The 144,179-nt window shown below is 36.7% G+C and overlaps 3 protein-coding genes across 6 annotated transcripts; 1 reads left to right on the top strand and 2 right to left on the bottom strand.

The window, feature by feature from the left end:
- Window positions 1–50,606: 50,606 nt before the first annotated feature.
- Window positions 50,607–76,921, bottom strand: LOC149797870 (COMM domain-containing protein 6-like). Of its 4 annotated transcripts, none has more exons than XM_089962889.1 (9): window positions 76,819–76,921; window positions 65,944–66,002; window positions 61,370–61,644; window positions 59,563–59,628; window positions 57,971–58,047; window positions 56,979–57,090; window positions 55,814–55,867; window positions 53,309–53,461; window positions 50,607–52,141 (listed from the first exon to the last, which is right to left on the bottom strand). In XM_089962889.1, the coding sequence occupies exons 3-9, from the start codon at window positions 61,415–61,417 to the stop codon at window positions 52,091–52,093; spliced, it is 561 nt and encodes a 186-aa protein (XP_089819015.1). In that variant the 5' UTR covers window positions 61,418–61,644; window positions 65,944–66,002; window positions 76,819–76,921; the 3' UTR covers window positions 50,607–52,090. The 4 variants fall into 4 exon arrangements, with proteins under 4 accessions (XP_089819015.1, XP_089819016.1, XP_089819013.1 ...); XM_089962890.1 differs by lacking the exon at window positions 76,819–76,921 and adding an exon at window positions 74,203–74,217; XM_089962887.1 differs by lacking the exon at window positions 61,370–61,644 and having other exon boundaries at window positions 76,819–76,915.
- A 14-nt stretch (window positions 76,922–76,935) lies between these two features.
- LOC149797871 (bis(monoacylglycero)phosphate synthase CLN5-like) lies at window positions 76,936–96,506 on the top strand. Its single transcript, XM_089962886.1, has 5 exons — window positions 76,936–77,074; window positions 82,788–82,965; window positions 87,168–87,390; window positions 91,284–91,373; window positions 92,783–96,506. The coding sequence occupies exons 1-5, from the start codon at window positions 76,977–76,979 to the stop codon at window positions 93,373–93,375; spliced, it is 1,182 nt and encodes a 393-aa protein (XP_089819012.1). The 5' UTR covers window positions 76,936–76,976; the 3' UTR covers window positions 93,376–96,506.
- Window positions 96,507–116,940: 20,434 nt separating this feature from the next.
- Window positions 116,941–134,793, bottom strand: LOC149797872 (uncharacterized). Its single transcript, XM_089962891.1, has 5 exons — window positions 134,773–134,793; window positions 129,651–129,806; window positions 123,307–123,388; window positions 121,078–121,262; window positions 116,941–119,434 (listed from the first exon to the last, which is right to left on the bottom strand). The coding sequence occupies exons 1-5, from the start codon at window positions 134,776–134,778 to the stop codon at window positions 119,345–119,347; spliced, it is 519 nt and encodes a 172-aa protein (XP_089819017.1). The 5' UTR covers window positions 134,779–134,793; the 3' UTR covers window positions 116,941–119,344.
- Between the last annotated feature and the right edge of the window lie 9,386 nt (window positions 134,794–144,179).

Genomic DNA, 144,179 nt, shown 5'->3' on the forward strand with positions numbered 1-144,179 from the left:
AGTAAGTATACATGTCCGAAGATAAAGACATTCCTTTCTGGATCAATGATGGCTGCCACTCTAAGCTGACCATCGTTGTCAATTGTAAAGAGGGAAGTATTTACACCTTGTTTCGGAATTATATAAAAGCCCAATTCATTGGTATTATTCAGCGACAGATTACTATCTGTTGTGAAGTTTGCCAATGAGGGTATCTTTGGGTTGTTCCTCTGTTAGATTGAAAGAAAGCTTGATTGTTGCATCCGAAGTATTTGTAGATGCCAGCGATGTGAAACATACAAATGCAAAGATGAGGTTTAAGGTTGCACACTCTTTGCCCATTCTTCAATAAATCTTCTGAAATCTAAATGTTTTACTTATATATTTATCCCCCTTCTTGACATTCGTTACATTTCCAACTATCTGCCTTCAGTTTAAGTTAAGCAGCCTGGTACTCAGTTAAGTTTCAGTACTGACAGCTTCACTTTCTTTTTATCCTTATCAGTTTAAATGTGTTTTAGGAACCATTCCATTGTCGTACCTGCAATAGAAAGAGTTTGTTATCAGGCTATTGCAACCTTTTTACTCTGGATGTGTACACATACTCAATGGCTCAACCATCTTGCTTTGATTCATTTTGTTGTCCACAGGATGACACAACTCCTTCAGCGATTTCTCTTCCACTTGTTTCACTCCATATCTTTCTCGAAACAGAATGTGTAAAATTTCAACAGAATTTTCGACACGTCTGAATTGTCTTTAAATTAATATATGCAGATAGAAAAGGTTTTGGACCATTTTCATCTGTCGTGTATATTCATTGGTAAGATATTCAAAGGGTCCAAAGGAAATGTCATTTACTTTCATAGATATTACATATAAAATAACTATAAAAGGGTATGCTTCAATTTCGAACAATAGGAAACAAACCGAACCCTGATCTGCCTGAATCGATGACAAATCCCAAATCTAGATATAATACATTGGGGCATAAACACAGTGATACATGTATCCCAACAACCATTTCGCTATATAGACACTTTACTATCTCCACGAAATAGGCAAGTGCTCCACGTGAAGAAAAATAATTCAGCAGAAGAATGCAAAGAAGACAGAAGATATAGATTCCATAGTGGTTTACCATTAATTCAACCAATTTTACACACATAATTTATTGATACTGATAAAATCATACTGACTTGTGACAATTTCCACAGCCATAATTGAAGATGAATGATAGACTGACTGTATGGTAAACAGCCTTCACAATTCAATGTTGGCCAGATGGCTGTTTCATCGAAGCTTGTAGCAGCCTTACTAGGCATGCCATGCTGAGGAAATGGAAGCGAAGGTGCAAGCACACACCGAGGTAGGCAACCTGTGAACTTGGATTATAAGTACTAGGCTCGAACTGAGCTACTGCAATGGGAAACAAAGATAAATTATAGGAACAATAAAATGCATTGAAGTTTTAATGTAAACTTACGTTAGCTGTTCTTCCAGCTTCATAGGGTTCATATTTGACCATTTTGTGTAATGAAATCTGAAGCATCATAAATATATCAAATTTTTAAGTGGTTGAAAACTAGGTTATTGATATTTCCTGTTAACTCTCATTTAGAATTCCTTTTTGGGTGGACCCAAACTTTATTTCGTTTAAAAGCTCATTCCAGTTTATTTAAACTCATTGTCTTCTTTCTCTTCTGATCTGTATACAGTACCAGCAGAGGTTGGGAAACATTTTCATAAGGAGCAAATTTTAATATAAAACATGCTTCCTCGTGGTAGAACCTTTTGAAATCATCCACTTTTTATGGTATCATTATTTTAGCATACTTGTGTACCAGTCGGGACCAACAGCAAGCAGCATAGACCTTGGTCTGCCATCGCATAATGCCCAGGCATATCGGATCTATGCTGTTTTATCTAATGATCATCCCCCAACCTGCCCCCTCCCCAAAACAAGCAACAAAAAAAAAAAAAAAAAAAAAAAAAAACAAAACACCCCAACCCCTACATACCTCAGTAAATTATGCGACGGAAATCTGGGTCTGCACAGATTGCAGTTGAAGACATATACATGACGCACATGTAATAACATCTATTGCATCATAAATAATGTAAGGGAAAGTTATCCACGGTTTCATCCAAATCGATGAGTATTTTTCACCATGCAATAAACAGAACCTTACACTATCATCATTTCGAATGAAATTTATCAAATGTTTCTTAATAATTTTAATTTAGGGATGCAGAAGATAGAAACTATTTGACTGATTTCATTAATTTAATTTCAAATGAGCAATTCTGAAAGATTTTCAGTAGATACAAGCACTAGACAAGCACTTCGCTATCCATTTGGAATACAATACACTTTTGTTTCTTTCCAGACATATTGAGGAGATATTTAAACATTGTAAAAAATCTTAACTTTAGACAGAAACTGATATAACAGGAAACATATGTATTTGCCATTAATCCATCACATATGGAGTGCATATTATTCAGCACAACTAAAATCATATTATGGATTTATCATCATAAAGTATGCAGAAAACCATATTTTGTTAATTTATCGCAAGTACAGATTATGGAAACATAACAAACATTGTGCTGAATGTTATCTTGTACCTGCAAAAGCAGTGTGGATTTGGTTTGTTTGATATGGTGTTTTGTGGTACATCAACATGGAAAAAAGTGAAAAGCCTTGCCCAAAGACCTATCACTTTGACTGAACCTATGGTGGTAATTAACCTACACCAGTCTTGTTAGGCGTCCAGTGCACTCACCACTTCTACAATCCAGGTGACGAACAAGACTTTCAAAGATGCCGCAGTGGTATTAGAAAACCGACACCTAACCACTAAAACAGTTGTCCCCAACGCGTTGCCTGCGGATGTCATGGTATCTGCCGAGGCTTTTTTGGGTGCCTATGTTTTAAGCTATTAAAATTTAGTAATCAAATTAATACGTTTCTACGGTAAGAAGTTATAATAAATAATCAAGGCTGTAATTAGTAAGGAACGTACATTAAAATTATAAACTCTCAAGGTACGTCAACGCTAGGCGTATGAAAATTCATATTGGTGTTTGTTGTAAGTAGTAATGGTTGGAGTCCGCCAATCTCTCATAAACTCTCAAATGTGTCCTTAGGCACATAAAGGTTGGTGACCACTGCACTAAAACATACATTATTGATTCTACTTTTTTGGTAATCGGAATAGCTGATAGATTAGTACAGAATACATTATGTATCCAGGGAAAACTCTAAAGGTCTTTATGACTAAAAAGTCCAACGTGGCATGTGTATAGTTGATGTATTACAATAATATCAGTAAAGTTGATATTTCACTGTAATATCGTTGCATGTTGAAGCAAAACCCACAATGACCACAGAGAGCTTGATTGTAAACGATCAAAGAGAGCAAGACGGTAAACGATCAAAGAGAGCGAGATGGCAAACGATCAAAGAGAGTCAGATGGAAAGCGATAAAAGAGAGCGATATTGCAAACGATCAAAGAGAGCCAGATGGTAAACCATCAAAGAGAAATGGTAAACGATCAAAGAGAGCCATATGGTAAACGATCAAAGAGAGTCAGATGGTAATGATTAGAGTTAGATGGTAAGCGATTAAAGAGTCAGATGTAAACGATCATAGAGTCAGATGGTAAACTATCAAAGACAGCCAACTGGTAATGTTCTTAATTCATCCCAATATCTGGTTTCAGTTCTTAGGCGTCAAAATTGTGGCCACTTCTTGCTCGTTTTTTTGTTGTTGCCATTAGCCTGATTAAGCATCTTGTTGAATAAGAATCTTGCCTTAAAAAACATTTCTTCCAGAAGACTTTTCACGAGTGGTATGCTACTGACAATTTTGAGTAAAGCACAAGTATGATAGAAGTAGTGAATAGGGGCAGTTTGGCGTCAGTGGGAATTAGCATTAAAAACCACCCTGGGCCTGTTTAGCGTCTATGTAAATTTAACATGGGAAAAAATCGTGGGCCTGTTTAGCGTCAAGGGAATTTAACATGGAAAAAAAAAATCTTGGGCCTGTTTAGCGTCAAGGGAAATGGAACAGGGTGGGCCTGTATAGCATCAAGGGAAATGGAACAGGGTCGGGACCCTATTTTAATATGGTCCCGACCTTATGGGTCTATGGAAATGAAACATGGGAGAGGGATAGAACACAGACACACACACACACACACACACACACACACTATAGACAACAGACATTTTTTAAAAAATGGGGTAGGCAATGAAAGCCAAGGTCTTTTCGAGGCCTATGAAGGGGTCCTGAAAAGGGCCTTTGGTTTTATGTTAATATACCCTTAATATTAACATAAAGGGCATCTGTGAGATCTTCTTCTTCTCAAGCTGCGCCTGACTGCAGGGTCATATGCTAATACTCTCTTTAGGCATCCTTGCCTCTCCACATATATCCTTCTTATCCACAGGCTGGTGTCTGTCCTGTGGACAACTGTCCACTTGGATCGGACCTACATTGGTATGTCCGTCCGGAACATCATGGATGAAATGATAGTTGATGACTCCACGGTAGTCCATATGTTGGGGTGCCGAGAACAGGTGAAGGAATACAATGAACTGCGCTTATTTATAGGGAAAGGGGGGATCGAAACGGATTGAGTTAGTTCACCAATCCAAACACGCGTTACAAAATTCAGTCACCCCACGTCCAATCCGAAGAAAGTGGTCTGTGACGTCACGTGGCCTATATAGATTCGCTAGCGCCTGTGCGCAGTCAATCCATGCGGCAGTTTTTCAACATGACGGAAACTAAGAAAACGATAAATTGGGGTGCACCAGCCGTGGAGACTACCCAAGGGAACCCGGACTTACTTTCAGAAGAGGTGAATTGGGATTTTGTGGATTTTCTTACTTCGCAAGAATTTGTTCTGGAACCTACGCCACCTTCTCCTTCTTTACCACACGTGGAAAATTTTAGACAGTGACAGAAAAAAGAATTGGAGAAATTTATCCAACAGCAAAAGGAAGCGGAACAAGCTTTTCTCCTACAGCAACAGCAGCAAGAAGAAGAGGTAAGAAAGAAACAAGAAGAAGAAGCAGCAGCAGCAAAGAAACAAAGGTGTGAAAGTCAAACGGTCACTGTACTGTTAGACATTTTAGCAGAGTTAAGAAGTCTGAAACAAATGTATCAGACTTCTTTATTACGACCAAAGAGAATACAACCTTCCCGAGCTAAACACTCCAACCCTGTGACTAAGCCTACCGTACCACCCTTAGGGATTTCAACCACATCATCATCATCATCATCATCAACATTACGCAGCCCAGAAGTAGGTCTTGGCCGTGGCAAAGGCTTAAGACAGTTAAAGTTGATTGTTTAAACTCACTCATACACCAAAAAAAAGGCCCTTTTCAGGGCCACCCATGTCTCTCGAAAAGAGATAGACTTTCAATTGCCAATAACTAAAAAAAAACCATTTTACCCCTATAGTACGTGTCTGTGTATGAGTGCGTGAGTATAGCTTATTTTAAAATCAAAACCCAAAGACACTTACCTTTATGGTATCACGGTACCAATTGTTTTTCCATATACCTCAATGCTAATGTTTTGTGAAATAAATATACTTTCTGTCCTACTTGGGCATGCATGTCACACGCTGTCATATAGAACAATGCTAGATTGTCAATTTGACAATGACATAACCAGGTACTCCATTGCATTTAAGAGAGATAACTCTAATGGAACTAGACAGGGGTAAGAGTTATCTAGTCACAACAAGCACATTTTCAGTCATGTGTACCATATTTTAAAAAAATCATAAAAAATACAAAATATGATCTAGATAGAAATTAACACAAACTCACATGTTGCCAAGAGGCTCAACTTTTTTTTAAGCCAAACAGAAAGTACAAGTCTTACATAATGCACCAATCACAGCTAGTTTTGTTCTTTAATTCTGAATACAATGTTCCATACACCTTAAGCTCCGCCCACCTGGACTTGCGCAATTGGTACCGTTATACCTATAGCAAACCTTAATTTTTCCAATAATCTGTGAAATAGTTCGGGACTGTATAAGTAACAAATATACTTAGTCTCACTTGTGAAAAACAATTTGATGAGGTACTAACCTATGTCTTATATGAATGTGTATAGAAATGTCATTGAGCTGTTTGAACTATTGTTTTCATACTTTTGCTTCACCATCAAAATCATCTTTTGAAATAAAATGAATTCTTTCAACTATGAGTTGTATCTTATTCATATCAGCAATTATTGAACTTCACATAGATGATATGGGATAAATCACATTATATCATGTTATGTAATAACTAGGTCAAAGGTCAATGTACCAAATAGTATGCACCTGTCCTACTTCAAAATGTACAATTTACCTAAAAGAAAGGAATTTATATTTATTTGGTAGGTGCAGAACTTAACATCAGAGACAGGTGGACATGACCCAATCTTATTATAAAGTATAAGCTTTGACCACTTTACACTATCTACAGATACAAGAGGTCACTAACCACCAGTCCTCACACAAAGGTCCACCTACCCATCCTCTTTGTAACACAAATAGTAAGCTTTCCTCCTTTGTAATGTGAATAAAATTGTTTCAATAAGCCAGTCAGTCACCAAATATAGTAAATCGCAGCTTCTAAGTGGTTATGTTTGGATTGGGAGGTGAAATTAGGGGAATAAAATACAGAAAAATGCCAAATATAAACACTAAGTATAGCACATCAAATGGAGTTAAAAACAGGAGGAAAGTGTTTATCTAAAAGGGAGAGGTAGCTTATGATAAAGGAATTAAAGGTGGCAAAATCAGCAATGCGAAAAATGAGAAGTGAAAGTTTGATGACCTTACCTTGGACAAATATATGGGGCAGGGCCCAACAGGTCCAAGGACAGCCCAAAGGCAACTGTGCTATAACATCCCTTACAGGACCCAAATTTCAAGTGAAGTTGTGTTCATTTCCATCTAATATAAAAGGGTGAATAATTTAGATAATATAGATACATATAAAGTATATTTCTTCTACATAAGAATTTAATAATAATTGGCATAAGATAGAGAGAAACTTATCTCAGAGCCAAGCAGAACATACCTTATCAGTTTTTAAACTTGTAAACTTTACTGTGAGAAATTATCAAATTGCTTCTACTTACATTTGCATCAAGATTGAGGGCTATTATAATACTTCACAAATCTTCTCTTTATTTTCATAATCAGTCACTGAAAATGTGAGATTTTATTTCCTTGAAATGTTATGACTTGTGTAAGGGAGATAACTGAATGATATACATAAGGTGTGGTAACCTTGAATACATTATCCATGTAATATAGATGAGTTCATCAACAACCTGTATTAACTTCATTGCAATTAAATTATCTCAAAATACATTACTGACAAAGTGAGAACCTAACATTTAGACTCCTATGTTTAGTGGAGACCTCAAGAGTCATGTAATTTTAATTTCTAAGATGACGCAGCTCTTTCATATCACATAGTTCATATTTTCTACAATGCCGGCATGTAGAGTGCAGCCTTCCATAACCATGCAGATATCATCTCATGCCAATTTGGATTCTTGCGATGGGATGCAAAGTTTCAAGAACAGTGTGGATTTGAATGGAATGAATACGCACTGTGTGACTAAAATGGTTATCATTCTGTAATGTTGGACCAAACATGGAAATTCCACAGGAGCAGCTTGACAGAAAGAAATAGGATTAATTGAAAGTCAATAGTAGATTATAATTGGGCTTATACAAGTGCCAATGGGAAATGCTGACTTAAGGAAACTGTTCTTGTTTGTTGGTATTCACTGCTACTTCAACAAAAGGGAATGCAAGAGAACTGAACTAACTACATGAACAATTTCAAAGCAGGAGAGTGTAAAAAAAAAAGGGACAATTAGAGCAGGACAATTCAAATCAAAATGGGAAGGAATACCAAATCCTTAATAAATTACCTAAAAATTACTCATGCCAGAACATCCCACATGGTACAAGTGATCTATCTACAAGTGTACTTAGAATGTTCTCTATCCTGGTTTATGGCATGCCTTACAAGAACAAGATAGTTGTTTTGTACACATGATTTTTCACCTTTTGCAGGTACAATAGCCAATATTTGGCCAAAATCAACTATATTATGTTTACATAACTTATTTTGTTGCATGCATTCCAATCTAGGAGGTAACAGCACATACATAAAGGCATCAGGTAACACAAGTCTATATCTATCATAGCTATAGTTATCAAAAGTCCCCATCCAAAGCCATCTTGTGCTATTTTCTAAAGATTTCATACATTTTATTCTTAAAGAACTTTCAATATTTGACCAAAAGTGTTCAGCATACATTTGTTTTCCTACATCAAACTAGTATAGTTCATAAATGCCGCCCACATGTATGCGTTTCTATGGAAACACTGTGAGGCTATTCTTTCCTTTAGGTATCACGGTACCAATTGTTTTTCCATATACCTCAATGCTAATGTTTTGTGAAATAAATATACTTTCTGTCCTACTTGGGCATGCATGTCACACGCTGTCATATAGAACAATGCTAGATTGTCAATTTGACAATGACATAACCAGGTACTCCATTGCATTTAAGAGAGATAACTCTACTGGAACTAGACAGGGGTAAGAGTTATCTAGTCACAACAAGCACATTTTCAGTCATGTGTACCATATTTTAAAAAAATCATAAAAAATACAAAATATGATCTAGATAGAAATTAACACAAACTCACATGTTGCCAAGAGGCTCAACTTTTTTTTAAGCCAAACAGAAAGTACAAGTCTTACATAATGCACCAATCACAGCTAGTTTTGTTCTTTAATTCTGAATACAATGTTCCATACACCTTAAGCTCCGCCCACCTGGACTTGCGCAATTGGTACCGTTATACCTTATATCTAATTTATTCTTTTATAAATATTTACAATCCAATTCACAATTCACAACATAGCACTTTAAAAAGTTCATTGACTTCTTCTGTCTTTTTGTTCACTCTCTCTGTTTTTTGAATTTCTTCACAGTCACAGTCTTTTCCTCCTCTTCATCCTCACTTTCTTCATTTCTTCTTTTTTCTCCGGTTTCTTTTTCTTCTCCTGTCTGCTTTCTTCCTCTTCTTCCTCTCTATCACTCTCCTCTTCTTCTTGCTCCTCTTGTTTCTTAGGGCAATCTGGAGACCAGTGTCCTTTTTCTTGACAATGATAACAGGTATCTTGACTTTTGTCTCTTTTAACCCCTGTTTTGCTTTTTTGACGGCCTGGACACTCTGAAGACCAATGCCCTTTCTTCTGACAGATATAGCAAGTATCTTGACTTTTATCTCGATAGGAGGGTGAGTAGTCCCTCGGCTGGTCTGAAGAGAATTTTCGGATGACCCCTCGCAAAGCTCTGATGAAAAGTTCGATCTGTGTAGTCTCTTCCATCGTTGTGCTCGGTTTGAGAGTGAAATGAATAGTGAAAGGACAAGACACATACCCTTTATATACGCTGGTCTGCCATGACTATAAAGTAACCCATGCTGTTTAAACTTTGGTCATTTAACTTTTTGCTATCAAGATGAAACGATCCAATTCATTTGAGAAGAAAGAAGAAGAAAGTAAGAGGCAGAAACGTGATCTATCGCCTCGTACCAAGGCTCAAGTCTTGGCACAGATTCATGCCAGTGATTTTGAAGAGGACATGAGTGAACCAGAATCCAAGCCCCCAGAGTTTTCCTTTAGACAAAGTTCACCACCCTTAGTCAACCCTGAAAAATACTATTCCATTCGAGAGACGGAAAAGCGTCCCTCTAGAAAATTTAGAACCAAGGCTTACAAATACACGGTGAAGTTTAAAGATTTCAAGTCCGAAGTACCGTTAGAGAAAGCAGAAGGGTTCATCACCGAGATGTGGGATTCTTTGCTCACCTCACTCAAGCGACAATGTCAACCCAAAGAAGACGATCGCTTGAGACTTTCCATACAACACGACGGTTTGAAATCCCCTGTTTGGATCGAGTTTAGCAGCCCTGCAGAATTGACCGCTTCCAAAGTCATGGACAAGATTCAACATGTGCAACAATCTAATGACCAGTTTGACATCACCGATGGAAAAACCACACTGGACATGACCCACGTCTCTCCTCCTCAAGGGACCGGACAACGCAATAAGGTGTTATTGGTGAACGGTCTTCGCAGCACCAAATAGAGCCTCGTCCAAATTCACAATTCTCAAGACCAGATGTGTTTAGCCAGGGCTATCGTGGTGGGACGAACCTATGCCAACAAAAACGACACGGCAGAATGGAAAAGAGCCTGGAAAACTATTCAACAATCGGACCGAGCCAAACAACGAAACGAAGCAGAACTCCTGTTACAACAAGCCGGCTTGCCCAAAGACCAACCCTGTGGCATTCCTGAGATGCAAAAATTGCAAGATATCCTAGCTCCACGCTACACCTTGAAAGTGCACCCTCAAGAAGTGCGCGGGCCTCTGTTGTTTCGAGGGAAAGACTTTAAGGATAGAAAATACATTCATCTCTATCATCACGACGAACATTTCGATACCAATACCAGTATCACCGCATTCCTGGGATACAGTTATTACTGTGAGAAATGTGACTATGGCTATAACAATCGAGAGCAACAAAAGCATTGAGGATCGAAATGTTCAGGATGTTTGGCCTCTCAACCCTGTCTGAACGAAGGGCAAGAACGAGTGCATTGTCTTGCTTGTCTGCGCACGTTTGTCATCCCTGCCTGTTACCAACAACATCTGAAGATGCAAGGTTCACAGCAGAAATGTGCTTGTCAACTCCTGAGATTGTGCCCTACGTGTGGACAAGGCATATGTACCAATACTGCCAAGGCACACGTATGTCGAGGAAAGAACAAATGTCATATTTGTCACCACATCGTGGACTTGGAACACCAATGCTACGTGTAAAAATACCAACCCCAACCAGAGAAAGAGGACGGTCACAAGAAGAAAGGCAATTTCATCTTTTTCGATTTTGAATGCATGCAAGAGACTGGCATTCACATTCCTAATTTCTGCGTGGCTCATCGAGCGTGCGAGAAGTGCATTCAAGAACCTATTTTCAGTCATTGCCCTCACTGCAGTAAGATTCCTTGAGGGCGTGAAAAAATCTTTCGAGGACTGAACACGCTAGCCGATTTCGCTCAATTGGCCTTAGACCCCATCGACAAGACATGGAGCCAAGAGGACATCGAACGTTACGGAGATTGTCATCGTCATGCCACGGTGATGGCTCACAATTTCTCCGGATACGATGGACAGTTTCTTTTGAGATACTATACGGAACATGATACCGAGCGTCCTAAAGTCACTTTGAACGGAGCCAAAATCATTTTCATGCAAGTGGGACAATTGCAGTTTAAAGATTCGATGAATTACTTGGCCATGCCTTTGAGTCGAATCCCTAAAACGTTAAACGTTTGGAGTGACAGAAATGGCTAAAGGGTACTTTACACACTTTTTCAATACGGAAGCCAATCAACATGCCGTTCTACCTCATTTGCCTGAGGTCACTATTACGACCCCGACAACATGCGTACCGAACAACGAAAAGCTTTCTACGCTTGGTACCAGGTCCATGCCTCCGACCCTTTCGACTTTCAGGAAGAAATATTAAAGTATTGTCCTTCCGACGTGGACATTTTACGGCGATGCTGTGGAAAATTTGGAGAACTGTTTCTTGTACACGGAGGGGTCGGTCCTTTGAAAGAAGCTTGCACCATTGCCAAAGCGTGTTCCTTAGTGTACCGGCAACGATTCATGCCTGAAAACACCGTGGCTGTCATCAGTCCTCAAGCGACCAACTATGTCAAACGTCAAACCTCGGTCAAAGCCCTACGCTGGTTACATTACTTGTGCGACAATGAAGACAAATGGATTCAGCATGCCCGCAACGGAGGGGTCGAAAAGACCATCGGAACGCACTCGGTCGATGGCTGGGACTTAGAAAACCCTAAGATAGTGTACGAGTTTAACGGTTGCTTATTTCACGGATGCCCCGTCTGTTACCCTGATCGTGGCACTAAAAATCAGTTTTTACAACGAACCATGGAAGACTTGTACCAGGCCACTTGTCAGCGACGCCTAAAGTTAGAACAGGAAGGATACCAAGTGGTGGAAATGTGGGAACACGAGTACGATCACCGTTTGAAAACCGATCCCGAGTTTAAACGCATCGTGGAAAGTTACCAGTTCATGGACCCCTTGAACCCGAGGGATAGTTTGTACGGAGGAAGGACCAATGCCACCTGTTTGCTGTACCAAGCCGACGAAGAAAAAGGAGAAGAAATCAAATACTTGGACGTGTGTTCGCTGTATCCCTACGTGTGCAAATATTGTCGCTTTCCTGCAGGGCACTCACAATTGTTAACGGAATACATCGACCTGAAAAACATTCGACAATACGAAGGTTTGATCAAGTGCAAAGTTTTGCCTCCCACCGGAATATTTGACAGAACCTTCCCGCAACTTTCAGATGATTCACGACAAAACTAAATTCATGAAACACGTGGACGTCGTTCGCGAGGATTTGATCTTAGTGAATTACGAAGAAGATCTGGACTTTGTAGAAGCCGATCCCTTTGGAAATGTCATCATTGCGGCTTACGTGACAGCTCATGCTCGCTTAAAATTGTACGAAGCTTTAGAACTGTTAGGGGAACGCGTCCTGTAGTTTGACACAGACAGTTGCATTTACATCGATCACCCGAGTCAACAGCACCCTGACATCGAAGGAGACCGTTTAGGAGCCTGGACAGACGAGCACCCCGACGACAAGATTCTAAGTTTCGCGAGTGGCGGTCCTAAAAATTACGGCTACGAATACCGGGACAAACAAGGAGAAGTGCACACGAAGTGTAAAGTGAAAGGATTGACTCTGAATTATAGCACCAGTCGAGTGGTGAACTTTGGGGTATTGAAAGAAGCCTTGCAATCTGAAGAGGATGGAAACTTTAAAGTGACCACTCACCAACCGAACAAGATTGTACGTTTACCCACTCACCAAATCGTCAGTCGACCCTTGGAAAAAGTCTATCAAATCGTGTACCAGAAGCGAGTGCGGCTTCCCAACCACTTTACTTTGCCGTATGTACATGTCGGTATAAAACATTAGTTGTAAGAGGATAGCCATCCACCAGAAGCATGACTTCGCCACAGCAAGAATCGAGTGAGAAATCCAGTGAGAACTCCAAGTTCAAACCATACCATTTTCCGGTCTTCTTACCTGACTATTGTGATTGTGCACGTCGACTGGAAACGTTTCAAGCATGGCCTACGGATAGGGAAGGATTACCTTCTTCGAATGTTTTAGCTAGAACAGGATTTGTCTACTTGGGACCGGAGTCTGGATTGGGATACGAAGTACAGTGTTTCGCTTGCTGACTGAAGTTACGAATGGATATATGTATCTATAAAGATTCAGCTATTCTGGAACATACTCGATGGTCTCCGCACTGCCCTTACCTTTCTATGTCCTTTCCACCCATTACACTACGGTACAATTATGACGGTACCTTCCAAAACTAGACATAAAAAGGAACGATGTACAAGCTTGAGACTGCATTGCGACTAGTATAAAAAGGGGCTCTGGTCAAGATCGATAGTTCATTGTGATTACCAAGACCAAGCGAACAAGATGAATACTTTCAGAGAAACACAAAACAAGTTCAGACAGGCACAATTCAAGTTCGGGGCCTCTGAAGTGGAATGCGATTGTGAGCCTTGCGATGGGAACGATGCTGTACGCTGTGACCTTAGCGATGCCATAAAGCATCATGGGAACTTTGTTCTCACTGCCCCTATCATGGAAAGTGATGCTGTGCGTGTCAAACCTGAGGGATGCGAAAGCGATGCCGCTCGTCCTCTTGGACACTTTACTGGGTTTCGTTTTAAATGTGGATGTCAACTTCACGTCTACCCCCCCCCCCCCACGGATGTCATCCAGCCCTGAGCAAACTCCTGTCCATGTCACCCAACCCTCATCGAAACGAACCTGTGAAAGACGAATATTCGTTTCCTGTGCGTTTGTCGGAATACTGCGACTTTGAAAATCGTCTTCAATCGTTCAAAGGAAAATGGCCTAAGTATCTGGGAGGACCGACCCCAGAAGAATTAGCCAGAGCCGGATTTTTCTACTTGGGTGAATGGGATAAAGTCAAGTGCTCAGTTGCGGTGTGTCACTTCACCACTGGGAACCACAAGATTCGGCCTACCTAGAACATGCTCGTTGGTCACCGAATTGTCATTACTTACCCTTAGTGGGACCGAGACATTGAAGTAACTTACCATGTCGTTGAAGAAGAAACCAGATTGGTTAGGAGTCAAATGTTGGACATCACCGAGACCAGTATTTAAACTTCATTTCAAAAACGATATTTAATCATTACCTAAAGAACTGCAAGAGAAGATTTACAAGGAAGTTTGGCAGTGACTTGCCAGAGTGAAATCTCAATGGGTAACTGTAGAACTTTTATGCCAAGAAATTCACAAGAGGAAAGTGAAAAAAAATTAATCAATGTGTTAGATTTCTCTGGGTCAAGTGTGCATTCATCCTATTATATCACTCTAGACCGTTTACATCAAAAGAGTTCAATGAGATTCTTGGACGTTACCCAGAGTGGCAGTGGTCAGAAATTACTTACTATGTGGATTACTTTTGCTCTAGGAGAAGATTGTGAATTGTACTTACTGACCTATTCATGGATACTTTACAAGAGAACATTCGTGCTTTGCCTGTGGAGTTGAGAGAACGTATTTACCGAGAACTGGTCAAAATACAAGTGAAACGTAAAGAACAATTGCATCCGTTACGTCACCAGATGTTTAACCAATGGTACCTGAATGGTATAAAAGAACTGATTCGTCAGAAATTGTTTCAGTGGTCAAACCTTGTTCAACACTTTGAGTTAGTGAATGAACGAAATGTTCATCATTTTGGTTACTTCGAGATTCACCTAGAGCAACGCATTGAGGAAGACGAGTTAAAGGATTACCAAAATATTTTACGTGGAATCTGCTTAGCGGAAGAGGAAACTTCTAAACGAACTCTGAAGTGTAGGTTACAGTATGCAAGATTTAGATTCCCAACTGGAGAACGAAGATCTCTAGTTAGAAAGTACCTTTATTGCTTCCGAAATAAAGAGACTATAAAAACAGGAATCCATGCCACGGCTTATGTCACAAGTGATTGAACAGATTCCGTGGAAGGAACTCAATGACCATATTCAAACCGTGGATCATTACCATCAATTATTACAAGAACTGTTTCCGTTCAATTTGGGCGGACAAGTGGTGTGTGTCTTAGTGTCTTGTTTTCTGGGATTTCGTTTACCAGCCGATTCCTTGTGGACTCTTTACGAACAGTATTTACCACCCCATTCAACATGAAAGTGGTGCCTTTAAATGTTCACGAGAGACTCATTTTGCTCAAAGCCTTGCGTTTTCATCTGGATACTTCTCGACCTCTACGGGAAAAAAAGATTCGTCAACTTTTAGCAAAAGAAGACGTGTATGACGATGTGTGTGTAGCTTGTGACTTACACCCCCATTGGACAGATGTACGTGCCTGGAAAAAAGGGGGTTTTGAGGCTTGGACCCAAGAAGTGGCCCAGTATGCTCGAGATTTGTGATCCTTCCTTTCAACGTCCATAGAAAAAAAGTCACTTTTCAACCTGTGTTAGTGACAGTGCCAGAAGAAGAACTCGTCACTCAGGACAGGACTGTCGTGGACATGCCTGAAAGACCCTTTCGGGAGGACACTTGTGTGACCTTACCCCCTGTTGAACTGGTCAGAACATTACCCAAAACATGTTGTACAGAAACTTGTTTCTATTCCACGTTGATGGTTTTCATGTGCCTTTTATCGTTGTACTTAAGCCTTTGGCTTTTATGTATTTTTGTCTTTCATGTTCATGTTTAAAACATTCAATAAACGTGTCCTGAAAAAATATAAAAACTCTTGTCTGTTTTCGTGTCACAAGTGACATTCCTAACACTATGGCTACCTCTGCTGTCTCTGCTTCCTCTTCCTCCACTGTCAAAGTCATCGACGAGCACTTAGATCGTGCCAGTTGGGAGGCTTTGTATCTTCGCCATCCCTTTAACATGCTCATTGCTGGACCTAGCGGTTCAGGCAAAACGGAATTTGTCAAACGTTTGATCGAACATAAACAGCATTTGATCGATCGACCACCTCAGCGCATCGTGTGGTGTTACAAAGAGTGGCAATCGGCGTACAGCCTCTTACGAGAAAGTCAAGGCGATTCCATCGTGTTTGTGGAAGGCATTCCTAAAGAAGACGACGGAATCGTCTCTGACTCCCGTCAAACCCATTTGGTCATTTTCGACGACATGTTAGGAGAAGACGCAGAAGAAATTAAACTGTGGTTCACGCGCAAAGGGCATCATCGTAATGCCAGTGTCGTTTACATCACTCAAAATTTATTTCAACAAAGTAAAGCCCATCGCACCATCATTCTCAATGCGCATTACGTGGTTTTGTTTAAAAGCCCTCGAGATAAATCGCAAGTGCAAGTCTTAGCCAAACAGTTAGGAACGCCTTGGCTGACTCAGGCGTACGACGATGCCACTCAAACTCAACACGCTTATTTACTCGTCGATTTGAAACTTACGACCCCCGATGATTTGCGATTTCGCTCCCAATTGTTTCACCACTGGTGTCAAGACGGAGGGTCTGTCCTGTACACGTCTCCGTCCTCGACTTATTTTCACTAAAAAAAAATCAATAAAAACCTCAGACACTTTTCGTCTGTCTCACACACCGTCAACATGACGTCCCTTCAGTCGCATCTTCCCGTCAAATTGATTCGTGCCTTGTATGGCATAAGTCGAGAAAAAAATCCACAAATACGGGCTCGTCTCTTAGAAGCTAGTCTCAAAGAAGTCTTACGATGGTTCACGGTGACAGCACGTCAATTACTGCAAGCGATCATTGAGATTCCTCATCAAACCAAACGCTTTTTTGATCGAAACAAAGTAGCTTTGACCCAACTGGCCGATCCCCGCATCGACACTCAAACCAAAAAACAAATCATTTTGAAACCTGGAGGGAGCGGTACTCTAGGAGGGGTCATCATTCGCTCTCTCTTAAGATGGGATCCTAATGCTCCCAAAGTTCTCCCCAAGAAAAAAGTCAAACGAAGCTCCAAGAAGAAGAAAAAGAGCCACGGTGTCAAGACCAGGTCCTCAAGGAGACCCGTGTCTCCATGAACTTCTCCAGTGGCGGGACCCTCCTCTTACCAGTCACTACCCCGGAAAAAGAATAGCTCCCAGAAAAAGAAGCAGAGAAAAAGTCCCCAGAAAAAGAAAAGCCCACAGAAAACTAGTCGCAAGAGAGGCACTTGGGCCAGGACGCAACCTTACACTCGCAAACCACGACCTGCAACGGCGTTGACCACGTCTCTGGTAGGCTCAGGTTCATTCACTTCTCCGTTGATGACACCAAGAACTGAAAAGTACTTGGAGACGTTGATCACACCAAGAACTTCTCCGTTGATGACCCCAAGAACTTCTCCAGTGGCAGGACCCTCCAATTTAGTGGAGTATCCGCTGCTCACAAAGTACCTGCTCCCAAAATCAAAGTCCAAGAGAGATCGGGTATGTTACAGAGTTTACTGGATTTGTCCAAGCAAGAACTGGCTCGATTTAGTCCGTTGCGTACCCCTGCACGACGTGTCATGCCTGTCCTCAAGTTGATACGACGTAAAGACAATCAGTGGCGACGCGTTCCAGTATAAAAAAGGCCTGCAACCAAGTAGGGGTATTAGTGAACTCCCAAAAGAAGTGCACACTGTCACTATCGTCAAAAAAGAAAGAGACAAAGGCAGACTCGTCATCCGACAAAGCACTTAGCCAAGCATCGACGCTACCCTAAGAAAAGACACAGTCGTTCAAAGAAAAAGAGGCGTCAACAAAGGGGAGGATTCCTTGGCGATTTTGGAAAAAACATTGTCACCTTTATGACAAAGCGATAGTCCCAAAAAAAGATAAAAGGGCGTGTGTTAAGTCATCGACGGTAGTGTATGTTTGGTGAATGTCCCGGAACCCACAAGCAAAGATGTCACCCCCCAGAAAACATTCCTCTTCTAAACCCCAAGGAAAGAAAAGGAAAGGACTGCCTCCACGTTTAGTCAAACATGGGGACATGTTATCTGTCCTGTCCAAAGCTTCTCCATCCCTGCGAAAAAAACTCATTCAAACGGCCTCCAAAGAGGTCATCGATACCGTGTGCAAATGTTGTTTGAACGTGTTGAAAGGCACGATCCCTTTGTCCAAACACCAGAAACAATGCTTAGGCAAACATCGTCACGTTCTTCGCCAAATGGTTCAAAAGAAAATCCCCATTGGACAAAAGAAGAAGATGTTGGTCCAACGTGGAGGAATTTTACCCCTCTTGCTAGGCCCATTACTGAAAGGAGTCTTGGGAACCGTGTTGGAAGGACTGGTGGGAGCAAGATAAAAAGGCCCTCTGGAGTCCCAAGATCTCAGAATTGACCCTTGACATCCCATGGAAGGACGAAAACTAGCTTTAGTACCTTACAAACGATGGATGGAATACCATCGTTGGCAAGAACAACGCATCCGCATTTACCTCCCAATCCCAATTTGAGCGAGATGTCCCAGTTACAACACGAATTGCAGTCCTTGATGGATCGCCAAGATTTGTCCGAAACAGAAAAATCGCAAAAGTACGGTCAACTCTTGCAACGACTGCAACTCTTTCACCAGAAAGCTTTAGACGAAACAGCTCTTCCCACTCTGAACGATTTTAAGACCTTGATGCAAAGTCCATTCCCCACACCACCACCACCACTACTACCATCCCCAGGGGTCACCAGAGACGCTACCCCACGAAGGCCTGAGGAAGAAGAGATACGAGAAGTGTTTCAAACACCGTCAGCAGCTCCCATATCTAGTAAGATTGCAGTATCCTTGTTGACCCCGTCCCCCACACCCCAACGAGAAGAAATGAAAGCTTGGGTTAAAAAGATGATGTCCACTCCTCCTTCGACAGAAGTGAAAAAGAAAGAAGGGAAACCAGAAGTGAAAAAAGAAAAGAAGACCAAAGCCATTCCATTGCCACCTCCACCACTACCTTCGACTTCTACTCCCGTAGCCCATCGGACACGTAAATCCGTTTCCAAACCACCCTTTCGTCCCACCCAAAGTAGCATCCTGGAAGAGTGGGTGCCTTATTAACACACCAAAAAATGGAGAAGGTGTTAGCCAGCATTTACTACGATCCTCCCATCCTGCAGGTTACGCAGGAGTTCAAAAATTGTATCGTGCTGCCAAAACTCAACTGAAAAGTCTCCGTTTACCTCAAGTGCAACGATGGTTACAAGAACAAGGTACCTACACTTTACACAAACCCATTCGACGCAAGTTTTCCAGAAGTCGCACCCGAGTGGAAGGCATCGATCATCAATGGCAAGCCGATTTAGCCGATGTCTCTCATTTGGCCAGCTACAATCGCGGCTACAAATATTTGTTTTGTGTCATCGACGTCTTTTCCAAATTTGCCTGGGTTGTGCCACGAGTTAGTGCGAGCCCTGCAACGGGTGTTGAAACAAAGCGGTCGTCACCCTCTTCGATGGCAAACGGACAAAGGTACCGAATTTCTGAACCAAGCTTTCCGAAAAGAAACGTGATATTCACTTTTTTACCACCGAGAATCCTGAAACCAAAGCCAGCATCGTGGAACGTTTTCAACGCACTTTGAAAGAACGCATGTGGAAATATTTTACGCATCACCACACTCTGAAGTACATCGACATCTTACCGTACCTGGTACAAGCGTACAGGCAATCTTACCATCGAAGCATTGGACGTGCCCCGCAAGAGGTGACTCCCGAGAACGAAGTGCTGGTGTCTGATCGCCTGTTTGGTACGTCCCCGACGAAGGCTGTCCCCAAGAAAAGTGGAGTGTTGGCCGTAGGAGATTGGGTACGCATTGGCAAAACCAAACGCACTTTCGACAAAGGTTAGTTACCTAACTGGACCACCGAATTGTTTCGTGTCACTGGACGAGTGCATGGCCGTCATCCTGCCGTGTATAAATTGGAAGACATGAACGGAGAAGTGTTAAAAGGAACGTTTTATTTGCCCGAGTTACAACGTGTCACCAAAAAAGACGACTACGTGTACGACATCGAAAGCATTCTCGAACGCAGAACCCGTAAAGTAGGCAAACGACGTGTCAAAGAAGTCAAAGTACGTTGGAAAGGATATCCACCCAATTTTGATTCTTGGATCGACGCTTCGCAAGTCATCGACTATAAAAAGAAGTGACCATCATGCCCTTTCACACAGAGGCAGCTATGGCGACCATTCCTTCACCCAGTTCTTCTCTACAAGATTTACAAAAACAACCCTTGTGGGTGTGGTGTGGAGAACGTATGCCTAAAACGCAAATCGTCTTTTTCTGCCAAATCTTTGTGGTGTATTGTGTCATTTGTGCAGCCATTGGCAATTTGAGTTTGCAAGAAGTAGACAAACAATTGTGGACCATTTTATTGAGCAGTTGCATCGGTTAACTGCTTCCCAATCCCTCCCTGAAATTCTCTTCCAACGGGAACAACGGGAACCTTGTGTTCAGTGCCAGTGTCAGTCACCACTCCAACAACAACAACAACAACCCCATTTTGAGCGGAGACACTCCTCTGACTTCCAGTAACCCCTCGGAAAGCCACAGAACTCTGGAATTATAAGTCACACTAACAACCAATTTTACTTAACCTTACCCAGTGACAGTTCCATGGAGGTGTTTGGCTTTAGTGGAAATCATTCACCCTACCCAAGTCTTCAATGTCCTTCCCAATCAAAATTCTTTTACGGTGGAAGTTCATGATGAACAATTGCAACAGTACTTGGATACCTATGTCAAATATGACAAGAAAACCCTTAGCACAAAAAATCAAAAGTGGACCACCTATCACTTGTTCATTCCCCCAGGCTATTATTTTAGTGGTCAACATTTGGTGAGCACCATAGCCTCCAGGTTTAATGTCGGGTTTCTTAAAGCTTTGGAGAGTGTCAAAAAAAGTGTCACCCTGGAATACCATAAAGTAGCCCGTCGCTTCCTAATGAAATTTCCTGAGGGGGGTAAAATCATGTCCATTTTATTTTGTCCTGAATTGTTTGCCATGTTGGGCGGGGACATGGAGATGAGGAAGATAGTAGAACAAAAACCCAAATCAGCAGTCATTTACAACAACGATTCTTTTGCCAAGTTGTTTCGTGCCCCGGTAGAACTGAACCAAGGACTGAATTTGATCTATGTGTACTCCGATGTGGTGGAGAACAACGTGGTGGGACACACCTCCGTACCGTTACTGCATGTCATTCCTTTCAAAGTGGATTCTGCCACAAATGCTGACGAGGAAGGTGGAAACACTTATCATGTTCACTGTGAATTTGTACATCCTCACTATTTGCCGGTCAGCAAGTCTTATTTGGACACGGTCAACATTGCTATAAAAGGAGATCTGGGACAAAATATTCCATTCACCAAAGGAAAAGTCACGGTGAAACTCCATTTTCGAAAACGGTTCTCTCACGACTCGTAAGTCATGTATCCAGTGTACCGAAGCATTGCTCGACAGCGAGGACACGGTTTAGGAGATATGCTAAAATCGGCTTTTCGTTCGGTGGCTCCCGTGTTGAAACTGATGGTGACACGCGGATTGCATGCCTTGAAAGATGCCGCACTGACACAAGGCAAAGAATTTCTCCAAAATGTCATCATTGACAAACAAAACCCAAAAGAAGCCTTCTTGAGGGCAGACAAAAATCTCTTGCTGCAAACGGGTAAAGACATTTTGGGCCGACAAGAAACACCTATAAATGCCCTGCATGCTACCGAATCAGGCATTCCTACTTCCTTGAAGCCACAGTAAGGACAAGGCAGAAAGAGACGACGAAGAAAACACCCTTTCACCAGACTTCACACTTCTAAAGCTAGAAAGACAAAGAAAAGAAGAACTGTTCGAGACTTAGACGTTTTCGATTATTAAAGTATTGAGAAACAGAAAAAATGATGCACCGAGAGTCTTGCTCCTGTTCCAAGTCGGAACTGGATCTGTTTGCCATGCCACCTACCATGATGACCATGCAAGAATCCCAATGGGTGGAATTTCATCCCGTCTGGGTGGAATTTCATCCCGTCTCCTCTTTGATGGATTCAGCTCCCATCGAGTTTGAAATCAAAGGACAACCTGAAGATTACATTGGTCTGAATAGTGTTACCTGTACTTGAAAGTCAAAGTAACCGAAGCGGACGTTGACCCTCTCATTAATACGTCCAGAGTAGCTCCCATCAACAATTTCATGCATTCCTTGTTCAGTGGAGTGGACTTGTATTTGAATAACAAACTGGTCAGCAGCAGCATGGATACTTACCCTTACCGAGCGTACCTGGAAAATCTCTTGACGTATGGAAAAGAAGCCAAAAACGCTCACCTGGATGCTTGCGTGATATGGAAGCCTGACGCATTAGGTGCAAAGTTCGACAGCACTACAATTGATGGGGATGCTCAAAATTTATCAAGATTTATAGAACGAAGAAAGAAAATTGCACTAAGTCGTAGTTTAGAACTGATGGATCGTTTACATTTGGATATGTGGTTACAAGAAAAGTATTTGCTGAACGGAGTGGATGTCCGCTTGAGACTGAATCGCAGCAGTACTGCTTTCAATCTGTTGTCTAATGCTAACGATTACAAAACTGTCATCCAAGAAGCCAGACTGTACGTACGATGCGTGGAAGTATTACCTAAAGTGGGAAACGACATCAGTCACACGTTGAGCAGAATAACCGCCAAGTATCCGATCCGACGAGTGTAAGTGAAAACCTTCACCATTCCCAGCGGACAGCGATCCATGATCGAAGATCATCTGTTCCAAGGACAGCTGCCCAAACGTTTGATTATTGGTATGGTTGAGAATACAGCCTTCAACGGAGCTGCCGATAAAAATCCTTTCCACTTTAAACACTTTGGCATGTCCAAGATCGAAGTCAGTCGCGATGGCAAGACCTTGTGTACCCGACCCTTTAAACCCAAGTTTGGTGAGGAGAAGAATTATTTGAGATCGTACTTGTCCCTGTACGAAGCTACCGGTCAGTTAGGAACCAACACCAGTCACGGCATTACGAACGAAGATTATGCAGGAGGGTACGCTTTGTGGGCTTTTGATTTCACTCCAGACCAAGGCAGCGACGAGGGACATTTCCAGCCTATAAAATCGGGTCAGATTCGTGTGGAACTTCAGTTTGCTTCAAATCTAACAGAGATGGTGAACGTCATCCTGTATGCAGAATTTGATAATACCATAGAAATCAACAGTTTGAGAGAAGTCATTCTAGACTATTAGAAGCCATGGAAGACTGTTATCCCTCTTTACCTAGTGGAGAAACGTTGGAGATGGAATGTGAGGAGACTGTGGAAGAAGAAGAATCCCAAGACAAAGATGAAGAAGTTATCATGATGAAGTCAAGATGGCCAGAACAAGAAGCCCATTTAGTCTCCTGTTTTCCTACAGTCCTGGCAGATAAAATGAAAGAATTGATCAAGGAAGAGTGCTATGGATGTCACAACTATCATCCCAGTCAAATTCAACACGACAAATGCCTGATGTTGAGTCAAGAAGAAAAACTGGATGAATATCTGGACAAAGCTTGGGGTCTCATTGAGATAGAATTCGTGTTGAATGAGTGTTATAAAGGCTTGGATAAACATTCTTCTCTTCCATTAACGTCTCTCGAGTGCCGTCACATCGAATCTCTCTTTGACCAGAGTAAGAAGTCAGAGCTAAACGCCTTTTACTTGTCAGACATTTTCAAGCAAAAAGTCAGGATCGAATTGATCACTTATCATTACCTGTGAAGAAGAAGAAAAAAAAAAAACACACAAATAAATTGATACCTGGGAACTTTATTATCTTTTGAACCACAGTTCGTATACTGCTTCTTGGAATCCTGTCGTATGTGCTAAAGATGAACTCCCTCATCGCAAACCTCAAGACCATCAAGCTTATGTGATCAACACGGACGACAGTCATCTCCCAAGAACTCACTGGGTAGCCGTCTACTTTCCTCAAGAAGGATGTGTGGAATATTTCGATTCGTATGGATTGCCTCCTTTGGAAGACGATATGATTGACTTTATGAGAAGAAATGCTCAGACCACACGATTCAATAATGTGAAATTACAAGGCACAGATTCCTTGGTGTGTGGACAGTAATGTGTGTATTTTCTGCATCATCGCAGCCTGGGCTATTCCTTAGAACATTTAGTGACTCATTTTGATCCTCGTTCTTCTTCTAGAAATGATGTGAAAGTGGATCGATGGTTCTGTGACCATTATACTTATCTGTTGTCTCAAGCCAGGAAACGTAGTGTCCATCAATGGCCTAATGACTTCCAACAGTGGAAATCACAATTTCATTCACAACGTTGTCAGCCTTGTCCAAAATAATGTGTTAGTTGAAAATGTTTGTGATTTGAAAAAATGTTTGATGTTATATTGTTTGGTTATTGTTAAAAATGTTATAGTTGTTTGTTAGTGTTAAGTGATTTTGAATAAAAAATGTGTTTTGAAAAAAATGCCTTTGTGGTTTGTTTGACTATAGGAATCTTGATTCATGCTCTTTAACTTCTTACTATCCCTCCCATAACACTCACTGAACGTTCCAACTCGAAAACCGTGTAGCGATGTTTTCCTTCACGTCCGCGCTTTGACTTTAAAACCGGGGTAATCTCCAGTCTAACCAACAAATAGGGACTTAACAATATGGCAATGGAATGCGAGGGGACTGTCAGGCAATATAGATGAGCTAAGACTAAAACTACAAAACTTATCTATAAAACATGACATAATCTGCATTCAAGAGACAAAAAACACACACACTATAAGGGCCCTACCAAAAATTCAGGGTTACGCCCCAGGGTACTTTCAAAATAGACTCAAAGGGCAAGGAGGGGGATTAGCTATCTTCATTGTAAATAACATGCCCAACGTAACACCAGTGCCCATATCTCTTAAAGTAGACGAAAATCAGTCAGTGGAAATTCAATCACTAATAATAAACACTGGAATAGAGAACATCCAAATATTTAATTTATACGATCCAGGAGGCAGTAGTAAAAATTCAAACATAGACTCATACCGACAAATTAATGACAATAAACAGGTGGACTGAGTAGTCATATGCGGAGATTTCAATGTGCATAACGAGATATGGGGAAGTGATCGAACGGACAAAAGAGGCAGGTTGGTTGAAACTTGGATAGCAGAATCCAACCTGACCATACTAAACAAAGGTACCAGAACTCGATTAAACCCCGAAAATGGTACCCTCACCGCCATCGATCTAACCATATGCTCCACATCAATAGCACAGGTGGCGGAATGGAGAGTGGATCAAACTGACACCATAGGCAGTGACCACTTCCCACTGATAACCACCCTGCAAATGACTACTCAGTTCAACTCACAACAAACACAACCCAAGTGGAAATACGAAAAAGCAGATTGGAAAATGTATAAAACTTTACTCAGCACAATAGATCACAAGGATATAGAAAATGATAATTTAAACACATACTATGATAACCCGATTAATACTATCAATCTAGCTGCAACATCTAGCATACCTAAAACAAATGGCCGCCCCAACAAACAACCAGTCCCGTGGTGGAGCGAACTATGCCAACAAACACATAAAGATAAGAAAAAAGCACTCAATAAATTTAGACGCACAGGAAACTCACTGGATTTCACACTTACAAAAACAAAGAACAGGAACTCAAAAAAATCATTAAACAAGCCAAAGAAACTACTTGGCAAAAATTCTGCAAAAGTATAAATATCAAAACCAGTACCAAACAAGTCTGGGACAAAATTAGAGCCATTAGAGGAAAAACATATAATAGCACACCAAAATTACCAGGGACAATTACAAACAAAGATAAGGTTGAAACACTAGCTAAGCACTTTGCAGAAATGAGCAGTAATAAAAACCACACCAACTCATTTCAACAACATAGAAACAAGGTAGAAAGAACCCATAGTAAACTATTTACTGATCTTGGCAATAAAAATTCCTACTTAAACAGATATTACAACTGCTGAGTGGGATAAAGCACTAAGCACCAAAAAAGAAACTTCCCCTGGAGAGGATAAAATCGGATATATCATGTATAAAAATATTCCAATTAACATCAAAAAATCAATAATTAATTTCTTAAATAAAATCTGGAAAACAGGAATACTACCTGATAAATGGAAAACTGCTATAGTTATTCCTATCCTGAAACAAAATAAAGACCCCCACCACGTCAGCTCATACAGACCCATCTCATTAACAAACAATATATGCAAGATCATGGAAACAATAATAACTAATCGCCTAAAATGCCTCCTAGAGCAAAATAATTTAATATCTGAAAACCAATGCGGATTTAGAAATAAAAGATCCACTACAGATCAACTCATAAGACTGGAAACAGCGATCAAATTAGCCTTTAACTCAAAAAGGAAAGCAGATAGGAATCTAATAGTGGTATTCTTAGACTTAGAAAAAGCATTTGACCTAGTATGGACCAAAGGCTTACTAGCCAAATTAAATCACTATGGAATTACTGGTCAAATGTTCAATTTCATCGAAAACTTTTTAACAGACCGCAAAATAATAACTAGAGTTGGAGACACACACTCTGAAATACACTCCCTTGAAAATGGAACTCCACAAGGCAGTGTACTCAGTCCCACTCTTTTCAACTTAATGATCAACGACCTAGATAAAAATCTGGCAACCACACAAATTGAAATTTCGCAATTCGAGGACGACAGCAGAATATGGAAAGCTGGCAACCCCAGCAGTCAAAAAACCATACAAGCTATACAAGATAGTCTAAATAACATAGGAAAATGGGCTGACAAATGGGGGTTCAAACTGTCACAGGATAAAACAGAAGTCATAATATTTTCACCCACACGTAAACTAAATAAACCAGAACCAACCTTTACAATAAACAATCAAGTAATTAAATATGTTAAATTTAAGAAGTTCCTGGGTATGTACTTCGACGAACACCTAAACTAGGGAAAACACATACAGGAAGTAGTACAAAGATGCGATAAGGACATCAATCTAATAAGAAGCCTTAAAGGATCGAACTGGGGATCCAATCAGGAAACACTGCTAGCAATATATCGGGCACTAATAAGATCCAAACTTGATTATGGGTGCCAAGTTTACAACCTAGCACCAGCAAAACAACTAAAAAAATTAGAGCAAGTACAACGAAAAGCCCTAATTACAATAACTGGAGCATTACCATCAACTTCACTAGCAGAACTCTAAGTACTAACAGGTGAGCTACCGCTCTATCTCAGAAGACAGGAATTAATACTGAGATATGCAGCCCGATTATGAACACATCAAACACTCACCCCACCTTATTAGCAATAGAGAAATGCAACATCTCCTTTAGTAACACCCAAAAGCACCACGTACCAACAGGAAAAATAGTGCACAAATTAGCAAAACTACTTCCCATAGACATAAACCAAAAAGAAAAATACAATAACTTCGATCCTGAACCTTGGTATAACGAAGATCCAAACATCAATACCTCTATCACCAAACATGGTAATAAATTAAATCAAGAACTGCAGCTGCACACTATAATATCAGAAATGTTAGCAACTAAATATGCAAACCATCTACAAATATACACAGATGGTTCAAAAACCACTAAACCCACAAAAACAGAAGCTGCATACGTAATCCCCAAACTTAAAATACAAGTTGGTCATCGACTACCGGACCACTGTTCAATCTACACAGCAGAATTCTGGGCAATACTACAAGCACTAGAATGGGTGGAGAAAAACAAACCACCCCAAACAGTAATAATATGCGACTTGCTAAGCGTCCTTACAACCATTCTAAATAACAGCACCAACAGCAGAGAAAATTTCCTAAAGAAAACCAATTTAATACTAAAGAAACTAAAAAGCAATAAACAACAAGTAGAATTATTATGGGTCCCATCCCACATAAACATACTAGGAAACAATCTAGCAGATGACTTAGCTAAACTAAAACTAAGCGAGCTAAACCACGTACCACTGGCTTACAGTGTTAGTGAAATCTACAGCCTAATCACAGTCATGATAAATCAGAAATGGCAGGAATATTGGGACAATAGCAAGACAGGCAAAAAACTACATACCACACTCAAAGAAACCATTAGAAATAGGAAACCGCCCTTACTTAAAGGGAAAGATCAAAAAGTAATAAATAGAATCTATACAGGAAAAACCAAGTTGGCTAACAGCTACGGAAAACACATAGGACCAAAACCTCACAACCCAAATTGTTACTACTGTCGGGAGCCTGAAGACCTGCACCATATCTTTAACATATGTTACAAATTACAGAAAGAAAGGGAAATTTTCAAAACGGAACAGAATAAAATAGGATTGACGAGTACATATCCAGAATTCCTAAATAGCACAAACCCCAATTTAAACACCACATACAACAATATCATTACTTTCCTTAAAAAAACTGAAATTTATACAAAAATTTAAATACAATTAATTAGGAACTGGGACGGCCGGATAGGTCCTGTGGGTTCATGGACTAACACGACCATCCAGGGACCTGATTAACTAAAACAAACTAAGGAATTACTTGCCTTAAAAATACTGAAATTTATACAAAAATTTAAATACAATTAATTAGGAACTGGGACGGCCGGATAGGTCTTGTGGGTTCACGGACTAACACGACCGTTCAGGGACCTGATTAACTAAAACAAACTAAGGAATTACTTTCTTTAAAAAACTGAAATTTATACAAAAATTTAAATACAATTAATTAGGAACTGGGACGGCCGGATAGGTCTTGTGGGTTCACGGACCAACACGACCATGCAGGGACCTGATTAACTAAAACAAACTAAGGATAAATCCAAAGAATTATAAGCAAAACAAATCCACTGGCTGATAAAACTTTACAAATAACAAGAATAAAATAAAAAACACCAACCACAAAAAACAACTAGCACAAAAACCAGGAAGGAATATACAGGGGGGTAGGTGGTGAAAATAAAAATCCTACTCCACTCCTCCTTACCTATCCTTCTCCTAACATCCTAACCAACAGCTACAAAAACTCTTTTCTCTATACATAGGTGACAGCTAAGATAAACCTAGATATAACTATGTAATCCCAAAAATAGAACGCATAAGGTGGTTGCAAGAATAGACCATCAGAGATGCCCTTATTAAGACCCCAAAACTTACACATATGAGGTAGTCGAAAAACCCAACGACTATCAGGGCCAGTGGCACAATGCTGCAAATATAACAATAACATAGATCAATACCCCAAATACATTACAAGCATAAGGTAGTCAAAAAACCCAATGACTATCAGGGCCAGCAGCACAAGGCTGCAACCAAAACTTATAACTAGAAAAATAGGACCCTAAATAATTACTCAATAAGATGGAAAAACACCAATTCCATCCAGGGCCAGCAGCACAATGCTGCAAAACAAACCAATCAAATTGCTGTCACCTATTAGCTAACATCTACCTCAATAAACTCTACCTCTCTTAGAAACAGCACAGAGTTTTTTATTCAAATTCCAAAAGACGGAAATTTAGAACAAATATCCTGGATCGGAAAAACCCTGCTAACCTGTGGCAAGACAACTCCGCCCGAGCCCGACCACTTTCACCCCTTACCAAGGACAGACATCAAAACCCATACGTGCAGTGCACGCATCATAAATTAAAACGCGAACTAGATCGGGTCCAATCCCACTGGTCGCTCATCAATGCAAATGAATGATAGAGTGCGTGCTGGGTCCAATCCCACTCATAGAAACAAAAATATAGGCCTTACAATCAGATCGATATGTACACAAAAGTACTTCGACCTGACGGCCCAATCAATAAGTGTTCTGTGAACACATAAATGCCTGGAGGAAGTGGCACCATTCCTTCCCCCAGGAGTAATCAAAAAGGTGCCTGTGGCATCACAAACCAGTGGTACATGCTCATTGCGAGCGCACACCATTATAATCCAACTCAACAACAACAAAAGTCTAACCATCATCATCATCATTCACATCAAGACCTCTGAGGTGAGAAGACCTATTTCCTGACTTCAAGACTTCAAATACGTTATACCTGTTTCGGCAAACTCTGGCCTTAGCGGATGGTTTTTTCGGACTAAAGCTTGTGCAGATCTTTTAACCGCCGAAATCGTGCTGGGTATCCAGGGATTAGAGGGAAGAAAACTTCACAAATCTGGATTCCAGCCCGCCTAGCAGTCACCGGCAGCCATTTCTCCTACACCTGAACAAAGAAACACCGCCTAGCAGCCCGCCTACCAGCCTTTTGGAAACACCACCTCAAAGTACTTAATTTTATACAAAGGTAGGAAAATTACTAAGCTTTTGAGCAAACAAAAACTCTGTGCTGTTTTAAATATTCAAAACTTTTTTACTATAACTAAATCTTTTTCATCCAATTTGCTGCCTATTTTCCAAAACAGGTTCTAGGAATCATACTAGAAACACCTGGATTGAATCTGCACATGATATAGCTCCAATAAAGAAGTGCGATTTTCAATCAAAAGAAAATAATAACGGCAAATTAATCTCTCTCCTTCTATATAACAAACCTATCTCCTCTAGCTGTTAAGCACCAATCCAAAAAACAGGCCCTAGGAACCATACTAGTATACGCGTGGACAGAATCCTTACATTACTACAACCACCGGTAATATTGTGAGACTTTCTGTCACAAGGATTAAAAACAGCCCTCTCATTTTTTCTTTACTGTACTACCTAACTAAACTACCTCCAACCAATACTATGGCATCTCTAAATTTAACAAAGCAGGCAATCCATGATAGGAACACCAGAAATTACAGGGAAGTTAGGCAAAAAAGGAAAATGGACAAAATAAATGCTAAAAAACATACTACAGATTCTACTCCTACACACATAGGAACTTTTAAAACTACACCAAACTCCAAACCAATTCAAGCCACAGAATTATCCTTCACTTCCTCAACCCCGGACTTTGAATTGATAAAAGCACAGGCAGTAAAACTCAGCCCTAGTTCTCCCATCATATTCAATACTTACGATACCTTGCCGGGGGGAGAGGTTTTGGAAAGTACCTTGGCCATGGAAAACAACACGATAGACCTTTCCTTTAGAACACCGACCTCCAATTTCCAAACATTGGCATTATCCCGTAGAAAGCTACCTATAACTATACAAATTGAGACAAAAACAGCAGGGGCAGGAAGTTATAGCAAGATAGCACAGCAGGGGATTAAGCAGACTAACAAAGGAAACTCAACAATAACGCCTACGGGCAAAACCCAAACAAAACCCTTAAATCCGACCAAAAGCTGTGCAAATAAATACCACAATAGTCAAACCCCGGGGCCATCCAAACCATTAACGGAAAAAGACTTACTCTATAGTCCAACCGATTTAGAATCCACCCCCACCCCCGTTTTTACAACAATTAAAAAAAAGGGATATTTAGGAAAAGGAAAAGGTCCCTTGAAACAAAAATTGGAACAAACCAACATGACTAATACAAAACTAACTCCAGCAAAACAAATACCACAAAGGGAGGATATTACCAAACTAGAGAAAACCACCTACCCCCAAACTAATCGCAAACAAACACCAAAAACGAAATACCACCAGCTAGAACTAACATTATTTATTAAAAGCAGAAACCCTAGATTTCTAAACATGACCACAAACAGCATTGTAGGAGCCCTTCAAAGATACCACTCAGGGCAGTTCAAAATAATCAGACCTAACACAAACTACATAATAGTGCACTGCGGCACTCAAAGGCAAATGGCCAAATATTTAGAAATAAATGAAATCAACAAGATACCAGTACATGTAGAAAAACACCACCAGATGTCAAAAACCACAGTACCCAACACAAAAATCTCAAATAAAATCCAAACCTAGCACAGAAAAAAGTGGAACCACAAAAAACAGTATTCAAATCAGTTTTGAAATTAACAAAAAATTTACAAAAACTCAGTAATGAACAAATTACAACACAGATTAAGGAAGGTGGAACTGAAATTAATAGGGCTTTCAGGCTAAGAAACCACCATGGATATGAAACAAATACAGCAATAATTGAATCAAACGCACCCCTATCAACAATGATCAAATTTAATCCAACAGGTATCCGATACAAACTCTACCCATTTATCAATAAAACCAGGCTATGTAACAACTGTCAACACTGGGGTCACTATGGCTCCAAATGTAAATATCAAACTGTATGTAAACAGTGCGGGGAGGACCACCCTTGGCCATGCACAAGGAAAACCCCCCTTTGTATTAACTGCAAAGGAAACCACCTCCCCCACACACCCATCTGCCCCCATGCTATTAGGGAAGAACAAATCATCCAATTAATGAACTCTAAAAACATGAGTTATCATTTAGCAAAACAGGAAATCACATCTAACAAGTCGAAACCTAAGGTATTCGAAAACACAACAACAACAAACCCGAAACTTGTTAATTCAAAAAAAGCTAACAGATCAATCAATCCACACCCACCCTCCCCACCTAGGTCTACTATCATCAACACCGCCCAAATAAAGGATCCAACAATCACAATAAATAACAAACTAGCTGTACTAGAAAATAGGATCAAGAAAATGGAAGCCACACTACAGCTCCTATTGGAAAAAACAGGACATGCACCTACTCAACATCATAGGGCAATAAACGAACAACACCAACATGAATAATACAACAAATAGGAACATTACAATATGGCAATGAATGCTAGGAGCCTGTCATGCAATATAGATGAGCTAAGACTTAAACTTCAAAACTCAGCTATAAAACCTGACATCATCTGCATTCAAGAAAGAAAAATTACCAACAAAATAAGGGCCCTACCAAAAACTCAGGGCTATGCCCCAGGGTACTTTCAGAATAGAATCAATGGGCAAGGAGTGGGGCTAGCCACCTTTATTATAAATAATATGCCCAATATAACAATAGTACCCATAACATCCATAGTAGAAAATGGTCAGTCAGTGGAAATTCAATCCTTAATAGTAAATACAGGAATAGTAGATATATAAATTTTCAACCTATACGATCCAGGAGGAAGTACTAAAAATTTAACAACAGATACCTACCGACAAATTAATGACATCAAACAGGTGGTCCGAGTGGTCATATGCGGAGATTTTAATGCGCATAATGAGCTGTGGGGAAGTGATCGAACGTACAAAAGAGGCAGGTTGGTTGAAACTTGGATAGCAGAATCCAACCTGACCATGCTAAACAATGGTACCAAAACCCAACTAAACCCCGAAAATGGTACCCTTACTGCCATCAATCTCACCATATGCTCGACAACAATAGCACAGGTGGCAGAATGGAGAGTGGATCAAACTGACACCATCGGCAGTGACCACTTTCCATTGATAACCACCCTGCAGATGACCACTCAGTTCAACTCGCAACAAACGCAACCCAAGTGGAGATACGGAAAAGCAGATTGGGAAACTTATAAACTCTTGCTTAGCACAATAGAACATAAGGACATAGAAAATAATAATATAAACATATTCTATGATAACCTAATTAACACAATCAAGCTAGCTGCAGAAACTAGCATACCTAAAACTAGTGGCCACCCAAACAAACAACCAGTCCCGTGGTGGAGTGAACTATGCAAACAAACACACTCAGATAAGAAACAAGCACTTAGGAATTTTAGACGAACAGGAAATACAACGGATTACATTAACTACAAAATAAAAGTACAAGAACTCAGGAAAGTCATTAAGCAAGCCAAAGAAACTACTTGGCATTAATATCAAAACCAGCACCAAACAGGTCTGGGATAAAATTAGAGCAATTAAAGGGAAACCATCAAACAGCATCCCTAAAATACCAGGAGCAAATACAAATAAAGATAAAGCCAAAACACTAGCCAAACACTTTGCAGAAATGAGTAGTAATAAAAACCACACCAACTCATTCCAACAACATAGAAACAAGGTAGAAATAACCCATAGTAAACTATTTACAGACATTGGTAATAAAAACTCCTATTTAAACAAAGATATTACAACTGCCGAATTGGATAAAGCACTTAGCACCAAGAAAGAAACTTCCCCTGGAGAGGACAAAATAGGTTATAATATGTATAAAAATATTCCAAATAACATCAAAAAATCAATAATTAATTTCTTAAATAAAATCTGGAAAACAGGAATACTACCTGGAAAACTGCCATAGTTATTCCTATCCTAAAACAAAATAAGGACCCCCACCATGTCAGCTCATACAGACCTATCTCATTAACAAACAATATATGCAAGATCATGGAAACAATAATAACTAATCGCCTGAAATGCCACCTAGAGCAAAATAATTTAATATCCAAAAACCAATGCGGATTTAGAAATAAACGATCCACTACGGATCAACTCATAAGACTGGAAACAGCGATCAAATTAGCCTTTAACTCAAAAAGGAAAGCAGATAGGAATCTAACAGCGGTATTCTTAGACTTAGAAAAAGCATTTGACCTAGTATGGACCAAAGGCTTACTAGCCAAATTAAATCACTACGGAATTACTGGTCAAATGTTCAATTTCATCGAAAACTTTTTAACAGACCACAAAATAATAACTAGAGTTGGAGACACACACTCTGAAATACACTCCCTTGAAAATGGAACCCCACAAGGCAGTGTACTCAGTCCCACTCTATTCAACTTAATGATCAATGACCTAGATAAAACTCTGGCAACTACACAAATTGAAATTTCACAATTCGAGGACGACAGCGGAATATGGAAAGCTGGCAACCCCAGCAGTCAAAAAACCATACAAACTATACAAGATAGTCTAAATAACATAGGAAGATGGGCTGACAAATGGGGGTTCAAACTGTCACAGGATAAAACAGAAGTCATAATATTTTTACCTACACATAAATTAAATAAACCACAACCTACTTTTACAATAAACAATCAAGACATTAAATAGGTTAAATTTAAGAAGTTTCTGGGTATGTACTTCGACGAACACCTAAACTGGGGAAAACACATACAGGAAGTAGTACAAAGATGCGATAAGGACATCAATCTAATAAGAAGCCTTAAAGGATCGAACTGGGGATCCAATCAGGAAACACTGCTAGCAATATATATGGCACTAATAAGATCCAAACTTGATTATGGGTGCCAAGTTTACAACCTAGCACCAGCAAAACAACTAAAAAAATTAGAGCAAGTACAACGAAAAGCCCTAATTACACTAACTGGAGCATTACCATCAACATCTCTAGCAGAACTCCAAGTACTAACAGGTAAGCTACCGCTCTATCTCAGAAGACAGGAATTAATACTGAGATATGCAGCCCGATTACGAACACAATCAAACACTCACCCCACCTTACTAGCAATAGAGAAATGCAACATCTCCTTTAGTAACACCCAAAAGCACCACGTACCAACAGGAAAAATAGTGCACAAATTAGCAAAACTACTTCCCATAGACATAAACCAAAAAGAAATACACAATAACTCTGATCCTGAACCTTGGTATAACGAAGATCCAAACATCAATACCTCTATCACCAAACATGTAAATAAATGAAACCAAGAACTGCAGCTGCACACTATAACATCAGAAATTTTAGCAACTAGGTATGCAAATCACCTACAAATTTACACAGATGGTTCAAAAACCACTAAACCCGCAAAAACAGCAGCTGCATACGTAATCCCCAAACTTAAAATACAAGTTGGTCACCGACTACCGGACCACTGTTCAATCTATACAGCAGAATTCTGGGCAATACTACAAGCACTAGAATGGGTGAAGAAAAACAAACCACCCCTAACAGTAATAATAAGCGACTCGCTAAGCGTCCTTACAACTATTCTAAATAACAATACCAACAGTAGAGAAAATTTCCTAAATCAGACCAATCTTATTCTAAAACAACTAAAAAAAACCAAACAACAAGTAGAATTCCTATGGGTCCCATCCCACATAAACATAATAGGAAACAATCTAGCAGACGAATTAGCCAAACTAAAGCTAAGTGAACTAAACCACGTACCACTGGCATACAGTGTTAGTGAAATATATAGCCAAATAACAATCATGATAAATCAGAAATGGCAGGAATTTTGGGACAATAGCAAGATAGGTAAAAAACTACATAACATACTTAAAGAAACCATCAGAAATAGAAAACCACCATTACTTAAAGGGAAAGAACAAAAAGTAATAAATAGAATTTACACAGGAAAAACCAAGTTGGCTAACAGCTACGGAAAACACATAGGACCACAACCTCACAACCCAAATTGTTACTACTGTCGGGAGCCTGAAGACCTGCACCATATCTTTAACATATGTTACAAATTACGGAAAGAAAGGGAAATTTTCAAAACGGAACAGAATAAAATAGGATCGCTGAGTACATATCCAGAATCCCTAAATAGCACAAACCCCAATTTAAATACCACATACAACAATATCATTACTTTCCTTAAAAAGACTGAAAATTATACAAAAATTTAAATACAATTAATTAGGAACCGGGACAGCCGGATAGTTCTTGTGGGTTCACGGACTAACACGACCACTCAGGGACCTGATTAACTAAAACAAACTAAGGCATTACTCTCCTTAAACTAACTGAAATTTATACAAAAATTTAAATACAATTAATTAGGAACTGGGACGGCCAGATAGGTCTTGTGGGTTCACAGACTAATACAACCGTCCAGGGACCTGATTAACTAAAACAAACTAAGGAATTACTTTCCTTAAAAAACTGAACTTTATACAAAAATTTAAACACAATTAATTAGGAACTGGGATGGTCGGATAGGTCTTGTGGGTTCACGGACTAACATGACCGTTCAGGGACCTGATTAACTAAAACAAACTAAGGCATTACTTTACTTAAACAAACAGAAATTATGCAAAAATTTAAATACAATTAATTAGGAACTGGGACGGCCGGATCGGTCTTGTGGGTTCACAGACTAACACGACCGTTCAGGGACCTGATTAACTAAAAAACTAAGGAACTACTTTCAATAAAAAACTGAACTTTATACAAAAATTTAAATACAATTAATTAGGAACTGGGACGGCCGGATAGGTCTTGTGGGTTCACGGATTAACATGACCGTGCAGGGACCTGATTAACTAAAACAAACTAAGGATATATCCAAACAATTATAAGCAAAACAAATCCACTGGCTGACAAAACTTTACAAATAACAAGAATAAAATAAAAAACACCAACCACAAAAAACAACTAGTCCAAACACCAGGAAGGAATATACAGGGGGGTAGGTGGTGAAAATAAAAATCTTACTCCACTCCTCTTCACTTACCCTTCTCCTAACACCCTAACCAACAGCTATAAAACTCTATTCTCTATACATAGGTGACAGCTAAGATAAACCTAGATATAACCATGTAATCCCAAAAATAGAATGTATAAGGTGGTCGCAAGAATAGACCATCAGGGATCCCCTTACTAAGGCCCCAAGCTTACATATATGAGGTAGTAAAAAAACCCAACGACTATCAGGGCCGGCGGCACAATGCTGCAAAAATAACAAACAATGCAGAAATTACAACCCCAAAATTACTCGCATAAGGTAGTCAAAAACCCAGTGACTATCAGGGCCAGCAGCACAAGGCTGCAAACTAAACTTATACGTAGAAAAATAGGACCCAAATTAATTACTAAATAAGATGGAAAAAACACCAACTCCATCCATAGCCAGCAGTACAATGCTGCAAAACAAACTAATCAAATTGCTGTCACCTAGTAGCTAACATCTATACCTCTCTATAAAAAAAAAACAGCACAGAGTTTTTTATTATTCAAATTCCAAAGACGGAAATTTAGAACAAAATATCCTGGATCGGAGAAACCATGCTAACCTGTGGAAAGACAACTCCGCCCGAGCCCGACCACTTTCACCCTTTACCACAGACAGACATCAAAAACCCATACGTGCAGTGCACGCATCATAAATTAAAATGCGAACTAGACTGGGTCCAATCCCACTAGCCGCTAATCAATGCAAATGAATGACAGAGTGTGTGCTGGGTCCAATCCCACTCAACCAAAAAACATAGGCCTTACAATCAGATCGATGTGTACACAAAAGTATCTCGACCCGACGGCCCAATCAATTAGTGTTCCGTGAACACATAAATGCCTGGAAGGAAGTGGCTCCATACCTTCCCTCTAGGAGTAATCAGTTAGGTGCCTGTGGCATCATAAACCAGTGGTACATGCTCATTTCGTAGCGAACGCCACTATAATTCAATCCAACAACAACAACAACAGTCTAACCATCCATTATCGACTCATCCTCCTACGAAGATGTGCTCCAGACTAGCTAAGCTAAACGAAGCCTACGTGAATTTGCATAGGGTCAGACACAGTCTGATACCGAAACCAGAAGAGATAGAGAATGTGAGAATGTTAAAAGTCACTGAAGACCTAATAGAAGAGCTCTTCAGAGAAGAAATTAACAGGGAAAAAGAAGAATGGACAGAGAAGTACAGACTTCAGAAACAGCAGAGAGAGCAGCAACAGCAACAACAGCAGCAGCAGCAGCAACCTGAACCTGACAGAGGCTTTGTCGACTGTCGTATTCGATACCAAAGAGTTCTTCTTCTCTTTCTGAAGAAGCAGACCTTATCCTGGGAGAAAGCCTATCGTCAGAGGAGGTCGCAATCTTAGAACCTAAAAGATGGCCATAGCTTCAAGTTCACACACAAAAAAACAGCCCTTTTCAGGGCTACCCCACCCTCTAGAAAAGAAATAACAATCGATTGCCTATAATAAGTTCAAAAAATAGAAGTGCGTGTATAAGCACATGAATTGTTTATCTTGCTTAGAAAGTGTGTGTGTGTATAAGTATTTTCTTTAAGTGGCTTGTCAACATGTTTTAGAATAGTGATGGGTAGTATAAAAAAGTGTTTCTTTTAGGTCCACGCATTTTAGACCATAATGTAGGTAATATAAGTTTTGTGTCTTAGGGGGATGTTTTCCTTCACGTCCGCGCATTTTAAGTGATGATCTAGGTATTATAAGTTTTGGGTCTTAGGGGGATGTTTTCCTTCATGTCCGCGCTTTTCGCATAAATTGAAAATCGCTCGGCAGTCTAGCTACCCTTGTTGATTGATCAACACTAGAGAATGAACACCAGACTAGCTAAACTGTTAGAACTCCAGATGCACCTGGAATATGCCAGGCACATACTATTAAATGAACTGGCAGCTGAGGCCATCGTACAAGAAGGCAGAATAAAAGAGGAGGAGGAAAGAAAGAGGGAAGAAGTGTTCCGAATCCCAGAGACAGAAGATTGGGGTAAAGAGGCTACTCATCCAGCCTCTGCACTCCCATCTAAGAGAGTCAACTGGAAAGATTGGAGTAGAAGATGTGTGTGTGGTGCCAGGCCTGGAAGGTGCCATCATTAACCAGGTGTAGTGGAGTTCTTAAAAAATACAGCCCTTTTCAGGGCTATCCAAAATACTTGAAAAGAGATAATAATCCATTTGCCAATGTGTGTATGTAGTGTGAATATAAACACTGACTCTTTTTTCCTAGTGTGAGTGTATGTGTTTGTGTTTGTAAGCGCTCACGTACGTTTGTGCGGATAGTAGATTATTAGGTTTTGTAAGTGATCAAGTAAGACAGTATAGTATGGGTTTTGTAAGCGCTCAAGTACGTTTGTGTGGATAGTAGATTATGGGTTTGTTTATTACTGCTTCGCGTATGTGGATAGTAGATAATACGAGATGAAAAAAGTAGGGGATGTTTTCCTTCACGTCCGCGCTTTTTATATAAGAACCCACAGTATTCATCATTCACACCATTCCATGGAATAAACAAAGAAGATGGAGGTGACAAAATTATTCAATCTATTAAGAGATATCTATTTCTGGATAATGGATGTTGAATATGTTGTAGGAAGAATAGAAAAGGAATGGAGTGATGGAGATAGGCAAGACTTGTTAACTATTCAAGTCAAAGGACTAAAGGTAGCCAGAGATCTCATCGCAGGGGTGATAGAAGAAGTCAACAAGTCAAGAGGATTTACTGACCCACCTTATGTCAGAGTGGGAAGTTTGAAGGAAGCACTGGATCATGTCATCAAAGTCAGGTGCTTCCTAGAAAATCTATTGTATTGGATGGAGTGGTGATACGTAAAATGGGGGTTCGACCAGTTGACAAAAACGAAAGAAGTAATGAGGAAAGTGCTGACGGAAGAGGTAAAGAACATCAAAGAAAAGTGGTCTAAGGAAAGAAAAGAAGAAGAAAATAGAAAGAGAAAAGAAAGCTTTGAGAAACTCAACAATAACTGGATAAGAATACAGGAGAAATTCCGAGCGATAGGCCATCCTGACTGGATGCCCCAGTCAGAAATAAAGAAGAAGACAGGAATAGTGGCAAGAGTTACAAGATGGTTGAAGAAGTGGAAGAGTTAGAAGAAGAAGAAACCCAAAGGCCCTTTTCAGGGCCACTCATAGGTCTCGAAAAGATCTTGACTTTCATTGCCTACCCTTTTTTTTAAAAAATAGAGACCCCACCCTGTTTAAATTTCCCATGTTCCGTTTCCATAGACCTATAAGGTCGGGACCATATTAAAATAGGGTCCCGACCCTGTTCCATTTCCCTTGATGCTATACAGGCCCACCCTGTTCAATTTCCCTTGAAGCTAAACAGGCCCAAGATTTATTTTCCCATGTTAAATTCCCTTGACGCTAAACAGGCCCACGATTTTTTTCCCCCATGTTAAATTTACATAGATGCTAAACAGGCCTAGGGTGGTTTTTAATGCTAATTCCCATTGAAGCCAAACCGCCCCTATTCACTACTGATGGATGACAACTGGATGTACACGAGTTCTTGTTGTTGTTTGTCTTAGTGTTAGGACTCATTAGCCTGGTGTCAGGGTAATGTGACTGGGTGGAACATCATGCTACATGTCTGTGGCATGAGGCCCCAGTGCCAGACGTTGCTATAAACTGCCGCACTACAGATATCGTAGTGATATGACTGAAAAATTGTTAAAGCTAGTTAAAAATCAAAATCACACACACACACGAGTTGTCGATTTTTGAGAAATAAACTGAAAACCTTGGAAGCCTCTAGCCTGCGCTGATGTTTTTAGCTCTCTCTCAATAACATTCTACGGTCCTCCCTGGTATCCCATGACCTTGCATCATATCACCTCTGCATTATATGCCATCTTGATGTATCAGTAAACTAATGCACTAATAAACTTAAGCCTCCTCCTTTATCTGCTACTAAGAGAATCCTCCGTATGATAAATAGAACCAAACTAATGCACAACATCCAAGCTAACCTAACAACTTGCTTACCTCCTACCACAGAACAACTCGATAACTGTATGCATTCATTACTTGACAAACATGCCCCAGCTACCAAGTGCAGAGTATCAATTCAAAAGTGTTCTCCATGGTATAGCAGTGTTAGGGACCAGCTTTGCACTGCTAAAAGAGACTGCCGTAAAGCTGAGAGGCTCTGGCTTTCCACCAGACTCACTATTCATAAGCAAATCTATGAAGTCGCTAAGAAGAATGTCACAAATATAGTCCATGCAGCGAACTCAGCCCACTACACTACTAAGATCATGGAAAGTTCCAGCTGCAAAGAGCTCTTCGAGATTACTAACAAGCTAATGTCAAGGAACAAATCAACACCACTTCCAACTACCTTCTCTCCAGTCGACCTTCTGGACATGTTTGCAAATTTCTTCCATGACAAAGTACAAACCATTAGAGATAAGCTTGACACCACAATTTCAACTGACTCGTCGTCACCATACAGTTGGGATACAGAATTTAAGTGGCCGGCAACCATTAGCAGCATTTGAAACTGTCTCTATGGATTTCGTACGTACAATTGTGATGAAGAGTGCACCAAAGTCATGTGAACTTGATCCAATTCCAACATCACTGCTGCTTGAGTGCTTAGATCCAGTATTGCCTTCGCTAACTGATGTTATTAATACCTCTCTCTCATCTGGGGAATTCCCATCATTTTTCAAAACTACCATTGTAAAGCCTCTGCTGAAGAAACCAACACTAGATCATAATGATTTAAAGAACTACCGCCCAGTTTCTAATCTCCCATTCATTTCAAATATCTTAGAAAAGGTTGTTCTATCCCAGCTTGTATCTCATCTAAATTCAAACAGTCCTTTTAGCAATGTACAATCTGCATATCGCCCTTGCCACAGTACTGAAACTACTCTTCTAAAAGTAGTTAACGACATTCTCTCTGCGTTGGATAGCGGAAAGATTACAGTCCTCACCCTCCTTGATTTGTCTGCAGCATTTGACACAATAGACCATGATATATTACTTCACCATCTCCAGCATGTATTTGGCATTCATTATACAGCCTTACCGTGGTTCAAGTCCTACTTGGTCAACAGGACACAAATTGTATCTGCAAATGGAATACACTCCAGCCAGTTGATCTATGTTGTGGTGTTCCACAGGGGCCTATTCTTGGACCTGTTCTCTTCATTCTGTACACTCAGTCACTCTCAAGTGTCATAGATCATCATCCAGTGTCTCTGTACGCTGATGAGACCCAAATATACAAATCTAGCCACCCAACTGAAGTTGATGCTACCATCCAAGGTGTAGAGAGGTGCATTTCTGATGTGAAATCATGGATGACTTGTAACAAGCTGCAGATGAATGACGATAAAACTGAGGCCATTCTGATAACAACATAAAGACTTTCTCATTCACATCCTTTACCTCAAACAATAAATATAAGCAACGCCAACATTAAATTCACACAATCAGTACGAAACCTAGGTGTTACTCTGGACAGTACTCTCACATTGCACCAACATGTCATGAACATATGCAAGGCTGCATATCTTGAGCTGAGACGCATCAGCTCAATTTGCAAATATCTTTCAGTTGATGCCACTAAAACACTTGTGTTCATTAGTACTTTCAAGACTGGACTATTGTAACTCAATTCTGTCTGGTTCACCTCAATATCTACTCCAGAAACTTCAAAACATAGCTGCTCGGATCATACTTAGAGTACCACGATCAGAGCACACCTCCCCGCTGCTCTGTACCCTACACTGGCTATCCATTCGACCCAGAATCAAACACAAAATTTGTTCTCTGTGCTACATTTCACTGTTGGACTCTAGTCCAACATACCTATCTGACCTCACCCATGTGTACACACCAGCAAGATACTTACGCTCCTCTTCTGACAATCGTATACTCATTATTCCCACTATGAAAACAAAGTCATATGGACAGTGTTCTTTTGCTTACCAGGGCCCAGCAACGTGGAATGAATTGCCTACTGAGCTTAGACACAAAGACAGTGATCACATTCAAGAGGGCTCTCAAAACTCACTTATTTCGACTGCAAGAACAAACTTAAAGACCTAATAATGTTTCCTACCTGAAATATTCTTAGCATGTTTTTTATTTTTTTAATGTTTTTCTAATTTCATGTTGTTTGTTTTTGTAATAATATTATTGTTTTTTTATCTTATAGGTGTTGTCTAATATTGTAAAGAGCTTAGAGCTTCTAAAGATTAGGCGCTATACAAAGTCCTCATTATTATTATTATCTATGCTGCTATATCAACAAAAATGCTCGATGTAATGGCAACTATTTTATGCCTGCTCAGTTACAATATTAATCTAGTGATAATTCAGGGATACTACTGACAGATCCGTTCAATATAGCATTAAAAACACAGCCTGCCCAGAGCCGGATCAAACCAATGTTGTTGATTTTTTTTAAAAATTTCAAAAGGACACTGACTTTTGTGAAAAGGGCACAAAAACATGTATCTATTTACTCAAAGCAGGCATAATACCCAAAGAACATGCGCAAGAATAAAACAATGGCCAAATTTCAAGTGACAAGTGACTGTACATTTGTTTGTATAGCGGGGGGGGGGGGGGGGGCAGACACCCTGGAATACACCACCACCCTCCTGATCCGGCCCTTAGCAAACTTTAATAGTTATTACACATATCTATCAGATAAAAAAAGAAAAGTTAGTATGGTGTCCTTGAAAACAATAAAATACCATTTATACTCGTGTGCAAACAACAAAAACTTGAGCTGATGTTGCATTATGCGCCGGCAGATCCGGGTCCATGCTGTTTGTTTTTACTGATTACTTAAGTTAATGCATTCAAAGAATCTTTTTATATGGAAGAAACACAGTATACATGGGCAATACGAATCTACAATACATGTCATTGATTGTTATTTTTTGTTGTTGTTTTATTTTATATAAGAAAAGAAAAACAGTAGTTTCAGAGTGTTTTTGCTAAATATTAAAAGTCTTTTGTTTATCGTATTAAGATTGGTTATTTCTTTCTTTTTTTGGTCACTTAAAAGAACAAGACCTCGTTTATATTTTGTGTGTATCTGCGCGTTTTTGTGTTCAAATGTTGTTATTATGTGGAAAATAAATGGCAATGAAGACTTAAAGTCTCTTGCATATTTGATTATATTAAATACTGAATTTAAATCCTGGTCCAGAAAAAAAGACTTCCATGGCAGAATTTGCCACATTTAATTACTTTTACTTTATGTTTCTTACCCCTTCCATTAAACTACATCATTTTGCTTTAAATGCAAGATTTGTGCACAAGAAGTTTATTTTTTGTCTCATTGTATACAAAAGTGTCAGAGAAAAAATGGGCCTAAGTTTTCCACCATTAAAGTCAGTTGTTTTTTAATGTTATTTATGCATTCTACTGTACTTGAAACATATATAGGTCATTACAGAATTACAAGACCAAGCAATATATTTTTTCATTATGGCAGAGCAATAACATACATTTATGCTGCAGTATCTAATGCATGATAAACATTTGACAGCCAATAGATAATGATATAGTATGATTTAGTTGCAGGTAATTATTAGAGTGAAAATATAAGTAGCATAACTGACATACTAATCAATGGTTCATAAAGTGCGTTTAATTGCCTTATTTCAAATATATGATTTGTATTGTTCAAGCATACGTTATTTAATATCTACTTATTTAGCTATCTATCAAGAGACCACACAATGTAATGCTTGACTTGACAACTTTAGATGCCAAAAAAAAGGGAAAGAAATTGTATTAAAGGACCAATCAGTCTTCAGCAACGACTTTGGAGGTTTTTGTTGGTTGTTTCTTTAAACCCTTTTGTCTGCTTATCATACTACATATTTTTTATTTACACAAAGTACAAAACATAAAAAAAAAATGAACAATATCATTGGCCATCACAGATACACAGTTTATCAAGAATGCTGCAAGCTAAATATGTTTATGAGGGTCAGCAGGAATTGTTTAAAATTATTATTTCAAAGCTAGAAATTTACAAGCTCAACACGTTTACAAGACTAAGCAAAAAATGCTTATTAGCAACATGCAATTTATCCAAGGTAGAAACTAGGGAAAGAGAAATGTTGAAAATCAATACTATCAGCAATCAAGAATTAAAATGAAAAATCTAAGAGCAAAATGCAAAATAGACAACCTCCATAAAACGATGAACAATGTCAGCTTCTTGAAGTACAGATATCTCATCTGTAAATTTCAGATGGACCAGAAGAGATTCCAAATGGACTAAGAGGGATTCCAGATGGACTAAAAGGGATTCCAGATGGACTAGAAGGAATTCCAGATCGAGGACAGATAGTTTCGTAGCTGTAGCAATTATCAGATATTAAGACAGAGTATATCTTCACTGCGAAATACTTTTTTTGATGTACATCTTACAACACTTTTCAAGCAATGATATTGAGAAACTGATAAAATAACAAATATATCATTGATATACAACTGATGAATTTAAAAAAACCTACCAGTTGTCCATTTCTTAGAGGAACATTCTGAAAATATTCTGTACTTTCACTTCTATATTCTCCAGTAATCAACTTTCTTTAATGCCTCATTGATAGTGTTTAACCCATATTAAATGCCAAAGTCACTCCCTTTCAAAAGGAACAGAATAAAACAGTAAGTGAAATAAAGCATAATCTTATGCTCCACAAATTCATGAAAAATAGCGTGCTAAAGAAAACCATTCATGTATCAAACATATGGTTTCCTTACAGACTTGACCCCAAGCTACCAAGAGGCAGTGCAAAGGGGAATTACGAATTTGGAATTCTATTTAAGACTTATAATTTCTAAGTCTGCACTTAAAAATATTAGATTCAAGAGATAATTATTTAATCACAGCAATTTGCTGCTTTAAGGTTTCATGATTAAGATTGATTTCTGAGAAATAATGATATTTGATTAGTGATCTTCAGCCAGACACGGTGATGAAGGATAATAATATTTTATTACAAGAGGCAGAATAGTTTTCCTTAAAGGGCAATCTTTTGACCCAAGTCCTTCCAATGCATATAAGGAACATTGCAGAGTGCCAACATTAGCTGGCTTATGAGAGAAGACCTGGGTCCTGAGGGCATGGCATGAGGGTAAAAATTCATCTCCAAGTGCTCTGGAAAATGTTAGCATGCTTCAGTCCACATTATCATCGTTAATTTTACATGATTAGCAATTCTGATAGGTAATTTTCAACAACTGCCAAAAAATCTTCAGGTTACAAAGTCTTAAATATCCGCATTCATGGGCAGTGTCCAGACAAGCGCAATTTGACTTGGTGACTTTAGAAGCTAGACTAGTTCAGTTGTTGGCAGGCTCGACTCACGAACAAAGGAATGCAGGTTTGAAACCCACCATCAGATCAGATGAGTTCGGTTTTATTTAGCATATCCTTGGGCAGGGCACTTGATTTAGATTGCCTGGACATTAAATAACCTACTTGTGTTGCTGTGCCATAAAACACCAAACCCTGTGACCTTGTCTTGCTTTCTGTCTTGTTTCAATCATCACTTACTCCTGCTCTTCAGACAGAATTGCTCATTCACCTGAATTTCTGTTGAACCTTAAAATGTTGTATCCATCCATGGTGCTGTATTGTCATCAACTCATCACATAAGTAAAAAACATTGCACTCATATATCATGCAAATTTCTCACTTTTGAGTACAGAATACAGCACAAAACTGCACACATCAAAGCATCAATGGGAATATATCTTTCAGACAAAATAAAGTTTAAAACATACCATGGTTCATATGGTTTCACAAACAAAAAATCAAGACAAGGGTGAGTTCATGCTGTGAGATAAAATTTTGGTCAAAATGTTTAAAATTGTACATTAATGAATTTCTATTATTATTACTTGCAAATAGGTAAATGTATCATGCAAATTGGCCCTCAACATTTTACATGAGTTTCCAAAGGAATACAATTAGTAATGATAACCCTTTAATGTATGTGGTTAGTAAAGCCCCACATGCATATCATTCCCTCTCTATGATGTCAGTGGCCTTTATCAACTTGACTGCTGCATGGGAACCATGGTTAATAAAGAAAAAACACACAAACACACAATAATTTTAAAACTGTATAAGAGAAGGGAATTGTATTTTGAAATGAAATTGTTTATGAAAATATATCCCATCATAGCCCATTAAGTCAGTTCAACAAACCAGTGCAGATACTGATGGATGCTGTCACAGAGTGAACTGATTTGTTGGACTTATCCAGTTATTATCGAAGCTGGGATGGAATTTTCATGAACTATTTTTCTCCTTTGACCTTTGAAAGCTGTATCACAATAACATCTACTATTTATTTTGTCATTTTCACAAGTTCCTTGTGTTACATTTTTTTGCCTCTTCATATGTTTACAAGTTAATACAACAGGTATTGTCTCATTGTTTCTGGATTCTATCTTATAGTTTACTGATTAAATGTGAATGAACAAGAGCCATTCACAAAACAAAATAAATCACAGTGCCTATGAGGTAAAATTATGACCCAGACTGCCCCAATATACAGTAAGAACCTGTCTTGAAAGACCAAGCCTTCTGCCAAAATATAATGGTCTTTCAAAACAGGTGGTCTCTCATAACAGGTCACAGAATTATATAATCAATAAAAGAGTACATGGCAATCATGGTCTCTCAAAACAGGTGGTCTCTTGTAACAGTGGTCTCTCAAGGCAGGTTTTACTGTACTAGCTTTGCTACAATTCAACATGAATACCATCCGTACTGGCTTATCAGTCAACCTTTTTCACTGAGAGTTTATTTGATTCATTCCATATAGGGGTCATCTTATAAGTGCAACATACAAAATAAATGTGGTATCTTCGGTTAATTTGGAAACTCAAGATGTTTGTGAACATAAAATACTGTGAATTCAATTATTTTACATTTTTCTGCCACTATTCCCATTCAGAAATGTATATCATATGTACTGTGTTTATCCATTTCATGAGGGAATTCATTACACATTATTTGATCTTGTTATTTGGATTTTAAAATATCATGGGTAAATTAAATACTACCTAAACAAAGTACAATGTCCATCAATGTTGTCTATGTGGGTATTTAAAAGCAAGTATATTGCTTCCATTATTGCGCAAGTTCTAGCAATCTGTATTTGTATTAATATTTGTGTTTGCTGTAGAAACAATGTATTTGATGCAATAAAAATTTGATTTAAGTTGCATTTTCCTTTTCCATAAGTTAGATGTTTAATTCCCAAGTGATATTTCCCAAGTTTTCTGTCAGCAAATCTGACCCAAAAAGCCCCTGGCTTGTTAAGGCAGCACTCACTTGTTTTCAAGTTGAGAATCCTTTTGATCAAGGTGTGAATTTAGTACATGTACTTGTTCAGTGCCAAGCAGAGTTCTAGTAAATGTTTGACCTTAATCCCTTTTAGCTTCTAAAGGCAGCACCCTCTTTATTTTCCAAACATGACAACATTTGGATCAAGCCATGTGTTTGATACTTGCTCAGTGCCATGTAACAGATAGTGGCTATTTTAACTCCCTGTGATCTTGCCACACAACTGACACATGTTCAGTTGCAGCTTTTAATAGATTTCATAGACAATATGATCAAAGTGTTACTAACAGAGCCTAAGCTCAGTCTCTTCATAAACATCCAAATGTGACAGTAAAGCTGAGGAAACAGCTAGACGATATTTATGATGACTAGATAATGATGATTTATAATGACTAGATTATGATGGAGGATTTAAAAACTTTATCAGACAATGAAAAATGTGGACTTAACTTTCATTGTTTATTTGTAAGAAGCATGGAATTCTTATGGGACATTTTGAACTTGATCATCCTGAGCTATATTTTACTGGTATATGACCTATAACTGAATTCATGGATTTATAACAAAAATGGATTTAAAATGTGAAGCATTATGGATTTTAATGGATTTAATTAAGACAAATTGTAAGTTTTCAATTTAACTGCAACATGTTCCAGCCAGTAATATAATTCTATTTTACATTGGTTCTGTCATTATTTTTCATATCTATCTATACAGTTTGGCTTGTCAATATTTCCAAAATGCAATTCTGACTCCCTGAGGCCAAGTCACCCCTTCAGATCTAATTTGCAAAATATAAGTGAGAATATATGGTAATAAGAATTTTACATTTTGCAGAGAAATTAGACTAAGTGATTACTGCTTCAAAGCACACAAATTGTGTTTTTTAGGATATTATTTCAGTTTGTTTTGCTAATGCAAAGATTCAGGTCAGTTGATAATGCTTCTCATAATTTTCAATAAAATCCATACAATTGATGATGTGGCAACTTCTTTTGGTCAAACTGTTTGAAAAGGAATCATGCTTATGATGCAATTTATGTGAAGAAAAGTTGAACTGTTATCTCCTCTACACAACAGATTTAAATCTGCTCCAACTAAGATGAAAATATTGATCAAACTTTGTCATAAAAAGAAAACAGCATTTCAGTACTGATTCATCACGGAGGAAAAGTACCCACAGAAACGTGGATAAGTTCATGAAAATTGCCACAAACTGAATTGCAAATTACAGGAAAGGACACATCAGACAAAAAGCAGGATGGAACTAAAGGTAGCTGCATTGTGTTCTTTTGTATGACAAAAAGTAAGTCATCCAACTGAATTTGGATAATTTAAACCCTACATGACATGTTTAGCAGTACTTGAACAAGTCTTAAAACATCAATAATTGAAAATCCAATAATCTGTAGGTACGAGAAATAAACTGCAAAAAGTCATGCCAAAAAGGTTGTATAAATTAGAAAAGAAAAGGACTGAGTTTTAACTGATTTCATCCCTATTTCTCCGAGAGCTTCATAATTAACTCTAGTATAGCTAAACAGAATATTTTATACAATATTTTTATAGGCTGGTAAAAAAAAAAAAAGATAACTAAACTAGCTTAGTTCTGGTACTGTCCTTATGAAAATATCTTTTTTCAATATGAAGGGCTTGAGAAAGTTCCTTTTTAAAATTAGTGATGTTGTTTAAATTTGGCTGAAACAAAAATACACTTTTGATTTTATTCAAATATCTTTTTTATTGGTTCTTGGTGCATAGTAGGCAAATTTAAAGCAAACAGACAAAAGTGCAGAAATTGACAGATGAGACTGAGCTGATGTGTAAATTATTCATATCACAGACAAGTAAAAAAAAGTTATAGAAGCCAGCAAATCAATAACCGTCACAGAGAACAATTCTATGTCTGTCATATCATGTAAGGAATATACCAAGTGTCCTCCACAAACCCCATTTTTATATTCTGATGTTAACCGCTGTTTATACCTATTAAACACTTCAGCACAAAATTATGGTCACAACAGTGTCACTGTTGGAGAAATGATTATGTTTTGTTATGTTAGTGCAGGTAAGACAAAAATATGCAAAATGTCATGGTTTGCTTAACCAATGGCCTAGCATGGCATGGGTTGATTGACCAATGGCCTAGCATGGCATGGTTGCTTGATCAATGGTCTAGCATGTCATGGTTTGCTTGACCAATGGCCTAGCATGGCATGGTTGCTTGACCAACGGTCTAGCATGTCATGGTTTGCTTGACCAATGGCCTAGCATGGCATGGGTAGCTTGGCCAATGCCTAGCATGGCATGGGTTGCTTGACCAATGGTCTAGCATGGTATGGGTTGCTTGATCAATGGCCTAGCATGGCATGGGTTGCTTGACCAATAGCCTAGCATGGCATGGGTTGCTTGACCAATGTCATGTCATGGTTTGCTTGACTGATGGCCTAGAATGGCATGGATTGCTTGACCAAAATCATGTCATGGGTTGCTTTACCAAGATACAAGTTCAGTGGTAACATATACCATACAATATCAACACAGAAAAAAGCATTCTGTTGGAATACATGCTGTATGTTACAAAACAAAGTTCTAATGTAAAAAGTAACACAGAACTTTCAAACAAATGTAAATTAATGTCGAAAAAATATAGATCTGCAGCAAAATTTCCATGCTGAGAATATGAAGAGTATTTTCTTATTATTTAAAGATCATAAAACCAGAATTCTGAGAAATTAGCTGAGTCTATATATATATATATATATATATATATATATATATATATATATATATATATATAGTCATTATAATGCTCAGGCTGCATCCCGTCAATTCAGTGAATTCTCTTACTATGCAGTTTTCAACCTTTGCTGTATGACAGCCCTACTTCTTCTGCCCTATTTTTGTGCCTTTTATTCAGATATCAGAATGGACCATTCAAATATTTTCTTTATTGGTTCTTGGTGCATAGTAGGCAAATTTAAAGCAAATAGACAAAAGTGCAGAAATTGACAGATGAGACTGAGCTCATGTGCAGAATGTGTGTAAGCCAAAAGCATATGACCATTCTGAATGTTTCACTCATCAGTCAACTCTCTTTTCATGTCCATATATCTCCTGCTCCAGTACAAAAGAATAGTTTTTTTCTTCATGGAGAATAGTTTTCAGCATTTTCATCCATTGACCATGTATATAGCACTCATACAGTCTCAAGGAGAGAGGCTATTTCTTTAAGTTGAGTGCTGAAGTTCTGAAACAAAAAACAACATGTATTGAAACAACATGTATTGAAAAAGATGAATGGAATGAAGAGAAAGAAATTATTTCAGATCTGATGCAATATTGTTTTTTGGTACGAAAACTGTGTTAATGAAGTAAATACCATCACTCTGATATTGGGTTAAAGTTACTTCTCTCTAAAGGGTCTACACCATTTACCATAGAGAACCAGTTGATGCATGGTGACTACTGCAGTATTTTCAATAGGTACAAAGGGAAACAAATGATGAAACATACGGAGTATTTTTGTATTATAAAAATACACAAACAGAATCATAAATAGGTAAACACTATGCAGGGAATGATTTCTTGTGCTAAATGGTGACACTCTCAAATGGTTTGAGCTTTATGTTGCCTTTAAGGTCCATTTCAATAATTATCATCATACTAAATTCTATTAATCTAGTATCAGACAACTTATGTAGGACTGTATGCAGTGGTTCCCCATCTTATAAGTCTCTATCAAAAGAGGCTAAATCTGAAATATAGCCAGTCTGTATTTCATTAAAACATTACATTTTCACCATTCTGTATATATTACTCGAGACCACCACTTTAATAGGAGAAAGGGCTGCATCATACTTCGTGTCTGTATTATCTAAGGGAGATAAATGTGGATACTGTTTGAACATTCCACATGTAGGTAGAACATTTATAACAATAAAGTCAAACTCATCAATAGCTGCCTCTGGAAAATTAAGAAAGAGGCCTCTAAGAGCAGGTTACTACTTAACAGAGGTTTCTTTCTAAAATAATCTGATTTATGGTATCATTGAAGAGAGGATGTCTAAGACAGGTGATTGTGTTTTAATATAGGTGACTTAAAGGCACGTTTAGCTAAAGTATCAATCAATGTAACTGCAACCAGGGCTATCAAAAAGTTAAATCTCGTCAACCATACTTTGAATCAAGGTAGACCACTGGACTGGCTTATTTTATCATAACCCGTTTTAAAACAAACAATAATTTTTTAAATATTTGAAATAAAAATAGTTAATAAGCCTTTCATCCAAAACTATCATATTACAATTCCCCTTCTCACTAACGAATAAGTTAGTCTACCAGGGTCTTTGACTGGTAGCCTGCTACCACCTGATTCTATTATTTGTTCACAAATGAATAACATATATTCACGTACTTTAAACTGTGTGAGGGTCATTTCCACAGTATATGTATGAAGATTCCCTGATGGGTCAGATACCTTCAACTTAAGGATCACAAAAGGGAAGTTCAGACTTTTACATGAGTCAGAACTAATTGCCATTCCAAGCTTCCACTGCAGATCAACAAGCTGTAAAAAAAAAAGTTGCTGCTTTTGAGTGAATACAGTGGGAGACAAGTTCTGATGGAAAGTAATACATTTTAAGAAACAATAATGTTTTAGTGAAACTAGTAATAAGTGTGCAAAGTAAACTTTGAAACTATGTTAGGGGTTTAACGGTAGGTCAGCACAATCCTGGCTAAACAGTTTCTACCAAAAAGTTTAATTCTAAAGATAAAACCTAAATATTTTAAAATCTTAAAAATGTTTATAAAAAGAAACTTCATAAAAATATAAATCCTTCAAAATACAAGGCTAAATTTTCTTACATCATACATTCTTTTAAACATTCCAAGATTTTCATTGGTGATGTGAATGAAAAAGTTTTCATATTGAGTTCACATCAGAAAACTGTCTCACAGGATGGAAATTGAGGCACGTGGCAAGAATGTACTCCATGGATCAGGTACGTGTGTCCTTGATGCATGTATTTCGAAATCACCTCATTTCCGTGATTTGTTACTTATCAGAAGTCCAAATTTCTCATGATGGCTTTCATGTTTCAAAGCTTGGATTTTTCATTCCACATAATATGCATAACATTTAGAGCATTCCAGTTTATATCTGACATCAGTATATGGAATGCTACATTCAGAAATGGGTGACTCAGGGTAGCATTGGCTGCTTTGTCTGCCCTTACATAACCCTTAACACCAATGTGACTGCACAGTGTACTTTTCTAGATTATAGGAACAAATCATGTTACTGTAACATTTGGGATATATATATATATATATATATATATATATATATATATATATATATATATATATATATATATATATATATATATATATCTTAAGATTATCATGATTTGTAATATACATGTACATTCTGACAGTGGGGTCCCCAAAAGGTTCAGTTCAGTGGTCTAAGGCACTTGCCTTTTGTTATGTATATTTGATTTAATTATATCTGATTTAATACATATTTATTTCAATTTGATTGTTTGTCAGTTTTAATTTTTTTTATTTTTCATTACATGATATTGTAATGTAAATTTATTCACTAGAGATGACACTTTTTTCAGAAAATAGTTTGACCTTGACTGTTTGTTATACAAACATCAAATGTGGATCTAGATCCTAACCTTGATTGAAAATTAGCAGCAACCGCAGAAACAGGTTCTATTTTTATTTTAAAACGATTGGATGTTGTTGAGGTCATGATGGGACTCATGTTTAAGATGTAAACTAATTTTTTTTATTTTTTATTTCTTAGAGTAAAATGATTGGTTTTTGTCAGGGTCGCACTGGGTGTATGTGACCTTTAACAAGTACCTAATTTCTAAAAGCTTCTAGAAGATGAATACATGACCCCTTGTTTACGTTTTAGAGACGATAAAACCTCTGTTTTGGAGAGTTATTCTCAGTAGCAGCTGGGCTGTTACACTGGAAGTTGTATGTTGTGCTGTTTGGAGTTATTTCAAATTAGTTGGATTGGAGTTATTTCAAATTACTTGGATTCAAAAGGATTAATTCTTTTTTTCCTGGTAAATACATGTGCTCATGTGAGATTCTTAATCAAAGACAGTTCTTCTATAAAAAATTTATTCAGCTTTCCAAAATCGGAGTGATAATTCTTGTTTCTACAAGGAACTGTAGACTTCAAAACTACAAAGCATACGTCATTGTCTTCCATCTTGGATTCTTTGTCAGGATTCAAACTTGAAAATCAGAAGAACATTTTATTATTAGGACTATTAAAATTTTATTCTTGGATTATTCTTGGATTAATTTTGGATTTGATTCTATAAAACCGTAAGTTCATATTTTTTTATTTTTACAGAATTTTTCAAGGGAAATAAATTATTGTATTTTTTCAAAGCTTGTTGTTTTCACTCTTTTTTGTGTTACTGTTTATTTGAGCCTAAACATGTGACATAAGACTTTACAGATCAGTGACATATCACCTCTGTGTGGGTTCAAGTTTCAGGACTGGTCAACATGGGTATGTGAGAAAGCTTGCCTGTAGCTTTATGTGGGTTGGTAGTATTTTCTGGGCTTTTCCCCAGGTTCTTCATCCATCAAATATACTGGCTGCCCATCATCTGCTGAAAAATGGTGTTAAACCCCCATAACAATATTCTGGTGATCATTTGTGTATTAATTAAATTGCTCTTACTAAATTCAGGAGAAGCAAAATGACACTAAAATGTTTTCACTAAAGGTAAGATACTAATAACATGACAGCACATACATTTTATAGTCATGTTAAAATCGACAGTTGTCTTGTTTTACTTCATCAAAAAATTATTTCATTTACTTTCACTTTTCATCACTATTTATGCATGTACATTTTGTACTATATATTTTCTCTTACCTGACCAATGTTCAATTTATCCTCTGTGAAATTACATGTTATCAAGGACTGTCCCTGAAAAACCAAGAGTTTTAAATACAGACTAAAACTGAAAGAATCTTTTTAATACATTTCCGAGAAAAATTAGCTGATACTAAGCAAAGAGCAAGGGCTAACCAAATCCATCTATACATGTATATTTGCATCCTTATATTCTGCATCAATTGTTTACAGAAGGAATATAAACTGGATGTATACATTTGCATGATACAAGAGAGAGAGAGAGAGAGAGAGAGAGAGAGATGGAAAAAAGGTCATTAAATAACCTTTGTACAAGGATTTTAGATCGCTTATTCTAAATAATTATTTGCTGATTTCTGAGTTAAAAAAATATTTTTCTTCTAATAATGTTTATTCAGAAATCAATATAAGATTTGAAACAATAACACTAAATAAAGGATGAAAATGGTAATCAAAACCTTACATTTAGTTCCTTCTTTGATATAACTTTTCATTTCTCAACCCACTGATTGCTTGCTATATTTAAAAATTTCTGAAATTTTTTAATTAACAGCCATAGTTCAAATTCTGGGACATTTCTTCATATACAGTGAAACTTCTCAAAACGCACCTCAGAGTCCATTAAATACATATCAACATCAAACCAATCATATTTCTGTTCTGAACATTTTCCTTCTGTAATAGGAATAAACTCTTTAATTCAGTAAACACAAAGCCCTCTGCTCTAAATCCGAACGTAAAAGTTTTGTCACAAATGTCAATTTTACATTAAAATGGAAGCCACAAAACAAACCATACAGGAGCAATTAGTCAGCCTGTTGTCTTTAAACAATACAAAAACATTCCATGTTAAACAGAGTAAAACATAAATTGTATTAGTTCAGATGGTCAGTGAGTTTTGAAAAATTTCTTTCAAAAATAAGGATGTTTGCCCATGCTTTATGAAACAGAAAAGACCACACTGTACCCACTAGATTACATGCTGGAAGATGAGCATCACTTTGAAAGAAGTATTTAAACTCTTGTTTTGGAAAGGCCATAGTATGTCTGGCCAGTGGTCTTTAACACTCAAAAAGCATTTGTAGTTAATTATGATTATAAACTGAATCCGCATATAAACTGTATTTGTAGGGATTTTGGTTTTGAGACATTTCAGTTTATGTACCTTTGTCTTCCACACGTTAGTGATAACTGATGATGTAGATACACTGCAAGTGAAACCTGAGCTTAAGTGCTGATGTAAATTCTCCCCACTCAATTTTGCTTTAGCAGCAAATCTACAAAAAAAAAACTGCCATTTCAAAACAGAAATTTTCATCTAAGTATGCACACTAATACAGCTGTATTTTATAACAAAGTCTTTTTGTGGATGAAAACTACGGTGATTCTCTTGAAAAATGCAGCTGTTAAATTCTGGCTAGTTAATTTTAGCAACTGTATCTAGTGAGGTTATAATACCCCCTGTATCTAGTGGGGTTATAATACCCCCCCCCCATATCTAGTAAGGTTAAAATATCCCCTGTACACAAGAGGATACATTTTTATAAGAGTTATTTTCACAATCCAAATCTTTGACCAATGTATCACTAAATTTCTAGAAAAGTAATTTTGCATGTACATAAACTAAAGAATTTATCATAGTTTCCACTCATAAAAAAACTCCTTGTATATTTTATCATTTTAATTCTGAATTTAATTCAAAATGTCAATAAACTGTGACATCATCTCTACATTATGAGATTAAATAAAAAGCATGTAGCTGTCACAAGAAAGCAAAAAGGTTCCCATGTATATTGATTGACTTAAACAACAAAGGTGAACATTTGTTAATGCTGCCATCAGTGCTGTAAATACAATCTACAACATAAGGGTTATAGAATAAGAAAAGCAAAAAGTAACAATCAGATCATCTAAAACTAAATATACTGTATTAATATCAGTATTCCACAAAAATATATTTGATTGGAAGCAATGAATCTTTAATATTTAGAAAATATACTGCAAGAAAATTTTTTTTTATCCAATATACATAATAGCTATGGAAGATAACAGTCTCAAGTCAAGAAAAAATGTCTGCAATGTGTCTGAGATATGTTGATTTTATAAATTTTTCAAAACCATGTTTGCCCAATAAAAGGATAAAAAGAATTCATTTACCTGTACAGGTGAGATACAGCATTTATGCAACTCTGCACTTTCTTTGATGTCAGGGTCCAATCTTGCACAAGTAATCTCTGTCAAATAAGAATAATTATACATAGAACTCCTCATCTACATGAAAATATGGTACTATATTCTGACATGTTGGAGTGGCTGGGTGGTATTATTTACAATGGACTCTCACAATAATGTAGTGCAAAGATTCCAACCCTACTTTTGTGAAATAAGAATGTCTGCTTTAAAAAATCAGAATCTTAATATAAAAATATTTCAAAATTTGAATATATGAGTTTGTTTCATACATTAAACCACATCAATTCAAAGTGCATTTTGGTGGTTGGGTGTTTTACAGCACAAAAACATGCCAAGGTTTTTTAGTGCTCAGACAACTAGTGCAAACTGCCATGCACAGAGACACACAATGGTAGCCAACCCTAGCTGATTGCATCATTGGATTCACACCCAAACTCTTCTGGTCACAAGTCTGGTGTGCTAACCACTCAGCTACTGCTGCTTTTTGGTTGAAATGTTCTCTGAACATTCATCTTTCAAGAAAAGACTGCAAAGGCAAGGTATTAATTAAATTGTGATGCCCGGTGTATCATGTTTGGAATTTATATAGCACAAGTTGTGTTTCTGCCCGGGTATTGTCCTCATTGGCTATGCATTTACCATAAATTTTAAACTTTCTCAAAATGTCAAGTTTTGACTGGTCAATATTTATCTGCTAGGTATACCAAGTATACAATTTGCTGTTCACCTATGTAGAATTTTATTGGACTGGAAAATCAGAATCTGAATAAACATGATTGTAAATTTATATGGCATAATTTGAGGCTATAAATAGGAAATGATTCTGCTAAAATCAGAATGATTGCCATTAGTAATATGATTCAAGAAATCTATAAAGGTGTACATACTGTGTTATAATGGGACACATGAAGGTGTACTGTGTTATAAGTGAAACAACCTTACAGTGAAGCATTTTACAAGACTGTTATAATGGGATACACAAAGGAGTACTGTGTTATAAGTGAGATAACCTTATAGTGAAACATTTTACAAGACTGTTATAATGGGGTACACAAAGGAGTACTGTGTTATAAGTGAGACAACCTTATAGTAAAGCATTTCACAAGACTGTTATAATGGGGCATATGAAGGTGTACTGTGTTATAAGTGAGATAACCTTATAGTGAAGCATTTTACAAGACTGTTATAACTGGGTACACAAAGGAGTACTGTGTTATAAATATCACCTTACAGTGAAGCAGTTTATAAGGCCATATTATAAAGGTTTTATAAAAAGTGTATTGTGCTATCAGCAGGACAACCTTATAGAGGAGCATTTTACATGCATGGATATGTTTTAATAGGGCATATAAAGGAATACTGTGTTATAAATTAGGCCACCTTATGGTGAATCATTTTATAAAACTGTTATAATGCAGTATACAAACATGAACAGTTTTATCAGTGAGACCATCTTACAATGAAATATTTTAGAAGGCTATGTTACAGTGGGATACATCAATCTGTACTGTGTTGTGAGATATTGACAATGCATACAAGATCTATATAAAAATCACCTTCAAATATTTGTTTTTGTTGATGGATCCAATCTTGTATTGCAGAAACAATATCACCTCATCACACTGAAATATTAACAAAAATGACCATTAGTTAACAAACTAGCAACTTATATAATACCAATTCTCTGTGACATTCATTAGTTTAAAGACAAAATGGCAAACAGTATTTAAACAACATCTTTTATTTGAATGAAAACTTCTGAAAGACAATGATAAAAACTGGAAAACTGAATTAAATATGATTCAATGGAAAACTGATCTGAACATAATCATATTCTTCAAAAACTGTAAAACTCTTAATTATAAATGTCTCATTTTCCTGAACAAACACTCTGAAATACAATAAACCTCTGTAAAACTAAACAACTCCATGTATGAACAGAATTCCTGTTTATAAACGTTCAGTATTTTGAAGTTAGATTGTGAGTTTGCTTTTTATTACAGAATTTCTTCCATGACAATCCCATTTGATCAGTCTAATAAATTTATCCAAAAAGTAGGGGGTGGGCTTATTTATCAAGGAGAGAAATATTTAGCACTTGCCAAAATTTTGTAAAAATGGGGGTTGGTTTATCATCAAGCATCTACTTTACCTCAGATAAATATGCTAATGTAGTGCCATATTGTTACAGAAACAGTGGAACCTGTTTTGAAAGACCATCCCTTCGTCCAAAAAATAATAGTCTCTCAAAACAGGTGGTCTCTCATAACAGATCACAACATTATATAATCAATAAATGAGTGCATGGCAATCATGGTCTCTCAAAACAGGTGGTCTCATAACAGTGGTTTCTCAAGACAAGTTTTACTTTAATAGCCACCAATTTAAGGTTTAGTATAAATGACCCCTTAAAATTTAAAAACTTGGTATAAAATGACAACTTGGTGTATACTTGGGAAAGGCACTTAGCTTTCGTTTCCTCAGCATGATACAGTCAGTTATATGTTCATAGAGCCATTAAAACCATCAGCAAAATAAAAATGGTATAAAATGACTGATATGTGAAAACATTAAGGCCTCTCCCTCAGGAAAGACACATCAATGAAATCAAGTATCAATTAAGATGCCATCTTTTGCAAATAAACATAAAAATGGGTACCAATAAAAATGTACATAATTCATGGCATGTTTTTCTCTGGTACATATTATCATATATGTCTGATTTTTAACTGAAAGAGTAAGATATAATAAGATATATTCTGAATTCATGTTTTTTCATGGATACTAATTTTCCTGGATGAAAATGGTAAATTTAGGTCCAGATGAAAACTGACCTTACTATGCAAACAATTGTGGTAAAAGTCATACAGGTCAAATATGCACAATTGCTCATAAATTAAATACAAATCTTTGTTGCTTTAAATTTTTAATTGAATGCTAAATTCTATTTCTATTCAATCATGACTATGTAATGCTCTGCACCTTGACTGTCATCAAGAAAATTCCAGACAAAATGTAGAATCATATTCTAAAAATTACACCTACTACTGAAATAGTAAGTGCTGAATGCCTACATGACCTGTGTGACTTGTACAATAGACCTTTTATCAAATCCATGAATATAAGTACTAAATCAACTGATGTAAATGCCATCTTTTTTAAAAATCATGAAAACTGATATCCACAAAATAAATCTATTCCAGTAATCAGGGGAACTATTATTACCATAAACAACAGAGAAAACATAATCACTGTAAAAAAAATCAGGAAACACCATTACTGTAAACATAAAATGAAGCAGGATTGCTGTAAACATTAATGGAAACATGGTTACAGTCAACATCAGATAGAAAACATAATTACTGTAAACATCAGGAGACACGTTGTTGTTGTTGTTAGGTTTAATGCCATTTTTCAGCACAAGATAGGCTATACATGGTGGCCAGTATTAATGGTGGAGGAAGAACCCGGGAAAACCCCGGAAAGAACCACCGACCCACAAGAAGCTACTTGCAAGCTTTCTCACATAAGCACATTAGCCGAATCTGAGACTCGAACCGGCGCAGACAGAGGTGAGATGGCAGTGATCCGTAATGGAGACCACTCGGCCACACAGGGCCCCTCAAGAGACACGATTACTGTAAACATTATAGAAGGCATGAATACTGTAAACATTAGAAGACATGATTACTGTTATCATAGGAAACATGATTACTGTAAACTTTAAGCAGAAACTTCCTTCATACATTACATAACAAATACAAATATTTTATCCTTCCACAAATATAATGCCCAAACCATATTCTGACTACCTTTTTAATGATAATGCAGGTAAATATAGCCCTTTCAAGTTAATGAAAATAAATGACAATTGAAATTTGCAGATTCCTTGATAGCCATTTCTTGATTATGAACTTTTAAATATAGTAAGGGAAATTGGATTGTAAAGTGTGGATAGTAATAAACCATCAAACTTACTAAAGTACTGATGAAACCATGGGATGGTTTAAGTTAACAAAATAATTTTACAATAAGAAGAAAAAAATCCAGACACTAAACTCTTGAAAATTTTACACAATGTCATGGATGCGAATTATTACTGAGCATTACACAAGACCTACCCATTTTATAAAAGATGTCAGTGCACTATTTTTCATCAATTTCATTGTAGCTTCAAAACCATGAGTTTAAGAACCCAACCAACAAAATATTATCTTTGTGTGATAACAATAGGAACCCTTGTTCAATACCTGAATCTAAGTACAGACAAAAATGTAATTATTTACAAATCATGAAAATTCATATCCATGATATAAATAAATTCACAGATTAGTAAAAAAAATCTCCACAAAAGAAAATGTGTTCTTTAAAGGCAGGTATTCTTTATAAGCAGGCTACTCATAAGCTCTCTGTTTAAAATTCATGTATGTGTACATACCATATATGCTCACTTATAAGTACATTCCAACTGCAAAACAATACAGACCCTGATCTGCCATTGCATAGTGTGTCCAAAGGTCATGGCCTATATTGTTTGCTTTACTGATCTCTCCTAACAAACCAAACTGCATAGACCCTGAGCTGCAGGTACACTATGCAATGGCAGATCTGGGTCTTTGCATTATGCATCTGGACTGGACTTATAAGCAAGTGCAGATTTTAAGTGCTATTCATCCTCATGATAATAACGAAATTAAATGTAAATGTGAATAGCGATCAATAATTTTGTTTTAACTTTTCAGATGACATTTAAGGTGCAGAGCATTAAATAATCAGGACTGGACAGATTTATATTATTATTAAATTTTTGTACAACTATTATTTATTTTGAGTAAATGTGCCTGCATGACCACAAAGACCTACACTTACACAGACTGTATAAATCTAGAACTGCAGTCAGATTATGTCATGGTATATCTGGGTTTATGTATTTTGCAGTTGGACAGGACTTATAAGGCTGTATATGCGGTAACTGCTGTTAACTCTTATGTAGATCAAGAAGTTCGATGTTAGAATTTACAGCACTGACCCTAATCAGATCTGTCAATTATAGTGTCAAAATATCTTATAGCAAAAAGGCATGCTACAAAATTATCTGATTAGATGGTTTAAGAGGTATAAAGTTTGTGACAGGATGCTATGAACTTGGTATGCATTGGATGGTATGTATCATGATAGAATGCTACGTATTTGGTACGCATTGCAAAAGAATGCCATGTCCTTTGTATGCATTGTGACAGGGTGGTATCCATCATGACTGAATGCTATGTACTTGGTATGATTTGCAACAGAATGCTATGTCCTTTGTATGCATTGAAACAGGATGCAGTATCCTTGGTATGCACTGTGACAGGATGGTATGTACCTTGACATGATTAAAGATACCAGATCAAAAAAAATATGTTGTTGTTCCAGAGTAGACAAGCACCCTAACATCTATCAGTAACTTTATCTGGGATTCCTGGGAAAGCTTTTGATGGGGAATTATCAGGCAGAGTGAGGTGTTTGCTAAGATGATTTAAAGCAGTGGCAGGATGAACATTATATTCCAGTTTATGTGCTTGTGGTTGTGTCTCAAACAAAATTGGCAACAATTTTCAAATACAAATCAAATTTACTTAGCATTCAGAGTAGTTTATATTACATGTCACTTTAAATGTGTCTCATTGCAAGGAAAAGTTTGTCTTATTGCAAGGAAAGCTGATATAAGGAATATAGACTAGGTTTGGAGAACTGACCAGCATTAAATAGATAAAGATATAGAGAAGTCCTGTGAGAGTGAATAATCTAACTAGTAGTCTCAGGGCTTTGGGTTAGTGTATCTCAGTGTCTAAGGTGAATTTGAACTTAGAACAGAATCTAATGAAATGCTGAGAATAGTGGCAGTGTGACTTGTTTGGAGATTTGACTAGCATGATACTGACAAAGATTGGAGATCTGACTGGCATGATACTGACAAGTTTTAGAGATCTAACTGGCATGGTATGGACAAGGTTTGGAGATCTGACTGGCATGATATAGACAAGGTTTGGAGATCTGATTGGCATGATATAGAAAAGAATTGTAGATCTGACTGGCATGATGTAGATAAGGTTTGGAGATCTGATTGGCATGACATATATAAGGTTTGGAGATCTGACTGGTATGATACTGACAAGGTTTGGAGAACCGACTGGCATGATATTGGCAAGGTTTGGAAAACTGACTGGCATGATATAGGCAAGGTTTGGAAAACTGACTGTCATGATATAGGCAAGGTTTGGAGAACTGACTGGCATGATATAGGCAAGGTTTGGAAAACTGACTGGCATGATACAGACAAGGTTTAGAGAAATGACTGATATGTGTTGTACTTGGATGGTAATGCCAATGTTATTTGAAAAGGGTGGGAAAACAAACAGATGCATACTCACATGGATTAAATCTGATTGACTGATTTACCTTCCAGCCTAAAATGTTGCAATAAGGCTCATGAGGATAATTTGTAAGTAAACACACTAAAACAAGTTTCCTGACAAAAGTACAAAATTAGTACAGAATGCTCATAAAAAAAGGCAAAGATTGATGCACAGGTGGGAACCATGCAATTACCTTATATTTGTTCCCTCAGCTTTCTAAGAGTTCTGTGTGCTGGTTATGTACTCTTATTACCAGTTTTCCAAGCACTGTTTCCTTTGCCATGCAGCTTCTAATAGCGTGACTGCATTAATCTAATGGATTTATTTATTCATTCTTACATGATCAAGCTGGGTTTAGCTTGTTTGATGTGTGCAGTTTTTTGTGTCTTTAAGCTGTACTCAAATATGGAAAGTTCACATTTTGCATGAGTGCAATTTATGTTTTGTTTATGCAGTGAGCTGCAGATGAACAGTATTACAAGACTGAAGCATCCTTTTAGTGTTGACCCAAACTAAGGTGAATGTGTTATTCTGTCAGAGTGGCTGGAGTATGTGATACCTGAAATAAGGTACAAAAGGTAACGTCATAGGATCAGGTTTTGGTGTTTAATGGCACAGCAATACAAATAGGTTATTTACTGTCAAGGAAATTAAAGTTCCTTGCCCAAGAGCATGCCACTGTAACCAAACCAAGCTGATCGGATGGGTGAATTCAAACCTGCATGTCAACCATTGAGCTAATGTAGCTCCAAATATCAAAGTCTAGTCATGAGAGTAGATATTGTAAACTTAAGTGACCAAATTAATGTCAATAGCATCAGATGACTTACATTCTGAAGGTTTTATTTCATAGCTGTTGTTGAAAATTATGCCTTAGGATTGCTGACCACCCAGGAATGGCAATCATAAATGGATTGATGTGTACAAAAACATTTGCCAGAGCACTCAGGTATGACTTTAAATGGTCAGATCAAAGTCTCAAATGATCCAGCAAATGTAGGCACACAACAAACTATGTATGCTCTCTATACTCACTGATTGGACTGGTGCCAAACTAATGCCACTTTACAGCAAGCACTACTATAACTCTTGTAATAAAAGACAAAGTAAACCCTTCATCATTCTTTCTTGTTTAAGAGTACTTAATCAAATATAATTGTTATTTCACAGAAATTAAACTTAATCATGTATCTAGAAACCCTGAAGAAATAAATTACTGAAACATGTCTTATAAATCTATTTTATGTACAGATTGAGAAATTATAAGTGTTAAATAATTACTATACATTTAAATTTCAATTTCAAATACCTCTGTGACAAATAGGAAGAAATGAAGGAGAAAAAGTATAACTACACAATGCTGGCAAAATGAGAATAAAAAATAAACAAACAAGCAATAGATGAAAATTCTTTTCAATAGTTTAGAAACATAAATTACTACTTTATTTATCTTTTGTTTATCTGTTTTGGTTTAGTGTGTGTGTGTGTGTGTGTGTGTGTGTGTGTGTTTGTGTGTGTGTGTGCGCATGTAATACATACCAATTCTGATACAATTTCTTGTGGCCAGTTATTTATTTGACCAATAGCATCTCCAAAACCTGCAAAATAAAGTGTTCATCTTTCAGGAAAATAAACAAACTGACTTGATTTAAAAATAATAAAACTGACAGTAAGAAAAAAATTCCTTTTCTTGTAGACATATTAACACCTATCTATCTCTGTTTATATCAGTCTACATATCTATGCAAGTAGATCATCATTAATCAGTGTGATTTTGTACTTTGTATCCATATGAAATAAATGCTTTATTGTAATCTGGTTTGCCAAATTATAAAGGAATAAAAATGGACCAGCACTGACCAAAAGAAACTAGAATGAACAAGAATAGAGCCAAAATGAGTTCAATCATATTATATATGATTAATATTTCATACTATTTTTGTAATTTGTGGCAACTTTATGCCAAATTAAAATTTGAATATTGGCACCAAATTTTTTTCCAAACTGGAATACTCAATGATTTACCACAATGAAAATAGATCAAACAACTTTCTGCCTTATTCAGTACTATATTGTGCAATTTTGGTTCTACAAAGTTAACACTAAAACATAAACAGTATGTAAATACATATTTTGCTTATGTTGCTGTGTTTATAATTGTTCTTTATACGGGTCATCCACCTTTTAAGCAGGAACCATTGATCTCAGAAGCCCGTGCCATGTTTCTCTGTCTTAATATATTGTGCTTTATGCTCTGTGTGTGTGTGTGTGTGTGTGTATGTGTGTGTGTAGTTCACCGTCCAAAAAAATCTTTCTTTTGCTGTCAATATTTAAGGAGTCCTTTATTTATTCTTCTTTGGACCAACAGAAGTCCTGTGAGAGTCAATACTACAACTAGCTATCTTAGGACTTTGTGTTAGTCGATCTCAGTGTCTCGGGTGAATTTGAACTTAGAGTAGAATCTAATGAAATGCTGAGAATAGTGAAAAGGCTTCTGAGGCTGAAAATCTAAGATAAAATTTTCAACTTTATTAAGTCTGACAACAAATCCACTTTGTAAAAATCAGTATGAGAATGTACTTCTTCAAAATTTTAACAGCACTCTTCTTTTTAAAGTCCTTATACAGAAAAAGATAGCTACTTAGAGATAAGCTTGACACCACAATTTCAACTGACTCGTCGTCACCATACAGTTGGGATACAGAATTGGATTGCGTACGTACAATCCTGATGAAGAGTGCACTGAAGTCATGTGAACTTGATCCAATTCCAATATCACTGCTGCTTGAGTGCTTAGATCCAGTATTGCCTTCACTAACTAATGTTACTAATACCTCTCTCTCATCAGGGGAATTCCCATCATTTTTCAAAACTGTCACTGTAAACTTCTGCTGAAGAAACCAACCCTAGATCATAACGATTTAAAGAACTATCGCCCAGTTTCTATCTCCCATTCATATAAAAAATCTTAGAAAAGGTTGTTCTATCCCAGTTGTATCGCATCTAAATTCAAACAGTCTTTTTAGCAATGTACAATCTGCATATCGCCCTTGCCACAGTACTGAAACTACTCTTCTAAAAGTAGTTAATGACATTCTCTCTGCGCTGGATAGCGGAAAGATTACAGTCCTCACCCTCCTTGATTTGTCTGCAGCATTCGACACAATAGACCATGATATATTACTTCACCGTCTCCAGCATGTATTTGGCATTCATGATACAGCCTTACTGTGGTTCAAGTCCTACTTGGTCAACAGGACACAAATTGCATCTGCAAATGGAATACACTCCAGCCCAGTTGATCTATGTTGTGGTGTTCCACAGGGGTCTGTTCTTGGACCTGTTCTCTTCATTCTGTACACTCAGTCGCTCTCAAGTGTCATATATCATCATCCAGTGTCTCACCAATTGTACGCTGATGAGACCAAATATACAAATCTAGCCACCCAACTGAAGTTGATGCTATCATCCAAGGTGTAGAGAGGTGCATTTCTGATGTGAAATCATGGATGACATGTAACAAGCTGCAGATGAATGACGATAAAACTGAGGCCATTCTGATAACAACACAAAGACTTTCTCATTCACATCCTTTACCTCAAACAATAAATATCAGCAACACCAACATTAAATTCATACAATCAGTATGAAACCTAGGTGTTACTCTGGACAGTACTCTCACACTGCACCAACATGTCATGAACATATGCAAGGCTGCATATCTTGAGCTGAGACGCATCAGCTCAATTCGCAAATATCTTTCAGTTGATGCCACTAAAACACTTGTTTTCATTAGTACTTTCAAGACTGGACTATTGTAACTCAATTCAGTCTGGTTCACCTCAATATCTACTCCAGAAACTTCAAAAAGTTCAAAACACAGCTGCTCGGATCATACTTAGAGTACCACGATCAGAGCACACCTCCCCGCTGCTCTGTACCCTATACTGGCTATCCATTCGATCCAGAATCAAACACAAAATTTATTCTCTGTGCTACATTTCACTGTTGGACTCTAGTCCAACATACCTATCTGACCTCACCCATGTGTACACACCAGCAAGATACTTGCGCTCCTCTTCTGACAATCGTATACTCATTATTCCCACTATGAAAACAAAGTCATATGGACAGCGTTCTTTTGCATACCAGGGGCCAGCAACGTGGAATGAATTGCCCACTGAACTTAGACACAATGACACAGTGATCACATTCAAGAGGGCTCTCAAAACTCACTTATTTCGACTGCAAGAACAAACTTAAAGACCTAATAATGTTTCCTACCTTAAATATTCTCAGCATGTTTTTTTAATGTTTTCTAATTTCATGGTGTTTGTTTTTGTAATCATATCATTATATGTTTTTTATCTTATTGGTGTTGTCTAATGTTGTTCTTCAGATTTGTCTTGCATCCTTCATAACTTGTCTCCATAGAAGTGCAAATAATCAGAGACAAAACATAAAGTTACAAAAGAAGGTTTACCATTATCATTTTAATTATCATTTTTACCATTGTCACAGAATTAAGTTAAATATGAAGATTCTCTTAAAGGATGATTGAAAATTTACTGTGAAAGTTAAATTGCTTGTCATCATGACACTTTGATATATATATATATATATATATATATATATATATATTATATATATATATATCCTGAAGATGCAGATTTAATCATGAAATGTATTGTACCGGTACAATAATTTGTTTCTTGTCAATATGCACAAATTATAATGTCAGAGAACCACCCCAAAATTGGTGATAACAGCTCCACATAAAACTTTGTTATGAAGTCGTGTATTCTAAACAGTGTTACTGATGTACTTATAATCTATCAGTCACACTGCCATCATGTTCAGTAATAATAATAATAATGAGGACTTTGTATAGCGTCTAATCTTTAGAAGCTCTAAGCGCTTTACAACATTAGACAACCTATAAGATATAAAACATATATAATGATATGATTACAAAAACAAACACCATGAAATTAGAAAACAAAAAACCATGCTGAGAATATTTAAGGTAGGAAAAGTTATTAAGTCTTTAAGTTTGTCTTTAAAAGAGCACTGTAGAAACTATGCATTTTAATCAATTTTAACTGATAGGCATATATAGATTACAGTATTGTAACTGCGAGTTAGTAACAATGCTTAATCAACTGCCCCTAAACAAAAAGTTTTATATTTTACTTTATGAAAGTTTGTTACAAAATGGCAGTCAAAAAAAATTGTAAACATGTTTGAAATAACTTCTATAACATGTACATGAGTGAAAATGCACAAGCGGTTTCATACCATATTGACTGTCCCAATTTCTGTTGCCAATAAAATATTACCCAGCTATTCATAGATAACATATTATAGTCAGTAGGTAAATCAGCTAAAGCTCTCTTTCCATCTGAACTGATTGTTGTTGTTGTTATAGGGTTTAATGCCATTTTTTAGCACAATATACATGGCGGCCAGAATAAATGGTGGAGGAAGAACCAGGGAACACCCCTCCAACTGAATTGAAACAGCCAACACGTGAGTGCATCTATTTATAGACAGAGTGGTTTTCTTAATGATATTCTAGCTTTGTTACAACAGTTCGGTTTTATCATTTGTCTGTGCATGATAGATAATGTCAAGTATTGGTTAAATAGTATTTGTTTCGCTACTTTTTTCTGTATTTTCACAAAAATGAGTGAAAACAACTTTAACATTACAGTGCTTCTCGAATTCCACACAGACAATATAACAGATTGGTACTTCCTAGACACAGCGATGTCTGCCATTTTCCCAATTCAGATCCACTTATGGTTTCAAAATGATTTTATGAAGAATATAATGCACTCACTGCAGTTAAAAACTCCAGATCACCAATTCTATTCTTAAAATACAAATTGCAACTTACATACTATTTTGTAAATTTTGAAACACAAATTTGTATGTTTTTATCATCAAATAATAACTTGTGGAAATTGGCCAGAGATAGCTGATATAACTAGAGACAGGTATAACACATCTCTGTTATAACTTACTTGGGAAAGGGTTATTGGTCAATCAGCTATCAAAACACATGCCTGTGAATGTGCAAGAGTTTGTTTGTTGACGCAGTTAAAATCAACACCAGCTATTTGATGGCTTGATACCTACATTTTGCCTTGAGCTACAACACCAGAAAGAATTGGCTAAGATGAGGGAGCATCTCAAAAGCTATGGTCACTCAAAGTACATCATACAAATTGTAGTCATTTTCACTTTCTAAACAGAAGAAGGCAAAGTTTTCAATTTTTAGGCAACTTAGTCATGCACTTTGCCTGGTAGCATGACCCCTGCACATGCATGCACGTGTGCGTGTGCACACACACACACACACACACACACACACACATTCTGGAGCATATGTCAAACAGTGTCACAAGCAGATGTAGACTTCTGTTAAGTCCATCAAAGCAAGTGATGTAAATCACAAATCTTCTGACAAAGGGTCATTTGGTTGAAAGAATGTCAACAAGTGTATATAGGAATATATCACTGTCATAGTTTTCTAAACAAAATAATGTTTTCTAAAGTAATGAGAGGTATCACAACAAAAGAAGTAAATTTGTAAAAAGTTGAAAGTAAACGCTTCAAACCATGGGAGTCCAATATATAGTATGGTAGCTAGCTATGATATCGTGGGTTCTTCGGTATTGTGGTATTCAAAGTTTTCAGTAATTTTCTGCATAGATCCACCAATGGTGTTCTTATCTTATATACACTGGATGACCAAAAATAACTAGCTCTGCAACACCAGTTCTTTTGGGAAAAAGTCACAACTGCTGGCAAGTACACTATAAAAATGCATCCATGAATTTCACTTTTTCAAAACATGGCCATACCCAATGTTCTCAAATAGAATTATGATCTTCTTAAAATTGATATGACTGTAATGAATCAGCTAACCAGTTTGTTGTCTGATAATGTTTAATGATCTTATGCAAGTCAGATCACATGATTACCATATTTGTCAAGGAGCAAGAGATCAAATCTGTAGTAGCAAATAGGTGTCAAAATATGAAGGATGTTAATGTTATATTCTATTTGCTTTCACAATTGACAGGTGTTAACTTAAAAACTTTGTTGTACACAGATTATTACTTTTCGTTGTAACATATGTGACTGACATGTACTTTCATGCTCATGTTGGTGTGCCGATTCTCACTGACAATCCTGCTGCCACCCCTTGTCACAAGTGGTAACATATGCATTGTTTTAATTCTCTCAGTTAAGTTTCTGTTGTTGGAAGGAATAGATGACAGCATGTCAGCCACTGAAGTAGCATCCAATTTTCAAACTGATATACAATTTGCACAGCACATACATCAAGATCATAGCATGAGGATAAGTATATGCCATTGTAAAGTACTTTTTTTGTTATTACCATGAGATCAGAGTAAAATTCCTTGCATAACTTGGAATTTACATGTCGTCTGTTTATCATTTCCCACAATCATTTGATTTAAACTGGAAATTAAATGTATGTTAATACAGAGCAAAGAACACCAAGTAGACATAAATAATATCTTGAAGCGCAGTGTCTTCATTTACTTATTCGGCGATTGCAAAATTTAAGTCCCGAGATAACGTAGTATATTTGATTTCTGGCCAGAGATCTGTATCTGTACGTAGCAGTTCACATCATAGTAGGTGGAGTGCACAGGTGCTCGACATGAGCTTCATGTTGAACAAAAGCAATAATCTCAAGGAAAAAAAAATCATACAGAGTGACACAACTGCCTCCTGTGCAACGTAATATGATTTGCTCAGAAATTAACATCATGAGCCAGATGCATGGATGTTATTTAAGTATTACCTTTTGAGCCAATTGTATTTAGCTGTTAATGTGTGCCACATAGTTGGGATATTTTGAAAATGAGTTAATTTGTATGGACTTAAGATAATCCTTCTGTGGAAAAGAATTCCTAAAGTTGAATTGAGTAAATAATAAGTAGGAACATACTTTTGCATCTACCACTGTTCTCAGATTAATGAAGGAAAGTATCGCAGAGTCACAAATACCGTATCTCTCAGTAAAATACAGCTAATTGCACAGGAGAGTACCCACAGTGCCACAGGAGTGTAACTTTGTCACAGCAAGCAAACTTTGTGAAATTTGTATGTTTCAGAGCCTGTAACTTTAGTTTTGTGTGACTCAGAAAAACCGATGATGGCTTGATGAATAGAAAAATATCTCAGAAGTACAACAAGCCATAGATTATGGCCATGTGCCTTGAAAGACGGAAATAACAGAAGGGATTCGAGGATCAAGCGTGGAATGAAAGTTTTGGAAGTTAGTTATCTTGTCTCTTTTACAGCATGATAAACAGGGTCCTATGTCAGAATGGGTCATGGGGGTAATCTGAGGCAATTTTGTCACTCAGTATGATTTTTTTTCTTTCAGATTATTGCTTTTTTCAACATCAAACTCTTGCTGAGCATCTGTGGTGGAGTGCTGACAATAGTACAAGTCACATGGGTCATGTAGGCATTCAACACCGACTATTTCAGTAATGTATTTAAGTTTTTTGAATTTGTTTCTACATACCTTTTATGTGACAATTATTCACTTCATTTGGATTCGTATTCATCCATATTCCTTTGCAAGGTCATTTATTTAGATGCCCCAAGATGTGCATATGGCAAAATCAATGTTAAAGTACATAGACATTTTTGGAAGAAATGAACCTAAAGGTGTGATCCAGTACAATCCAGATTGAATGTTGCGCACTGTGATGTCTCAATAAAAGCTAGGCATATTGATAAATAAATTTGTACAACCCTCGATTGTGATGATTCCACTCGACACGCTCTTATTTTGACCCAAGTTAAGTACATGGCCACCATTGTAAAAGACCGCAGAGATCAATAATTTTTCTCGGTAAATTTCTTGATGTCATTTAAGGTGCAGATCATTCAAAAATCAGGATTGAATAGACTTTGGTTAAAGAAAATTTGTCTTAAATTTTAAAACAACATTTTATATTTAATTCAAAATGAGTAAATGCCTGGGTTAGTAGCATATTTCTTTCAAAATTTTCAAGGTTTTTCAAGGTTTAAAATCATGTTTTTCAAGGTTCATTAATTTTAAAGGATACATAAATGAAACTGAATGTAAACACAAGTTAATATTTACTGTTACTTCATACGATGAACATTTCTTGCAAATTTTGTTTTAAAAAAAAAATGAAGTCAAGATTACAATCATTTATATCATTCCCATTAATACTAAACACCCTACATCTGGGCATTAGAATAATGAAGTCACTGAACTATGTTCATTTTACTCTGTCTACACTAAACTATTTACAAAGTCCAAAATATTGTAGAGTGAATTTTTCAGTTCTTGTAGCTTGTCATCAAACTGTTTTTCAAGAGTTCAAGGTTCAGCGATTTTGTCCTTAACACTCTTCCTCATACTATTTTATGTCATATTAAAGGAAATTTTCTATGGGTCTCTGCTTTCAACGCATAGTCATCAGCAGCAGCTGTCATTGTCTCAATGTCTTTTACAGTACTTGCCTTTCTTCTTTACCCACCCCCATAACACACAAAAAAGTAACAAAGATATCAATCACTATTATCTTTTATTATCATTACATTTCCTTAAATTGGAGGCCTTCATTACAGTCGCACTATTCCATAGTCACAAGGCTCCCTTCACTTAGTTTGGGCCAGTGTCAAGTTTCATGCATTCACAACTTTGCTTTTGACCCCCAATTTGTGTCAGTACTTAAATGTACTCAACTATTATGCCCATATACTTCATACCCGGTTCCTATGATGCATGTATGGAGTATCGGCTGATGCGTGTTATCATAGCAATCCTTAGGATCAGACTTAATGAGCTTCGGTTATCAGTGTCCCTATATACCTCGTATCAGCCCCTTGTAGCTCCACATACAGGTGTCAGACACTCTTCATAACCCTACAAACTTCCCCAAGTTTCTCTTCCTGAGATATTCCTATAGAAAAAATTCTGGGCTGGTGTAGTGTGCTGTGACAGAATTGCCACCTTTATTCCAAAGATTATATTTACAATAAAGTTTATACTGATCCTATGTATTGTGTGCTGTTTAAATTTAACAGTGTCTGGATATTTAACTATTTCATATTAGATATACTAATATTTCTCTCAGCTTAGATGTAGTCTATATTTTTTGATTCGTCATGTCCATTGCACTTATTGTCTGTCCTATTTCCACTCAATTGAAATATAGAACTGGATCGAACTAATTTCATAATTATGTCTATACACAGTTACTATTTTAAAACTTGAATCTCTGTGTTCACATACTTCTTTCATCAAAAATGATTTAATTTTGAAGGCTTCATGTTTTGCCATATTAGCTGCCATTACGAGAGCTTGATATTTTCTGTTGCATAAATGGCATTTTGCAAAGCTCTATGAGAAAGATCTCATAATCCAAACTTTCTATTTTTCTTCATCTAGCCACTGATGTTAGAATTGGCAGCCAGCCATTTCAAAGTGTACAAATGATTCAAATTTAACTGCATCTACATCCAGGCTTTGTACAACTGGAAGTTCAAAATGTACGACTGCAGTGGCCAGTTGTGGAAATTTCCTTTCCGCCACAAACTTAGCAAGAGATCTTTTGTTTTCTTTTCTTTTTTATTTAAATCTGTAAAATGAAAACTATTTAATAATACCTTTCGGTTTCAAGAAAATCAAGGCTTTTCAAGGTACTCAGACAATATTTTGAATTTTCAAGGTGTTTTAAGGCCTTGAGGGACGATTCATTTTCAAAGCTTTTCAAGGTCCCCTACAGACTCTGAAATGCGCATACACCATGTGACTTGTATTATAGAAAGTTTCCACCAACTTGACGCTCACAATGCTTCAGAGTAACCTAGTCATATTCCGACCACTGAGTTCATTGACATGAGATTGACAACTTCACTATTGAAGCCGACTACTCTGTACCTAATAACAATACAGGAAGAGTCATTCGCGGTTCTTGCAACAAGTTTCACTATTCAAAAGGCATATAATTTGAGTTCTTCTTACTGAAAAGTGATTTTATCATGACTATATATGCAGGATGTAAATCCAACCATGTTGTGGTTTATTCTGACCTCTGAGATGTGTAATTCCGACCATCATATATTGACCGTACATATACAAGTTTCATCTATAAAATACAAAGATTTTGTTTATCTTGACAGATTTAAAAGCTTTAAATTGTTTTAATTTTTTTTTACTGATAGAGAGATAGCAGATAAAAAGTGTTATTGTTATATAGATAATTGTAGATTTTGTTATAGAGATAATTGTGGAGAGAAGTAACATTTTATTTTTATTTAGATTTATACCTTTAATTTTTTATTTATTGTTTTTAATTATATATTTATTCCTGGTCTTTTTTTTCTTCAAAGTTCAATACAAATTAATTATAATTCAACATTTTCTATAAGCTTGTGTTCTTGGTCTGAATTGCCCTCTCATGATAAAGAACCTGGGGTAAATCCAACCACTATACAGAACATTGCATACTATTGTTATTTGTCATAAAACTGGTGCAATTTTTACTTTTTAGTGAGACAAAGCATTATTTTAAAGCTACGATAACATAATTATAGTTACTGAAAGCTATACAAATCTTAGATGATTGATACCTGACTAGGGCTTCTGAGTAAAAATTTTTATGAATGCTGTTTCTGAACTCGCGCGAAAGAGAAAATACTAAGGCAATCACGTCATTTTGTCATGCGATGCCCTCGTTCCCTGGAAACATCTTTACTAATTTGCATACGCATGTGCACAGGAGTTCGTTACAAAGAAAATTTGGAGTATCCGTCCTTGAATCAAGGGATGGGGGTTCTAACCTGTAACAATATATGTTACAGGTTAGAACCCCCATCCCTTGATTCAAGGACGGATACTCCAAATGTTCTTTGTAACGAACCCCTGTGCGCATGTGTACAAATAAAAACAAAGAACATAGCAAGTAATTTGCATATATTTGCTGTAAACAGCAGGACGTACATCCACAGTTGGAATTACCCTACTGGTCGGAATATGACCATGTTACCCTAATCGAGGTGGTTCCACTGTTCAAGTGTTTACAGAGTTTCTAAATTGTTCGGTACTCGAACTTTAAACAACAAAACATGTACAACTGCTAGTGACCTGACTGCCTACAATGTTTATAGTTTCAAAGTCATTATGGGGTTTAGATTTTTGAGTCTTTTTGGTTTAAGTCTGCATCGTCAACTGTCGGTACCATTCAAACAGCAATTGTCGGACTTTTGCATGCAAATTGGATGCTGTGCTTTGTACTGTCAAGCAAAACATTAGAGCATGCATCATACAATAAATTTTCATTTCATTAGACTGAATATATAATTGATAAAATAAGCAGCCACCTGCTGGTTCATTTTGCTCGATCAACGCCATTTTTATAAAGTATCCATGTGACGGAGGTGCTTTACTTGAGGGAGTTGTCGGTTTCAAGTGTCTAGTCTCACTAAAAAAAATTGTCATGTGACTCCTTATAGTGTACACAAATCATGTGATTTTCATAATGGCCGACACAGGTTCTGTCTGCAAGTTTGTCTGTCTTTTAATTGTGTTGAATTCTTTTCATCTGGCCAGTTTTTTCAAATGGCCAGTGCCATACAAGTAAGTTAGTAATAATAGTCTTAATTATTTTGCGATGGTATTTCAGTCACTTCATAGGACCAAGTACAGGGATAGTTCATTGGATTGGGTTGGAGCTATTACCTTGCTTTACCTGTTAACTGTTGAAAAAGTTTTATTCGGGCATTTTGAATTTTAAATACTTTTTCACACAATATTTCAGAAATATCTGAGCCCACATCATGACAATCATACACGTGAAGTTCTTATTTATGTCATGTACAATTCTGCTGAACTGTGATTAAAAATAACTGATAAATGACCAGTCAAACCTGTCTGAATGGTCACCTGTATATAGCTGTCACCTGGCCTCAACGGGTCATTCAGAATCCCCCCCCCCCAAGCAAATTTCCTTTATAAAAGTAATGTATTAGTCCAATAATGTAAGACATTGACCTCATATCTAAGATGGAAAAGGGCCACAATGCATACACAAGTGGTGTTGTGTGGTCAGATGAATAGGCTGATAAATCAGCCCCTCACCCGTGATGATGTTGATTTTCGGATTAGAGGCTGATATCATCTATTCATTATAAGCTTCATTTATTTGTTGCCAGTCTTGGCTGCACACATCAGTGTATATTTTATACACTTACCGGTATTTCTTGTGGCTGTGTGCAGCTACCGTTGGCTGAAGGGTTCTTTTGGGGACATGTACATAATATTTCTGGAGCAAATCCTATGTTAGGTGACTTGTAAATCCATGTGCAATAGCACAACCATCTGTCCTGTGGCCATTTTGAACTTTGCTTGATATAGCTGTTACTAATTACCTGTATGTGTCTAAAGTGTATGCAGGATCAGGGATGGTCCTGGCTTTTAAAAAGCTGTCGCCAAAAAAATCACCAACCTCAATATTTTGTCGCCAATTTTCAAAAAGTGTCGCCAAAACAAGTAGTGTACATTTTTCCAAGTGTTAATTTAGTCTATTAATGTAACAGGCAATGAAAATTACAAAAGATGGGTTAGTTAATACTTTAATTACAACAAGCATTAACAAAATGTTACAAAGTGTTACATGAAGATCCGTCGCGATTTTAGGGCTGCCCACTTGTTGAATGCAGTTTCAAAGTCTAATTTTTCACATCTGTACATGCTGATTCTCATTAAATTCTCGAGAGATGAGATGCAGAGCTTATTTCTGATGTCAGTTTTTATGAGGTTCATCTTACGGAATCCACGTTCACAGTCCTCAGTGCTGACAGATGACACCAGTGGTCTCTCAGCAGCCCCCCCCCCCCCCATGGCTAGCTTCACAAAGCTTGTAGCGAATTGCTTCCTAAATCCCAAGAATGATCACTGAATGCTGCTGTATAAATTTTCTCGACAAGAAAAATAGGATCTCCATTCCCATGAATGAAACTTACACGAGTCAACACCTGGCAATATTGGACCCTATATATAAGCATAAATTCACACCCAATTTAGGGATTCTTTCACTCATGTATTTTGAGAAATAAATAATTATTATTAATTATGCAAAACTGGTTTTTGTTTTGCTATTTCTTGTTACGGAGTTTAAGTCTCTGCAGCCGTAACACGGGACTGATGGCAAAAGGAAAAGATCAATGAGTAAAATGCTGCACTGGCGACAGGTGTAATTGTGATTGAGATTTTTTCCATTTGCTTTGTATTTATACACAGTAGTCGGTACTTCAAAAGTTATCAGTTTTCTATGAAGGTTCAGCAAAACTATTGTATTGGTATATGTATGAAAAAAAAGACAGATGGATTAGCCATACAATTAATTCTATCAGTTCTATTCACGTCTTCAGAAGTCGGTCAGTTGTAGGTATAGTGTGGTAGCATGATTGACTGTATCACAGCATACAGTACTCAGCCCAGATGTCAGCATAAGCAGATTATGATGTAACAATGCTCTGTAAAGATGGGGTTGTCAATAAGAACAAAGGATCGTTTGTGTAACAGATTGATTCCAATGTATTGCTTAGTCAAGTTTGTGGCTTCCTTTCGTTCTGCCTTTTAATTTATCCAGTCCAAATCCATGATTGTATGTACAAATTAAATAACCAAAAAGTATGTCGCCAAAAGAATCGCCAGATGGGATATTTTTGTCGCCAATAAGGAAAAAAAATCGCAATTTGCGACATTGGCGAAGCCCAGGACGATCCCTGAGGATTATTCTGGAATGATTTGCATGCAGCAAAATTGCACATTTTAATGAACCGGTGACATCAGACCTGCATATCATCCATCAGAATCAATACAGACTTGTGGGTTTGATTTATTGGACTAACAGGCCAGATTTTCAAGAAAATCTTACATACTTGGCAACTCATATTGACACAGCTGTATAGCTTAGAGTGTAATTGCTTTAGATTGACTTTAATACTGTACTTTTTCAAAGTTTCTTCCTTGATGGAATAAAATACTTGCACAATCAAGTATTTGCATTCAAAATCCATTGACATACATTTCAGCTTGTTGAAATGCAGTTGTAGTAGAGGAATGCTAAATTTGGTTGAGGTATAGGTAGGTACTGCAGGTTAGACAGATGTTTTTTAATGAAACACATACTTAAACCCGAGTTTGGTATATTAAATTTCGAAATTGGGGTGGTTTTTATCATTAGAGTGGAGTGTCAAAAAATAATTTCATTCTTGTATGGTGGGAAAAGCAATCTTGTTGCAGCAGGATTGGGAATTGTCTTGTCTGTCAATGTGAAAAGTATAGGTCATGAATTAAAGCAACCACTGATGAAAAAGTGTCATCTTTGAGGAGAGGGTACGAGTTACCTGCCTTTTTGTTAAGGTCAGGGATCATTCAGTATGAAAAAGACCATATATGTAGACTTTTCAGTTCATGTCTCACTATCAAAAGCCACAAAAATTTTCATTCTCTATTCATCAATGGCCTCTCTCATATGCTTTCTTTATCTAAGTGAGCTGAGTGACTGGAAGTGTGAACATCTGTAGTATTCTTGGACTGTAATATTAATTTGGAATTATAGTGATTTCAGACAAGAACTTATTTAGATTATATTATATATTAGAACTTATTTGTAATACCACAGGAACTCATTTGGAACTTCATACATTTGGACCTGTGATAAATCTTTTGGACTATTTTGGGATGTATTTCACATTACTGTTAGTTATTTTGAAATTTTCACTTTGTATTCTAGGGAAATAAATTATTCCCTGAATTTTACAAAACTTGTTGGTTTTTGCTCATTTCTGTTACTTAATTTAAGACCATAGAGTTGTAATAATATACAAGCATTGTATGATTTTGCTGAAATGTGCACAAAACTAGATCTGTTGATGATGTAATAATAATATTAAAAATAATAAAATAATAATCATGGTCTTTATTGCATCATATTTGTTCAATTTTACACCAAGATTGAAAGGTGAACAAGGGCAACCTGTGTACTAAGACCCATTGGGCCTTTTGTCATGGTTGGCTGCTTTTGACAGATTTGATATTATTGTAATAATGAACTTACATTATTCGTGGGCATTTGGTCACATACAGGGCACTCTGCACCTGATGACCTCATAGGTGGTGAAAACATTTTAATTATAATGCTAATGAAAATAAAGTGTATTCAAATCCTGAAAATCTTCCCATATCTTGAACAATTTCAGACCATTTGGATATTGTGAACCTTTTATCAAGAATATAATATATTGTATGATACAAGGTTACTAGATCTAGAAATTTCCATTTTAATTTAGTGTACCTGTAAAGTAATACTCCAATAGTATTTGCATGAACAACTTTAAGAACATTTCAATTATTTTCGATGAGCTGATTAATGCATTTACCTGATCTTTATTTATGTTAACTGAAGGCCTAGAATTTTGTTTTGGTTTTCATTGATTTGGACATTAGGGGTCCCCAAGTGGTCTAAGGTGCTCACCTTTACAGATCATTTACACATCTCACCTTTGTCTGTGTGATTTCAAATCTCAACTTGACCAATGTTAGTTTATGAGAAACTGTGCCAGTAGCTTTCCATGGTCTGTGGTTCATCCTGGGGTCTTCCCAGTTTCTACCTCCAAGAAAATATGCTGCCTGCCATGTAATATCTATCAAATGTTGATAAATGGCATTCAACCCCATAAAAACAAAGCGAATGAATCGGACATCATATGGGTCAGACTCTTCAGAGGCCTGTGCTACTTACCTGTGAGAAACTGACATGTCAAAAAAGAAGGTATTTAATCCATTTAATCAGATACATTTAAAACTATTGAATTACTTTTCATACTAAACTTATTCACAGATTAAATACGGGCATTCAAAAAAGTATCTGAAAATAAATCTACGTGGTTTCAGTAGCTTTGACATTGGAGATCATTTGAAGCCTATCGACATTTCAGATAGTTTGAAGCCTATCCATTTGATATACATATGATAATTCATGTCACCAGTTTTCTCTCCTGTAGATTTAGCACTTAAATACCCTTAGATAATTTATTTAGATCTCATGAATATAAATTACAGAACATGTATATTATGTGGGCTACACAGATCAGGAAAAGTGATATACATTTCACATGACAGGTAAGATGAATTTGTAAAAATATTTGTTTCTGCTTTATCAAGAAAGGATTATGATGATGCTTAACAATAATAATAATAATAACAATAATAATAATAATAATAAATAAAATAAAGAAATAAGAATAAGATAAAAATAAATTGAATTAAGAAGATTCAGTAAACTTGAATTGCCTTTAAATGTGTTACAAAATTTGGATGACTTACAAAGGTAATATGGAAAACAAACTCAAAATTATGATGATTTTTGGGCTGATCTAAATGCTAATCACATAGCTAATTTATAATGCAAATGTCATTAATGATGCAAAATAGGATCTTGAAATAAAACATGCTCCATCAAACTGTCATGCCAACAGTTTGAAATAACTACAGTATTTAATGTAAACTCTGTAATGGAGACCACAGCTAATTAATTTGTTTATATTTATCCTTTTACCATAATAAGTATTACTGGAATGTGTCAGGGCAGTTCTTCAAAGCTCAAGTATAGCTAAATCTGTTTAGTTAACTTTGTATAATGCTCAAACATTTTTTTTGTTATGTTAAGAAAGACTATGAAGTGAAAGGGTCATGTTTATTTATCTATTTATTGTTCTTGTCAACTGTATGTTTGTCTTTAACTGATTTGATTTGATTTTATTTCTTCGAAAGAGTGGATGGAAAAAGCATATGGATATTTTGGCTTGTAGCATGATTTTATTGCAGGCAAGCATTATTAGTAATCAAACATTACAATATAACCTGTGCTGATAGCAGTCATTAGATGTAAATGAAATCCTTGTCAAAACATATTTATTAGTTTATGAACACAACATAGACATCAGTGAAGTCACAACAACAAATCAAACAGCTTAATAGTTACACACAGTGCATTTTGTGATTTTGTGTTCTCACCAAATAATATTGCAGCTGACATGTCACAAAGTGGGAATGATATAACATCAAATAAAATATGCAATAAAATATTCTGTAAGCAAATAGTAATATTGTAATTAATTATTACATATAGTAATGACTACTTACATTATTCATATTTGTTTCTAGATATTAAAAGAGGCATTTTATTATTTATCCCACAATAGTAACACACCTCTTTTGTCTTTATTTCATTGTAAATATGGTTGTCAAATCATCACCTTCATTGAATGTGTTGTTTGAACAGGCGATTTTCACAGAGACCACCAACCAATCCATATTGTCAAGCTGGATTAATTGGGTTTTGTCCAACGGGTGAGGTGCCAGACACCATGCCAAAATTCAATCCGGAAGATAGAGTGGAGGTTTGGGCCCTGAAAGCTCCAGTGTGGGAGTTTAAATTTGGAGACTTGTTAGAGAAATTTGTAAGTGATGTAAATATATTTTTTAATCTAAAAACAAAAACAATCAGCTCTTCAGCTTTCTGATAGTATGTTAATTAAATCCCAATCTGCTTCGAGGATTTTATTGAAACTTGCTTTAATAAATTATTGGTATACATCAACGGTATGGTTTTACATCATTCCTTATTTTTTGGTATATATTTTTGACAGTTGTCATGAAAGGGGTATTTAGAAACATCAAAGTGGTCTAAGTGGTTAGTGCATCCACCTCAGATATTGCAGGTCGTGGGTTTGAACCCCAGCTGAGTCATACCAAAGACTTACAAAAATGGTACTAGCAGCTGCCTCGCTTGGCACTCATAATTAAGAGGTTAGTGTTAGAACTGGTTGGCCTGGTATCAGGATAATGTGACTGGGTGGGACATGATGCCATATGTCTACGGCAATATGTTTTCGGCATGATGCCCCAGTGCAAAACATCAGTATAAACTGCCACACTGCAGACATTGTAGCAATATGACTGAAAAATTGTTAAAGCTACATTAAAAATAAAAATCACACACACACACACACACAAAATACACTTTCTTAAATGCCTGAAGGATGTTATTGTAGGTTAAATCAAAGGATAATGAAGATGCACATCGACTTGTTACCTTGTTTTTTTAATTTGTAAATTTCCAAAAATGTGTATTAAAAGAAAAGGATTTTGAGAAATAAAATTTCAATTGAAAAATTACTATCACTAATAGGAAACAATGGCTACCTGCCTGGTAAGTGGTTGATATAGACATGCATGAAGAGACAGTTAATTTGCTTTAAGTGTGGGGATGTATGTAATAATTGCCTTAAAGGTCACCGGCCATACTTCAACATTTTTCTTTTTACATCAGATCTGCATTACATGATTAAAAGTAGTTATACTCACACAAAAAGAACAAAATAATTATCAAGCATAAAGAAGAAATAATAATTTAATTACTCGAAATAGAAGTATAAAACGCAGTTACTTCCTCTTAGTTATGATTTCCCACCTATAGAGGACACCAACCGGAAATGATGTACATTTATCCCTACAAGATGAAGTACATACTTCTTGCTGTCGAAAAATAAAACACTATATACTATGGATAGGGAATATTTAGATGAAACTAATGAAAACTAATTTACTTTTCATCCTTATATCGGTATGTATGCACGATGCACTAGATTGTGTCCCTTTCAAAATTGTTCCATTGTTTCAATTTATTTTGAAAATTCCCATTAATACAGGTAAAAAGGAATCAATGCTGGCTTCTCTATGTCAGCAGACTTTATTTTTTAAAAAAAAAGAAATCGACACACTTAAAGAATCCAAAGAAACCAAACTTGACTTCCTTTTGTCTGCCCATTTCATAAGAAAAAATTGGCACACTTGAAAGATATCAAAGTCATTTTCCTGGGTTGGTTTGCTTTGTAATAAAATAACCTATGTATTTGATATCCTGTTGGTAAGTTTAAACAATGAGTTTATTGCTCCCTGCCAGTTGTGTTTATCACCTGGGCTTCTATTTGTTTGCCATATGTAATCATAATTGATGTTTGCTTTAATAATACTTTTGTAACCCATGCTAGCGAAAAGATGATCATTCGCACTCATAGTGAATGTATTTTAAAATAATGATTTTTATTTGTGAGATACCTTCTTGTAGTTCACCTGGATACAATACAATCCACAGGTGCTCGATGCGAGCTTGATGTTGAGAAAAAAAAAAACAATAATCTAAAGGAAAAAAATCATACAGAGTGACAAAAATACCTTAGATTACCCCCATGACCCGTTCTGACATAGGACCCTCTCTATCATAATATTTGAGAGTACTCTTATATATGATAGAGAGGGTCCTATGTCAGAATGGGTCATGGGGATAATCTAAGGTATTTTTGTCACTCTGTATGATTTTTTCCTTTAGATTATTGTTTTTTTTTCTCAACATCAAGCTTGCGTCAAGCACCTGTGATACAGTCTGGGTCAGTTTGCAACAAGTAACTTATCTTGTGTGAATGGCAGGTGCCTTCAAGCAGTCGGGTATTTTCGTCTCATTTGCGATTTTGTTATTTGACATAAGCGATACACACTACACTAAGGATGCATATGCAAACCGGCATCCGATACATATATGAAATTCATGTATATATATATTTTTTAAAATAATTTTCGGATGATGAAAAAAGAAGAAATATATGATAACAATGCAAGGTTAATTTCTTTCATTTAATTTTCAAATAAGTGTATTTTTATCAATTTCTTTTCTACCATGGGGGGGGGGCACAAATTCAACACAAAATTATTTCCTTTATAATTTGTACGGAATAATGGAGCAAATATGATTGATGATATTGACTAGTAATGATAAGCTTTCAATTTATGCGTGCACACATTAAGACAACGTGAAAAATAAAAACAATAAAATTAACTGGTAAGAGCTTCATATTGCAGCAACTGAATACTGTCAAAATGCTCAACATTATTCTCTCTCTCTCTCTCTCTCTCTCATATGTGTAATCAAGTGTGTATTGTATATGGCAGTGTTATAACCTGAAGCCTAAAATTAAGTATATTTGTTATAATATCTCATGTACACTATCCTTAGCAAAATGTATATGTATTCTGTAGAATATTATGTTAAGTATTATTGTTTTATAAATCATTATTGTTAATTTGGCTGGAAGACTTAAATTAAGAATGTCGTTGTGCAGATGCATATATTTTTTAGCATAAAAATATATATAAATATTTTAATTAGAAGGAGCAAGATATGTCAGTTTGTGTTTTCTTTCATAAATATGTAGTACGTTACAAAGTATGATTATTTTCTTTGAAAGAATATCAAGCTAGTTTGTTTAAATTAATTTTTTTCCCTAAAACCTATCTTACATAGTATCTACTTGCTTTTTGAAGAAAAAGAACTTGTACAAACTATTGTTAAGTTGCGCCCAATTGTCTATCGAGATGGGCAGAACTGTCTTTGGGCCCAATTCACTATAATCTGGCATACATGATACAACTTTCCCATCCCTCCTCTATTCGATCTCACAGATTAAATCCATTCTTTTTTCTGGTAAACATGGTCTTTCGGAAAAAGAAAGAACCCTTTTTCCCATCATCACTCTTTTGGTTACATTCGTATGCAACACAGTGTACCATATTTGCTGTACAAAAGCACAATCGTACGTTATATCACATAGGCATTCACATGGGGAAATTAAACACTTGAATGGCTAGGTTGAATAGAAGGGATAAATGTATATCATATCCGATTTTGACACGCGGAAACTACCGATTGTTTATGGAGATTGCCGAATAATTTTTGCATTTAAAAAAGTGGAGTTTTAAGTCTAATTAAACATTTTTATGGTGTGCATGCATAACAAATGCGTTTTGTTTATAACTATAGTAATATCACATGTTTGTACAATATGGGTGGCCAGTGACCTTTAAGTGTGGGGATATACATACTATGCTTTATGTGTTTTGGATGTGTGTGTTTTGGATTTTTAACGTAGCTTTAACAATTTTTCAGTCACATCGCTATGATATCTGCAGTGTGGCAGTTTATAGTGATGTTTAGCACTGAGGCATCATGCCGCGGACCAGTCCTAACACTAACCTCTTAATGCTCAGTGCCACATGAGGTAGCTGTCAGTACAATTTTTAAAAGTCTTTGGTATGACTCAGCCGGGGTTCGAACTAATGACCTCCCACATCCGAGGTGGACACTCTAACCACTAGGCCACTGGAGCAGTCCCATATGTATCACAGTCTATGCTCTAAGTGTTTGGATATACTGTATGTACTAGCTTATAAGTAGAGTCAGACTGCAAAAAGCAAAGAACCTGATCTGCCAGAACATATATGCTTGCAGATTGGGGTCTTTGCTGTTTGTTCTTCCGATTATTCTTAACAAACTGCACAAACCTGGATCTGCTGGTGCATTATGGGATGACAGATATGTATCTGTGCAGTTTGCAGTTGGACCAGCTTATAAGCGAGTATATATGGTACATGATATGGTGGAATATTTTACATGTTTGATTTCCTTAACATCTTTGTCCAACTTATGTCAGACTTACTGAGTGTGGGATCTTTGGATTCCTTTAAAATTTACCAAATAGAAGAAACTATTTTTGAGCCATGAAATTTTGTTTCCTAGCTCTTCATTATTTCCAATTTTATCTTTCAGCATATAATGCATGATGCGATGGCCTTCAACAACCTGAACACTGGGCAGAATTACACAATGGAGTGGTATGAACTCTTTCAACTGTTTAACTGCACATTTCCCCATCTGTTAGAAAATGACACTCTTCTGTGGTGCAACCAGGGAGCTGCATGCATTTATGATGGTGTGGACGACCTACACTGGTCACAGAATGGCACACTGGTCAAAGTAGCAGAAATTACAGGTATAGAAATGAAATATACATGAAAATGTACTAGGAATTTAAGGAACTGACCATTCAGTTTTCAGGAGGGTAGTGGTGGGCCAAGGAATTACGTTCCAACTATCGAACCAGAATATTTGTACTTTAATTTTTTGTTTCAACCAATAAGATTGAGAGATCTATTAGATAATTATGTAAAGTAGTAAAATAGTTAGTAATAAATGACTATTTTGTTTTGAATACCCTTGTTCTGATCTGTCCTACACAGACTGAAATCTAATGAGAACAATACCCAAGGAAATTATTCTTTAAATTTGAGCTTTAAATTCAGCTAAATGGATTTTCTGTGTGGATCTAAGTACATGAAGCTTTTGTCAGTCAAAGTTTTTCTCACTAATAAATTACGTTTGAACTATCAGCTAGTCAGTGGGATATATGTTTTCATTTTGTTTCTTTCTTTCTTTTATAAGAGCATTAATGCAAAGGAGACAACATATAAATAACAGTTTCTTCATGGATGAGATGCTTTCTTGAGACCACCGGTTTCCAAAAGATTCCAGCATGAAGCAAGATTTTATTATTCATTGGAAATAGAGAACTTTCATTAAACCTAAAACACTTTTAAACTTAATAAATAAGTTTTAATGTGCCCATATTTTTTTCTCAGGGTTTTTTTGATGTGTAGTTAGGAACTGGCATCCAAATGCATTTTGCAGAATTATCCATACACATGCAATATAATAAATAAAAACTATACAGGAAAATACAAACAATATAATGAATAAAAACTGTGCAGACAAAATACAAATAAAATGAAAAAGACTGTACAGAAAAATACAGAGGATATGATACTTGAATACTTTTACTAATCTCCAGAAAATCAAAGTATATATTTTGATTTTGAGCAAGAGTTTAACATTGCTACATTCATGACTACAGGTATTCTTTTGTATAATATTATGTCTTGCTTTGAAAATGGATTGGGCTATAGTGTTCACAGAGTTAATATTATGTCTTGCTTTGAAAACAGATTGGGCTATAGTGTTCACAGTGTTAATATTATGTCTTGCTTTGAAAACGGATTGGGATATAGTGTTCACAAAGTTAATATTATGTCTTGCTTTGAAAACGGATTGGGCTATAGTGCTCACAGTATTAATATAATGTCTTGCTTTGAAAATGGATTGGGCTATAGTGTTCACAGTGTTAATATTATGTCTTGCTTTGAAAACGGATTGGGATATAGTGTTCACGAAGTTAATATTATGCCTTGCTTTGAAATTGGATTGGGCTATAGTGTTCACAGCGTTAATATTATGTCTTGCTTTGAAATTGGATTGGGCTATAGTGTTCACAGTGTTAATTTACTCTATCAAAATAAAATATTTAATGAATAGGTCTTGTCTGTTTGCACAATTTTTGTGATGAGCTAGTAGTAGAACTGATCCAGAAATAGGCTGAGTCTGTTATGTTACGACAATGATGACATCTGTCATGATGACAATGGGGACTATTACAGCCAATTGCTCATTTTAAAGGCAGGCTTATATTTATGTCAACTCATCATTCCATGGTACCTACTCGTATAATGTTTCAATTATTTTTATCCTTTTTTTGTTCCATTTAATAATAGCTTTTACATCAGATACAATGGTGGTCTGCAGGAAAAATCCCCATTTAACAGAGACAAGACAAGTAAGGTGATGTTTAATAATATCTTAACATTGAGATCAATCTATGGACCTGTGCAGATCACACATGTATATTCAAATGTGTGAAATTATTAAGCTTGATTGACGAGTACCCTGAAATCATCCATAAATAAAAAACAATTCTGGATATTGGTCAGGATTAGTGGATGGTTCTGTATTGTTACCAGGAGATATTCCTTCCTCATCCACTATTGTGGATATATTATGGCTAGATCAAGAGGTGTTTGGTAGTAATGGCCCTACATTCCCATTGTTCCTTGGTTACATAATTTAGCCTGGCATATCCTGTGGACAGATTTGGACTCGTCAAAAGGCAGTAGGCTTTGACCAATGACAAATAATACCAAAAGTCGAATGAAAAAGATCTTCAAAAACTGTGCATGTTTACCATGACGAACCTATAATGTTACCAGTTTGTCCTTCCATATGTACTTCCTTTTCTATGAATGTTTAATACATCTTGGTTAAATTCTGAAATAAGATTAGTGTCACATACACTATGTACATAGTTCATCATGCAACTTTGTGCATTCATGTCAGTTATTGAGTGCAACATCCATCTACTGAAAGTAGGTTAGTGTGAGTTATATTGCAAATACAAATGACTGTTTTGTGAGGAAATAAGTTGTTGGGTTATTTGTTTTTTATGAACACATTTTTAATTGAAAGGCCACATGCACAACATATGTAGTAAAATGCATATACAGCAGATTATGTCTTGAAAGACCAACCCTTCTACCAAATATCAGTGTCTCTTAAGATGGTGGTCTGTTATGACAGATTATAATGCTATATATGGTCAATATTGTTAATAATGTTTTAAAGGAGACTAGATATTTTATAACATAACTTAGAAATGTTATATCCAAATTCATGATTTATTTTTCCAACTGTTGATGTATATGCCTGTGTTGATGTAAGAGTTTAACGTTGTTTTTTCTGAGTTCATCGTGGTATAAACTGTCAGTTGCCGACTCACACGGCAAATAACGCCCGAAGGGCGTTATGTAAGCTGTGTGAGTCGGCAACTGACAGTTTATACCACGATGAACTCAGAAAAAACAACGTTAAACTCTTATAATTGAAATTTTAATTATTTGTTATGTTATTTTGTTTGCATCATTAAAAAACAGAAATCTTAATTGAGCGTAGTAATACATGTTTGTGGTTTTTCTGTTACGTAGCTATTTATAGCACTTGGGATTGTCCTGCTTGATCGTAATAAGGTCATCATAATGCCATTTCTTTCAACCAATGGAAGCCAATTTTTTTCAATTATTTTTTGTTTGTTTGTTAGAATGTTGTTTTTCTTTAATGCTTACTTCATGTCTGCCTTAACTGGCGGTGTTTATCTTATGCTGTACACGTGACTCTATTTATAGAAGTGGAAAAGTAGTTCTCCTTACAGTTCATACAGAAATGAACGCAATTCGTTTTGATCACGTGGTAACATTCTGACCAATGGAAATGTTACTTTCCTGTACCAGCTACTGGCATTGCAATTATGTACATGTCAACAACATTGGGGAGAGACACACAGTAAACAATTTAGTCTTTGTTCACTAACTTTATGACTAGCATGGGAATTTTTATTATTAAAATGAGTTTTTTTTGTTCATATGTTTTTCAGTGACATGTAAATAAAGGAAATCAGGTTTGTCACTGAGCTATACTCAGTTATTCAATGTACAGGTATAGAATGGTAGTTGGAAGATAATTCTAAATAATTTACTAAAAATCAATTTATGTTGATGCTGTAATTGCATTAAACTAAAAACTTTGATTTTAAAATACCTATTATAAATGAACTGTGATTATAACCAGTTATTTAAGCAATCATTATTGTTTACCTGGTTTCAGTACATCAGTTGATAAAAAGGTTATAATTGAACCAATTTTCTCTGATGGACCACAAAAGTAAAACATTATGGCAATTAAACTTTACAAGAAAAGAATTTTATAGTGAAGGCTTTGAAATATATAGTAAATAGGAATTTGGCAGTGCAAATTAAACTTAAACATTCTAAGAAAGAAAATGTTTTATCCAAGAACATAAAGATTTTTTTAATATCATCAAGAAATCTGTTAATTGAAAATCTGGACTCCTACAGTGATCTTTAAAGGCAAGTATGACACCTGCCTTTTTCAGTGGTATTTGCTTAAAAAAGTATAACCATTACGATCAAATCTAATACATTTCAGGAGACATTTTCAATCAGTTTGCAGTGTGGGCTCTCAATGATAATAAAACTGGAATCTACTATGAAACCTGGACAGTAGAGGAAGAACCTGGTAAACTATACAATCTATTGAAGTATTATGTATATATGTATGTATGTATGTGTGTGTTTTTGTGCACAATCATGCATGCATGTGTGTAATATATGAAATTAGACCACCTCACTACAAATTCAGATTTCAACCAGTCTAATTGACGGCTTTAATTAGAGGATCTATCTATAGTACAAGTCACATGTGTCATGTATGCGCATTTACTCATTTTAAATTAAATATTAATTTTGTTCTTTTCAAATGTAACACTAATTTTCTTTAACCCAAGGCTATTCAATCCTGATTATTGAATGCTCTGCACCTTAACTGTCACCATGAAACTTCCAGATGAAAATTATCAATCGCTGTAGAGTTTTACAATGGTGGCCAAGTACTAAACTGGGGTCACAATAAGAGCACATCGAGTGGACTTGTCACAATTGAGGGTAGTATGAAATTTGTTTATCAATATGCGTAACTTTCATTGTGAGTCACAGCTCGTGACATTAAATACAGATTGTGCTGGATCACACCTTTTGGTTCATTTTGTCCAAAAAAATGTCTGTGTACTTTAACATTGATTTTGCTGTATGTGCCTCTTGGGATATTTAAATAATGACCTTCGAAAGGAATATGGATGTATATGAATTCAAATGAAGTGAATACATGCCACTTAAAGGTATGTTGAATCAAATTCTAAAAAATGACACCCATTACTGAAATAGGCTGTGTTGAATGCCTACATGACCCATGTGACTTGTACTATGGCATAGAATCAGACATATCTGCAGGGATAAAACATCATGGTTTGATAGTAAAGGGACAATGTTTTGGGGATATAGTTTTCTATGGTACACATAATTTCATAGATATTTTGTTATTTTCAATAATAATGACTTTAAATCTTCAATGAATATTTCTTATTTTACTGATCTGTGTGTTTTGTAATTAAATTGGGTAGATATTTGATACTCAAAACATAAGTATTTAAATGTAGAAAACATTTAAGATCCTGAGTCTTTATTACAAAAGAAAGAAAATTTATTTCAATTGAACATAAATCCTATTAACATTTTGGCTGAAAGATAAAGCTACTTTATTTATTCGTTTGTCTGCTTTCTGAATGCTTATTTATTTATTTGTTTATTTATTAATTTTTTTATTTGTCTCAATGATGGATAAATGTGTGCAAGTTCATCCACTTCACAGACAAAGCAATGGCAGAGATTCAAGTTTATTATTAAATAATTTTAAAGTAGCAATACCTCAAAACAATTTCACTAATCCTGTAATAATTAATAAATAAAATCAGTGACTTTTGTCATGTGATAAATAGATTCAAGAAAGATAAAAATGATTAACTTAATTCCATAAATTCAATAGAATTGAGACCTTGTGTATAATCTTCCATTTGACAATTTCTTTTTCAGGAGGAAAAATGTGGTTTGACTCATATGACTGTGCCAGTTTTGTATTAAGAGCATTTGATGAACTGTACACACTCGGAGCAAAGTTTAATCACAGTGTTCATCTAAATTATACCCGTATTCATCTGTACAGCCACGAACCACAGTATCTTGGTAATGCAAGTGTTGTATTTGGTCCTGGAGCCAATAAAACACTTGCCAAGGATATTGATCAATTTTATGAAAAATTTCAGTCCCACCAATCCATGAAGGAATTAATAGAGCATTTGATGGAAGCTTATGAAGAAATTTTTAAAGATGGAAAATTCTACTTTTTTTATAATTTTGAGTACTGGTTCTTGCCAATGAAATCACCCTACATGAAAATTACCTACTATGAGATTCCTTTACCAGGCAGAAGTGAGACAGATTTATCTCGCAGAGAGAAGAAACCTGTCTCACATTATGATGATAAAACTGGTGTATCACACATCGATAGTAAACAGGTCTTACAGGAAAGTTTGTCTGTTTCAAATGTTGATAAGAATACGCTTCATTTCAAGGGGCATGATGATGATACAAATACACTCCATTTCAAGAGACATGATGGTCAATAAATATTGAATAACAAATAATCTTGATATTGACATTCGGTGGAGTGCTATTGTGGATTCCTTTAAATTCTTTATATCAGGTTGGATGCAGTTAAATGATCACATTATCAGATATGATTTCTGAGTATAATGGGTTTCATTAGTCAGTTATTTCCCGGTGCCACAAGAAAACAAACCTGTATCAGAGAGTAAATGTTATCCCCAGACTGATTTTCCCAATGAAATAAAATGTTTCTAAAACAATTTTTCTCTTATGGAATTTTTTTTGTTAGATTAACCTTCCATCCCTCTCAGAACCATTTTTATTTAGGGGAAAAATACCGTAAAGCTGTTTTATGCCAGGGGAAAAATAGGTTAGATCCAATTCCCCCCTCCCCCTCCCTGAAATTATTCTGATCATGTGGGGGTGGGGTGGGGAGACTACTCTAGTATTTGTTATCCTCTGGGCAAAGTTTCCCAATTTTTTTATTCACACCACCCCTTCCCCACCCCAAGTACATGCCTTCTTTTTGACCCATGTAATTTGTACATAACTAAACAAATGATCTTCCCATGATTCTGGACTACAGCTGAAAATAATGTATTGAGTAATTCCCAAGATTTTAAAGGAGCAATAACCCTCACAACACCTATGAGATTTGTCTGTCTTTCTAGGTGTGTACATCATTAACACAGTTACAAATTTGAGATCAATAGAGTAGATATCCTTCATTCATCATTAGTACTTTAAAATACTTGGTATTTGATATGGACTTGCTTAAAGGTTTCAGAAGCACACAAAAACATAAACATTGACTCTGCATTATAACCAATGTTATAATGTAAAAATAATGAATAGTTTATTCAGTTATAATCATGTCATAGATGCAAAATATAGTCTGTGCAGCTTTTGACTAAAATTTGGCCCAACACTACAATATTTAATTCATACATGTACATCAGTATTCAAAAATGGTTGATAATTTCATTGAAAAGGTTATGTGTGTGTGTGTGTTTGCATTTAACTGACATATGTAGAATTTCCATGGGAGAGAAATTCAGCTTTGTGGGGAAAAATATTCCCACAGAAACATTTGCCCAGGAGAAAGTAAACTCTATACTAGTTTTACGCCCAGGGGGTGGGGTCAGTGCAGGTTACAAGAAAATCTACCCTACAAGACTTTCCCAGATCATTCTGATTCACACTAATGTGTAATTTGAAAATATCAAACACTTTTTTTTCCTTCCATCTATTGGAAAAAAATTTGTTGCTGTGCTACTGTCAGTGTTTTTTATTACTGTAGAAAAGTTGATTTTTGCCATCATCAGTAATACTTTTTGCAAATTTGGTTTCCTATCCTATTATTTAAACCAGCACTATGAATTGTATATTAATGCATAACAATACTTACAAAGATTTCTAATCATTACCAAGACAAGGTTTAAGTATTTTAAAAACAGAAATGAATATCTCATTGTTTTCTGAGTAATTATCATCTCAAAGAATTTTGTCATTGAATATGAGAAGACGCAAACGTATGTATAGAAAAATAACATACAGGCAAACACATATCTTTGATGTTTTTGTTTTTGTAAATTAATTTGACTGGCAAGGAAAACAGAACTGAAACAAAATACAAATTTACTAAAATTCAAGATTTGAGGTTTTGTAGGACTGGACTTTCTGGTGGTGCTACCTGTTGAATTCAGGGGAAGTAACTGATTTTGAGCTCGCATTATTCAAATATTAGTAAGATACAGCTGAGAGAATTCTATTTAATTATGATATTACTTCTTTTAATGATAAATGAATCCTTTGTTAAGGTCCTTGTGAGATAGCAAATTTTAAGTTAAATTATTTTTGTTTTTTGTTAATACATGTACACAGATTGTGCATAGGCTTTGAAATGTTAGAAGAAAATATTAATATTGATTTGTATATCATTTTAATATTAATTCTTGTATAAATTTAATATTAATTTGTATATCATTTTAATATTAATTCTGTAGAATAGTAGAGAACTGTCATCAAATTTCATAACACTGGATTTGTTAGTGAACAAAACCTGGACAATTATTGAATGCTTTCAGCAGATCAGACTTAATTTGATTTCATTTTGTTACTGATCTAATGGATTTCTGATGTTAGTGCAAATTACCGTATAGTGGGCATATTTTAACAGATGTAAAATTTGGCAATTTGGTTCAAAATGGATTTTAATTTGGGGTAGTTTCTAGTGATTATCAACCTTGTTGTATCTAGGGTGATAAACTTTGATGTGACTTACTTCATCATCTCACTCGTAGACTTCTAAGTTGCTACAATTTCACCACTGCTAAAAAAATCTTGCTGCATGATATTTGGTAACCAAGGAAACTGCTTACTCTCAGTATAAAAAAATGATCACGCAAATATGAAAAATGCAGCCACAACTTTTTTCACCTAGTGAATATGCAATAAAAATTTGTACAATGTGAATGTCTATATTTTACAAATTTATTTTTAAAAGGAAATATGCCAGAAATAACAAACTTTTGAAAAACTGATGATAATAAAAATTATTTTGTTGTAAATTAAGGTTACAAACTATAATAACCACCCATCCCACCCTCCTAGTGGATAGTTGATGTATAGTTTAAGTTTCTCTTTAGGGAGTACTGAAAAAAATATATTTGTTACATTATTATTATTGTTATTATTATTTATGATTCTTAGATGACTGTGCCAGTTCTAGCTAGAATGACATTATGTGTTTGTGTGAATATCATCTAATGTCAGTAATCAGAATTGAATGTGCTGCTTGAATATGTTTTGCATTCAAAATCTATTTTTTGTGGGAATTTGCTTTATAATTACAGTACTTTGTAATTGATAATAGAAGACAAAATGACAAAATACAGCTGGAGCACTCAGAAAAGACTTTAATCCACTGAAGTGCACCATTAGAATGACAATCTTTTCTTATGTTCTTAATCTACAAAATTAATGTAAAAGATTGCAGGCTGAAGAAGAGATTCAAAATAATATATTAAACAGACCATGTAATTAGAATATGACTGTGACAATTGGACTTGGTATTTCTGATGTTATCATGTAATAATTGATTGTAATAATAAACTACATTTTCATGTCAGTTTGCATAATTATGTACATATATGCATGTCTGTTCCTTCTCCTTTTTACCCTCTCTGCAATTGTTACTTTAATGTCATATTCAACTGATCTAATTTAACAAAGATCATCTGAATTCAGATTATGTTATCTTACAGTCAAGTCAGAATTTTATTAGATGATGCATAATTTAATCAATTAATCTTTATTACTCTGACAAATACAAAAAAGAGAAGTTGCTTTGTTATCTTTCTGAGAATAAACTAATTTTTTTTATCTGTATCACATAAGCACTTTGCATCAATGATTTTTGTCAACAGGCATGAATTTAAGAAAAGATATTGAAGACTAAAAAGCCTGACAGAAATTTAATCAAGTTCTCTTAACTGCTTCATGGTCAAAATATAAATATTAACACTATGTTACATCTCAGTTAAGAAGGGATGGGTACCTGGCCTGGCCACCATGCCCTGTCTGGGTTTTGGACTACCCAGCAATATCTGACCCTGCTGGGTTTTAAGATAAAAATCTGATCCTGCTGGGTTAGCCCCTCCCCCCAACATTAATGAATATATACCCCTCCCCAAAACAAATCCAGTTTTGTGGTGGACAAATTGGAGAGGTGGGTGTGTTGCAACTGGCCAAAATGGGATTGAGAAACTCAACCAGTAAAAAACTAGCATGGCTGGTTGTTCCCTGCCAGTGACCTGGCAAAATTTCCATATCTGTCCATCCCTAATCTCAGTATGTTCAGTGCAATAAGACAGCATGGACAGGGAGGTCAGATGAACAATATGAAGTCTCATATACCACCAAGTCCTCAAAGTATGTATATTAAAAAGTTGCATGTCATACACAAAATATCTATTACTTGCTGAACATTGATGGCAACACAAAATGCAAAAATAAAGTTTAAACTTTTATCCTTATTAATATTTTACTGTATATGTTCTTATATGGCAAAATTTAGAGACCTCACATTTAAATGCCAGACCCCTAAGTAATAATCTATTCTTTCCATTCTTCTATGCATATATTTATGCGTGTTGTTTTGCTGCGTACTTCAGTCACGTAGTAGCTACCTAGATGGCAAGGTCAAATGTAAGAAGGACATGGCATGCAAAACATGCCACTTTATTAAAAGCTTCTAATTTTTATAGGCATCTTTTGTAAAACTAGTTGAATGATTCATTCTAAAGAATCTATGAATGCTTAAATTGATCTGAATCATTTTTATTTAAACATTTAATATCAACAGCTGCTGCATGCATCTAGCTCAGTGTGATTGCGATATTGTCTGTATGTTAAACTATGTTGGTGTTTGATAGATGAAATAATATAAACTAAACCAGCCAGAATTTCGTAAAATTTCTAGAGAAAAGGCACTTAAATCATCATACAAATGTTAAGTACAGTAAAACCTGTTATGAGAGACCACCCCTTCTGCCAACCAAAAGCGGTCTCTCAAGACAGGTGGTCTCTCATATGAGGTGTGTGAAAATGGACTGGTTTCCAGGATCAATAGCATTGTTGAAGAAGAAAAAATACCCATACTCACTGAACATGTATGATATCCTTAATTCATAAATCTTGTTAAATATTGCATGCATTCCTCTCAAAATAACTAAAATTATATAAAATTTATATTTCAACATCACATGAATATGTTCTTGATTCCAGTGCTAGAATGTTTCTTTTTTTCATCAGAGGTTCTGCCATTGTTATTAGTGTTGACGTAATAATGACTAGATGTATTTCGGTTTTGATCAGGTTTGGGGGAAATGTGGAATAAATATATATTATGTACCAATGAATGAAACCGAAAGACATAATTAACTCATCAAGAAACAATACATTTATTTTCAGACAAAGGTTAAATCATCAGCATTATAGCTTGATAAACAAAAGTTGCAACCATCTGCACCCAGGTAAACAGATGGTGGCTTGGTGAAACACTGTAACAAAACAAAAGAAAAATCTGGAAATGATTCTCACTTACTAGTATTAAAGACAAAGAGCTTATTCACCCCCACCCTCCGGCATTACAGATTAACTGGAAAGACAAACAATGTACTCAACCCTACACTGAAGCCCTTTCAAAAGATTTCTCACAGGGACATTAGGACTACCGGTGTTGTGTGGGTTGTCACAAAGATAAATTAAAATACAAACCTCTAAATTGACTGAGCATGTTCAACATTACTCCCTTTGATGACAAAATGGTTCATCTTACTGGCTATTCACATGACTTTGGCACTACAATGGCAGTTAGTGACATGTACTTTAGTCTGGTTTACTGCAGTTTACAAATGACACCATACGCTGGACTTGTAAATTTCACAAAACTGGTAGCTAGCCATTTTGTTAAAAAAAAATACCTAATTAGAACAATCTTTACTATTTATGCTGTTGTTGTTACAAAGGATTAAATGATTAGTGGTGTTTATCTTGCTATATGGTTGTTCAACTGAAGTGTTATTTAATATGCACTTTGTTTGCATACTACATGTATGCTGAGCTCTCGTGTTTACAAAGCTTAAGGGTCAGTGGTGTCGATCTGTTTTTTTTTGTGATGCTGTTGTTCATAGCAGTATCGAAATACATATTCTGCCAATACATCGTGGTCGTGTTCACCAGGTGGTCGCTCATAACAGAACATTTATATAATAAAATTGATCTGTGCATTACGATTGTGGTCGGATATGACAGGTGGTCACTCACAGCAGAGGTCGCTCATAACAGTTTTTACTGTATTAAAAATTTCTGCTATTCCTGAAGCATTTTTGCTGGTTCATAAGCTGGACATAAATGGATGCAGCATAAATCCAGTTTGAAAAATACAGGATGCAAAATGTTTCAGTATTTTGCAGTTTTCACCACAAAGACTAAACCTTGAGTGACAGGCATGTCAAAAAGTATAATTTTGTTGAAGCCATTGTGCATAATGTTATGCCAGAGGCAAGGGAGATAATTTTGAGGATGTCAGAATCCCTTTATGCTATAACCTGAGAAAGTTACCTCCCTGGAACATGTAAAACAATTGTATAAACAGGGTTATTATGAACTCAGTATTATTTGTAGTGTACCATTTTTTTTTTTTTTGATTTGTGCTTGCTTGACACTAAGAATTCAAAGTTTAAATATAACTATTAAAAAGAGCAAAACAGAGATCTGTTCTCCATCAAATGTTCACAAATTTAACATCAGATAATGCAAATGTCATTATCTCTAAAAGCATTAAATTATATTCTCAAGAAAAAAATAAATTCATAGCATCTACCTATCTGAAGCAAAATGGAGATGCCATTTCCTTATTTTTCTTCAAGAAATAAGTGCAAATAAGTAAGAAACAATCAGATAAGATAAACATGACTCTACAAAGTTATTGATAATCAGATCACTACTGTATTTCATAATCTGGACTGATTGTCATGTTAAATATTGTAGTGTGAGGGAAAGCAGGCAGAGGAAAGCATGATTCTATGAAGTTACTGATAATCAGTACTAATTTACCTTGCAGTTTGGACTGTTATGATAAATACTGCAGAAAGAGATAGAGAGATGGAGATATCTGTTTAGGACACATTTTCTCCTTCAAGCAGGTTCCCCAATCACATTACTTTAGGAATATTAGCCTGCTACCTCACAAAACCAGCCCAACTAAATGATGATAAATGTCTGTTTTTGATCTCATATAGACAAGGGCAATAACACTGCCAGGTGGCACTAGTTTTTAGCTTCATTGCTGTACTGATAACATCCTACAGTTTATCTCCAACAATCCAACCCATTTTTGTGTTCCAACAGAACCATCCAACATTCCTTTTGGATTTATTGTGTGGAATAATTTTTCTGCTGCAGGTTGTATACATTTTTACAATATCTGCTGAATTTGATTGATTTTATCACCTTTTGGATTAGTCTAATTAAAACCATGTTAAACCAAGCTATCACTGACCTCATGTCATTTATGAGTAAGTGCGACTTTTGACTATTTTTGCTTTCTCTGTTTATAATGGAGATAATATTAGCAAGTTTATAAAATGCTGCATTGATAATTTATGCTTGGTTTTCTTATTTGGTATTATTTTGATAGAAATGTTAACTACAGGCATAATGCACGAGTTCAAGCGAAAGTCATCTAACACAACACTATTTTCACTTTTTCATTAGTAACTAGTGATTTAGTGAGTTAGTAATAGACTGCATTGCTAATTTACGCTTTGTTTCTTTTCTTATGTTTTTTCAGTGGGAATGTCTTCCAAGTGCATAAAGTGCAAAAAGTTCAAACCTAGGGAGGACAACCATGTATCATGTATTTTAAGTATGAATGTACATTGTCGATGCCATAAAGCAAATTAACACTTGGAGCAGCAGGGAAGTTCTACAGACCAGACTGCCAGACCAAAATAAAGCCTCCTACGAGAACTTTCTCCGTAGAAGCCTCAGATTTCAAAAATAAGCCTTCCCACGAAAATTAATTTGCGTAAATTCAACCCCGATTGCAATTTTTGTGTGCAAAATCAACGATTCTGGACAAGTAAAAAACAAAGATTTTGGGGGGGGGGGAGGGAAATTTATTCCGTCGACGAAGTTTGCGAAGATTTGGCTGCAAGTCTCATGAATAAATTTGATCAAGACCGATTCGATATCTACTACGCGGATCATGAAGATTAATCGTGATAAAACCATGCGGTGTTGCCTGGGCGCGGCTGAAGAAATTTTTGAATTTGTTTATGTCCATGTCGCCGTTGCACCAAGTCTGATGAATATTTCTCAACGTGTGAGTATCAACACCATTGAAAACCGACAAAATGTTACAATTGTCCCTAATGACTTTAGGAATTTGCGTATATCGCTGCGTCACGTAAATAACATCGGTGTTCTTGTGTCGGCCACGCGAAAATATCCTAGCCGGATTAGTTTGCTTATCCAGCATAACATCATCGAAAACAACAAGATTATTAACATCACCATCTAAATTTTCCACTGATGGAGCTTCATTGATGTCTGTGATGAATTCGATTGTGCCTTCGTCGGTATTGTCGCTGAATTCCTTTAGCACTTGATAACAACGCTGATCATCAACTGACGGTGCAACCAAATACAACTTATCCCATTTTAGCCATCGCATTATCAAATTTAGCAACAACTGCGTCTTTCCAGAACCAGACGGGCCAATGATTATCATCCTTATCGAATTCGGTAACACCGCGTTGTGTTTCACCTGCTCGCGTCGCTTCGTGGCTGAAAAATCAATTACATTCATGTTACTAGAATACATGGATCTATATTGTGTTAAGTGTCGCACGCGCACAGCTACGATAAATCCAACCGAAATCGTCACACGCAATAACAGGAACGCAATTGCAGGAGAATGCGAAGTTTGTAAGACACGCAAGTTCAGATTTGTAAAAAAAAAAATAGAAGAACCGGAGGAGACATTACCGCCTCCATGAAAAATCTACCCGGGTTGCCTTGGGCGAAATATCCCGGAGAAAAGCATCTGCCAGGATACAATTACTGCGGACCTGGTACGAGGCTCGATATAAGACTCAACGATAATAATCAACCAAATCCCGGCGAAGATCCAGTAAACGCCATCGATAACGCGTGTTACTATCACGATCTTGCGTATCGTAGCGGGGATTTACAACAAAGACATCTCGCTGATATTAGGCTAATTCATGCAATAGACGCGATTCCTGACAAAAGTTTCAAAGAAAAATTGGCAACTTGGTTGATAAAAGGCGCGATGAAAGGTAAATTAGTATTCGGTGCTGGTAAATAATAATGGAGCAGATATATTATTCTCCGCGAGGATTCTGGCGAGGAAAATCAGCAATAGCCAAACTCGCTAAAGCCGCTAAAGTAAAACAATCCACCGCTGAATCGTGGTTATCGAAACAGGCAGTCTGGCAAATATATCTTCCTCCGCCTAAGAAAATACCATATGCAAGTTTCACCGTCAGTGTCCCTAATGAAGTCCATCAGGCTGATTTAATGTTTCTTCCTTACGATACGGTCGACGGAGTCACATATAAATATGTCTTGACAGTCGTTGATATCGCCAGCAGGTATAAAGAAGCCGAGCCGTTATCGAATAAAACAGCAACGGAGATCGCTAAGGCGTTTAGCGAAATTTATTCACGATCTCCATTAACATGGCCGAAGCTTCTCCAGGTTGATCCAGGTCGAGAATTTCTTGGCGCGGTTACTTCACTGATGAAAAAGAATAATGTTAAAATCCGTCGCGGTATTGTAGGTGTTCATCACAATCAAGCTATCGTTGAGAGATTCAACAAAACTCTTGCAGAACGATTATTCGGATACCAATACGCGCGTGAATTTATTCAAGATAATCGATCTCATGATTGGGTATCGAGGTTGCCTCATGTGATTAACGCACTAAATAACGAGACAACGAGAACAATAGCAATGAAACCCGCAATTGCAATTACAAAATCGAATATACCCCTAAAGCGAGATTCTACTATTCCACCTGTGCTAGGTAGCGTCACGGTCAGGTATTTATATAAAGAAGGCGAGGCTGAAGGAGGAAGAAAAAGAGCAACCGATCCAAACTGGAGCGTTACGACACACAAAATATCAGCCGTAACAAGATCATCGGGAAGACCAGCAATTTATTTCCTAGATTCGCTAGCGCCACAACGCGGATTTACCAAGGAGGAATTACAAATAATACCGAAAGATACTCAACTACCGCCAGCGTCATTAATGTGAAACCGAATTCTACCTAACTGAGATAATTTTCTTACTCTTGACACGGCTAAATAAACTAAATTTGACCAGGAAATTCTATCATCGACGATCCAAACTTGACCATCGACGGTTAATCCCTGCGATGAATGTATCGTTGTTGCGTATCCAAGTTTCCATGGTGATCTTTCTGCGTTTATCGCGTCATTGACAAGATTAATATCAACGAGAATAATATCGTTCAGTACCAGGATCTTTTCCTCTCCGCAGGGTAAAGTAACACTGATATTTTGTTTCCTGGTATCAGCTGGCCTGTAACACAACGGCACCTGCAGCGTTGGAAATTTCTCGTAATGAAGTTTGAATAATATTTCCTGAATAACATCACGAACAATTTTCCTACTAGCAACGATCAGATGATCGGGACGCCATAAATTTAGAAAAATATCCATCGGAGTCTCGTCGATTATTCTTCTCATCACATCGCATTGAAACTTATTCGGTTGTAATCGAATTATTTTCTTAAATTCAGTCAGTAAAATATCATCGGATCTATAATCAGCGTCGATTTCCTCATAATAGTCAACGAAATTCCTGAGCCATTCGTGAGGAGATTCACCATCAATCGGATCAGGCTGGCCATGATCTCCGCACATTATCACGGCGGTATTTTTCTCCTCCAGCCAGATCAGGAAAGATTTTAATACAACTAAATTTACTGTGCAAATTTCATCAAATATTATAATTTTGTTGATATATTTATTTCCCATACGAGCCGAATCCCATAATCCACCGCTGTATTTGAAATAACTATGATAAGTACCAGAATCAACGCCGCGTTGCCTTATTTCTCGCGCTAATCTGTGAGTTGGAGTCAACACGATCATATCAGATTTCGCAAATAAATTTATCGCTCGCGTTGTTTTACCGCTACCACCAGGACCATTCATGTAAACGAATTTGTTACGTGAAATCGGGTCAAATGCAGATGCAGCCATCGATATTTCCTCGCATTTATCTCGATGAAATTTATCGCAATCTTCGACATCGGCGTCTTCACAGTAATCTAGGATATCCTCGTTTTTTATCCTTCAAGTTCCCCAAGAACCATCGGAGATTAAATTATCCAGCCTATACTGATATTTCTTATCGATATAAAACGAGTCCGTTGCGACCCTTACCGCGATATCAGAAAATTTATTTATCATCGACAGTAAATTTATACTCACATAAGCGAGCATCGACGATCTCAAATGCGTATACTGCGCTGATTCTCCATCGAGATAGCTAATTACGGTACCCAACTTTACTCCGTCAATGATAATATTCTCTCTGTTGCAGAATATTCCTCGCGATACCGTATCGGCAATAATAAAGTCCATTTCGGCATCGTTGATAAACAACCTAGCGTGTCGATGTTTATGATCAACGGATCCTCCTTGAGTAAATTTGCCAATTATTTTTCTTCCAATATCTTTCGCGTTTTCACAATCCGTCGGCAACCACACCTTAGTTTGTTTCCTGTATGATATAATCGCCTCGCTCACCGTCAACGATATTAACATTGATGAATCCAGCATATATCTCAACAACACCGTGGGAACCCATCTGCGTTGAGATAAATGCCGACCGAACCAAATATAACAAATTTTATGTAAATTTTCAGCAAACTCGAATGAAGTGACACAAGCGAATCCGGTCATAACAAAATCTGGCAACGGCCCGTTAATTGCAACTCTCGTCATCTCGCTGGTGGGATGGCCAAATTTAGCAAAATAATCCGCACAATCGCCATATCCGAGGAAACTTCCAGGATAGCACGCGCTCATATCAACGGATATCATGTCTTCGAAATAATATTTGGTATTCCACAATCCGCCATGGCCGTATTCGATACAACTAAGTTGAATATCAGTGAGAAATTCGTTCCTTGTAGGTTTCCACGAGTTTCTTTCTCTGGCAGCGTGAGCAGCAACAGACGGAACAGTAAAGCAGTTCGTTAATAACTGATCAGGATTTGACGAATATTTCACCGCGATATTTCTCATCGATTCATGCAATTTTTCATCGCGGTAAATATCTCCTCGCGGCAATATAAACTGATCGTATTTTTCTTCGCTCGAGAATAACCAAACCGATATCGGATCAGACGCAGCTAATATTTTGATATATCGGAACATAGCATCAGAATTATCTTTTGCGCCTTCCACGGGATAAAATTTAACAACCCGATCTCGCGGAAATATCATTACCGACTGCGACCACGCATGTGAATTATGATCAACAATTTCGATTGGTACGCCTCGAGATCTATACGGCGATGAATATAATATTTCTCCCGATAGCGTTTTCACGGTAATAGGAAATTTAAGTTTCTTGCTCAACACAGCAACATCGTCAATCGATGCGCCATCAACAACTGTCTTTGCCCATGAATTAATTTTATCTAACCTCAACTGAGTCAGACCAGATCCACGACGAGCGTTTTTCATGTGATCGATAACGCGCTCAGCCACGCAGTTTATCATCGGTGATTCTTTCATCGCGGGTAGATTTTTCACATCCGGGTTGTTATTTAGCCGATAAATTCCATAGACAACAGCGCTAGATGGATACGCCCTGGCATAATAAGGACCATCGATTCCCAATAATAATCCCGGCTTCGAATTTTTATCAAGAACGACGTTTTTCTTACCGCCACGCACGGGATCTCGTTTATCGCGAATAATCCAAGTGTCGTCAGGCATTTGTGCAATAAATTTTATTCCAAAGATAAATCGTTCTTCTTTGTGTTCGAATTTTATGTGCTCGATTATCTTCTTGGCCCGTTCCAGATTCATCGTAGCATCAACAGCGTTAGTTTTCCATGTCGACCAAGTGTGAATCGCTCCATCATCGAAAAATTCTTTTTTGGCGCGATCGACCTCAGGAATGATATATTCTGCCTCATCAAGATCAAATGTATCCATTATTATATTTTAGACAAATGTTTAAATTATATAATGCAATGCAAATGGATACCAATCGGATCAACAAAATCATGCGACAAATCCTGCAGAGGCGATTATTGTGGTGCTCACATATATGCGATTCGACGAGGCAGTAAAGGACCACAACGGTGTTTAGTTTGTCAAGTTGGCACTCGAGGAAAGACCCGATTGTGTTTGTCCTGTGGAGGGAAAAATTATCGAGAATTGCTCAGATATTACAAAAAAAGATCCTCGTCGGTGATAACATGCGAAGAAGATTATATTAATCGATTCAAGGCAAATTACGATTTAAACAAACAGAATATTGTATATGGTAATGAAATTGACGATTCCTGCAATGAAAATCACACACGAGTATAGATCGCATCCAACCATCGAGGGTTACGAAGCTTCATCGGATGGTACCGTCAGAAACGCTAAAACAAAGTATCCCGTCGGTAATGTTAATAATTCGGGTTATCTTATATTTACTTTCGGTCCAGAAAAAAGAAGAATTGCGTATTACAACCATAAATTTGTATTCGAGTGTTTTCACGGACCAATAAAAATCGGTCTTGTCATCGATCATATCGACGGAGATAAACTTAACAACAAACTATCTAATCTCCGGGCTGTAACGCAGAGTGAAAATTGTAGATCCGGCAATACTGGTGGGTTGCGACTTGCTAAGTCGGTCAAATCGATAAATCAAGAAACAGGCGATGAGATGATATTTGAGTCGATGAGAGCCGCTGCGAAATATTATGATATTAACGTATCATCGGTGCGGCGAGTGGCAGAAGGAAAAATCAATGCGACTTTTTCGTATAATCTTGGCACTTGGCTCAAATTTTCTTATATCCCAATAATATTTGATTCGGAGAGCGACGAAGAATAATTGAATATTACAGAATTAATATAACATGGACGAACAAACCATAAACAATATTATCGAAGCTATCGATGACATGAGAAAGAAAAATATAAATCTTCCATCGGAGTTGGACACAAATAAAATCCGATCCGAATTTGAGACGATTGTTCAAGGGAAAATCGAATACAAATACACGCTACCATCCGAATACAAATTAATAAAAAAGATCCAGATTGCAATGTACCAATCGCTAGCTACAGTCAGCGATGATCGCATCGAGGATTTTGTTAAATTATCTACGCTAGTGGAGAAAGCTAGATTGATTTTATCGGACGCATATGAGTCAAAAAAAATTACAAGCTCGCGCATCAGACAACTGAAAAGGCTTGTCGATGAGAACAAGGCCAAGGAAATATCCTCCTGAATATTTCCGCAAACAACAAAAAAAAAAACCAAAAATTAAAAAAATATATTAATTTTGAAAAATTCCCTGGATTTTATTTATTTTTTTTAGCCTGTTTTCCCTGGCGGACGGATTTACGATTTCACCAGCAGATTGATACTAACAGTTTCCCCGCGTATATCAAGCAAATTTCCTTTCTGATCCGTCAGTTTGAAATTTATCCTTGACAACAATCGATTATGACATCGCAGATAAAACGGATTCACCGGCTCCTTTATTATCAAATAACCCGGAGAGGCGCTAGGTGAAAACGAATACAATATAAATCCCTGCTGCGCCTGATTTGACTCTGACGAATCAACATTGTAGCTGCCCTCGACAACATCCGCGTGAAGATAAATCGCGATAACTTCCGTTATATTAACGATACCTGGCGAGATATGCCGCCCGCCTTTGGTCGGATCATTATCGTGTCTGAGAAACAGCGCTAATTGTTTTTTCTCTGCCCACGCGGCATGTAATTTCGGAAATAACTCATCGATGGTATCAGTGACGGATTTTCTTAGTTTATCAACGTCATAACCGGGAAATTTGAAATTTGGTAGCGTTTCCTCGGTTAATTTATGTAATTCCATGAATTTTTTCTTATTTCCTGAATTTTTGATCAATGTAAATTTGATAATAGGAAGAATATAATCGCCGATTGATACATCGTCGATGATTGCCTGAATGAGCATTTTATGATAATATTCAAGATCGTTCGCAATTCGATTCAAGCTTCTCACGTCCAATGGGAGAAATTCACACAAGATTGATTTATTTTCGATACATTCATTGAAAAATGATCGAAAATGAGAAAGGAATATCTTATGTACTCTATTAAATTCACTGATGGTTTTTTTTACATAATCGCCGTCTATTGGGGTTATTATAATTTTTTTATATTCACCAATATCTATCACTGTATCCGCGGGTGGAATTTTGGGAAGAACCAACCATGAAATATTTCCCCCCCTAAAATTAAAAGAAAACACAATACGATCACGTTTATGTTGCTCCATGAGATCAATAGCCTTATTGATTATATCAAAGCTAGATGTAGGGAATGATGTCAAAGCCTCGTCGGTGACAAAGTCGGATTTTTTTGGTTCTAGTGTACTTGGTAAATCCAACGAGGTAAACCCGGGGGTTGTATCATCCGATGTTTCCACAGGCGGAATTTCGGGCCAACCTAATATAGATCTAATCGATGATTGGTAAATATCTACCATGTAAGGTGATTTCACTTCTATCATCGATGATAGCGTTGGTTCGTGCGCAGATATTTTTATTCCCGGAGTAGCATCGCCGGTTATATTTGATATTCTGGTAGTAAATTCCTTATCCAGCTGATCAATTTCGTAACTACCTGTTGGTATACCGACATATATCCAATCTGGCGTTCCATCGGGTTTGGTTTTGTTGGCAAAAACAAGCGAATTATTCGATGATAATTTACCGAATGACGTCGATCTAACATTAGGCCAGCTATTGTAGACACGCAATTGTATTAACGCAATTTCTTTGACGCTGATTGGTGTTGGAAAATTGATGCTAAATTCTGGCTTGGTTGAGCTTAACGATATTAACGTCGTTGTCGGCGGTGTCGTGTTTGTCACGATCTGGGCTAGCTCGGACATTATTAATATTCATTTGTTCAATCTCGGAGTAAATACCGATCATTGCCGAAAATTCTAGATCGGAGATAACGCCATCATTGAGACTCTCGGAAAGCAACGATGATAATTTTGAATACGCGTCGTTGATCTTGGTTAGTTTGTTTTTGTACAACGATAACTTTTCACTCGTGCACGAGGAGATTTTTTTCGCTACGATATTGAGAACACCAGCGATTGTCGTTGTTGACGAGATTATTATCGTTGCAACGATTGGCGCGATTGTTGTTACCGCGGATAAAATTATTCCAGCACCAGCGACTACCGCGGATACCGCGTACACGGCGACGTCAATGATAACTAATCTACGCTGGTATTTTTTTATTTTTGTTTGATACTCGTCGAGGAGTTTTTTTTAGCGAATCCTGCCATGACCGCGCTTGATTGTATCGGTAATCCGATGCGGTCATTTATTAATTAATTTCTGACCAATTGGAATCTCAATTCTTTTCACATCATCTCGTTCGAAAATTGGGTTGGGTTGAACAACTGTGTTTATCCCGGATAGGTATTCGAAAATTACAAAATAGGCAGTTTGTTCTGTGAAAGATCTATCTGGTGGTTCTAGAATAAAATATGTGACGCTATCTTCATTTAACGAAATAATAAAAAATCCAGGGTAAAATTCATGGAATTTATAACCAGAATTTGGTTGTCTTTCTTGTATTGGTCGTACCTTAAATTTTATCTCGGAGATAATATATACTCGATATACACCAGTAATTGGCGCGGTGAAAAGAATTTCGTTATTCTCGGGTGTCCAGGTAAGATTATATGTCCTAAACACAAATGGCACATGGCAGGGTAGATTTTTTGTTTCTACCTCCGCTGGTATCGAAATACGCGATAATCTTCCAGGATTCATTGATGATATTTTTGTGTCAATATCGTTAACTTTTTCGATGAAAAATATGAAATCGACCTTGTTGTAAATTTTTGTGTCTGCGTCAAGAAGTTTCGCGTTTAAATCTTGAATTTTTTCGTCATACACTGATGTATCGACCTTTTGACGCGCTAATTCACGTACTACGTTAATCTCATCGTTAATTTTGGCAATATTCTCGTTGAATTTTTTTATTTTCTCATCTGTCGATTCACGTATCGCGTTAAACCCCTTGGTAAATTCGGGAACAACAAGATCGTTGAGTTTATTAATTTCCTCGCTGATTTTTTTGTTGAGATCGTCGATTGATGTTTTCTGACCCATCGAGATATTTACTTTGTTAATTTCGGCAAGAATATTAGTAATTTCCTCGTTGATTTTTTTTATTTTCTCGCTGAGATCGTCGATTGATGTTTTATCGCTTTTCTGACCCATCGCGGTATTTATTTTGGTAATATCGGCGAGAATTTCAGTGATATCCTCGTTGATTTTTCTTATTCTCTCGCTGAGATCGTCATACGATGATTGATCGGCTTTTTTCTTTGCTAGTTCGTTTGCGGCGGAGGAAGTATTGCTGGATGTTTTTATGTCCTCGTCAAATTTTTTGCTAAATTTAGCTAAGGCATCGTCGAGTTTTTTAAGGTCGTTATTTAGCTTGTTAAGTCTTTTTGTCATTCTGTCCTGAAGATCGTCGTGTAATGCTTTATCGGCCTTCAGAAGCAACGTTGCTGATAACTCTTTGTCGGATTTTTCCACATCCACGATATTGGCCTTTAGTGGCAATACCGCTAATAGATCGGTAATATCAGCTATAGATTTCAACACTAATTCTGATTGACGAGTAAATTGACTGATATGATCATTATATTCTTCTCGCTTGATTATATCAGTTATTTTCACGTTGCTGGTTTGTAATCTTCCTTCGGTATTTTGAAAAACAGCAACTTCGCCAGGGTCCACCTCTGACAGCGATAGAAGATTGTTAATATCGCTCTTGGTTGCGAACTTTGATAGATCGACGTCAGTCACTTCTGCTTTTTCCTTCCTGTAGATAAATCTACCGTAAATATCAACCATGATATTTATCTACGGCGTATTCAAATACAATTTTGTGATACGGACCGGATGATTTTGAAATTGCGTCAAGAATATTAATTGACTCTGGACCGCTTATTGGTGGATCAGCTAATGTTTGTGTTGGAAGAGTCGAATACCAAATCGGAAGATTTAGTTTTGACACATAGCTGATAAATTCATTTGGCGGTGCTAATCCATAAGAGTCAAAGTAAATAACTTCGCGAGGATTAATCGCGTATGCAACCCAGTGCGTACCAGGGCCGGTATTTTTATCGAGATTTATTATTCCCGTCTCGGTAGGGTTTGGTTTTTCTGGTAGTTGATCTCGCATAAATACGCCTCTGAAAAATTTTATTTTTTTTTTCTTTGCTTCGTTGATTAGATCTAAATTTGAATAGGCCGTGCTAATCTTAGACCGGATCCGTATGGGGGGCGTCTTAGATAAAGGCCGGATCCTTTTTGTTGTTTTTGCAACATTTTCGTGATTAAGGGATAGAAGACGGGAAGTAATCCCCCCTTTTTTTTACGGTATCCACTTCCGATAATTTTACTTGTTACTGCGGAACCTACTTGGGAACCTATACCTGTGAGCGCGCCTAATCCTAGTGCCTTTCCAATCATCGGAAGGGCCATTTTCGCTAGCCCCAATAGAGGAAGAATTCCGCCTATTTTGACCATGTCTCTGATTGCGCCTATTGAGAGATTCAGATGAACGCCGGAATTCGCTGATTTGGCTCTGGTAAATCTTTCACGCTGACTTCTAGTTAGCGATAGTTTGTTAGGCCCACCGTGAATCTGATCGTTTTTCAGGGTTAAATTCAAGCCGCTTCGCCTTGCTGTTGCTGTTTGGAGTTTTTTTATCTGACCCGGGGTCAGAGTTACGCTGACGTGTTCGTATGGCATATTAATAATCGCTTAGTCTAAATTTGGAATTTATCACATATTCTCGACAGGAGCATCGATGACTCTCATTCTGCCGCTAATGCCTTCCAAGATCATTGTTCTATCGCTGAGGATTACCGCGATGGCTCTTGCTGCTCCGGCTGTGTTAATTCTGGCTTTGAAATGGATATCGACAACGGATTGTTTTACCAAATCGAGATGCTCCAGGGAGAAGTAATAGATAGGATAGCGAGTATTAAAATCTAGCTGTGATATTTGCAATCCGGTATCGATATTTTGATCGCGACCCATGAAACTTAACAATCGATGATACGCGCGGGCCGTCGAAAAATTTTCAAAATCGATGGCTATTTCCTCGGATGGCTCTTGCTGGCCGTTTATTCTCAGTGAAACGTTTGTTGCCGCGAATTGATCGAATATCATATGACTGTGATATTGATCGTATCTGTTTGCGGCATGAAGAGCAACAAAGATGTGTCTAGGTGCCGAAACACCTTGTTGTGACGCAATTCTCCAGGTAAATATTCCGTTGATATTAACATCGCAGGAGTCGGTCATCGTTGTCAACCAGGACATGACGGATTTTCCGCCTTGATTCATGAATGATAATAATTTTTCTTCCTCGAGCATCGATGGAACTATCGCTGGCATCCACAAGGTAAATTTAGTTAGGATTACCTTACCAGCATCGCCAGGAATTCGCCAGATGGCTTTGTCACTGCCAGCAGCGTCTCGAACGAAAGTTATCGTGTGTTTTGCCCCGTAAATAACTTTTCTGAAATGTCTGCAAAATCCAAAAATGTGAGATAGCGGAATTGCACAGGAAAATCTTCGTTCAACTCCCCTTAACATAGCTCTTCTCGTGGCAAATCCAAGGTTGTAATCGAGATTGGAGCCAATCACTACACGGGTGTTGGTGATGTAGGCATCCTCAGCGAGATTTCGCAGTCTGCCGGTATCATACGGGGAATAATCCGGTTCATTGGAATTATCCTTGGCGAACATCATACTAGGACCGGCTGACCTGGTAAAATCATCCGAGTATCTCGCTAGGCCTATTATCGTCGTTGCTATATCAACGTTGTCCGTAATTGATTCGATCTCTCTTCCGTCGATCATGTAAGTGGCACTCTTGAATAATGCCATAATGCCGTTATTGACAAACCCAACACTATAATCTGCATCGTAGTTGGTATCATCTTCTTTTACAATTCTCCCAACAACCTCGATGTATGCCTCAGATGGAAGAAAATACCTTGTTGTATCGTGGACTTGAATTTCCAATCGATTAGGTGTATTTGGGTCAACTGCTTCGTACGAGAAATACTGAAAATCTCGCACGGATGTGTCTCTACCTACGGGCTCGTCCATGTCAAACACTTCATTTGACACTTGTGCGAACATTTATTATTAAGAATATCATCTAAAACGAAGACCGCTGCCTGAAATGAAGCTTGTATTTGCAACTTTATTTGCTAGATTTGTCTTAGCAATTTCCTTTGCTAGATTTGTCTTAGCAATTTCCTTTGCTAGATTTGTGTTAGCAACTTCCTGTGCTAGATTTGTCTTAGCAACTTCCTGCGCTAGATCGTTTATTTTTTTATTTGCTGCGTCATTTATGACTTTGCTGATTTCGGGTGGCATTTCTCTGGTGCTAGGTAATTTGACGGGTTGTTTTTTGCGCATTAAATTTAATATTTTATTTTTGACAACATTGAAGCCTTTACTGGCCAAATTACTGATACCAGAAATGGCAGTCTCGCCGATTTTTCCTATTGCTTTTAACCCGAGCTGTTTGATCACGGGTCCAATTTTAGGTATTATTCGCGTAAAAAGACTTCCAATAATATCGCCGAATCCATTACCGTGTATATATCTATATACGGGCAATCGAGAGTTTACTACGCGGACCTGTCTGGGTCTGCGCTGATATGTGTGAACAATCATTGTTATTTCAATTGTGTTGTTTTAATCGATGAGCTCATCGACAAGTTCCTTGTAAATGTGAGAGTCGATGACACCACCGCGGAATAATCGCTGACAAATATCCGAGGCTTCGTTGATTACTTCGCGAGAGTTATTTCCAGCTCGTTTTCCTCCGATTAATACCTCGAGGCGAGATACGTCGTTGACAACACTGTCAGGGCAAATGGTATATCCGCTTCCTGTCTTTGGTTCTGGTGTTGATGGATCGCTAAACCACTCCGATAACACGTCCTCCTCTTCCTCTTCCTTTTCTTTTTCTTCTTCATTTTTTTGTATTATTTTTTTGATAAAATCTTGGTAACCCGGGTCATCAAGATTGATGGATTTTTTCTTTGAAGCAAAATATACCGCGGGAACCCAACTTTCTTTAGTAAATTTATTAACGCGTCCCGACTTCAAATATTTACCTCTTTCATCGAAGCCAAATCTGGCAATATCGATTAAAATATCCTCGCCCTTGTTGAAAAAATCGGAGGAACCTTCGTCGAAATGTGTGCGCGGAAAAGTTCCTGAGATATTGGTTCCCTTATCTGTTGGTGGAAGCACCTGAGATGTATCAGAGGATTTTATTTGGGATATTTTCTTTGGTTTCGAAGATTCAGGTTTTTCTTCCACCCTCTTAGGTTGACTCATATTATGCGTGAATCTATCCCGTGCTGATTTGCGAAATTCATTAAAAATCGCGTCGCCCTTAGGTATCCTGGATATATTAAATCTAGCTCGGTATATATTTCTAATCCAAGATTCTCGTGTTTTAATTTTATCTAATCCATCCTTCGTTAAAAACTTCGATCTAACATTAAATGAATCTTCAACAAATGCGCCAAGTTCAATAAGATCATTACCAGATAATTTAAATTGCTTTTCCATTGTTGTCCAACCATCATCAGTAAATTTATCTTTTATTACTTCCCGAGGCTCTCTACTGCTTTCTTCTTCTTCTTCCTCTTCTTCTTGCTCTGGTTGTTCTTGAGGTAATTGTGCTTGTTCTTGCTGCAATTGTTCTCGCAGCGCTTGTGTTTGTGCTAGTATTTGTGCTTTTGTTCGTGCCTGCTGTATTTGTCCCTGTAGCTTTTGTGCTTGTGCTCGCACTCGTGCTTGTGCTTTTTCTTGACGCGTTTGTGTTTGTTCTTGATGAATTTGCTCAAGCTGACCCGGAACCGCTCTAGTGTGTTGCTCGATGTCTCTCGTCATGGGAATAAGCCCCTTCTTCCTAAGTTCCTTATCTTTCTTTTCATCGCCGTATGCGACTTGTTCGATCGCTCCAGTGACTGGACTCAACAACTTTGACGATATCTCACCGAGATGATATTGCGAGTCTTCGTAATCACGAACTTTTTTCTTAAATAATTGTTTTGCCGGGATAAGTTTCCTTACTGCCGCTAATTCTTCTCGCGCTAATCTGGCAGAATGAGGCTCTCCAACTCTACTAGCTTTCCGACTCATATTATTTTCAACTATATTGTTTTAATGCGAGGTAAAATTAGGATTAGCAGCCAAACTTTGCAAACTTTGTCGACACCAGAATAAATTCCCCCCCCCCCCTAAAATCTTTGTTTTTTACTTGTCCAGAATCATTGATTTTGCACACAAAAATTGCAATCGGGGTTGAATTTACGCAAATTAATTTTCGTGGGAAGGCTTATTTTTGAAATCTGAGGCTTCTACGGAGAAAGTTCTCGTAGGAGGCTTTATTTTGGTCTGGCAGTCTGGTCTGTAGAACTTCCCTGCTGCTCACTTGGTCAGAGGAAGTCTGGGATTTAGTGGTCCAGAAGGCAGCTAAAGGGAAGGAACAACAAACTAAGATGAGGAAGAAAATCATTGATGTCCTCTGCATACATCCCAAGCCAACCTCAATTGCTAGTCTTGTGTGGCATGCTGGGTCCCCCTCCAACTGAAAGTTCATCCTTAGCAACTGTCAGCTGCAGTCCAGGAGATGACAACACAACTCTTGACATCAAGGCAAATTTTACCCCTTTTCCCTTGCTTACTTCTGCACTCACAAGGGGAGTATTCCCCCCAATTTTAGATAGCCCTGTGGGTATAAGCCACCCCCTCCCCGCATGTCTGAGCATGACCTTTGGGCCTGCAAGTCAGGGCGCATGGAGTTTGTACCAGATCCACTGGATCAAATTCACAACACCACACTGTTGCCATCTGTCCAGCCATCAATGGCCATTCCAGCATGGGGATCTTTTCGTTGAAACAGTCCAGCCAACTAAAATGTACAGTGACTGAAGTGACAGATCCATCTGTCTAAGTCCAACATCAGCAACTTACCATTACTATGTGGGAGATTTCAGTGAGATATCTGTCCATCCAGTGACCGGTACTGGTGACAACCAGACTGTCTTCTGTACTGCCAGGATCCGGGCCAACTATATGCCCAGGCAAACCAGCTGGCTGTTCTGGCAATGCTGGATTGGAGAATGTTCACTGCTTATCCGCAGGAGAGAGCTGCTGCCATATTCAAAATCTGTTGGCAGGGCACATTGATGCCACCTGGAACGAATTATCCAGAGTTGCAAGCAGACCCAGTATACACAGATAGTATGATGAAGCACCATCAAATCAACTATATTCAGATCTGACCATGGAATTGACTGAATTCAGCTTTAAAGCTGCAGTTGAGGAAATTCTGTCCATCCCAGAATATTGTTGGGAGTTACCAACCTCAATCTGGTCTGGTTTCCTCATGATCAGAATCATCAAATTCAAGTCCATTTCCAGCATAACTTCAATTTCAGCAAATGGGTTCTTGCAACTCCTCAGATTATTCCATGTGGCAGTGGACTTGATCCCCTTTATTCATCTTTTTATGCGTCCCAAACCATGATGTTGCTAGCACAATGGTGCCCCTTTTTTGTGGTGGTTACCCATCTCCTGAAACAGGGGGCCACCAAATCACTTGACTTGTGTTTTCCAATTTGGCAGGTTTTTTTGTTCATGGCATACTCAATGTCTTGGCCTACATTCACCAAGGACAGGTCAAGTCCTTTACATGGAATGTTCTTTCCATCAGTTGGTCTTCACTCGGATCTATTTACCCAACCACATTACTTAAAACCCTCCCAAACACCCTGCCATCTGAGCATCCTCATCAGCATATAGTTCAGTTAAAACTAGCAACACCTGGCAGTGGCAAGGGGACATAATGGGCAAGGGTTATTGCCCTTTGTCTACATGACGTAGAAAAAGATGTTTTTTTTTTTGTCTTAAGGGCTGGATTTGTGAGGTAGCAGGCTGATATTCCTAGCATAATGTGATTGGGAAAGTATTCTATGAGAAACTTAATTTAGTTAAAACACTGAACAAGAATGAGACCAGTTAAATTTGTGAATAATTTCTTATTTCTAATGAACATACATTAAATATTTGACTAAAATGTACAGGGAAATAGAGGCAATCTAGAATACATTTTATAATAAATTGAAATGTAGAGGGACTGATCAAAATGTTTCACATACCCAGGAACAATGACATTATTGTGTTTCTACCAGATCTCATACAAATGTAAATTATTAAATTTTAACACATTTTGTACTGAAGAATTTTTTTTTTTAAAACAAATATCTGAAGGCAAGATCTCTGATAAACTGACAGTTAACTAAGGAGAATTTGTAAATAAGATGCCATATTCTTGAAATTCTTTGAGAATAAAAATGAAAACTGTCTGATTATAAAACTTAAGCTTAGGAGTCCTGAAAACTCTTTAAGCATAATTCTTTAGCTAACTCTTTAAGCATAAAACTTTAGCATAAAAGTCTGAAAACTTTTAGCATAAAACTTTAGCTTACAAGTTTGAAAACTTTTAGCATAAAACTTTAGCTTACAAGTCTGAAAACTTTAAGCATAAAACTTTAGCTGACAAGTCTGAAAACTTTAGGTATAATACTTTATCTTTCAAGTCTGAAAACTTTTAGCATAAAACTTTAGCTTACAAGTCTGAAAACTTTTAGCATAAAACTTTAGCTTACAAGTCTGAAAACTTTAAGCATAAAACTTTTGCTGACAAGTCTGAAAACTGTAGGTATAATACTTTATCTTTCAAGTCTGAAAACTTTTAGCATAATACTTTAGCTGACAAGTTTGAAAACATTTAGTATAAAATTTTAACTTACAAGTCTGAAAACCTTTAGCATAAAACTTTAGCTTACAAGTCTGAAAACTTTTAGCATAAAATTTTAGCTTACAAGTCTGAAAACTGTATGAGCATAGACTTAAGCTTACAAGTCTGAAAACTAAGTGCCACAACTTTGTTGAGAATAAAATTAGAACCTTGTATGTTTCAGAAAGTTGCTATCTTTGGTTCCTGTAGTAGCATACTAAATAAATTATATAGGCATACCTAAAGTACAACACTTGACTTTGCAGGTCAGTTATACAGAAATACCTAAAGTTTAACATTTGACTTTGGGGGGCTCAATTATACAGGCATACTTAAAGAAAATCATATGACTTTGCAGGTCTTTTAGTTAAACTTTATTGCTACAATAGGTTTCAAGAATAGCGGTCCTAAAATCATTAAATACCTGTATATTTTCTTAACTGATAATTATATTGCATTTGTACATCTATACAGTTTAAAGTCTTTTATGGCTGTCTTAATAATGAATCTGATAAATATTCATATTTTTCATAAGAAATATTAGATCTGAACAGTCAAAATGATCTAATTCTCTAGATTTCCTAATGATGTTGTTATTAAGGTAAGAACATAAGCATCCAAAATATAAATGAAAAAAATATATATTTTAAATATACAAATCCGTCAAACTTCATGGAATGCATTGAGATTCAAAAGCATGAAGTGAAATTGAAGCATATATTATTTGTGGATGAAAACTATGCAATCAAATCATAAAAATGTCTGAGCCGGGAAAGATTTTCAGAGCAAGAAGTCACTTTGAACAATATTGCCCCCCCCCCCCCACCAAGACATCGCTGAAAAAACTTACTCAACAAGCAATTGGACTGAAGATAAAATTAGTCTTTTTGAATAAAAAAAACAAAACAATTTGATATAATAGATAAATAATTTTGAATAAAATGTTGGCATATACTAAGGTTCACACAACTTAAAAACAAAAGTATTTATTTTTAAATAAACAGTAAAAAGAAAAAAACTGGAAAAAGTTTACAACTGGTCTATTTACGCAGAACTTGAGTGCTAATTTATAACAGTAATAAAGACAACAGCTGGACTTAAGTGGTCCACCCATGAGTGCTCCTCCTCATTTTTTTGTGTGTACATGACAAAGTCAAGGACATAAATGTTCAGTTTTCTTTTTTTTCCTATGTGACCATTTCTAGAGCAGTTCAATGAAATAAAAAGTATGGAAGAAGTGATTTCAATAGAGGCTTGTTTTTTTCATGATTCTTAAAAATTCATCTTGGTTGATCTCTCCATCTCCATCTCTGTCTGCCTCATCTATCATTTCCTGGAAAAGACAACAGAGGAGAAAGAAAATCAATTCAGAAATCTGCCAAAAAAGAATTTAGCAAGATGCTTGATACCTTTGTGATGTACACCAAAATGGATTTTTGAGGCTCCTTCAGTAATAAGCATCAGATTCATAAAACTGCAAATTTCAACAGCATACAGAATTCCCAATTTTGACAATTTAAATCTGAATCTTTTATTGCTACTGAATCAAAATTGCCCCAAATGATGGGTCTGGGCTCTGATCAAGATTATGTTGGAAAAATTATGACTTATCCCTACCCAAAATTCACAAATGATTATTTACAGCACAAACCTCAATGAGAAAGTTTTGACATTTCTATGTTAAATGATGTGCATCAAGATGAACAACGGTAAATAAATACAATCACAAGTAACAACACAAGTCAATCTTCTTTACTCTTATTTTTAAGCTGCTAGTTTGAATAAATTTTCTAAAATCAATTTACAGACATTTTAAGTAATGTAAGCAGCAAATGAAACCCATTCATTATGTTTAATGAACTGCGTAATTTTTGACGCAAACGGTCTGCACCAGTTGTCTCTTGGGACCAATTTATTCTTGATTCTGTGCAGCATTTTTCTTGGCAAAAAAGAAAAAGTGACAATGAAGTATAATGAATTTATTATATAATACCACAATAATTTCAATTCCTACAATTTCAAATGTCAAAAACATATATTTAAACATTGACATGTGAAATTACAAGATTTCCCATCCTGACGTGATGCTTAATTGTGTGTGCCTACAGAATTTATACCTGCAGTAAGGAAAATGGGCATTTTGTGAGCTAGAACAAATAAATGGAAATGACATTACCTTTCAGACATTTAAATTATTTTTTGCTGAAAAAATCTCACTTATTTGACAATCATGATAAACTGCTGAATTAGACATTCTTTGTGGCAAAATAATGCATAAATGTCAAAACTGTTATTTACTGGAAAAGATTAGGTCGTCCCAATCATGCCACTCTCTTAATCAATCAATGAAAGTGATGTGAATTTATGCAAATGGGGTGGGGGTAGTGTACTGAAGAGTTAGTTTATGAGGCTTGATTCAGGAGTAAGTCTCGTATATAATAATATGAAAATTTCTTTTCCAGGATAAATACTATATATTTTTTTGTTTGAATAAAAAAGTGATATATTCTGGCTGTTGGGTTTTGTGACTTGTTCAACTGTCACATTTTTTGTACCACACAATGAAATATATCTGGTATTTATGTATGAAAAGAAAATATCCTCTATATCTTTCTATGGTAGCATGAAAAAGTACCCCACAAAATCAAGAATAGGTAATTATCATGTGACATGTTTCCATGTGGGAACTGATGCAGACCATCCATAACCCCAACATTATTTGTAAGGTCCCCTCCAAATAAAAAGAAATGTTGCTTAATGGTGATTTTGCCCTCCCCCCCATTCAGTTGTGAGGTTTTCTTGGAAGGTTGCTAAGCCACTGCTCTATAGTGAAACATATCTATGAAGGATACTCTAGGAACCACTAAATGTTGTCTTCTGTTGAGACAGAAGAAAGGAGAGGTTGGCAAGTCCTTTCCTGTTCTTGGACAGGTATCTTTAATATACATGTGTTCACTAAGCAAATTTTCCCTGTACCTGTAATTCTTCATCTGTTAAGTTCTCTCCTAATTCTTTGGCTACTCGTTTTAAATTCCTGAATGAGATTTTGCCAGTTTCATCATCATCAAACAATCTGAATGCTTTCAGGATTTCTTCCTTTGTGTCCTTCTCACTCATCTTTTGGGTCATGATTGTTAAAAAGTCATTGAAATCAATTGTTCCTGAAAAAAATAATGGAACTTGTATATGCGGCACAATTTTTCAATTTATTTACGTCAGGCAGTGAAATATTGGATTTCCTGACAGAAATAATCTTGACAATTCATTGGAGTGAAATATGATAAATATTTTTTTACTGCCCATCAATAGACACTGATAACATTATGACTATGAAATTTTGGAACTGTTTAAGGACACTCTTTTAGCCTAGTGATATATATGGCCACCTTACATAAAGATAAATACTGTTCAAATCCAACAATGTATAAATACTTTTTCCCCATATTTTTTTAAAACTTGATTATGGAAGGATAATTATGTTACTACTTATATTTTCTGTGCGAATGTTCACAAAACACAATAGAATATAAATGGCAAACCGTGGGATACAGTAAGAAATCTAAAACTTCAGTCTATTATACATATTGCTAGCCAATATGCCACAAATAAAATAATAAGAAAATTTGCTTGCTCCAAGTGAATACTGTATATATTTCATCCCCTCAGTGGAAAACTTAAGTATTTTCACCCACTCAATGAAATATATGTCATTCACTCAGAGCAAGCGAATATCCTCTCTGTATTCATCAGTCTTCATTTGCTTATTGTCTTCATTATTGTGATAAGATTTCCAAGTGGTAAAGTTGGTGTGTCTTTGAACTAAACAATTATTATATAATCAATAAAAGCATGTTGACAACAATGTGAAAGAGTACAAAGAGCTCAAAATCTTACCAACAAGAGCACAGCATTAGTGCAATAAGTGTACATTACTATTACTGTGTAGAAAAAAGGTTTTAATATCTACACAATGCAACTTTTGACCAACACTGGGTCAATTCCCTCCCTCTGATATCAACACAGATAGGAATCTGTTATGCTGATATTCATCCTGGTGTAACATTGTACTAAATAAGATCACTGCTCATAATCAGTGTAGATGGAATTCAGGTCCCAGTTTCACCAAACATCTCAATTTTCTTCCTTAAACTAAGATTTTCATTTTTTTTATGCACAATTTGCAAGTATGATTTTCACAATGAACATTATGCAGGTATCAAGGACAAAAATACATTCATGATTTCTTTCTTTATCTTGAAGTCTTGTTTTATTTCTAAGGAAAGCCTTTAAGATTTCCACTAAGGAACTTCTCTCAATAATTTTGTAAGAACAAAAGACGAAACTTGTGTATAATTTATTTTTTTAAATATTATTTCTGCCTCTGAGAAATGTTAAAACGCTGATGGAAATGTAACAAGCAAGATGATCTAACATTTCAAGGAAAATTTATGTGAAAATTCATGAAATGATGTCTAAATTATCATCTGATATCTCTTCTCCTCCATCTTCCTTGGAATATTGTGGATCTGAAATCTTCATAGTTATCTATTCATCCTTGTGAAATATGTGAAATATAACAACTCACTCAATTACTGTAGATGACAGGATGGTTTATTTTTAATGACACTATAATATTTTTTGGGATAATATCATGCTGAGGAAATGTTAGCTAAGTACCTTTCACAAGGACATACTGAAGCAGCCAACTTGGGCTGATACTGAACCCACAGCCCTTGGTTTACAAGTCCGATGCTCTGCCAACTGAGCTCTCTGGTGTTTAGGTTACAGAAAAGTAGACTGATAGAAGGGTACAAGAAGAACAGATTGAAATGACAGGCCATAACATACAGTGTGGATATAAAAATTAATCTGCGGAGTGACCTTTGAAAAAACTGCTTGACGTATCAATACATACCAGATCCTTCTTGACATATCAATACATACCAGATCCTTCTTGACGTATCAATACATACCAGATCCTTCTTGACGTATCAATACATACCAGATCCTTCTTGACGTATCAATACACACCAGATCCTTCTTGACATACCAATACATACCAGATCCTTCTTGACGTATCAATACACACCAGATCCTTCTTGATGTATCAATATATACCCAATTCTTCTTGACGTATCAATACATACCAGGTCCTTCTTGACGTATCAATACATACCAGATCCTTCTTGACGTATCAATACATACCAGATCCTTCTTTATCGATTTCAGATATCATTTTCTTGATTTCTTCTTTCTTTGGCTCGAACCCAAGTGCTCTCATGGCCACCTACAATAAATTGTAAATTCTAGTACTGTAATTTTTTTGTTAGTTCAGCTTCAATTAGCCTATGCTGTTTGTACAAGCTGTGATTTCAAGGATTCTACTGTTAATTCTAATGTGGTACTGAATTATGTGAGGCTTCTTGGGAGCCACAGAGGTGGACCACATAAAAGTAAAGCCATCTTATGCTGTGAAATTTTAAATACAAGGGTGTCATAATGGGATACTATCCCACAAAAACCATACAAATTAATTTACTGGTGTGGAAGAAATGTGAAAATGATTTCCATCAACAGAGAACAAAAACAAAGTGAAATTCAATTTCAGTGATAGAAGTACATTTAGGCAACTTAAATCGATACATGACCATACATCTCTGTTAAACTAATGAGCTCTAAAGTGAGACAGAGTAAGAAACCATAGTATCCAGGAGTAAGGATACATGACCATGTATCAGTGCCAAACAAGAACAGTGGTATGTTCATAAGCTTTACATTGAGACTGAGTAAAGGACCATGGTATCAAGGAGTAAGGATACATGACCATATCTCTATGCCAAACAGAAACAGTGGTATGCCAATGAGCTTTACAGTAAGCCTCAGTAAGGGACCATAGTATCAAGGAGTAATGATATGACCAGGTATCAGTGCCAAAACAGGAACAGTGGTATGCTAAATAACCTTTAAGTGAGACAGAGTAAAGGACCATGATATCAAGGAGTAAGGGTACTTGACCATATATCTGTACCAAAACAGGAACAATGGTATGCTAATATGCTTTACAGTGAGACAGAGTAAGGCCATAGTATAAAAAAGTATGGATACATGACCATTTATAAGTATCAAAACATATATAAGGGACCACAGTATTATGTACAGTGTGACCCTGCTATAGCGCGATCCATTATAACACGAATTCGGATATAACACTGTCATACGTGTGGCTCCCGAAATTACATGTATTTTTCCTGTGCACAAAAAATCTTTCTTAAAAAGTATGAAAAAACCCATAAAAAGTTTGTTATCATTTTGGGGAAGAGATCGCATATGAATAATACAAGATGATCGTGGCTTGGCTCCTGAAATTTTATATGTATTTTTCTCGTACACAAAAAAGTATTTTTTTCTTCTTAAAAGTATTGGGGAAAAATGCATAAAAAGTTTATTCTGGTATCACGTAGGTCTTTGCCAATGTCGCCAACTTGGATTGTTTTTCCTTATTGGCTGCAAAACATCATGTGGCTTTTTTTAATTTATTGGCAACATTGTTGGCTGTTCAAACTTTTGTATACAACCATTGGTTTGGAATACAGAAATACAGAGGCCCCATGAAAGGAAGCCCCAAACTGGATATAAAATGCACTGAAATTTATCTATTGTTACATAAACAAATTCTTTGTCCATATTGACAAACCATCTAAACAGTGCACTGTTATATCATAATCCGCTTATCTTGACATCTAGCATGAGTTCTGTATGTTGTGAAATATCTGCTTTTTTGTTGTTGATATTTCTGATAACAGAGATCAACCGGATGAGGCATTATCTCGTAATTTATCTTTCAGTGGATTTTCGGCCGCTTGCTAGTAATTAATATAACAAAGACTGACATTGCATGTGGATCATAAGTAAAATTCCTCTTCTTTTCACTCAGAATTAAATCCTTCAGAACACTCACATTTTATGTAATAATCTCTGTCATCAGAACACCTGCATCTATATTGTCCGTTGACCCTTTGTTAATTTTCAGAAGCATGCATGGAAGGCAGCATCACGCTGCTACCACAAATGTAAAAAAAAAAAATACATCTTACTTATTGGTTTATTCAATAGGTATGGAGGGACAGTAACTAGAATAAGTCCAAACGACAGCCAATTCTTTTTTAAAAATGTACCCAGATAAAAATAGTTTGCTCAAATTTCAAAGGAAACAGATTACCTCTGAAACACACATTAACTGTGCTGTGAAACTTTTCTTTTTGTAGGGAAAAAGTTTATGCTTATGAATGCTACCAATGGCGGCATAAAACGCAAACTAACTTTTACTGACTTGGAATGTACTGAAAACTAAATGTGCCTCATCATTCATAATGTGATTGTGCTGTTTTTCCACTGAATTCAGACCAACATGACCTGTTATAAAAATACTGAATATTTTAAAGCTGTGTGTGTGTGCATATTTTTGATGGAATCACTTGTATTGTGGATTCAATGTATCTGATGGAGTTCGTGGGTGAGTACACAGTGTTGATACTATTCATGCTATATACATCAGACATTTATATATAAACAGGATTCGTGTATATGTACCAATTCATGGTTCTCTAAATAAATAAACTAAACTATTATATATGTCTTCTCTGTTTTCACTACAGGTGTATTTCTAATTTAATATGCACCAATTTAAGATGGTAACTGTGCCGATGAAACATATATTTTACTGCCCGCATTAATTACCTACACCCCCACAATTTTTTGGGTATATTTTCTTCAGCTAACTGACTTGGTTGCTTATAACACGGTTCGGTCTATAACGCAGTTGGGTTCTATGGCTCCCAACTACCATGTTATAGCGGGGTCACACTGCAGTATGGAATGTCACTGTTTTGTTATCCCAACCAACCTAAACATTATGGACATATGCCCCCAGTAGAAAAATATTCACAGTAGGGAATATACATTCTGTTTCCCCCGGCATACAGAATCTAGAGTACGTTAATAAAGCTTAAGCTTGAAGGCAAGACTCATAGCACAGCCAGAATATTTTAATAATCAACAAAAGTTTTCCATAGTGAAGGCACTGGTCCTGGATGTCTTCTTTTACTTCATTTTCTGTCATGGCACACGCTCCCAAATCAGGTGCTATAACTTGTTAAGTTTACAAGAGCATACTGCATCACAGTCAACTGTAAAAATCTATATAGCAACCATTTAGCAAGATCTCTATCACAGTAACCTGTATTGAAAGACTACCCATTTTTGTGATTTGTCAAGGTATATGGTCTCTCATAACAGGCTGAACACTATATAATTAATTAATCAGTGTATTTAAAATATGGTCTCTCAAGACAGGTTGTCTTGCATTGTAATGGTTTTACGAGACAGTTTTAGAATATTTCTGAGGAATCAAGCATCTACTAAATGTCTAATTTAGATATGAAGATTCTGAATCATATACTGATAGACACTTGAAAATACACATCTGTTTCATCTGCTTGCATCATTATTCTTTGTGCTCTACGTCAATAAGATGCAATAATAAATAAGGAGATGTACTGCTAAAAGAGACATGTACCCATAAAAGAGAGCATTATTTTTCTCTTCACAATCATGTATCTTGTTTTCTTTGTAACTTGACAGGGGATGAATGATCTGTTAAGTCCGATTATGCATGTATTTATATACAAGAATTTCATGGTCAAATGTCTCTCTGGTGAATTTACAGGGGCATAACCCTAATGAAGCTGATCAGCAACACTTATGAGTTAGGAAAATTCCTTATCTAGCAGTCGGGAATGGGTCAAAACTCTGCTTGACAAGCAACCAGTTGCATCGTTTGTCCAGAGTGTTGTATAAAAATATGAAAGAAAGAACAATGGGATTTGGTGCAGTTCATGAACCTCCCAATTCCAAGCAAGAAGTAAATTTTAGGATTTTCCAATCCTGATTTAATAATGTGAACTTGGTCAAGTAATTCAAAATTTAGGGTCTTCAACCTAGTGTGCTTCATGTCAAACTCTGCATAGCAGTCTTTGAGAAGTCATTTAAAGATGTTTCAGATTTTAGTATCAGCTGTCTTAAATTATTAGAGTCTGGATTGACACAATCCGTAAAACCTTCAATGGCCTTCTAGTCACAATTTTTATACATAAAGAAATCTATTTAACCAAATTATTTATCAGATGTAATAAAACAAAAGTCTATTGAAAGGACTGGTGTGATACTGCCCAAAACAGTGTTGAAACCATCTCCAATATTCATCTGTGATTAGCCACTGTGGCAGTCATACTGGAAATAAGATTGTCACCATTTTCATTCAAGACAATCCTTTTGGTGAAAACCACATGTTGATATGACCATCCAATCAGAGTTAGTAACAAGATTTTCAAAATGTTCACTGTGGCAGCCATACCTGATTTCAGATCAGCACCATTTTCATAAGGACAAACTAGATATACTAATTAATCTTCCGATGAAAACCCCATGTTGATGTATCTTTCCAATCGGAAGAAGTAGCAATAACTAGATTTTCAAGATGGTTACCATGGTGGCCATACTGGATGTCAGATTGGTATGATTTTGATTTAGTAGCAACTATGACATAATAAGAAGTCTTTTGCTGAAAACACAATGTTGATATTGCTTTCCATCCAGGAGAAGCAGAGATAAAATTTTCAGAATGTGTTGGGCATACTCATAAGAGATCAACACAATTTTTATCTAAGGCCAACTAAATACCATAAGAAGTCTTCTGTTGAAAACACCATGCTGATCCGAATTTACACACAGGACGAATAGCAATAACAAGATTTTCAAGAAGACTGCTGTGGTAGCCATACTGTACATAAGAACATAACATTTTAATTTATGACCAAGTAAACATCATAAGAAATCTTAGTGAAAACCCTATGTTGATATGATTATCCATTCAGATGGAGCAGCAATAACAAGATTTTACAAGATGGTCAATGTGGTGGCCATACTGGATGTCCAGGTAGTACCATATTCATTATTGAACAATTAGACATCATAAGAAGTCTTTTTGTGAAAAGTCAGCAGGACTTTACTTTCAAGGGGAGTAACAATAACAAGATTTTCAAAATGACTGCCATCCTAGATATATTGGATGTCAGATCATCAACTTTTTTGTCTAGCATCAACCTGGCATCATCAGAGGTCTTTTAGCGAAAACCCCAAATTGATTTGGCCATCAATTCTGGGAGATAAGCAAATACAAGATTTTTCAAGATGGATGCTGTGGCAGTCATACTGGACTTCTGGGTTGCACCATTTTCATTTATGGCCAACTATACCTTGGGATGTGTGTATGTGTGATTTGGATTTTCAACATAGCTTTTAAAAAAATTCAGTCATATCGCTATGATGTCCACAGTGTGATAGTTTATAGAGATGTCTAGCACTGGGGCATCATGAAACAATTACTCCTTTATATATATTAGAGATATTTTCTAACAATAAACAATTAGTTTGCAAATGAAATGTATAACCTGATATATTATGCAGTGATATTGGGTTCTTTTTAGCAATGTTAAGATCTTTAGTTTTTTTATAGCAATGTCCACATCTTGACTGACCACTTTCAGGAAAGTACAAAAGTCTAATGATGTGAAAGTGGAGTGGCACAATTTAATGCAGCTTTTGGGGCTCATTAGGGACCATATATTTTAGACAGGCACTGCAAGATTTTGCCTTTCTGGAACAATATTTTAGATCTCTGATACTGATTCAATGAAGAAGTTAAAAGTGACCAACACAGTGATATACTGTTCTTAATGGAAAGGAACATGTTATGCTTCAAATATCCGAAAAACATCACTGTCTGTAGTGATGCATTTTTTATGCACATCCATGAATCAATGTTAACTTTCATTTTTTACCAGACTGTGAAAGGTCATTTTTTTTGTGATGATCATGAGTGTGGTAAGGTACAAGTCAATATAGTGGGTGCTGAATTACCTTGTGCTAATTAGTACCAAAGGACATTGCCAAAATGACTTTAATTTTAATTTGGCAATTTGGAGATAAAAATATAGGGGGAAGTGAAGAAACAAAGAATTCATTTATTTGAAGACAAATGAGTTTAACATTAAATTATATTATTACTTTGAGAAATAAAGAATATTTTGTAAATATGTGTACTTCTTTTATATATCATCTACATTAATTTTTTTCACCTTGTTGATGATAATGCTCATTTATAAAAAAATGTATGATGTGAATGAATGCTTAAAGCAATGCTATAAAAAATTTAATGGGAGATCACTGGATAGTGATGTGCTCTGACCTCCCATCCAAATATAGCTGTCTAAAAATCTAACACTGGGTGGGAAAGATTTGAGAAGACTCAGGCTAGTGATTTGTTAATTCATAGAAGACAGTCACCTTCATTTCAATGGCAATGAAAGTATCTGACCCATTAGCATCAAAGAGATCAAAAGTGTCCCAACCCAACATAACTGTCTGAATATTGAACACATGGTGGAAAGGTTAGAGGAAACTTGGTCTAGCTATTTGCTAGTAACAGTAACCTTCAATTCCTTGGCATCAATGGTGCCTGACCCATCAGCATCAAAAAGATCAAAAGCCTCTCTGATTTCCTGTTTCTGTTCTTCTGTGAGCTCTGGCTTTGGTCCAGTTTTCTTTCGGCTTCCACCAGCCAGGGTTGTCTTTTTGTAATTGGCTGCCTGTGAAGAAAAATGATGATGATGATGATCCCCAAAAAACCTAATATCACTAATTATATATATATATATATATATATATATATATATACACACACACACACATATACACACACACATTGTTACTAGAAACACCAAAATATGCTCTAAAACCAAAATACACAATTATTTACATCTATTGGGTGTATATATTAGTGTAAAGCCTGATATTATGACTTGTAATTATTATTAATAATAAGAAGAAGAAGAAAAATAAACTTTGATTTAAGCAATTTTGAAACAAATTATTTACTTTTTACCTATTTTTGGCACAACCATTGTAATGATGTCTCTTAGTTGTACTTGATTTTACTCAAGTGGACAAGTATGATAAATTAATAATTGATCATAACTTAAAATATAAGAGTGAAATTGTGAATCCAGAAAGTGTATTTACCTATTTTCGGTGGAAATATCATATACTTATGTGTTTTAAAGTAAATAAAGATGTAACAGACATACAAAACAAGTTAAAAGTTGTCCACTCAAGTAGTGAGTGACTTCTTTATATAAATGGAGCTATAAAAAGAAACATGTAAATAATTCTACGAAAATAACTAAAATCAAATTTATTTTGCCTTTTTATTATTATCCAAACACATAAAAACTAATACATTTATCTTCATGAGTATTATAGTACAAAATATGTGTATTTCAGTTTCTGAGTGCATTTCAGAATTTCTAGTAACCCATATATGTATGTATGTATATATATATATATATATATATATATATATATATATATATATATATATAGATATACATACACACACACACACAAAGATCTCAGAAATGCTTAATTATGTGTATTTGGATAAAAAGTTTTGATCTGGGATGTAGAAAATCACCCAGGTAGAAGTCCTCCGTATGTACTTTTTTTGTTGCAAACAGGAAACTTTCGCAACACAATACATATGTTCTAATCACAATGAAAAATTAAATAATGCTTTTATTTAAGATTGTTGCTGACTTCCTTTGATCAAAGGTCATTGGCTTGATTTGATGAAGGTGCATGTGTTATTTAAGTTGCAGCTAAAGGCTCTCCTTGAAGGGCCAAACCAATACCCATTTGTTATTGTTGCAGCAACATCAAATAATTGTAGAACACTAAGACAGAATATTTTTATTTGCCTAGTATATATTGGTACTTCAAAGGTTATCAGTTTTCTTTTAAGTTGTAGCAAAACTATTTTTTCTGGTACATTTTAAAAAAAAATGTAATTTCCCACTCCTGCCTTCGGAGGTGGTTGATTGTAGCTAGTGAGCTGCATGGCTATTTTTGTTATATTACAGCATACAATACCAAGGCCAGACATCAGCATAAGTGGATCATGATATAACAATGCACCATTAGGGTGGTTCATCAACGTGAAACAAGGATTTGTTTATGTAACAATAGATTCCAGTGCATTTTTATATCTACATTTGCAGCTTCCAGCCATGGTGCCTTTGAATTTCTCTACTCCAAGCCCAAGACTATATACAGTTTTTATCTGCCAAAAATGTTGTCACCAAAAATATCGCCAGATGGTATATATTGTCACTAACAAGGAATTTTTTTTACAATTTGCGACACTGGCAAAGCCCAGCGGGATCCTTGTTTCTGTATTAATTTCTGATTGTAGCTGTATAAATACTGCATGTGACCTCAAAATCAAAACACGTCAAGACTTAAGACAAAATGCCATTTTTAAATTTGGGTAAGGATTTTGGGGCTAAACGGAAAATTGATGAAGACTGTAATGAGATTCAGAACTGTGCTAAAGTTGCTAGAACTGATAGTTTGGATGGGACAGTAGCCAAGTGTAATAAAGCGCGTGATGCCTGGCTTAGAGTTTAGAAAAAAAACTTTCCTTGGATTGACATAATTCATTCTGATGGACAAAAAAGAGCTATATACCAGTGGTGTACAAAATGTGGAAATTAAGCTCCATGGCAACTACTGGTTCTTATAATCTTCAAAGTTCCACATTTTCTTAGCATGAGACACGAGACCACCTACTTGCTTGGCAGTCATAAAATCACTGAACTTCACAGTGACAAAAGCCTGTACAACTCTGCTTCAATAGTACAGAGATGTATTTCCAGACTTTGCAGTCCTAGCTGCAATTGTATTGGTGTCACCAGTGACATCCGTTCCATGTGAGAGAAGCTTCAGCATGCAGACAAAACCAAAGGAAGGGATGGTCCAGAATAAAACATGAGACCCTAACACAATTGATGCGAGCAAAAGGGGACCTAGTGTGGAGGAATATGATCCAAAGCCAAGCATTGAAAAATTTTGTGAAATGCGACATAGACGAAAGTGAACTATGTTGTAGTCAAAAAACATTTGTACATATCAATTTTAATACATAATTTGTTAAAGAATAATAAATAATTACAAATAAATAAAACTGAGAAAGTTTTGTGTCTGTTTATTCCTCGCATTTTGATCAACATTTAGCCACTGCAACATGCTTCTGGGAGGGGACTGCAACTTTTGCCGGTGATACTCCTATTTTTACCAAATTAGAGTCCTGGACTCCTAGTGAGACCTCTGTATATATATATATATATATATATATATATATATAAAATTCTAAAGTACCAGATGGTACTTTTGTGGTTTATACTCTAATCATGAACGCATCCAACAGACAAAGTTGCACATAGTTTTGAGTACCAGTTTTGAAACCGTGTCAAAATGGGCTACCTACAAGATGTTCCTGAAAACTGACCTCCTGACAGTTCCTGCAGAGCTAAAGGCCACAGAGTTTAGGGACAGTGAGACATCATCCCCGCATCTTAACTATCATGGTCGATGTAGGACAAGTAGAATCTATGCTGGGGTTTGGACTGAGACAAGGAAATCCCAGTCAAGGGGTTTTATTATTTGTCTCCACATGAGGCTGTGCTGAGTGGGGAGACATATAAAGTAACCCTGTGACTGGAATTTCTTTGTCTTGGTACGAACACCAACTGCTTATTTTTCTCACCAAATGTTTTCCAACTAAATTAAAATATCCATGCACCCTTGCAGTTTAGTCAGCAGATTTAAAACACAATATTCATTAGGTACTATTACTGCTTCTCACTCTATATATAGGTCATCAGTTTTTATACTCTTTTATGAAAATCTGAATAATCATCAAAGTGGAATCTAGCTATATATGCCACTCTTCAAAAAAGAAAAGAAATCAAGAAAAAAGTTATAACTGTTATGTGTTGGAAGTATTGTGCAATGAGCGTCTCGAGCCACATGCTTTTATTATACTGCACATTAAAACAAATATGTTAATGGGAGCAATGTGGTGATCTGTTCATCCTAAGCACACAAGTTCTTTGCATGAGAAAATAGAAACATAAGATCATTTGATATTATTACTATATTATCACATTTAATTGATTGTGCGGTACAATATGCCTACTGGCTAAAGTTGTAACAAAGTTTTTAGTGACATCAGGAAATTTCTAATTAATGACTTTCTTAGAAATTTATATTTTCCGTTCTGGAAATATGGCAAGTGTTGTTATCACTAGTGCAGTAATATGTTACATGGAAATCATTTTGTGGACTAGCATGTGGACTGATGAATGAACCAGTCTGGTTGGTTACGTGCAGGAGTCTTCAGTTGCAATCACTTTACTATAGTTGTTTCAGTTGAAGAATTTGTGGGTGTTTGACAAAGTTAGAAGAAAACAGTTTGACAATGTATTTCTGGTTTTTGCCACCTTTGCAATATTGCTGGAGAGTTTGGTTTTGTGTGGAGAATAATGTGTATTGGCTGCCTGTGTGTCTGGGGTTCTATCTGTGTGTATGTGTGTGTGTGAAAATGTTTTGTATCGTGTTATCAAAACTGGAGAGAACTTAAGCTGCTTTTTGTAAATTTCTTTTTGGTTAGATATCTGTTGTTGGATTTTATAATAACTCTGTCAAGCACAACAGAATACATCAAAGGTTTCTTTTTAAAATTAGTTCCTAGCACGTGTACAACATGATTGAGACGACAGGTCTGTGATAACCAGACTGAGAAAGGAAAAGTATGTTTAGCAAAACTAGATTTCTCTGTAGCATGGGTGAGAAAAGACAATTACAAGATCACCCAAATCAGGGTGACGTTCTGTGGTTGATAAAGCGAGGCAATATTTGAGTTAACAAGCGCTGAGCTCTGATTTAATAAATTGCAAAGAAACTTTTCATGTATCAGGAATACAAATAATCTTAAAACACTTTAAGTGTCAACTTTGGAAAGTAGTTCATGAGTGAAATTCTATAAGCAAGCTCAATCATGTTTTAAAATTTGAATCGAACTCGCAGAAAAGGCCTACTTACAGGTTTATGAGGTTAAATTAAAAAAAATTACAAACAACATACTTGTGCAGATAATTATGGACATTATGTTGAGTTAATTGCAGGTTCTCGTCTTATTAGCAATCATGAAAAAAAAAAACCTTACCATCAAGACTGTTTGTTGCTCTTCGAAACGAACAAACCGCCTACAACCCGTATGATAGGAAAGGGCTAATGACAAACAAGTAACCTGATTGGTCGAAAACGTATCCTTCTTAATAAGTTATAAATATCTACAATAACTATGAAAATGATGGTGGACAAATAAATAGACAATAAAGCTTACTAATTTCTAAATTTACATCTACATCTAATGCAAAAGGTATGAACAGGCACCAGTGGTTTAATTCAGCAAAAATCCCTTCTTGTAAGAGTTACTTCCCATGCGGACTTTTCCCTGACGCAGTTTGGGTGTTGCAGTTATTCTGTGTCGAGTGAATGTTGTTGTGGTTGTTGTTGTTGTATGGTTTAACGCCATTTTTCAGCACACGATAGGCTATACATGGCGGCCAGTATTAATGGTGGAGGAAGAACCCGGGAAAACCCCGGAAAGAACCACCAACCCACGAGAAGCTACTGGCAAGTTTTCTCACATACCCACATTAAGCTGAATCCGAGACTCAAACCAATGCAGAGAGAGTTGAGATGGCAGTGATCAGTAACGGAGAGCGCTTTAGGCCACTCGGGCCCCTCTGTAGAGTGAATGCGAATGAATAAATTGAAACCTGTAATATAGAACAAAACATAGCTTTATTTATAACAAATCTAACAGGCCACACACACGTGGCATATGAGAGAACCAAGAATGCATATTAAATATAAGTGTCACACACACACAAGAATAACAGTTGTGGAGTGTACAAAAGTCTTGAAAAAGGCACAATTGTAAGGAATAAAGAAACATAAATATATAGTTAGACGAAGTATAATTTAGGAAATTTTTCTCATTAAAAAATGACAATTTTGACATATTATGAAGAACTATGCAATTATATGAGAAAACGGCTTTTGCAAGTTTACAATATTAGGTCTACAGTAGTTGAAGTACTTTAACGGTGTTACTCTTTCATATGCAATTTGAGGGCCAAAAATAAAACAAAATCCCTTCCCCCCAAATATAATCCCAATCCTCGAAACAAACAACAACCGACCAATGGTACCCGTCATTAGTTTATGGGGACGATATAGCCTCAATGGGAAAATACATTACAGCAGCACCGGGGGGGGGGGGGGGGCGAATCCGACATTTTGTCCAATCGTCATTTTGCTTTATTAATACTTTCTGCACTCAGCGGATCCGGTGTCGTCAGCGCCCGGTAAAAAAAAAACGACGTCGTCGTCGGGGGTCGTCCAATCGTCATTTGGTTTAATTAATACTTTCTGCGCGCCGATCCCAGCGTCGTCAGCGTCCGGTAAACACAGCGACGACCGCGTCGATGTCATTGCCCCCCCTGCTGCTAAGGGGCTCTTTACAATGATCTTACAAACAGAGTGATTACTAACTCCTCCTCTTGTAGATCAATTAGGTTATTTGACTGATCGGTAAGTCTGAAATTAATTCTCGTTAAAAACCGATTATGGCATCGCATATAGACCGGATTAATCGGGCTCTCAACGATTAAGAATCCGGGAGGGGCTGTTGGTGAAAATGAATAAAGGATATACCCCTGTTGAGCTTGATTTGATTGCTTGGTATCTACCTGGTAACTCCCTTCGATAACATCGCACACTAGATTAATTGCTATCACCGATGCGATATTTACGTTGTATGGGGCAATATGCCTACCACCATCTCCGTTATCGTGTCTGAGGATAGTTGATGGACCGAAAAAATCATTAAGAGACTTTCTTAGTTCTGGCGCGTTGTATCCTGGAAACTTGAAATCGGGTAAATCGGCTTCTGTGATATTATACTCGGTTAGGAATTTTTGTTTATTATCATTGTTGTTATCGGATATTATTTTAACGATTCGTTCATTGATATATTCCATGTCTGATATAAGTTGATTTAACACCTCAACGTGTTTTTGTGCTTTTGTTTTCCGTAGTTGTTCTAGTTGCAATCGGTAATTACGATTAATCTCGATACAAAAACTATCGATATCATTTAAATTAACTGTGACCATGACGAACGATTCAGGAGTTTTATTATAATGAAAATACCATTCAATGGTATTCCTGTCTTGAAATATAAACCTGCTGGGTAATAACGCGTTTTTCATAATAGACAATTTATCTCGATAACTGGGATTAATTTCATGATACGATTGCGCATTCGTGTGAAATTCCCGCGGACTTTCATGAGGTGGATTCTCAGGCCAACCTAGTATGGTTCTTATTGAACTGTTATAAATATCAACCATATACCCCGGTGTGCTTATTTCAATCGTCGACGATAACGTCGGTTCATGAACCGTAATAGCGATTTTTGATTCTTTTCCTGTGATCGATTTTATCCTGCGTTGAAATTCTTTATTGATTTGTTCTACTTGGTATGACCCAGTTGGTATTGTAACCTCCTTCCAGTCTGGGGTCCCATTGGATTTATTTGTCCATGCAAAAACCAGCGAGTTATTAGGTTGTTGTCCGTTAAATGCATCCGCTCGGATATTAGGCCAACTGTGATATACTCGCAATTTTGCCAGCGCTATTTCCTTCACTGGAATCGGAGAAGGGAAGTTTACACTGAATTCTGACTTCGTTGATGTTATCGATATCATAGTTGTTTGTACCGGAGTGGTGTTCTCCGCGATCCGTTGAAGTAATTGAAACCCTTCGGGGTTCAGCGACATTATTATTATTCGTCGTTTCTAGTGTTTAATTTCAACACCGAATATTAATAACCTGCTTGTTTTCAGGAAAATGTTTTAAGCCCATTGAAGTGGTTTCAGCGACGTGGTTTCCAGCTTCCAGTTGAAAATCTTCGATTTTTGACATCGCGGAGTCATACAACTGGACCATCGTGGAGAATTCAACATCGGATATAAACGAATTATCTATCGCCAACGAGATCAACCCGGATAATTTCGAGTACGCGTCGGATACTATTTAATGTTTTACTGTATACTCGTTGAGTTTTTTCTGAGAACACGATGATATCTTTCTAGTGATTGCGTTGGCGACTCCAGCAACTGTTGTCGCCGCGGAGATAGCGATTGGAACAGCGATCGGGGCCATCATGGTCACCGTGGATAAAATAACACCGGTACCGGCTACTATACCTGACACCGAGTACACGACCGCGTCGATGGTGGTTATTTTTCGACGGCATTTTTTTATTTTTACACGGTATTGTTCGGAAAGCGTTTTCAAATTCGCGGAGAATTCTTTTACGGTATTGAATCGATATTGATGTGACGTCGGTGATACCTCTGATTCAATTATCTTGGTGGTCATTTTTATTTTAAAATAGCTAGTGTTTTTAATTACTTAGATCCGCTACAAATTCCACATACCATGTAATGTTTGCCCTGGTTAAATTTCTATCAACGGCATAAATTGTAAACGGTTCAGTTGCGTCCTTGTCTATAATTGTTGATATTGTATTGTTAAACCCGGATGAACTCGACGATAATATATTAAACTGCATCATTGAAACCAGTGTCAATCGATAAATACCCTTAACAGTTGCGGTAATATTTACTATATTCTGTGTAAGAGTCCAAGTGAATGATCCATGCAGAATCGTGTATACTGTGTTGATGGTGTTCTCGTGAGGGATTTTTATTTTTGTCATTTCCGGTATTCTGTCTTTGATATCTGTAACATCAGCTCTGATTGTTTCTATTTCCCGTGTATGCACGTATAAACCCCTTTTGATCGTTTCAATATCAGTTTTGATTGTTCCTATTTCCTGTGTATTTTCGGTCATACTTTTTTTGTTCGCTGCAACATCAAGTTTGATTGTTCCTATTTCATATGTATGCACGTCTATACCTTTTTTGTTCGCTGCAACATCAGTTTTGATTTTTCCTATTCCCCGCCAATACGCGTCTACATTATTTTTGTTCGCTTCAATATCAGTTTTGATTATTTCTATTTCCCGTTCATGCACGTCTACACCCCCTTTGTTCGCTTCAACATCAGCTCTGATTGTTATTATGTCCTGTGTATGCGCGTCTACATTATTTATGATCGTTGTAACATCAGTTTTGATTGTTTCTATTTTCCGTCCATGCGAGTCTACATTATTTATGATCGTTGCAACATTAGCGCCGATTATTTCTATTTCCCGTTCATGCACGTCTACACTCCTTTTGTTCGTTGCAACATCAGTTTTGATTGTTTCTATTTCCTGTCTATACGCAGTGATATCATTTATAGTTGTTGTAATTTCATCCAGCTTGGTATTTTTTTTTACCAAAGAATTTATCAAAGTTGTCATCGATCCTGTTAACATTTTTTCGTAACGTGTAAAATTGGCCCGACAGCGTTGTAAACTCCGAAATAGTACTTTTTATCCTTTCAAGATTTGGTTCGGTTACCGTCGGGGTCCCAAAAAAACTAGCAGTAGTGAGTTGTATACCGGTGACAGACTTTTGTATCCCCTCGAACTGATTTGCTTGCGCGTTAAATTTATCATATAAATTTTTTAACGAATTCGACATGGTTATATAATTGTCGTCTAGTGTATTTATTTTTCCATTTATCGTCAAGATGGATTCACCTGATTTAAGTCGTCCGTCGCCGGTATATAGCGCGATAGTGTTCTCGGCGGCATTACGTTGTCGTATTAAAACGTCATCCAGCGACACATTACTGGATTTTAATTTACCCTGACGATCTTGAAATACAACTATTTCGCCCGGGTCAACACTGGTTAGATTTAACGTATCAGCGATTTCATCCTCGATTAGTTTTTTTTATGTCATCGGTGGCGGACGTTATGGATTCTTTCAGCGCCGAAACCGGTCGTCCCCAGATATCAATCATTATTATTGTAAAAAAACACAGTGTTTTTAATTAACCCGCCGGGCCTCTACGACCCCACTAGTGTATTCGTTTACAACCACATGAGGTGGTTTCCGCGATGATGAAATCGCCGCGAGTACGTTCAATACCTCATATCGGTGGGTCACTTAATTGTTGTGTTGGCAGCGTGGAATAAAAAACCGGGGCTGAACACGCCCGGATATACCGCATGAACTCGTTTGGCGGGGCTAACCCGTATGAATCAAAATAGACGATCGCACGCGGTTCAATTGCGTATGCAACCCAATGAGTTCCCGCTCCGGAGGATTTATCGAGGTTAATTATACCGGTTTCAATATTCCTTGGTTTTGTCGGTAATTGATCCCTCATAAAAACACCTCTGAAGTTTTTTATCGCTAACGCGTTTGCGGCATCTATTAAATCAAAATTAGACATAGGAGTCATTGACTCTTGCGTTAATAAACGGTTCCCGGTAGTCTTAGACCCTTCCCCGAGTACCATCGTCCTCGTTTCTTTTTTTTATAGCCTTTCCCGGTAGTCTTAGACCCTTTCCGGCTACGGGTCGTCCTCGTTTCTTTTTTTTATAGCCTTTCCCGGTTGCCTTCTTCAATGCCATTCCCGCCGCGGTACCAACGGCTCCTAACGCAGCCGCCTTCGCCACTGCTGGGGCCGCCGCGGCAATCAACGCTGGAATCGCAGCTAACAGCGGAAATATCCCACCGGTCTTTTCCATGTTTTTAATCGCTGCGGATGAAAAATCTATTTGAACACCCTTTTTATTCTTCATCGCATCATTGAAATGTTTTATTTGACGCGCCGTCAACGATATCTTATGATTACCACCTGCCATCTGTGACGGCTTTAACGTTATTTTGGTTCCACATTGTTTAGCCGACTTTGATCGTAATTTTTTGACTTGACCATCGGTCAACTCTACACCGACAACACTATACGACATTTTTATTGTAAACGCGTTTGTGTTTTCAATTACATGTTTTCCACTGGTGCATCAACGATTCTCATTCGTCCACCAACACCTTCCAACAGCATTGATTTATCGCTGAGAATGACAGCAACCGCTCTATAATTAACACCACCCGGGGCTATACGAGCTCGGAAGTGTATATCAACGACGGACTGTCTCGTTAAATCAAGATGTTCCAGCGAAAAGTAATAAATTGGATACAGGTTTTTAAAATCAAATTGTGATATTTGCAAACCGGTGTCAACGTTTTGATCACGACCCATATATGACAGCATCCGATGGTACACGCGAGCAATATGGTTGTTGTCGTAATTAAGCTGTATATCCTCGGATGGTTCCTGTTGTCCGTTTATTCTCAGCGAAACCTCCCTGACTCCTAATTGATCAAATATCATATGACTGTGTTCTTGATTATTCAATCGTCTTATATCCTGTAACGCAACAAATATATGACGCGGGGCTGAAACGCCTTGTTTTGATGCCAGGTGCCATGTAAATGTATCAGCGACATTATCCTCTTTGACATCAGTTGTTACCGCTAGCCAACTCAACAACGATTTCCCCCCCCCGTTCCATAAATGATAACAATCGTGCTTCCGTGGTAACTGATGGAGTCAACACCGGCATCCACAATGCTATTTTAGTTAAAATGACTTTACCGGCAGCGACACCAGCAGCACGCCATATTGCATTGTTATCATCGCCCCTTCGCGATAGCGCAATTGTATGCTTAGCCCCATAGATAACTTTTCTGACATTTCTACAAAATCCGAATATGTGATGGAGTGGAATCGCGCATGAAAACTGTCGGCGTTGTCCTTGTAATGTTGCTACTCGTGTTGCAAACCCTAGATTAAAATTATCGTTAGTACTTTTTATAACAGTGAAATCAGCGTCTGGTTTTGTTCTGCGGTCTGGATGGGCTGCTTCAGCCTGTGGGTCAACTGCGTTATCTCTTCCCGTCAGCACGTTAATGTAATGAATATGATCAGCGTTATTAGTGGTATCCTTTGCGAACATCATAGATGGGCCCGCCGATCTTGTATAATCATCAGAATATCTTGCCAGCCCGATTATCGTCGTTGCAACATCAACCTCGCGTTCTATTGATTCAATTTCTCGCCCGTCAATAAGATATCTGGCACTCTCAAATAACGCCATGATACCGTTGTTGACGAAGCCAACTCGAACACGACCGTCATTTGCGTATGGTGCATTATCGGCAGCATTTGTTACAAGTTCTCCCTCAATTTCGATAAACGCTTCACACGGCAAAAAGTATTTACTGGTATCTTGGACTTGAAGTTCAATTCGCGATCGTAGGTCGGCTTGTGGTGGTTGATAGGAATAAAATTGATAATCACGGACAGAATCATCCCTGCGCACTGGGGCGTCCATATCAAACGCGGGATCAGCGGTTCGCGCAAACATTTTATTATTTATCATGTTGATGTTTTCAATTGCAATTCATCAACGTCGTTTTCGTCGTAAATTCTTTAAGCCACTTCCCGCTATCGCGTTCATGAGCGCGTTGGTTGTTGCATCGGTGGATGGCTTTGCCAGAGCCGCCAACGACTCTAGTTTTTCTTCCACGGCGTTATTTATTACTTTACTGACATTTGCAGGCATCACTGTCGTTGATGGCATCACCGGTGGTTTCTGTTTTCTTTTTCTCACCAACGACATTAGTTTATCTCGTGCTGCAGAAAACGCCCTTCCGGCAACATCTCCAATAGCACTAATACCCCTATCACGAATAACATCAATAGCCTTCATTCCTAATTGTTTAGCTAACGGCGCCACTTTTGGAGCCATTCTTGTAAATAACCCCGCAATGGTGCTACCGAGACCGTCTCCGTACCACGCGCGGTATACAGGCAATCGTGAGTTTACCACGTAGACGCTGACTGGTTTATCATGGTTGTAGTGTATAATCATCTTTATTATAAAAAACACCAGTGTTTTCCAATTAGTGATTGATCACCAGTGATTGATCACCAGTGATTGGTCAATCGCTGTAATGACCGTGGTCCACGAGTTCGTCTATGAGCGTTCGATATACATTTATGTCCATGATACCACCGGCCAATAACCGCCTGCAAATATCAGCGGCCTCATTGATTATTTCCGGAGAGTTATTTCCGGCTCGTTTTCCTCCGATTAGTACTTCCAGCCGTGATATATCACTGAGAACATTACCAGGACAAGTAACGTCTTTACCAACAGAGTATCCTTTTCCTTTTTTTGGTTTCCTACTTTTAACCTTATCGAGGAATGCTTTGTAATCGGTATCACCACGTGGTATTATATCCTTATATCTACTTGCTAAATACACTATTCTTGTCCATTTTTCCACCGAATTTACATTTTTCTCGTAGCCGCTATTGATATACATCTCTCGTGAATCCTTATCAAAATTTATGGCAGTAAAATTAACTAATTCTTCATCGTCAAGATTTCTGATTGTGTCTATTGTGCTCTTTTTAAGTACATTACGGGGTATATTCCCCTCTTTCTGTATTTCTTCCGGTATTTCTTCTTCTGGTTTTCTTGCGGTGGCGCCTAGTTCTTCTTCATCGGCCATTGTAACATAGGGTTCTTGTGGGTCCGTTATAGCGAGTGGTGGCGGTCGTATTGTAGCAACCGCTATTTTCGCAGGGAGTGTTTTCAGAGACTCTTTTGTTTGCTCGGTCTGAGCCGCTATCTTTTCAAGCGCACCGAGGACGGGCACAGTTGCCGCCGTAACATCTTTGGTCGCTTTAGTTACCGGGGCAAAGAGTTGTTCGCTTCCAACAGCAAAATCAGTTTGCATTTGTTGCCGCGTTTGAAGTTTCTCTCTCACTCTGTCTCGTAACGGTATAAACTTTTTAAGCGCTGCTAGTCTTTCACGTGCTAATCTCGTTGTAAGTGATTCACCTACCATTTATTATAAATAAAATTCTTCTAATTTTATAATACAAAACCCCAACACGTCATTGCAATTACCAGGTCAAACTATACGACGCAATCCGGGAAATCACGGGGAGGGTTTTAAACTAGTGGTTAGATGATAACACCATGTCGCAGTAATCAGTACGCACATAGTTGTATAGGAAAATCCAGATTGATAAGAATTCTTGGAGGAGAAAATATACCTGCATACGTATATGGCAAAAAAAAATATTGTTTTAACGTTTTACTTGTACACACGAGTATAATCGGTGATTTCAATTGAGAGTTCTCTCCTCCACAGCGTCTTCGTCTAGAATCTTCCTGATGTTTTTAATTTTATTAGAGATTTCTCGACGCCGTTCAAAAGCCTGTCCGAGTTTTTTTCGTATTTTTTCAACGGCAGTAAATAGTCCAATAAATGCATTTACGTCATTGCCATACAGGTTTTCATTGATCGTATATTGTAATCGCTTTATAAAAGAATACTCACGTGGCAGGGTATATCGACCTTTCTTTGATTGCTCGTTAATAATTTCATAATCGGACAATAGTTTTTGGTTATCAAGCTTATCAGATAATACAATTCCTTGATTTTTTAATTTTGAAATCTCGGTTAATATATTATTGATGTCTTCGATATTCATATTCTTATAAACATCTTTATTTCTAAATAAAAAAAATTATTTTACAAAATGAACTCTGCGTATCAATCCCGAGGTGTGTTATCTAGTATCAAGTATTAAACAGACAATTCGTCATGGCGACTTCGTCACTCGCTGATATAATCGGAGGATTTATTTATATATGAAAATCGAATTCTGTGTCCATTTTTACCTGATAAAGCTGTTTGATATACTCGTTCTGCAACATTTTGAACTGATTTACTACAAATATCGAAGTACCTACCGGCTTCATTCATCGACTGAAATATTTTTTCTTTGTGCGTTATTGTATCAAACGATTTGACGCTTTTTGCTTTTTTTGCGTGTTTCCCTGTTTTTCCAAATTTGGAATTTTGACTCGGTGTAACAGCTCTTAAATTACACAGTCTGTTATTTTGAGGGCATCCATCAATGTGATCAATAACGAGACCGTCGTTGATCAATCCGTTAAACGTTTCATATACCACCCTGTGAACAAGATAGCTTTTTTTCCC

This window comes from Sinohyriopsis cumingii, chromosome 6 (assembly GCF_028554795.1).
Source record: "Sinohyriopsis cumingii isolate HCF-2022 chromosome 6, ASM2855479v2, whole genome shotgun sequence".
Taxonomy (NCBI): domain Eukaryota; kingdom Metazoa; phylum Mollusca; class Bivalvia; order Unionida; family Unionidae; genus Sinohyriopsis; species Sinohyriopsis cumingii.

What these genes read in the sequence shown, in the direction of transcription:
- LOC149797870 (XM_089962887.1), bottom strand. Translation starts at nt 76,849, where the DNA reads ATGGCGTTGATCGAGCAAAATGAACCAGCAG. An exon ending in CGAGCAAAATGAACCAGCAG is followed by an intron (nt 66,003 to 76,818) that starts GTGGCTGCTTAT and finishes TTTATTTTGCAG; the next exon opens with GTTTTGGAGATGCTATTGGT. An exon ending in CTAACGTGTGGAAGACAAAG is followed by an intron (nt 55,868 to 56,978) that starts GTACATAAACTG and finishes TTGGTTTTTCAG; the next exon opens with GGACAGTCCTTGATAACATG.
- LOC149797871 (XM_089962886.1), top strand. Translation starts at nt 76,977, where the DNA reads ATGGCCGACACAGGTTCTGTCTGCAAGTTTGTCTGTCTTTTAATTGTG. An exon ending in AAATGGCCAGTGCCATACAA is followed by an intron (nt 77,075 to 82,787) that starts GTAAGTTAGTAA and finishes TTGTTTGAACAG; the next exon opens with GCGATTTTCACAGAGACCAC. An exon ending in GAGACTTGTTAGAGAAATTT is followed by an intron (nt 82,966 to 87,167) that starts GTAAGTGATGTA and finishes TTTATCTTTCAG; the next exon opens with CATATAATGCATGATGCGAT.
- LOC149797872 (XM_089962891.1), bottom strand. An exon ending in TTGATGCCAAGGAATTGAAG is followed by an intron (nt 123,389 to 129,650) that starts GTTACTGTTACT and finishes AATTTATTGTAG; the next exon opens with GTGGCCATGAGAGCACTTGG. An exon ending in TAACAGATGAAGAATTACAG is followed by an intron (nt 119,435 to 121,077) that starts GTACAGGGAAAA and finishes TGTCTTTTCCAG; the next exon opens with GAAATGATAGATGAGGCAGA.